Here is a 141,423-nt window from a genome sequence, read left to right as displayed (position 1 = left end):
GCCTCCCCGTGAGCCCGCGGGGATCCGCGCTCCAGCATTTCCCACCCGCCCCTCAGGCCACCCCCAGCCCCGCCGCCTTCCCCAGCACCGGGCCGGCCCCTAGCACGGCCGCCCGCCCCCTTGACATCACCAGCCGCCGGCGCCCCGGCCACGGGACTACAAGTCCCGACACGCCCCGCGGCGGGCGCGCATGCCCAGCGGGCCGGCGTTTGAGTGGCAAGTTGTTTGTTACAGCGAACACCAGCTGCTCTCCGCGCCGGGCGCCGCGCGCCGCTGCTCCGCCAGCGCTGCCGCCCTCGCCCGCCGCCTGCCCGCCGCCCGCGGCCCCCCTCGCGGCTCGGCGGGCCTCCCACTTTGTCCGCCCCAGCCCGCCCGGCGCCGAGCTCCGGGTCCCCCCGGCCGGCTGCCCGCGGCGCTCCGGTGCCGGCTGGGCGCGCGCAGGGGGGCGGGGGCCGCGGCTCGCCCCCCGCGGATGAGCCGCCGCGGAGCGCGGGCGGACGATGGAACTCCACATCCTGGAGCACCGGCTGCAAGTTGCCAGCGTCGCCAAGGAGAGTATCCCGCTCTTTACCTACGGCCTGATCAAACTTGCCTTCCTGTCCTCTAAGACCAGGTGAGCGCGCGGGGACGCGGCGCCGGCCGGGGAGAGACAAAGAGGCGCACCCGGGCGGCTGTCCTCGCCGCCGCGGCTCGGAAAACAACTTCGAGCCCCGGGGAGCGCCCCCGCCCCGCCCCCGCCGCATCGCTTGTCTTGTGTTTGACAAAGCCACCCGATCTGCCCTCCAACTGGGTCCTTCCACCCCGAGCCACCCACCCCACCCCCCAACGCACACACACAAGAGGCACCCCTGCCGCTGTCTCCCCCCATCTCAGCCCCCTTCCCATCCTCTCCCCTAGATCCAGAGGGCCAAGCAGGCAGCTGTGACGAATCCGTTAATGAATGAATGAACGAACGAATGAATGAATGAAAAACAGGTGTGGACTCGCGGCGGTGTTAAAAAAAAAAAAAAAACTAAGCCCCCCCCCCGCCCCATCCCCCAATCCCTCCGTTGGGCCGGCCCCCGTCGTCAGGGCGGGGGAAGGGATTCTGCTGAGCGCGGCTACCCAGAGCAGAAAAATCATAAAATCATTAGTGGGTGTTTATCTCAAGGTGCCTGCGACGATTGCGGACGGCGCCGGAGGCTGGGGGAGGGGAGGAGAGGGGAGGGGGCCTGCGGGTGAGGGTCGCTGTGGTTCTTTCTCTTGGGGTCCGGGAAGGTGGGGGACGGCGGCGGGCGGGGGGGCTGTTTTGCCGAACCGTGGAAGGGGGAGGAGCGGGCGTGTTTACGGCTCTGCCTTGAGGCTGGGCTTGGATGCTGCAGGGGGAAAAATAGTTGAAGGCCTTGGGAGGTTGAAAAAAAAAAAAAACCCAAGTTGGATTTTTCCCACTGCCGGTCAGGGTCTGACTTTGTGAGCCCCGGTCGGGCTTGGATTAGGATGATGTTTTTTTAAGGAGCCGGAGTGTGAGTGCTAGCTAGCCGCTGTAACTTAAATCCCTTGTTTGTCCACCATTGTGACTGTTTAAAGGGATGAAGTTGTTGCTGGCTAGGCTTTTCGGGGGTTGAGACGGAGGTAGTTCTTCTTCTCTGCAAAATGAATGAATAAATTACAGATCAAGGTTAACTTAAAATGACGGGAGCCCCTAGGCTACCCCCTTGGACGCAAGCTCACGGGGAGCTCCCGGGATGTGGGGGGAAAATTCAATCCGAGCCTCTTATCTGCCTGTTAAAGTTCTTGCCTGGAAATCTCACTTTGATGTGTGTGTGTGAGCCGGCAGCTCAGTCCCGCCATTGTTTGCGAGACGGAGCAGAGAGCCAGTGGCATCTTGTTTACTTTCTTCTCTGGCTGCCCGGCTGCCTGGTGGGGTATGGAGGGTTGAATGCTCACCTTCCCTGGGCCCTGGCTCCTTTGATTGCAAAGGTAATTATTAAACAGGTCATTTGAAAACAAAAGCCACCAGCTCAGATTCTGAACCTCTCCTCCCACCTTCTGGCCCCCCACCCCAGCCTCCTCCCACTCTTGATACCCACCCCTCCTGCACCTACCTGCCGTCTGCTCCCCACCCCCAGCCTGTCTTGAAATTCCAAGGCTGGAGCTAAGAGAGAGAGGCCTTGTTTTTCCAACCCTTGGCCGTCAGCCCCAGGCAGCCCCCCTGGCTGATTTCTCGGCTACCATTCAAAAGACCAGGATGATGACTCAGGCTGCTGCTGTGCGGGGGCCTGGGTGCTGGCAGGAGGGGGCATTTGGGGGCTTCTTAGAAAGGCAGCCAAGGGCCACTCCCTCTGTCCCATTCCATTTGTGGGGGATTGGCCCCCACCCCAGGGTCCAGTTTGGAGGTCTCATAGATAGGCCTGTCCTGGGGGTGAGCCCCTGCTGACCTGTCTGGACCAGAGAAACCCCACCGATCAGTAGGTCCCGCTTCTCCCTCTCCTGCAAGAAGCCCAGGTGATCAGTCCAGTCTCAAGATGACTCAGAGGTCAAAGGTCATCTCCCTGTCTCCAGGATCTGGCTCTAGAAGGTGCTGAGCACATTTGTCCAATGGCCAGAGGCCTGCCTCCCAGGCAGGGCCAGGTTGCTGACTTCAGGTTGTGACGAGCCCCTTCATTGCCCCTGTGACCGTGGCAAGGTCCATCTCCTTCTCTGATTCTCACTTTGTCCATCTGTAATGAAGATAGCACGGCCCGGCCCTGTAGGTTTCACAGAGCTGCTGTGGGTGTAGCGTGGAATGATTGTGGAAATTGGCTTTTCTGCACGTAGAAGGGGGAGCAGGGTGTGGATGTGTTATTGGAGCAATTTTCAACAGTCAGTCATCCAGGTAGAACTTTTGGTCCTTTTTTGATTCATCCATCAGTATCTGCCCCCAAGTGGTGGCCCAGAGCCTTGTCATATTTGTCACTGTGTTGCCTGTTAACAAGTTTTCGGTCACTCCCTGAAGGGGCAAACCCTTGGCGTGGCATTTGAGACCCTTTGGGATCTGAATCCAGAATTCTCATCTTGAGTTAGACATTTTCTGGCACAACTGTGTGACCCACAATTTACTTCCACTCACACCTCCCTGCTTTAGTTCCCTCTTTTTCTGTCTCTCTTTCTCTGCCTGAAACCCCCTCCTCCCACCAGTAAATTCCTGTTGAACCCTCAAGATCTAGTGTTATCACCCAAAACTTTCCTGAACCCCGCTTCCCTCCACCCCCAGCAGACTTAGTCACTTCCTCCCGCTCATGTCTACCTGGGTGGAGGCTTGGGAGGGATGTGGCATCAATAGATGCCCACTCCCTGTGGGGGTGCAGCTGGGTTCAAGAGATGCTGAGATCCCTGCCTCTTCCTCTTCAAAGCCCCAAGCCTGGTGAGAGAGAAAGAAGAGGCCATCACAGCAGAGAGGGGAGTGTCTAGGGCCTAGCAGCTGGATCTGGGGGATGACCTGAGAGAGCCTGGAGGACTTCCTGAAGGAGGTGGCACTGCATCTTAGGGCATTAAAGTGGGAATTAGCCAGATCCTGGTTCAGGATCCTGCATATACCACAGTACAGCTCTTCGAACTGGGGCTTCCCAGGTGGCTCAGGGGTAAAGAATCCACCTCCCAGTGCAGGGTGGTTTCAATCCTTGGTTTGGAAAGATCCCCTGGAGGAGGAAATGGCAACCCCCTCCAGTATTTTTGCCCAGATAGTCCCAGGGAGAGAGGAGCCTGGTGGGCTGCAGTCCATGGCATCGCAAAGAGTCAGACACAACTGAGCGACTGAGCACACGACTCTCTGAATTAGGTTTTACACCTGCTTTGCAAGGAAGGAGTCTGAGGCTCAGATGTTAAGTGACTCATTCAAGGTTACACTGTCAGTGTAGAGCCTGAATTTGAATCAGCGTCTTTCTGGCTCAAGTTCAGAAATCTGCTATTACAGGTTCAGTGACACCTATATTCAACAGTTTTATCCAGCCCATATATTTGCAGCATACTGTCCTAAAGCTTTAGGAACATGCCTTCCACCCTGCCTAATCTTCCGCTAGGAATGCTTGTCCCTCATCACCCCCCATCCAGATGTCCTACTTCCTCACTGTAACCATCACCTCTCAAGTTTTGTCCATAGGAGCATATCGTTTGCTTGTCTTACTCTCCCACCACCTAGTTTATAAACCTTACTTTCAGGAAGTTTTTTGTGCATCTTTTTATCTTTTTCTTCTCTCCCACCCCCCTGCCAGTACCAGAGAAACCAGAACTACGCTTGCCAGTGTAGGAGATGTGAGAGACGTGGGTTTGATCCCTAGGTTGGGAAGATCCCCTCAAGGAGGGCACAGCAACCCACTCCAGTATCCTTACCTGGAGAATCCCCATGAACAGAGGAGCCTGATGGGCTACAGTTCATGGGGTCGCAAAGAGTCGGACACAACTAAAGCGACTTAGCACTGTTGTTTGTACCGTGTGTTCCTAAGCGGTGAAGACACCGGGTTTGGAGAAGTAAAGCAGCCTGCTCAAGGTCACAGAAGAAACAGAATTGGGATTTGAACCAGGTCCTTTCTCCGCTGTGCTTAGCACTCTGCTTTGTAGGCACTTAGTAACTGCTTACTTGATGGATGTCCGGCTCGTGCAGAGTGACCCAGATTCCAGCCGGAGTCTTTTCTGAGAGCCTTAAGGGCTGGAAGAGGCTCGGCAGACTGAATCACACCTGGAGAAACAAGGCCCAGTGCCCCTGCCCTGACTGTCAGGGCAGCACCTGAGTGTGGCTGGAAAAGGGGGCAGAAGGCAGGCTGAGTACATTTATTCTAGGCCCAGGGCTGGAGGGGGAGACCTGAGGTGAGCCAAATCATGGCTGACCAGAGAGCTTTCCTTCAGCCTTGTGATAGCCTGAGGTTCTGTAGCCTGGCTGAGGGCCCACTGGAAAGCCCACCACACCATTCCAGTCTCATCTCATATGGCTCCCAGCCACACAGATTATTTGCATGGATACACACACCCTGTGGTGTCTCTAGCCTCAGGCCTTTCTTTCTCAGCCTGGAATGCTGCTCTTTGCCCTACCCGCTTTGTCCCCTTACTTGTTCTTTTAGACCCCGTATTAGCCTCACCTCCGCTAGGAAGTCTTCCTTGACGCACAGCTGAGCTCAAATCCTTCCTCTGGTATGGTGGGCTTAATCCCAAGAAGATATAATGTGACCAACCATGGAATATAGTTGGGATCCTTTGGGCTGCAAATAAGCTGGCGCAAACAATAAGAAGTATGAACTTTGTGCCATGAAGTCATGAATTGCGCTGTTTGAGGGCTGGTAACTTAAAGGCTTGATGTCATCAAGGGCCCAGTCTTTCTCTTTGGCTCTGTGGAATGGCTGGGGCACCTCCAGGCAATATGGCCAGTCATGGGAAGGAGTGGCGAGGATCCTGGGGACAGAAAAGGCTGTTGCCTTGAGAAGTCTATGAGAAAACCTTTCTGGGATCACATTCCCCTCATACACAGACTTCCTCATCTCATTGGTCAGAACCAGGCACGTAAGTATATCTCCACCAATCACAGGCACAGGAAATGAGACCATCACAAGCCAATCAGGATGCACCATGGCAGCTGGGGACACCTGGCTAGAGTCTTGGGGCCATCTGGAGATGGAGCTCCTCGGGGACCCCCATTTGCTCTCTGCAACCACAGAAGGCAAAACTGGCAATAATCAATAAGTGTATGATGAAAACAACGACAACAATAATAGCCGATGCTTATAAAGCACTTAGTACACTTCAGGCACTATATCTGTTAGTTCATTTAATTCTCACACAACCCTCAAAAGTTGAAGCAGGATTGTCCCCACTTTTCAGGTGAGGAGACTGAGAACCTTGAGTGCCCAGGGACACACCCAAGTGGTAGAACTGGGATTTGAACCCAGAAAATCTTGGATGGCATCACCGACCTGACTCATATGAGTTTGAGCAAACTCCAGGAGACGGTGAAGGACGGAGGCTTGGTGAGCTGCAGTCCAAAGGGTCACAAAGAGTCAGGCATGACTGAGCGACTGAACAACAATCTGGTTGTGGAACCTATCCTGAGACTTCTCAGCCAGGTCTAAAATCACACTGGTTTGGACATACCCCCTCCTGGGGGCCGCTGAGCAGAGGTGTCACTGAGAGGCCATGACAATGAAGCTGGGGCAGGGGCAAGATCATTATCCTGAAATGCAAGTTGGGGGTGGGGGCACAGGAAGCTGCAGCATCCTCTTTTTGCCCATGAGATGCTCGTATCTAGAAAGTCCATCTCTTTTGATTGGCAAGAAAAAGCACCTAAGTGATACGCAGTAAGCCCGTGCTCACAGAAACCCACACTGCCCGCCTGGGCCGGATCTGCTGTCTGTTAAGTCTCAGGTTTGGTTTGGCCCGCAATCATTCATCCACGGTGCTGCCTCTGGGAAATCTTGCCAGTGAGCCATCGTGAGCACTGAAGACTTAAGAGGCATTTACAGGAGAAAAGCTCAAAATTGCAAACAGTCCACTGTTTCCGAGGGTGTTGGGCTGAGGCCACTGTTTGATCACTTTAGGGAAAGACAGATGAGCAGGGGAGTGAGGGCCTGGGGCCTGGCGCCTCGGGTGGAATCTCAGCACCCCTGCATCCTGGCGGTGTGACCTGGGGCGCGATGTTTGACCTCTCTGTGCGCGCCGTTTCTAAATCAGAATAGTGTTCATGCCCCCCGCCTAGGTTGTTGTGGGGACTTAGACAAACCGTGACAAGCACTTCACATAGAGCCTGGGGTCCACTGCGGACCCCAGTGTTAACTGAGAAAATGCTCTTTAAGCTAGCCGTTGAGAGTCTGTGGAGGCAGAGTTTGAAAAGCCCAGGGTTAGGGGACTTGTTAAGGCTCCTTAACGCACACACAAAGCTATGTGTGTGCGTTAAGGAGCCTTCAGCTATGACAAACCTGGACAGTGTATTAAAAAGCAAAGACATGACCTTGCTGACAAAGGTCCGTCTAGTCAAAGCTATGGTCTTTTCCACTAGTCACGTACAGATGTGAGAGTTGAACCAGAAAGAAGGCAGAGCGCCGAAGAATTGATGCTTTCAAACTGTGGTGTTGGAGAAGACTCTTGAGAGTCCCTTGGACTGCACGGAGATCCAACCAGTCCATCCTAAAGGAAATCAGTCCTGAATATTCATTGGAAGGACTGATGCTGCAGCTGAAGCTCCAATACTTTGGCCACCTGATGCAAAGAACTGACTCGTTAGAAAAGACCCTGGTGCTGGGAAAGATTCAAGGCAGGAGGAGAAGAGGCTGACAGAGGATAAGATGGCTGGATGGCATCACTGATTCAATGGACATGAACTTGGGCAAACTCCGGGATATAGTGAGGGACAGGGAAGCCTGGCATGCTGCAGTCCATGGGGTCACAAAGAGCTGGACACGACTTAGCGACAAAACAATGCACATACAGTCACACTCTGCTATAGGAGGTGGAGAGTCTGTCACTGCCCTCCAGGAACCTCGCTGAGGACACCAGGCGTTCAGGGTCTCTGAGTGTGACAGCCAAAATGCTGTAGCATCACAGTTGTCGTTCAGTTGCTAACTCGTGTCTGATTCTTTGCGACCCCGTGGACTGTAGCCCACCAGGCTCCTCTGTCCATGGGATTCTCCAGGCAAGAATACTGGAGTGGGTTGCCATTTCTTTCCCCAGGGGAATCTTCCTGTGTCTCCTGCATTGGCAGGCGGATTCTTTACCACCGAGCCACCTGGGAAGCCTGTAGCATCCCAAGCTACAAGCAGTTAAAGCTTCCTAGAAGAGATGGACGTGTGAGCTGAGTCTGAATGGAATGGGGAGATGTCAGGAGGTGGAGGTGCTGGGGACGAAGGAAAACAGGCTGGGCCGTGAGCAGGAGTGGGTGGACACAGATGGAGAGAGTGGGGGAGCACAGAGCCAATCCTCACGCCTGTCTGGAGTATCCATGGCCTGTCGCTGCCCCAGAGAAAGACACAGGCTCAGCACCAGCTCCAAAGCCCAAGGTATGGGAAGTACAAAGTTATCCTTGGCCTGCCCTACATCCACCTGCTTAGTGAGGTCCACACCTCTTCCTGCTCATATCCCCCCTAAATTATCCAAACCACTTTCCCACCAGTCCCATCTGCCCCCAGGGCAGTGCAGATGGTTGGCACAGCCAGAGCCCTCTGGGCAGGAAGAACCAAAGCCTGGAGGCTGGAAAGAGAAAGGTGGGTGCAGGCCAGGACTTGTGGCCGTGTGACCACAGCTTGAGACTGGTGTAAATTGATCTGTTTTGCTCATGCAGAAACCCTGCAGTGTGCACTTGCTGTGCGCAGGGCCCTGTGGGAGGCACAAAAGGAGCTCCGGTCCAGTGGAAAGAAAAGGTGTGTTCTCTGCCAAAGACAGAGGGTGACAGGCCCAAAGACCCAGAAGGAGGTGATGGCTGCTATTGCGGGGGCTGAATGGAGCCCTGTGACCCCACCAGAGGCTGGTGCTGGGGTGGATGTCATGATTCACTGTGAATCCCTGATTTTATCTGTGCCTTGCTCAAAACAGTCCCTTCTCACCTTGTCCCCAGATCCTGGTTCATGCTCCTTATCTGGCATTGCAAATATTCTTTGATCTGACTTCTTATGTCCTCTCTGGCTTTGCTCCCTGTCTCCACCTCATATGCCCTAGTTTTAGAGTAACTGTGGTAGTTTTTAAATATCCCAGATTCTTTGACAATGTTCCCTTGAAAAGCTAGCTAAAGCTCCCTTACCTGTACGTGTAGGGTCTGGATTAGTGACTTTCTTCTAATGAGCAGAAGGGCCAGAAGTGATCCTGTGATGCTTCTGAGGCATCAAAATGGTAGCTTCTGCCTGGCATGGCTTTGCTCTGCCTCTGCCTTCCACTTGCACTGTGGGAATCCAGCTGCCATGTTGTCAGGACGCTCAAGCATCCCTGCAGAGAGGCCCATAGTGGAGTGGTGCTGAGACCTCCCAGCAGCTGCCAGCCTGGGAGTCACTTTGACCTTAAATCCTCCTGCCCCCAGGCAGGCCTTCTGGTGACCACAGCCCCAGCCTGCACGTGGGCTGTGACCTCATAAGAGACCCTCAGCCAGAAGTACCTATTTGAGCCAGACACACCTGCCTAGCCCGTAGAAACTGTGAAAGCTACACCAGTTTGTTGTCTCAAGTGACTAGGTTTTCAGGCAATTTGTCATGCAGTGGGTAACTGATAGAGTGACTATGTAATTTATCATCTAAATGGGGACACTTCTGAGAATAACAAGGAGCACTAAAAATAATTACCCCAGACAACAGGGCAAACCAGAATGTGTGATCACCCTAGCTGGCTTTCATCTGGCCAGACAGCTCTCAAAGCTGCCTGGGGCTGGGTGAGTGACTTTCTAGAATCACCTGTGCCTCAGGCCATGGGGGGAGGGCTTATCTCCCCCTGTGCTGGCCCCAGGTGCGGTCCAGGCCTCAGGACCAGAGCTTCAGCGCACTGACTCATCTTCTGTTGCAAAGCCCTGAGCTTGCACGTGTTGGCAAAGGATTTTCTTGTAACAGACCTCTGATCTGAGGAACTAGCCCTGAATGAACCAGCCTCGTCCCACCTGCGCTGGTTGTCCAAGACCCGGTGCTGCTTCTTAACCACCATGAACATCTCCCCCAGCTGCCAGTCCCCCAAAACCTTATTCCTTGCCTTAAAGGTAACATCCTCTTTGTGACCCCATGGACTGTAGCCTGCCCTGCACAATTCCATGGAATTTTCCAGGCAAGAATACTGGAGTGGGTTGCCATTTCCTACTCCAGGGGATCTTCCCAACCCAGGGATTGAACCTGTGTCTCTTACATCCCCTGCATTGCAGGCGGATTCTTCACCACTGAGCCACCAGGGAAGCCAGCACACATATAGTGGACTTATAGTCCTTTCCTTATAATGGACACACTCACACCTCTAAGGCCTGGCCTTAAAAGCTTGGGGTTTTCTTGCCCACCCATATTCATGGCAGCATTATTCATAATAGCCAAAAGGTGGGAGCCACCTAAGTGCTCATCAACAGATGCACGGATAAGCAAAATGTGGTCTCTACAGATAATAAAATATCACCCAGACTTAAAAAGGAATCGTGACACATGCTACAACATGGATGAGCCTTAAGGACATTGTGCCAAGTGAAATAAGGCATTCTCCAAAAGACAAACACCGTGTGATTCTACTTGCATGAAGTACCCAGAGAAGTCAAATTCGTAGAGACAGAAAGTTGAGTGGTGGTTGCCAGAGGCTGGTGAGGGCGGGTGAGTGGGGAGTTGTTATTCAGCGGGTATAGAGTTTCAGTTTTGCAGGATGAAGAGTTCTGGAGATCGGTTACACAACAATATGAACGCACTTAACTACTGAAAAGTCAGCTTTAAAATGATCAAGGTGATAAATTTGATAGGATGTATGTTTTACGAAAATTTGGGCACTGGGTGGGAGAGATAGCGAGGTGAGTGTGCAGAATCAAAGGGCAGTGTGGTGGGTGAGCAGATGGCGGTGCGCCAGGGCAGCGTGGGCGGCAGAGTCAGACCGAGGGGAAGTGCTGGCACCCAGCGAGACAGCTGCTTAGAGCACGTCATGCATGAACTCACTTAATCCTCACAACAACCCTTAGCACGTAGGTACAGTTACTGGCCCCATTTTACAGACGGGGAAATTGAGGCACGGAGGGTTCATGCCTCGCCCAAGATCACAAAACCAACTAGTGAAGAGCAGTTTTTTTTTTTAAATAGCTTTATTGAGATAAAATTCACATAAAATACCATACAACTCACCCTCTTTAAGTTTACAACACAGTAGCTTCTTGGGTGGGCTTTCCTGATGGTCCATTGGTAAAGACTCTGCCTGCCAGTGTAGAAGGGCCAATCCCTGGGTCAGGAAGATCCCCCCTGGAGAAGGAAGTGGCAACCCACTCCAGTCTTCCTGCCTGGGAAATCCCATGGACAGAGGAGCCTGGCAGGCTCCAGTCCATGGGTTCGCAAAAGAGTCGGAGGTGACTTAGCGACTAAACAGCAACACGACAAGCGGCTCGTGTATTCAGAGTTGTGCAACTGTTGCCACCGTCTTAATCCCAGAACTCGTCCATTGTCGCCCTAAAAGAAACCGTACCCCTTAAGCAGACATCCCCAGCCCCTGGCAGGACTAATCCACTTCCTGTGTCTAGGGATTTGTCTTCTCTGGACGTTTCATACCAACGGGATCATCATACGGTATGTGGTTCTTTGTATCTGGCTTCTTTCACTGAGTATCAGTCGTATTTTTAAGGTTCATCTGTGTTGTAGCCTGTATGTCAATTCACCGTTCCTTTTTACTGTAGAACAATATTCCATCGTATGGATGGACCACATCTTGTTCATTCATCCATCGATGTATATTTGGATGGTTTCCCCATTTTTGTTATTATGAAGATTGCCGCGGTGAACGTCTGTGTGTAGATGTTGGTGTGAATATGTGTCTGCATCTCTCTTGGGTAGATCCTTGGAGTAGGAATGGCGCGTCAAGCAGTAACTCTTGTGTGTAACGTTTTCAAGACCCGCCAGGCTGTTTTTCAGGGTGGCTGCACTGTTTAAAATACCTGAGAAGTAGGGCTTTGAACCCAGGGCCTCTGGCTGCAGAGCCCATGTTTGTAAACCACCATATTAGTTTTGCCTGGGTAGGAGCCTGGAGTCTCCTTCCGGTCAGATGACCCCAGCCTGGACTCAGGTTCTCTGTGCACGAACAGGATTATGGGGCAAGAATAACCCAGATAAAGCACCTGGCCACAGCAGGCTCCGCCCATGGTCCTCCTGGGACCAAGCTCACCAGAAGTTGGTGTCACCTAAGTGGGTGCATCTCTAAGGATGTGTCATATGGAGGTTCCCGTGGCTCTTGGGCTCTTTGGAGACCACTGCCAGATACCTTCCATGTCTCACCTGTCTGGAATGGGTGGTTGCTGAAGTGGTGGGCTCCAAGAGGCTCGGGGGGCGCTGGGGTGGCCATACCTAGGGGCCCTGGGGAAGGGTCAGGGGAAGGCAGGCTCCCCAGCTGACCCAGCCTAGGCTGTGGCCATTTGACCTAAGCTGAAGCTGCCGGGAACTGAACAGTCCCGGGAGGTGGGGAGGGAGAGGCGATCCGGTCAGGCTTCTCCTCCTGCACCGGCGGGGACCCTGGACAGGAACAAGGTGCATTCTCTGAAGGTAGGGTTCATTTCCCTCCAAGGCGGACCTCCTGGGCGCTCCCCTGGACTTTCCTCCCCACCCTCAGTGCCAGCCTCTCCCCACCTCACGATGCATTCCCTTTCTTGGGCAGAAAAGGCAGGGGGTGGAAAGGTGTTCTCCAAGTTCAGTCTTTTTCCTTCGGAGTTCAAAGGAGTTCAAAAGTCACTGAGGCGGTGACTGATAGAGTGGATTTAGAACAAGCAAAGCTTAGCCTCAGAGATCTTTCTTGAGCGCCTACTACGTGCCAGGCCATGGTAGGGTTTCCATCCTTTTCCCTCCCCAGCCCACAGGGGAGACAGCAGTCTATTACTCACCCCCAGTCACGCGGCGGACACCTAGCAGACGGGGGTTCAGGCCTGTGCTAAGGCCCATTTCTCAGGGCATGTGCATACGTGGAAGAGTTAAGAAAACGTGTATTTAATTCAAAGTCCACCTCTTACCAGGGCTTCCCTGGTGGCTCAGTGGTAAAGAATCTACCTGCCAATGCAGGAGGCGTGGGTTTGATCCCTGGGTTGGGAAAATCCCCTGGAGTAAGAAATGGCAACCCACTCCAATTTTCTCGCCTGGGAAATCCCATGGACAGAGGAGCCTTGTGGGCTACGGCCCATGGGCTTGCAAAGAGCCAGGCACGACTTAGAGACTAAATCACCACCACCACCGCCACTCGCCAGCTCTGTGACCTTGGGCAGATTCTTGAGAGCCTCAAAGGAGGCTCAGTTTCTGCATCTTTAAAATGGTCATCAGTATATGGGGCCCTTTGCGTTGCACTGAGGATTAAGTAGGGAACTTTATATCAAGGGCTTAGGCATCCTACCCACAGTGAGCTGGTTATTCGTATGAATTCACGGGATGTTATTTTGGGGACCGAAGTGCCCTTCACTGGGCTGCATGCCTCAGGGGTGGCCTTGGTTCCCACAGCGCTGATGGTCTGCTCAGCTTTGGAATCACTGGAAGGGCTGAGCTGGTGGGTGCAGGATGGAATGTCTAATTCTGATTTTTTTTTTTTGACGAGGGACTTTTTGCTCGCAGCAGAGTAGGAGTCTGCAGGCATACAGACCTGAGAACCTTTGGGGTTAGGCAGGGGGCCCTCTGTAAGAGCAGCTTGTCAGAACCAAGAGTACTGAGGTCCGCTCCCAGCCAGGTCCTGGGACCTGTTTGCTGCACCCGGAGCTGCCTGACTGATGCTTAGACTCCCTGCCCATCCTTGGCCTGTCCCAAGTGGTCCTCCTCATCTGCCCAGACCTTCTCCTACCCTCCTCTGCATCCCCACGTCCATCTGTCTCTATCGAGCCCTTCTGCAGGCCCTTTCTCTAACCATTCCGCCTCCCTTGCCTCCCTCACCAGACCCCTTGACCCTCATCGTCCCCTCCAGGCTCTTTCCCAACAGGAGGGCAGCTTTGATTTGCACAGAAATCTAATCCCATCTTGCGACTGTGAGATGTGCTGGGATGAAGTCCAGGTCCTGAGCAGAGGCCCCGCCCCGCCTTCTCTCCTTTGCTGCTTCGTTCCTGCTCCCCGCTCCCCTCCGATGCCCGGATCCTCCTCTCTCCCCAGGACAACCTCTACTTTGCCCACACTGTGCTTTCTGTGGGAGGGTTTATACGTAGCCTTAGGATGGGGGACAGAGCTGTCACCCCCGCTTTGCAGAATGAGCTGTAGAAGTGGGAAGGAACACGTGGTGTCCCTCTGTTTCGGCAAGGGTTAGGATTGGGAGCCTGCAGGTGGACGTCTGGGGCAGGGAGGGTTCAGAAGGGTCTCCTTGGACTCCACCCCCTTCACTGCCTCCCGGTGAGACTAGGGAGGGGCTCTCAGAGATGGAATCCATTTCTCCCCTTCCCCGGGCTTGACCCCAGGGAGGTGCAGTGCTGGCCTGGGGATCACCCCACGATGAACCACCTGGTGGAACTCATTTGCACCCACTCGGGCTGGAGCCCCCTGAACTGAGAGTCCTTGTGGGATGGTTGGTCCACATCGTCTCCTGGAGCCAGGTCTCTGAGGACCCCAGCAGGTAGCCCAGGTGGATGGAGTACATGCTTGGAGCAATGAAACCGCATTTTTTTTTTTCTCTCTCTTTTTAATTTTATTTATGTATTGGCCAAACCACGTTGCATGTGGGATCTTAGTTCTCCGAGCAGGGATGCACCCTTCCTGCATTGGAAGCTCCGAGTCCTAACCACTGGACCACCAGGGAAGTCCCCACATTTCTTTTTTTATCTGCTCTTTTCTAAGTGCTCTTCAGAGTAGGCCTACTCAGAGTGATGGCCCCTCAGCTTCCCTCCAGCCCTTTTCCTCCCTCTGCTTCTCAGTCCAAATCAGCCTGGTTTTAACTGCCTTGAGTTGTCAACTTCCACTGAAAAAAACGCAGAAAGCGATCACACCCTGTCCGAGGGCCGTTCAAGGATTAAATGAGATCCAGCAGGTCAGGTCAGAGAAGGCACTGGCACCCCACTCCAGTCCTCTTGCCTGGAGAATACCATGGATGGAGGAGCCTGGAAGGCTGCAGTCCATGGGGTCGCTGAGGGTCAGACACGACTGAGCGACTTCACTTTCACTTTCATGCATTGGAGAAGGAAATGGCAACCCACTCCAGTGTTCTTGCCTGGAGAATCCCAGGGACGGGGGAGCCTGGTGGGCTGCTGTCTATGGGGTCGCACAGAGTTGGACACAACTGAAGTGACTTAGCAGCAGTAGCAGCAGGTCAGGTGCTTAGGTGGGTGCCCAGCCCTGCGTCTGAGTGCAAGGAGGGTTGCGGGACTGGAGACACTGGCGATCATAAGACCCCTCAGTGCCCACCTGTACTGCCGGCCTCATTTGGACACCAGCTGTGATGCTAAAATGCCCCATGAAAAACCAAACCATTGCAAGATTGCCCTGGGTTAATGCCCCGAGGAGCGGTTGTTCTCAAAAGCCTGGACCTCTGCATCCTCCCCAAGAATGAAGGTTCTTGCATCATCACCCCTGTCTTGACCCGGTGCACACACCTCTGTCCTGTGAGGTCAGGTTTCCTCTGCAGCCTTGTCCCTTCTCCTTCCAAGGGCAGGAACAGGCCCCGAGGGAGCAGCTAGGCGAGTGTGAGGTCCCGGGAAGCTTGTGCCTCCAGTCTCCCAGGGCTTATCTGTCATCTGTCACCCCAGGGGGAATCAGGCCCATGGGAGGGTGGCCGCGGAAGGCAGAGGCCGAGAGTAGAGAGACAGTTCATTCTTGCTGTCTGGGGTTTCCTGACACCTGGCCTGGATTCTTGGCCCTCGGGGGTTCATTCATCTCCACTAGTTCTTTTTTTTTTTTCTTTTTAAAATATTTATTATTTGGCTGCACTGAGTCTTAGTTGCGGCACATGGGATCTTTAGCTGCGGCGTGGGAACTCTTAGATGCAGCCTGTGGGATCTAGTTCCCTGACCTGGGATGGAACCTGGGCCCCTCTGCATTGGGAGCACAGAGTCTTAGCCACTGGACCACCAGGGAAGTCCCCCATGATACCCATTCTGTGCCACATGCTGGCCCTTTGAGGACTTGAACCCCGACCCTGGACTCACTACGCACAGCATGGTGGGGGAGACAGCTCTCTCCAGGCTCTTGACGATGCTAGTCTAGTGAGAGGAAAAGTCCTCCAGGCTCGGGAGTTCGAGGTGCAGGGAAGAAATACAGTGGAGTCCAGAGGGGTCGGAGCGGGCTTCCAGGAGAAGGGGCATTTGAGCCAGGCTTGAAACACCAAGGTAGGGAAGGGACTTCCAAGAAGGAGGAACAGCATGTGCTGGAAGCCCAGAGGCCTGGCTGGTGTGGCCCACAGTGAGCTGGAGCACCCCGGGGGCTGGAGAGGGTGGCCCTGTTACGAGGGGAGGGCAGGCTCCGTCCAGCCTCCTCCATCAGGATCTGGTCACTGGGCCAAAGAAGGCTGGAGGAGGAAATGGCAACCCACTCCAGTATTCTTGCCATGAACAGAGGCGCCTGGCAGGTTGTAGTCCATGGGGTTGCAGAGTCAGACACAACTGAGCCCACATGCAGGCAGGCTAGTGAAGTGCCACTTCTGCATGTATACTGGGAAGGTTGGAAGCAGGGTCTCACATTCACAGCGTTACTCACAATAGCAAAAACATGGAAGCAACCCAGTACCCATTGACTGATGAATGGATAAGCGAGATGTGCGGTATGCCACTGTCCGTCACCTCCCCGTGTCCCCAGATGGTCTGGAGATGCTCAGTACCCCCCTGTCCCTCCCCTCCCAACCCCGCACTTACAGAATGTGGTTTGGGCCACTCTAACTGGCCTAGTGCTCTGGTCTCTAAGAGGGGGTTTGGAAGGTGAGCAGAAGATCTCAGGAAGGTTTGGGTTGCTGTTTGTCCTCACATGGAGGCTGGAGACCCTGAGATACCTCCCCCATCCTTTGTTTGCCTACCCGCAAAGGGCTCAGGCTTACTACTGGAGGGTGATGACCCAGCAGCTTCCAGCAACTTCTGCAGGGAGCCCTGCATGGAAAGAAGGCAGAGCCCCAGGGTCTGCTTTAAGATGACATGTCACCTGGCCCCTTAGGTGCTCAGGGTCAGCACCCGTACCAAGTAGAGGGTTGCAGGTGGGCAGGAGATTCTCATCGGTCCTCCTGACATCAAGCTGTATCTGGGCCGTGCCCCAGCCCTGGGCAGGAAGGTCACCACACAGGTCAACAGCAGGCCTGGGCTTTGACCCCCAGCAGTCTGGCTTCTGACACCACGCCCTTGGCCACTGTGCCCTCCTTCCCACACCTTCTCAGGGTCCCCCTCTGGCACCCCACTCTTACCTGGCTCCCCTGCCTGGACAGTCCAGCCCAGCGCCGCTGCCTCCTTGCCTGTTTTTTTTTTTTTTTTTGGATAGATAATAAATTCATAATTTATTAGAATTCCAAAGGTACACAAAAGTACCCAGTAAAAGCTCCCTCCCACCCTTATTCTTCAGCTACCCAGTTCCCACCCCCACAAGGAGATTGGTGGATCTTGGTGATATTTTCTATGTCTGTCTGTGTGTATATATACGTGTATGTATATATATGCAAATACGCATATGCAATATTTTCCCTCTTTTTTTTTAAACATAAGTTGGTATTTCCCTCTTTTTTTTTTTTTTAAACACAAGTTGGTATTAAACCATGCTCACTGTTCCTGTTCTGCATTGTGGATTTTTCAGCTGAAATTCGTCTTAGCAATACTTTGCATCCCTCCTTTTAACCACTGGAGCTTCCCTGGTAGTTCCTCTGGTAAAGAATCTGCCTGCAGTGCAGGAGATTCAATTCCTGGGTCAGGAAGATCCCCTGGAGAAGCAATAGGCCACCCACTCCAGTATTCTTGGGCTTCCCTGGTGGCTCAGACAGAATTAAGAATCCACCTGCAATGTGGGACACCTGGGTTCGATCCCTGGGTTGGGAAGATCTCCTCTAGAAGGGAACGGCTACCCACTCCAGTATTCTGGCCTGGAGAATTCCATGGACAGAGGAGCCTGGTGGGCTACAGTCCATGGGGTCACAAAGGGTCAGACATGACTGAGCAACCTTCACACTTTTAACCATCGCATAGTTTCCTGAGGACCAGGTGGCCATCATATCTTTAAACTGGCTCTCACTGGTGGACATTTCTTCCCAATCTTTTTTGTCATTATTTACAATTAATGCTGTAACTCATAACTCGGGGCACAGGCCTTAATTTTGCACGTGTGGAAATATGCTTGCAGGCAGATGCATAGAAGCAGAGTCCGGGGTCAGAGCACACGTGTTGGAAAAGTCTTTGGGTGATGTTTGCCCAAAGCAGCTCATCCATCCATCTGGGTGTCCCCAGCCTGCTTCCCACCGCCTCACCACCCAGTGTGCATCAGCCTGGCGGGTGAAGGACCCTCGTGTGTCCCCTTCCATCCTGGGGGTGTGTGATTATGCAGGTACATACAGGCCCTGGGGCATTTGCTTGTCTTCTTGTTTGGGGTCCTTCATCAGCATTTTATCTTTTCGCCCAGCCAGTGCACAGGCCCCCAGTGGGCTGAGACAGGTCTTAAGCCTTTCACCTCCAGAGCACCCCCAGCCTGTTATTGGGCCATCAGAGTTAAAGCCCTGCTTTTGTTTGCTCGCATAGCAGTGTATCTGCCCATCTGTGTGGCCAGCTCCCGCTCTGGCCCCTCCACGTGCAGGTGAAGGCACCCATCTGCCAGGCCCAGGTAGCCAGACCCACTCTCGGCCATCCCCAGCCCTCGAAGCTGAGTCCCCACCTCCAGGGGCTGCCCCCTCCCAGATTCCCGAGCTCTCTCACCTCCACCAGTGTTGAATGTCAGAAACTGTCCTGGGTCCCAGCACACCAGGCTTTCCCACCTTCCTGCCAGGTTTAGCTGATGGGGAGGCTCCAGGCTCTGGGAGCAGCTGAGTCTGAGTAGTGCCCTCCCCAGGGCTTCATAGCTGTCCCAGCAGTAAAATGCTGCACACCCCAGAAAGGCACTTTCTCTCCCCAGGGCGGTAGGGAGGCAGCCACTGACCCCTGTTGCCCCCAGAGGGTTCTGAGGAGCCTCCTTACTGTTACCAAAGACGCCTTCCCCTGAGAACCCCCACTCCTGTGCGAGTAGAGGATGCTGGTACCACAGAGGCCCGGGTGTACCCCCTTACCAGTCACAGGCAACATATTAGCTCACGGCCCTTGGTGGGGTGTTGACCTTCCAAGCCTCAGTTTCTTCATCCGCAAAACGGGGTGATGACGCTGATTTGGCCAGTTTGTCCAGAATGCACTTTTAGGTTACGCTCCAGTTGTGTGTGTATATGCTCAGTCACGTCCAACTCGGCAACTCCATGGACTGCAGCCTGCCAGGGTCCTCTGTCCTTGGAATTTTCTAGGCAAGAATACTGGAGTGGGTTGCCGTTTCCTCCTCCAGGGGATCTTCCTGACCCAGGGATCGAACCCACATCTCTTGTGTCTCCTCCATTGGCAGGTGGATGCTCTAAAGACTTTCTCTCTCGTCTTCTAACACCGCAGTCTCCCTTACTTTTCTCTGTCTCCGTGACTTTGGCAAATTGGACATGGCCCCAGGGATATTGGCCCCAGTCAAGTGAGAATTTTAATAAAAGTGAAGTGTTTGGCCCAGAGTCCATGGAGGGCCCTAGAGGCCTGCCCTCCTCACTGTGGGGCAGGACTCCTGGATGGTCATTAAGCTGCTCCGGGGAGCTCAGAGAGGTAATGACAGGTACAAACCCAGAAAACAAAGCGCTGCATCCTCCAGGAGAGGCTGGGGAGTGAGGAGCCGGCAGTGGCTGCCTGTGTTGATTTTCAGCCCCAGCCCTGACTCCGGGAAGCTGGTGTCACCATCAGCCAGGAGTGCAAGACCGCGTGACAGCCCAGACTTCCTGTGCGGGCATGTCTTGGCCATAACTGGGCCCCCAGGCCAGGTGCCCGAGCACTTTGGAAGGACCACCCAGTCCAGTTAGTAAACAGAGCCCTGCTTGTTAACGGGAGGGTTTAGAGAGAGGCAAAGACGTCTTAAGAAAGCCAAGTGTCAGATTTCCCTGGTGGTCCCGTGATTAAGAATCTGCACGTCCACTGCAGGTATACGGGTTCGATCCCTGGTCTGGGAGAATTAAATACGCCACAGGGCAGCTGAGCCTGTGCGCTCTAGAGCCGGTGCTCCACACAAGAGAAGCCACTGCAATGAAAATCACTCCCACCGCAATGAAGAATAGCCCCCACTCGCCGCAACTAGGGAGAAACCCTGTGCAAAGCAATGAAAATTCAGCTCAGCCAAAAATAAAAAATTTTAAAAAAGAGCCAAGTGTCAATGCTAAACATTTTCTCCCCTGAGCTAAGTGAATGCTGAGGGGGCTTTTCCTGGGAAAAGATAGTGGTAAACTCAAGACCCCACCTCATGCCAGTCTCTAGTCCTTCACTCTTAAGGACCTCCGTGAGGTTCCGGACATTATGGAGCCAGAGATGAAATCCGAGCCCGGGATGGTCCCAGTGCTGGTGGCTTAGGGGGCTTAATTGCAACTCCTAAATCCCATATGAGAACTTTGCAGGGAGGTAGGGGGCTGGGAGGGGGAAAAATGGGGTATCTGTAGGTCAGACATGTTTTCTTTGGCCCACCTTGGTGTATTTTTTTTTTTTTAAGTATACTAACATTTAAGTATCGAGAGATCACCAAAATCTGGATTTCCAGCTTTTCTGGAAAAATTGGAAGATCTTGCAACCCAGGGCCCGCAGTTTATCGAAGCTGAGTGTCAGCTGCCCCTGTTTTGGTGGGAAGGGAGCACCCCCCACCTCCCTGCCTGGCAGCCCCAGTCCCTTTCATACCCTGGTACCTCCCACCCTGCCCACCCCCACACACACAGCCCTCCACTGAGACCAGGTACCAGGCCCATTTGTTGTCATGCTATTACTGGCCTGTTTCTTGGGTACAGAAAAATATGTTTGTACTGTTCTTTCCTAAAAGTGCTAGGGACAAAAAGTGAGGGAGCCACGTGCTTCTTGGTGCGAGTGAAGAACGTTCTCGGGTATGGAGCGTGCAAAGCGTGTCTGAGTCCTGGTTCTCTTCACCCCGAGTATCTTGCGGACCTCTGAGCTGTAACCCACCGTTCAAGGCATTTCCCGGCTCTTCCTTCACTGAGGTCCTCCGCCCATCCTCTCGCTCCACCCCCTCCTGTGTCTTGTCCCTAGGACCCCTGCAGAAACACAAACCTGTCTGTGTCTGACTCCCTGTCTTGGCAGGGGCTCGGCTGATACCACTCACTTAATAAAGACAGTAGCAACGTCGTCTTGGGGCTCCTGACCATCCTCCCTGGCTCCCAGCTGGAGGGACACGGGGCCTGAGGTCTTATATGGCTAGGCTCATAGACTTCGGGGTCTATGCATCCCCCTGCATTCCCCAGGGTCCCCCACCCCCCTGGTGGTCCACAGTGAATGGAGCATGACTCCAGCTCCCCCATCTAAGAGAAGATGGGACTCGAGCAGGTACAGAGAGGCAGGTGCAAAGATGGAACAGCGAGACTGCCAGCAAGATGCGGGAACTGCTCTCTGTATAAATAAGACATACACCCTCAAACATTTCAAAGCCTTCTTTTTTATTTTTTTAATAGACCTCAGGTGCACAGAGTGTGATTACTCACCATCCTTGTCCTATGACTTACTTATTGATACTAGCTTCCACGTTTCACCTGTTGATTGTTTGAATAAGAATATCCCCCGCACTGCGACCGTGACATCGATAGTAACTGCAGTCCATCCACGCTTATCTTTCCCTTGACTTTTACAAACAGTTTTGTCCTGGATATATAGCTGGCAAGGGTATTGGGCTGTGTGTTATCTTCTGGGGCTTGCTTTTTTCCCACTCAGCGATGTATTACATCATGTGGATGATACTGGACATTTCCACGGCTACAGATGGTTGGACCACAACCCTGTAGGGTATTTCTCTTCCGAGAGTCAGGGGGTCTTTCTTCTGGGGCCCCCCCATGTCTGCTGCTTGTCCTGCATGGATCTCTTCTTCCCTGAGCCCGTCCCGGGCTCCCTGTCCAAAAGAAGTCCACACAGCTGCTCCCTTTTAAAATCTTTGTTTCACCTCCTTTCCCACAATCAAACGTGCTTGTTTTTCCCTAGCTGCACATCAGTGGGGTCCTTCCTCATCTCAGCAGGTGTGACTGCCCTGCCGCAGGACCCACCCCGCGGAGAGGCCAGGGCTCAGGTGCCCCTGGGTGGGCTGAGGTCTGCGGAGGAGTTCTTCGGGCAAACTCGAGCTGCTTTTGTGGAATTATGGGAACTTGGGGCAGAGGAAGCCAGCCAGGAAATCTTTTTTTAATAAGGATGTTTATAGCAGCTTCCTTCATAATAACCCAAAGCTGAAAACAACCAAATGTCATCAACAAGAGAAAGAATAGATGAAAATATAATACAATATAAATAAATATAAACATATATACTCAGCAATCAAAGCTGCCACAAATGATAAAAAACAGATGAATCTCAAAAACAATACACTGAACCAAAGAAGCCAGACACAAAATACTACACACCATACAATTTCACGGCTGTGAAGCGCATGAACCACTAAATAGTCTATGATGGTAGAAACTGGAGCACGGGTTGCCTCTGGGTGGTCGTAGGGACCCACAGGCAAGGGACAGAAGGCTTTCTGCAGTGAAGAGGATGTTCAGTATCTTTTTTTTTTTTTAATTGGGGTATAGTTGATTTACAGTGTTGTTAGTTTCAGATATATAGCAAAGTGAATCAGTTATACATATATCCACTTTTTTTTTAGATGTTTTCCCCATATATGCCGTTACATAGTATTAATTAGAGTTTCTTATGCTATACAGCAGGTTCCTATTAATTATCCATTCTATATATAGTAGTGTGTATATGTCAGGGCTTCCCTGGTGGCTCAGATGGTAAAAAACCTGCCTGCAATGCAAGAGACCTGGGTTTGATCCCTGGGTTTGGAAGATCCCCTGGAGAAGGAAGTGGAAAGAAGGAAAATTCTCCAGTTTCTTGCCTGGAGAATTCCATGGACAGGGGAGCTTGTCAGGCTGTATGTAGTTCATGAAGTCACAAAGAGTTGGACATGACTAAGCGACTAACACTTAACACTGACTTAACTGAGTGTGTATATGTCAGTCCCAATCTCCCAATTTTTCTCCCTCCCAAAATGTTCAGTATCTTGATTGGGGTGTTGGTCAAAAGGGAGTATACATTTGTGAAAATTCATCTAACCATACACCTAAAGTCTGCACATATCATTTTGGTAAATTATGCCACAGTTCAGAAAAAAGATGTATACATATATAAAACCTGTAAAAAATTATGATCAAAACCCAAGTTGATGTCATTAAAAGCATTTCTCAGGTACTTCCCTGGTAGTCCAGTGGTTAAGAATCCACCTTGCAATGCAGGAGACCCGGGCTCAATCCCAAGGAACTAAGATCCCGCAAGCTGCTGAGCAGCTCAGACGGGGAGCCACAACTGCTGAGCCCCCGCACTGCAACGAAAGACCCTCCATGATGCAACAAAGAGCCCAAGTGCCACAGCTAAGACCCAACACAGCCAAATAATTTTTTTTTTTTTTAAGCATTTCTTGCCTAAATCAATGAGGGCTGTTCAGTAGCTGCTGCTCAGCCCTGGCACAGCAAGAGGGGTGTCACCATGGAACATTGTAGAATCCTTTCTCTTCATCCATCTTCAGGTCACCTCCTCACCACCTCTGCCCCTTCACACCCTTGTTTGGAGGACCCTTGAGGTCTACTCTGGCACATGAGCCTCATAGCCACCTCCAAGCAAACCACTGAGCATGTCTGCTCAGTTGGGATGCAAAGAAGACTCAGGTTAAACAGGAAGAAAGGCATGAACTTGACCCATTAGCCTTTATTCCCCACTCCCCACCCTGCCCCAGGACTTCCCTTCTACTTTAGTGAAGTAGCAGCCCAGGTGGGACATGCACAGATTTTATAAATGAGGTTCCGTGAATTCCTACAAGGTGACCACACCTGGAGACCTAGCTCCCAGGCAGAAACCCCTAGAGAACGTTCCCGGGCTCCCGGAAGTCTTCCCACTACCCACCTCCGGTCACCACTCCCCTCTCCTGCCCACTTGCGCCCGACTTCTGTCGCCTCTGCGTGATTCTGCCCATTTCTGAGGCGTTGTTGGTGCCCAGGCTGGGACTGTCCCAGGCAAACCAAGAAGCTGTCCCCGTCCGTCACCTCCCTGCTGGCATTGCAGTGAGTGGGTATTGTCGGGACCAGCTTAAACCCGCAGCCCTGGGCACTGACATTCTGGGGAGCAGTGGCACCTCTGATTTAGGGGGCAGTGTCCTCCACGGCGTCTCACAGGCGTGCTCAGCCTTGTCTCGGGGAGGCCAGGAGTGCCACCCCCACAGCTTCCTAGAGGGGCCTGCAGAGCAGAGGCTCAGTAAGTGGACAGTGCCTGCAGGTGGTCATCCGCCCAGGGTGGTCCCCCCCAGAACGTGGTGGCGGATGTGCTGTGCTCAAGCCCCTGGCTAGGCAGCTTGCCGGCAGCCTCTCCTGGCCAGGAAGGTTCAGGCATCTGGCAAGGGACGCTGGCCTCCTGCCTCTCTGGCTTTCCGATCAGCTGTACATCCTCCGCAGGCTCCCTCAGTTTAGGGCTCACCAGGTGAGTTCAGTGTTCAGCCAAGGTTGAGAACCCATGCTTTAAGCCAGTGGTCCCCAACCTGCTTGGCACCAGGGACCAGTTTCGTGGAAGAGAGTTTTTCCACAGACCGGGGCTGGGTGGGGGTGTGTATGCTAAGTCCCTTCGGTTGTGTCCAACTCTTTGCAACCGCATGGACTGTAACCCTCCAGGCTCCTCTGGCCATGGGGGTTCTCCAGGCAAGCATACTGGAGTGGGTGGCCATGCCCTCCTCCAGGGGATCTTCTCAGCCCGGGGATCGAACCCATGTCTCTTACATCTCCTACATGGCAGGCGGGTTCTTCACCACTAGTGCTGCCGGGAACAGGTAGGGGTGGGTGGTGGTCTCGGGATGATTCAAGTCCATGACATTTATCGTGTACCTTATTTCTCTTATGATTACATCAGCTCCACCTCAGGTCATCAAGCTTTAGATCCCGGAGGTTGGGGACCCCTGCTTTAAGCAAACAGCTGAGGTTTATGTAACATCTTTGCCCGTAAGCCCTGTTCCCACTGTGAGAAGAGGTGGTAGTCCTCCTGGGCTCCTTTCCTGCCGTTTTCCCAGCTGAAATAAATCTCCCTGGGTCCCTGGAGGGCAGAATTAAGACTATTTGGGTGTCAGTTACTAAGGAGGCCCCACGGATAGAGCTTTCTAGAAATAAGCTCTCCCGGCCGCACAAAGGAGTGAGCTCCCCCTCCCCAGGGGTAAGCAAGCAGCAGCGGGGTCTCCGGGATTCCGTTACCCAGAGGCAGCACAGTGGCCCCCCGCCTGATTCTCTGCTTCCCCGTGCTCCGCCTTCGTGTCTGGGTGATTCCAGGAAGATCCCCCCTTTGTCCCGCGTGTTGTGGTTTTAATGGGAATCTGTGGTAAGCGATTCTACCAAATTAAACCAACCCTTGCAAATCTCTTCCCTCTGCTAATTTTATCGGGTTCATAAATCTAAAGTCTCAGGGTGGGTCTGCTGAACAAGTTTACCTGGAAGTGGCCCTCCCCCTCCTGGCTTAAGGTCCGCGAGGCTCTGACTGGCTGGGGCTCCTTGCCCAGGATGCCCCAGAGAGGCCCCCGTGAGGGCCTCACTCTGCTGGGCTAGGAATCCAAGAGTAAACAGATCGAGTGTCAGCCGACTGCCCATAACAGGCGGCCACAGCCATTGAAAGGAGAATGTTCTCTGAGATGACTCAGCCTTCAGCCCCAGGCTCGGTGCAGTCCCCTGTCCTTGACTCTGTCCTGGTGGTCAGCTGTTGGCCACGCCCAGAGGGGAGCAGCAGGGGTGTTTGATTGCTTGGTTTTGGCCATGCCTCACAGCTTGTAGGATCTTACTTCCCTGACCAGGGATTGAACTCTGTCCCTCGGCAATGAAAGCCCAGAGTCCTAACCACTGGACCACCAGGGAACGTCCAGCAGTGGGTTTTTAGAGTCAAGCGAATGGTACTCGATTCTGTTTTGTCCCATTGGGATGAGGGCACAGGAGGTGGCCTCGGTTGCCTGCTGGGTTGCTGTCCTCGGTTTCCTTATCTGTGAAATGGGCACCAGCACTTCCTCTCTAAGCAGTTGGATGTAAAAAATGAGTCTGAGACGAGTCCAGACGCCATCAGAGAAGTGGGTGTCTGACGCTTGGGGAGAAAGCCTGGGTCGCAGTGACCAGGAGCCTGCGAGGGAGAGAATTGCAGGGAGGGGGTAATGTGAGAAGAGCACTGGGGAGGCTTGGAAGAGAGGACACTGCAGGAAGCGAAAGGAGGGTCGACGTTGGAAGACCCTGTGCTCAATACCCGGGTCTAGGCTGAGGCCCCCTGGGCAACCATGTAGGGTCTTGCCAGAAGGCCCAAGGACAGGAGGGCGTGAGGGAAGAAGCCATCATCTTTGGCTGGTAGAGGTCACAGGTGAGCAGGATCCACTGGAGGGCTGAGGCCGGCCAGCGGCAGGGGCTGGAGGGCTGGCGGTAGTGGAGGGAAGAAGGTTGATGGGCACAAGGGAGCCTTTTTTTAGGATGGAGGAAACTTGAGCTTGTTTGTCACTAAGACTAGGAGGAAGCCAAGTATGAGACAAGATTCCTGAGAGAGAGGTGCTGGTGGAAACAGGGACTTAAAAGGTTGCCCCGTGGCACCATTTTTCCAAGGTCAGAGAGGGGATGAGATGAATGGAAAGGCAGAGGGGTTTTGGAAGGAGGCCCTCACCTCCTTAGAAACTTGGAGGTGGACACTGGGGTGCAGAGCGTGGGCACAGGGAGGCACGGGAGAGGGAGGGTTGAGCTGTTCCCCTGAGTGGTGGAGGGGTGAGAGCCAGGACCCGGGGGATCTCTGAGCTGGAGGTCACTGCCGAGGAAGATGGTGCTGATCAGGGACCATCTAAGGATCGGCCAAGCAGGCCACCCAAGACACCCTGTCCCCAAGGCAGCAACAGGCGGTACAGAATTGAAGTGGCCGCAGGAGATGAGAGAGGCACAGAGTGACCTGGGAGTGGGGGCATCACGGAGTTGCCAGGCAACAGGCTGGCAACTCCATCCAGGCGGTACCTCAGTATGGTTCCAAAGTCTTGTAATGGCAAACCGTCTAGGGACCATTGGTTTCCCATGAAGGTGTCAGGGGCTTGGTGGGGCAGGGCAGGGGGAGAAGGACCACCAGTTGCTATAGGGTCGAGTCTTTTGATTACTGTTTTCAGTCAGCTGACCAAACGCTGTCTGCATCCTTGGAGGGTGTGTGTCTGCGTGTGTTCTCAGCTGCAGCATGAGGAACGGGGGTGGGGGTTGTTGAACAAGCTTCCCGTTAAGTCAGGAGAAAGCCAGGGAGCCACTATCAGAGAGGACACAGGCTCAGGGGCTTCCCAAAGGGGAAATCGGGAGGAGGGAGAGATGCATTAGGAGTTTGAGATTAACATATACACACTGCTATGTATAAAATAGATAGTCAGCAAGGAACTGCTGTACTGCAGAGTGCTGTGTGTGTGCTCAGCCGTGTCCAGGTCTTTGCAGCCCCATGAACTCTAGCCCGCCAGGCTCCTCTGTCCATGCGATTTCCCAGTCAAGAATACTGGAGTGGGTGGCCATTTCCTTCTCCAGGGGATCTTCCTGACCCAGGAATGGAAATCACTGTCTCCTACATCTCTGGCATTGGCAGGCAGATTCTTTACTACCACTGAGCCACCTGGGAAGCCCGTAGCACAGAGAACAATATTCAATATGTTGTAATAATCTATAAGGGAAAATAATGTAAAAAAGAACATATATATATATGTATAATTGAATCACTTTGTTATACACCTGAAACGAACACAGCATTGTAAATCAACTATACTCCAATATAAAATTAAAAAATTTTTTTATTTTTTAAATTAAAAAAAAAAGGTCTTTGGGGCTGGTGCAGTAACTGAGACCCAGAGCATTAGCCTGTTACCTACAGCACGGTCAGAGTGTTAGAGGCTGGGCTATGGGGGCCAAGTTGGGGATCCGATATACATCTCTTGAACTCAAGTGAGCCCCAAATCACTGGCCAGCCAGAGCCAAAGTGAATGACCCCTATGGTGGTGAGCTGTAACCCTGGGACCAGACCTGTCCATTCATCCTAGGACGCTTGCCTGGTTCTGGCTCCTGGACCAGAAACTTCTCCAGCCACCTCCTCTGGGTGGCTCTTCAGTTGCATTTCCTCCACCTTTTTGCAGCCTACCCTGGCCTCTCATCTGTGGCCAGGTCGCTTCTGCCAGGACCCAATCCCAGTTGCCTGCAGCCTTTCATCGTAAGGTTCATAACCCTCACCCATCATGTGTCACTTGCTCAGCCCACCTGTATTTGCTTAATTGACTAGTTAATATTAATAGTGTAATCAGCACGTGCACAGCCAGGGCAAAAGTCGGCGGGAAACAGTCCCTTCCATCTGGGACTTCCCTCGTGGCTCAGTGGTAAAGAACCCGCCTGCCACTGCGGGAGACACGGGTTCGATCCCTGGGTCAGGAAGATCCCCCGTGCTTCAGAACAACTAAGCCTGCATACCACACCTGTTGAGCCTGTGCCCCAGAGCTCGGGAGCCACAGTTGCTGAGCCCATGAGCCACAACGACTGAGGCCCGTGTGCCCTAGAGCCCATGCTGTGCAACAAGAGAAGCCACCTCCGTGAGGAGCCTGTGTGCCCCAACAAGGGAAGGCCCACAAGCAGCAACAGAGACCCAGTGCAGCCAAGTAAATAAATTATTTTTTTTAAATCACCCTTCATCTAACCAGACCCCCCAACCAGAAGTGAAATGAAAGTGAAAGCCGCTCAGTCGTATCCGACTCTTTGTGACCCCATGGACTATACAGTCCATGAAATTCTCCAGGCCAGAATACTGGAGTGGGCAGCCTTTCCCTTCTCCAGGGGATCTTCCCAACCCAGGAATCAAATCAAGGTCTCCTGCATTGCAGACGGATTCTTTACCAACTGAGGTATCAGGGAATTCCCCCCAACCCCAAGTAACATGTTCTTTATTCCCTGGCTTCCTTTACATGGAGTTATATTGCATCTCCGTGGAGTCTTAAACGTGTTGGGTTTTGTTGTTGTTTTTTCATTGTAGCTGCTTTTCACTCTATAAAGAGAATACCGTGCTACATATAACAGTTGGGCACTTATTTTTCCATCTACGATTATATTGCTGAGACGCATTCATAGTTTTGCAAGTCCCTGCAGAGTGTTCATTTTGGCTGCTGGGTAGTATTCTGTCATCACTCTCCTCTCCTGGTGATGGGCATCTGGGTTGCAGCCAGGAGTTTGTTACCAAGGACGGGCTGTTATCAATTCTCTCGTCCCTGTCTCTGGTTACCCATGTTTAAGAGGGTGGATGACTCCCAGGGGAAGAGCTGAGTCATAGGGAATATGCCACACTTGTCCCCTGGCTGCCTGCCCCCGCCTCGATCCTAGAGACCGCACAGCACAGTGGTCCCAAGGCCACAACTGCCTTAACTTCACGGAACATCAGTTTTCCCACCTGTGAAATGGGAATCATTAATGACACTATGCATACATTCAGTTAGCAGATGACACGCAGACCCTGCGTGGAGTCCTGTGGCATGGGGAACTTGGATGAGAAAAACTCAGTCGTTTCCCGAGGAGCAGGTATCTGACCAGCAGAGATAGACCGTGAAGGAAGTCATCTCGGCACCGCGATGGATACAATCATCGCTGGGAGTTGATGGGCAGGTGGGGTGACAGGACCCTGGGGGATGGCGGGGGCGGGGTGCAGTGGCCTGCCTGGGGTACCTGGGTTGGGTTCGTTAGCCGCTGCACGAGACTTGACTGTCCTGCTTGTGAGGGTTGGGGTGGAGGCCATGAGAAGTGGGGAGACCAGAAGTTAGGCAGAGACCCAGAGCCCACTGCAAGGCTGAGCACTACCCGGATGGGAACACTGCCTTGGACCTCCACTCAAGTCTCCAGGCCAGCTCACAACATCAAGAGACTGTGCATGCTTGTGCGGGGTCTTGAGCACTTCCCATGTGTGTTCCGTAACCTCCTTAAATCCTGAACGATCCTGCAGGAGAGGTATCTTCAAACCTCTTTCACAGATAAGGAACTTGGGAAGATTCGATGACCAGTCAGTTGTTCCAGCCTCATCTTGGAGTGGTGGCAAAAGCCAGGATGTCCACTTGGGTTTTTTTCCATCTCAGTCCCTCCCAAGGCAGAAAGGGAACCACTAGTCAGTGCCTCGTGTGTGCCCTGCACTTGGAAATTGCTTGCAAAACAAGAAGCCAGCCTTCCGCAAACACGGTTCCTGCCCTTGGGCATGACCCTTCTGACACTGCCCGGTGCCCCAGGCCACAGGGATGGCCATCAGAGGAGCCATGTGGAAGCTCCCTGTGGCTTGTCCTTGAGCCTTTGGGGCAGGGATAGGGAGCTGCAGGTCTCCATGGAGGAAAGGACCAAAGATGTGGGTCCGGGCGGGATTCAGAGGTGTGTACATTCTGCCAGTTCAGGGCAGCCCCATCCGCCAGCTGACCTCTCCCCTGGTGCTTCTGCTGAGAACGTGCCGTGGATGATGGTTTCCTGCCTTGGCCTCAGTCTTTCTCACCAATCTCACCAGCCCCCAGTTGTTGAATATAACTTCCTGGCTTCTAAACGGAGCCACGCCCACCAGCGCCAGCCAGGTCCGAGCCCCCAGCTCTCACCAGCCAGCCCCCTTGAAGACCACAGGTACCTCCTCACTGGCCTGTCAGCCCCACCTGGTCCTTAGAGGGGCCCCAGGCATCCTCGGCCCTCCCACATTCTCTCCCACATCTTAGCCTGCCACTCCCCTTCCCCCACCAACAGCCACTCCTGGGCAGGAACCCACCTCGGGGCTTTGGGACAGCCACGTGTTCACCCTTCCAGTTTCTACAGAACTCATGGGCGACGCTCCCTGCTCACTCTCTTTTTTTTTAAAGATTTATTTTTTTGGCTGCATCAGGTCTTTGTTTGCAGCAGTGGGATCTTTCATCGCGGTGGGCAAACTTCTCTCTAGGTGTGACACTGTGGCTTAGCTGCCCAGTGGCATGTGGGATTGGGAGTTCCCCAACCAGGGATCGAACCCGAGTCCCCTTCGTTGGAAGGTGGATTCTTAACCACTCGACCACCGGGGAAGTCCCCTCTTTTTTTTTAATGGTCAACAAATGTACTTAACAGAAAGTATTATCATTTTAATTTTTTGTAATATTTCTTATTAAATACATTTGTCCACCATTTAAAAAAGAGAGCAAGAGAAGGTCCCCGTGAGTCCTGTAGAAGCTTTTCAGTGTATCGCGTATCTCAGTGGCATTAAATCCTTACATTGCATTGTTCCACAGCCTTCACCACCATCCACCTCCAGAACTTTGTATCGTCTCAAAAGTGAAATTCTGCACCCATTTAATGATTGCTCCCCATTCCATTACCCCTACCCCAGCCCCTGGCAACCACTCCCCACTCTGCTTTAAACTGCAAATTCCCTTTTTTTATTGGCTCTGAGGCACACACCACCGTCTGACTCACCATTTATCCAGCCCCCATGGAAATTCTAATTGTCCAATTATTTAAGGTGTGTCTCCAGCTCACGAAGCAGTGCCTTTATGCATTAAAGGCACTTAACCGTTTGTTTGTCAAAAGACTGAGTGATCTAGCCACTGCATTCGGCTCTCAGGGGCTTTATCCAGACCTTACCGATACCCTCTGCCCTACCCAGCCCCTTTCTGCAGTCCTGTCTCTGCGTATCACCCTAGAATTTGTGAGCACTGATACCCACGCTGTCTGATTCTCCTGGCCACCCCAGACTGAAGCAGATTTTTTTTCAATCTTAACAGAAAAAGGACATTCTTTAGGATTGCCCTTCAAACCACAGCACTGACACCATGCTTGAAACGGCAGCTTCTTTGTTAACTAAAACAACTAATTTAGTTTTTTCTAACTAAAATTTCAATTGGCAGCTTCTAGTTGTTAATAACAGTAGAAATGAATTGTAAATAACACAAAAGACCTATCAAAGACCCAGAAGCAGAAGAAAAAGTCACAGTTGGGTAACAGAAGAAAGTCTGACCCACACTCTCCACCTGGATGTCCTTAGGGAAGAAGAGCCTGGGAAGGCGGGAGACCAGCACAGTGAGCACCCCAAAAGCGCGTCTGTCCCTCGCTGGAGTTCAAGTTCGAGGCATCTGTGTTCCACTGCAGGAATGCATCGGCGGGGCTGGCGGAGGCAGTGGGATGCCCCCAGAAGTGGGTCAGAGCCTGGCCCCTCCGTCTGCTCGTTGTGATGTGCTACAGAGGAAGATGTAGTTGAACCTCCCTCATTCCATCCTGAACGGGCTACCCTTGGTGGGAAACAGGCATGGGTGTCCAGGTGCTGAAATTCAAAATGAGCGTTCAGAGGCCCTACTTGAGCAAAGGAATTACGGGTACCTGGGACATGCTGGAAGCCTGTTCTCAGTCCGGTTTGCAGGGCCTGTCTGGTGCTCATGTCGTAGCCCAGCTGTTGTTCAATCACCAAGTCATGTCCAACTCTTTGCGACCCCATGGGCTGAAGCACACGAGGCCTCCCTGTTCCTCACTGTCTCCCAGAGTTCGCCCAAGTTCATGTCCATCGAATCGGTGATGCCATCCAACCATCTCATCCTCTGTCGTCCCCTTGTCCTCCTGCCTTCAATCTTTCCCAGCATCAGGGTCTTTTCTAGTGAGTCAGCTGTTCACATCAGGTGGCCAAAGTACTGGAGCTTCAGCTTTAGCACAGAGGAGGGAATGGCAAACCACTCCAGTATTCTTCCCGTGAGAACCCCATGAACTGTATAAAAAGACAAAAAGCCCAGCTGACCAAGCTCTAATTGCAAAGGGCTAGATTTATTCTGTGGCCTGGCGACCTCAGCAAGGTCTGGCTGGGAGGAGCACGTGGTGACCCTGCAGAAAACAGGCCCCAGTCCCGGGAGGGTCTGGCCCACGAAGCTGGCTCCCGCCTCCCAGAGACCAAGACTTCTGCACAGGATTCCATGGAAAGGCGACTTCTGCTGAGCCCTGACTATGTCAGGGGGTCTTTGTGATGTCTGGGAAACGAGGAGGGGAGGGCAGGACCACCACCCAGCCCTCAGGTGAATGGGGAAGGCAAGAAGGATGCTGATAGGAGCTCCCAACCAATGGTGATGTGTGAGGCCACTTCCCTGGCTCCCCTGATCTGGACAGTCCATGTGCTCAGACATGCTGAATGTCTGAAGACTCATGAAGTCCCAGCATGGCGTACCAGGGAGTGGGTTTGGCTCCAGCAGATCCACTGGGAATTGCAGGCTGAGTTGGTTTCTTCCATCATAGACCATCATCCCTTTGCTGGCTACCTGATGGGTGCCAGACTACTGGAAGGTGAACGGAGACTTTTCAGCCAAAGCTTGTTGCTTGGGGTCAGCGTGTAAGGACTAAGTGTCTCAAGGAATCCAGAGACTCGGCACTCCCCAGAACCTTGGAGGTGGCTTAATCCATCCTCCCCATCAATGTAGCATCATCTCTGAAGCCCACCAGCCTGGGGCTCAGCCCCTCAGAAAGGTAACATCTCACTACTTCCTGGTCTCTGTAGCCCATTTGGCTTTGCTCGTGCTCAATTGCTCAGTCATGTCCGACTCTTTGTGACCCAACAGACCATAGTCCACCAGGCTCCTCTATCCGTGGGGATTTCCCAGGCAAGAATACTGGAGTGGGTTGCCGTTTCCTCCTCCAGGGGGATCTTCTGAACCTAGAGATCAAACCCTCATCCCTCCTGCATTTCAGGCGCATTCTTTACCACTGAGCCACGGGAGAAGCCCTCATTTGGCTTTAGAGCCCTTCTAACTGGCAACACAAGCTGGCCTCCCCGTGGTCCCCCACCACATCACAGCGGCCTCTGTCCTCCGAGAAGGAAAAATGGCCAACGTATAGGTGCTTTCCATGGTCGTGCTGGGTGTACACTCCTTTATTCTTAAGCAGCAACCCTCGGAAGTGGACTCTGTCATCATCCTCACTGTACACGTGACGAAACTGAGGCACAGAGAGGTTAAGTGACTTGCCAGAGGTCACACAGCCACAGACAGCAGCACGGTTCCCTTCCCTGGTCCACAGCAGCCACAGAGATTTAAAGATGGCAGCTGGACTCTTCCTCCAGGTGGGAAGGGGGTGCAGTCTAAAGCCCCCTCATTTCTCCTGGGCGTGCTCTACCAGGCCTGTGAGTCTCTGAACAGACATAGACTATCGAGCACCCGTGCTTCGTTCACAGAGCCCAAGGATGTGTTGGCATCTCCTGGACAGGGGACTTGCGTTACGATTCTTGGAGTGTGTCCTGAACCACGGTGAACCAGGAGTGTCCCTAGGGCTGTTGCTCCCAATCTCCCTCCTACGTTGCCCAGGATTCTACCTGACCACTCCTGCCGATCGACCATCACACAGGTGCACAGGCCATACACTGCCCAGCCCTGAGGGTGCTCTTCACACGGACTGTGCAATGAATGAGCCCTCCCCCAGAGGTGTGATGTTACCACCTGCCCAGCTGCCTGGGCAACAGATCTGTCTTGGGTTCTGATCAGAGCTGGATGGGATTTTTACCTGCCCTTGAAAAGCTTTTCCCAGACAGATTTGATGGTTCTGGGATCGTCTCTCCATGCCTTGTCGCCAGGCCCTTTGAGATCCACGTTGCTATGGATCTGGCAGGGTTCCACGGGGCCTGTGCCCTTCTTGCCCAAGCTGGAGCTTCAGAAAACCTAGTCCCCCTTGAACATGTCCTTCACTGGACATGTACAGAGGAATGAGGCAGCCCAGGGTTCACCACCCCCCAGCGCCGGACTAGGACTGGAACTCGGACCTCTTGACTCCAGGACCTTGGTCCTCTTCCCGCTCTCCCAGGCGGCTCTCTCTAACCCTGTTATTTCATCCTGTTCCTTAGCACCATGAGGGCATCTAGAGGGCAAATGCTTCCCCTCCTCCTCGGATTTCCTAACAGCACTCAGCAGCAGCCTGGGTAATTGCTGGGTCTTGTTCCTCTCTCCGGCTCCTTAGACAAAGCACAGAGACGCCACAAACTCCGAGGCCCGGCGTCTGGGGAATGGGTTTAGCCACAGCGCGTTAGAGAGCGTGGAGCTGGGACTGGAGACTTGACTTGACTGGAGACTTACCCCAGCGGCGGGGTAAGTCAAAGCAGTGCCACACAGGACAGGCAGGGGTTGCTCTGATCGGGGCTTCTCTGGCTCTGGGGGTAGGTATGTGGCCATAGTTCACTCTTGCTCATCAGGCTTTGAGTATCGACACTCTGTCCAGGCCATGTCAGGTACAAGATATATGTGCAGAGAACCCATCCTCCTTCCCTTTGAGAGCTTATATGGTCCACTGTGGGAAACAAGTGTTACCTGGACTAGATTGTGGAAAGCATTCAGGACCATCAAGTGCAGTTGTACAGGTTGTGCACTGCCCAACTCTTACAGGCATCCTTCACAGACACTCTGAGATGAACTGTCCCCTAAAGGTGTGATGCACCACCAAGCCTAGCTGTCCACGGTGGCTTTAACATCCGGGGAGGACCCCTCCTATGGTGGGAAGTGAGACAGAGGAGGTGGCCAGTGCCAGTTAGAAAAGATTTCACCCCAAACAAGATGCTTAAACTGAGTCTTGAAGGATGAGCAGCACGTGTCCAGCCAAAGAACAGGGAAGGGGTGCCGGGCTGTGGAAAGAATATTTGTCAGCCTTTGGATGCGTGAGATGAGACAGGCAAGAGTTCTGGAGAGGTTGCTAGGCACGCATTCATGTGGAGGAGAGTGATGGAGAGAGGCAAAATCAGAGCGACTGTCGGGGTGGGGTGGAGATGGGGTGAGCTCCGAGACCTGTAGGACGTGGTGGTGGGGGGGAATATGAGAATAGGTCCTCCTGAGTTTGATGACCAGAGGAGTAGCTGCAGGTCCCTCTGGCCAACTCGCCCTCCCAGAGGCCTGCCCATGCCAAGGTGCACATTCCAAGATGGATGTCTACCAGCTGGCCCTCAGCCGCGGGTCACATCAACAGTATAGTCATACCTCCATTTATACAGAGGCCGGTGTTGCCTTCTGCCGGTGTTTACGCCCTCAGGGTCATTTATACCGTCTATTTCTGGAGCATCCCTCACCGCCAAGAGGGCACCAAGAGCAAGCACCACATCTGTTTGCCTTCCCGGGGCTCTCGGATGGCTCAGTTGCCCCCACCCCCACCCCCCACCCAGCCAGGGTGTTCGTGCTTGTGGCATTCTGGTGATGGCTGGGGAGAGGGGCTTCCTGAGGCTCTTAGCACACGGGGGTCCCCAGGAAGGAACTAGGCCAGACCAGCGATTGCCACTCACCAAGGTGATAATGTGCTGCTGTCCCCCAGCAATTACAGATTTCGCTTGTCCAGACAATAGTTGCAAATTGGATGTGGGACAGGCAGGGGCAAGAGATGTAATTTGAAAACCAAAGACCTGGAGGGAAATTGAACAGTGTGTGCTGCTGGTTGAGCCGAATGTCAAGGAGAGGGAAGGGTGCCACCCCATTTATGACTCTGGCACCAGCGCTTTTCTTAAGTCTGGGTTCATGGCAGTATAATCTAGATATACAGTAAAAGTTACCCTTTCTAGGGCATAGTTCTCTCCGTTTTGAAAAACATATACAATCTCGTCGCCACCACAACGATCAAGAAACCAAACACCAGACTTCCCTGGTGGTCCAGTGGTTAAGAATCCACCAGGGGTCATGAGTTCAATCCCTGGTCCAGAAAGATTTCACACGCCTCAGAGCAACTCAGTCCACAGGCCACAGCTACTGAAGCCTGTGTGCCTAGACCCCATGCGCCACAGCAAGAGAAGCCCGCGCACCGCAGCTAGAGAGTAGCCCCTGCTTGCCACAACTAGAGAAAGCCTGTGCCCAGCAAAGAAGACCCAGCACAGCCATAAATAAATACATTTTTTAAAAAGAAACCAAACACCTCCTTCACCCCAAAAAGTTCCTGGTGACTTTTAGACAACCCCAACCCAGCCCCAGGCAACCAGGGATCTGTCTGTTCTCCATCCTTACAGTTTTGCCTCTTCCAGAATGTCACACACAAGTCAGAGAAGCAGAAACATTGTATGACATCCCTTATATGTGGAATCTAAAGGACATTATACAAAACAGGAGGAGAGTCACAGACTTAGAAAACACATTTATGGTTGCTGGGAGTGGGGGGAGCAGTGGGGATAGTTGGGGATTTTGGGAAGGTACACACTGGTGTATTTAAAATGGATAACCACTAGGTCCTACTGTAGAGCCCAGGGAACTCTGCTCAGTGTTATGTGGCAGCCTGGGTGGGAGGGGAGTTTGGGGGAGAATGGATGTGTGTATACGTATGGCTGAGCCCCTCTGCTGTCCACCTGAGACTATCGAAACGTTGTTAATCGGCTATATTCCAATACAAGATTAAAAGTTTCATGTAAAAAGAAAGGTAAATCAGAATCTCACATAAATGGAATCGTGGAGTACGTTAACTTGTTGAGGGTGGCTTTCCCTTGGCCCTTTGCTCTTGCGCTTCATCCACTTTATTGCAGGAGTCACTCATTCATGCCTCCTCGTTGCTGACTCGTGTTCACTGGCGTGGATGTGCTACAATTTCCCCACTTCTCCAGCTGCAAGGAGGGTGTTTGGAATGCTTGCAGTTCGGGGTGGTTACAGATAAAGGCCGTAAACATTTTGCATACAGGTGTTTGTATGGCCATGTTTCCATTTCTCTTGAGTCCATACCCAGGGGTAGGATTGCCTGTGGTCATGTCTGTTTCACTCCGTAAGAAACTGACAAGCCGTTTTCTCTAACAGCTGTACCATTTTGCATTCTTACCAGTTCCGGTGGATCTCACACCTTGTGAAAAACTTAAAGAAAAAAGGGGAGGGAGGTGGGAGGGGGCATTCAGGATTGGGGGGACACGTGTGTCCCCGTGGCTGATTCATGTCGATGTATGGCAAAAGCCACGGCAGTATCGTAATTATCCTCCAGTTAAATTAATTTTTTTAAAAGGGAGAAAGGGTGCTGCGGGGGTTCTGGTGACAAGGCTTCAGTGCTGGAGGGCAGCTGCCAGGAGAGGGGAAACCAGGAAGAGAGAGGTTTGTGTAACCTTCCGGCCTCCCCCATCCCATGACACTTCAGGATTCCTTTCCCGTTTTAATCTTCGTAGAAGTGCCGTTCGGACCCTTGCCAGGTTACTCATTGGGCCTCTTTGTGTCATGACTTCCCATGATGGATGGGTTTTACACGCTGGGCGTGGAGCCTGAGCTGAGCCTCACTCTTGAGATTGGTGACACCGGAAAAGTAAATGACCGTGGGCAGTTTCCCACACACCACTGCCTGAGCGTGCCGGCTCTCCCTGTCGCTGTGCCTGGGGTGTTCTGGGGGCCACTAGCTGGATGGGGAGCAGGGAGACAGGCAGTGAGAGGAGGTAACCCTCCCCCTCACCCGGTGACAGCCTCAAAGCCCAGCCCAAGGGCAGCCTGGACACAGAGCCCAGCCGGTCTACCAGGTGCCCAGAGCGCGCTCAGGGCTGAGACCAGCAGGGACGAGATACAGAAGGACAGGGTGATTGCCAGACCCTCCCTGGCCTTGGGAAATTGATGGTCCCACTTGAGGTAGAGGATGAGTAACTTACACCCCAGGCTAAGCAGTGTTACCAGAGGCAGTTCAGGGATCCATGCCCCAAAATGGCACACACGGCCACACCCCTCTCTTGTACAAGGAAGAAGGGTGCCCTAAAGGCGGGGCTCTCGGTGGGGTAATGCGAATTAGCCCCTGAATGACAGTGGGGGCTCTTGACTTGGTGAGGAGAGGGGCTGGGACCATGGGCAGGCCACACAGCACAGCGACAGAGGCCTAGAGGTCGGAATGTAGGGCTTTGGGTAGGCTGGAAAACACGGTTCATCTGCATGGTTCCTGCCAGAGCTGCCCTTGGGCCTAGAGGCGACCCTGGAGGCTGGCCAGCTCGGGGGTCCCCACAGACTGGGTGTGGCGGAGGAAACGATCGTCATCTGTAGGCCTCTCTGAGACCCCCTGAGTCAGAGCTGGGGCACTGGCGGGAGAAAGAATCAGTACCCCCCACCCAGCTCCAGCAGCCTGGGTCAGAGCGCTGGGTACACGGGGTCACGAGTGGGTGGCTGCCGCAGGGTCTGCTGGGACTTAACAATATGCTGTGTCTGTCTGTCCGTCCACCCAGGTGCAAGTTCTTCAGTCTGACTGAGACCCCGGAGGATTACACCATCATTGTGGATGAGGAGGGCTTTCTTGGTATGTGCTTCTCTCCCCGGGGGCTTGGCTGGACCGTGGCCTGTGGTCAGTGCTGGCCGCTCCCCCGCCTGTTTCTGCCTCCTCCTGCTGGTGGGTTACAAAGTCGGTAGAGCTTCCCTCTCTCCCCACGTGTTCTGATCGCTCGAGAAAGGACCCACAGCTGAGAGGGGGCAGTGCTTACCCCCCCTGGGACTAAGGCCACCAGGGAGGCAGGGGGCTTGCTCTCTGGGGCTCCTCCCACAAGGGAGGTGCTTTCAAACGTCCTCAGTCCTTGTTCCCATGGCAACAAGCCAAGGTCACCATCCTTCTGTGATTTTCCATTATCTTTCTTCCTTGGTGACTCGGATGGTAAAGGATCCACCTGCAGTGCAGGAGACCTGGATTTGATCCCTGAGCCGGGAAGATCTCCTGGAGAAGGGAATGGCTACCCACTCCTGTATTCTTGCCTGGACATTTCCACGGAAAGAGGAGCCTGGCAGGCTACAGCCCATGGGAGTGGCAAAGAGTCGGAGACGACTGAGCGAATAACACTTTCTTCCATCTTTTATACAATTTATACAATACCTCAGGGTATCACCAAAGTTCCTACCCTATCTTTCTTCCATTTGGGCTCCAGCATGGACTTTGAGGTGGTTCCTAGGTCTTTGTTTTAAATTCTTTTGAGTTGAATGCTCAGACCCATGACTGTCCCTTTGTCCCACAAGTGACTCCTTTACAGTGAAATCACATGTTAAACTCTTGGTATTGATACATTTTCCCCAACTCCTGTCCCCAAACCAGCACCACTGCCATCACCTGTGTTGAAACAGAAAGACTCTGGCGCTTGGTGAGCCCTCAAACACCAGGCCCTTAGCTAAGCATTTGATGGGGTTTATCTCACATAATCCTCCAAGCGTCTTCTGGAGCCCATCCTAATTTCAGCAGCCCACGTTTGAAAGCTTAAGAAATTGAGACGTGGTAATTTTGTCCAGAGTCATGCAGCCAGGATGAAACCCTGCCCACCTGACCCCAGGTCTCTTGACCCTGATGCTGGCAGGGTGGGAAAGACCTGACCTGACTGTGCGGAGGACATGGCCACGTAGCGCAGGGACCCGCAAGCCCTGCTGTCAGTAGCGGGGGGCTCCCAACAACAGAGCTGCCCACCTGGTGTCTGGGAGGTGACAGGCGTCCTCAGCAATCCACCAGGGACCGTCCTCAGCTCTAAGAGGCTATTTTTAGGGCCTTGAGTGATGGGTAGTGACAGAAATAATAATGCCTTTCAGTCTTGAGATGGTCCACCTTTCCTCTAGGGAAGGGCAGGCCTGAGGCTGGGGCAGCCAAAGCTCCACCTGCCAGGTGAAGGCCCCACAGGGCCAGTGGGACCATGCTGTCAGAACTGGGGCCCTGGAGCCCCAGCTGCCTGAACCCCCCTGCTTGACAGTCCTGAAGCTCAGCCCTGCGAGAGGGGTTTTCTCAACACCCTGCTGCAGGCTGGTGGCAAGGCGAGGCTGGAAGGCATGCCATGAGGCCAGAATGAGGTCCCCCCACCTTTACACCGTGATCTCTTACCCATCAGCCTCCCTCTCTGGGCCTCAGTTTCATAGTCTGTGAAATGGGAGAGGGGCTGACTTCTGAGCCGGGTCTCTAAGCAAATGGACAGCATTCTGCCCTGAGAATCCAGAGGCAGACCAGGTAAGGGGATGGCACTGGCTCCCCTGGGGCCCTTTGCCCCATCCTGGGAAGTCGAGTATAGGAGCTCATGAAATGATGTCAGAGGTGACCCTGTGCCCCGGGTCTGGTGGTGAGACGGAGCCTGACCACAGAGACCGAGCTAGGGGGACGGGGCGGGGAACAGCGAAGGCAGAGGAGTGAGAAGAGGGACCTGGGCCGAGTAGAGAGCTGGGGACAGCCGCCCTCTCCCTGCCCAGCCCTTCACTTGGAGCCTCCGTGTGCCCCTGCACTGAGAATGGCAGAAAGCAAAGGCCACCGAGGCCGCTGCCCTGGGGGAGCTGACGGGCTAACGGGGCCAGTTGCTGACTCCAACCAGCTGCTCCCCCCATACGACTGTGGAGACTTAAATGAACCAAAATTAAATAAAATGCTCGATTGCGTTTGTTTCTGTCGCACTAACCACATCTCACGTGCCCTGTAGCCATGTGAGGTGAGTGGCCTTGGACAGCATAGGTGTAGACTATCTCCCTGAACCCAGAACGCCCTCTGGGGCAGCGCTGGTTCCCAGGTCACGAGGACTTCAGCTGTTGCTCCAGAGGACGTGGGAGCCGCCGGGTGGCTCTGAGTCACGAGGAGCTTGGAATAGGCAGACAGAGGGCAGGTTCGTGACAGCCAACATGGTCGTGATGCGTGAGCTGACCCTTACAGGAAGGACCTCTCCAGAGTTTTCCCAAGAAGGCTTTTGGGATTCAGTCCTCGTAAAAAGAGACTTTTTAAAACTTTTCCTGTTAAATCTATTTATTAATTAATTTGTTTATCAGTATGTTTATAAAATGGCTTTAGCTGACGGGACCATCGGGGCACCCCAGCCCCCAGTGGCTCCTAGGGCTTTGCTCAAGATGGTATGGTTAGGGGGATTCCCTGGTGGCCTGGTGGTTAGGATTCGGTGTTTTCACTGCAGAGACCCAGGTTCAGGCCCTCGTCGGGGGACCATGCTACTTGTCACATGGCAAGGCTAAAAACACCAAAAGAAAAAAATAGATGGCAGGGTGGCATCTCACAATACTGTCCCTGGGAAGTCCCCTGTGGCCAGTTCCAGGCCCCGTAGGATTTCAGAATTGAGCTGGGACTCTTGGCTCTGGTGGGGCTGTGATTCCTCTGGCGGTCCTGGAGCTGAGAAGTCTCTTCCAACACCCCGGGTAACAGGTGGAAGCCCGAAATCAGAGCCTTTTTTTTAAAGCCTTTCCTCCCGCTCCACCTCCCAAGCCCCTTCCCTTCTCTGGGAGGCAGCCTGCCTCTCCAGCCAGCCTAGCGGAGGACTGGCCCTTCTCAGGCAGCAGGGCCAATGGGCTCCCTAGGCTGTGGTTGCCATGACGACCGGAGCTGGGCAGGTAGGAGCTTGGGTGAGGCCACCAGAGCCGTCCTGCACAGCCTCCCTCGGGCATCATCATGATCCTGAGAGCCCCCTTAACTCCCCAGGCTCCAGGCCCCTGTTCTTAGCCCCTGCGCCAATTGGGGACCTGGCCCTTCTTCCCATGCAGTGCCCGCACAGAGCATGAGAGTCTGTGTATAAGGCAGACCTGGGTTTGAACTCTGGCTCTGTTATTCCTTAAGTGATCTTGGTTAAGTCACCAGTCCCTCAGAGCTCTGGTTTGTCACATGAATGGGGTGAAATAACAGTCTTGGTCCAGGGTCAGTTTGAACAGACAGCCGCGATGCACAGAGAGTTCCAAGGCTGCCTGTCCGTGCAGCTGCACACACGTGTGCCATGTCCCATGCATAGCCTCCCCGGGTGCTCTCTCTGCAGGACGGGCGGGGTAGGTTGGTCTTCACAAGCTAGTCAAGGAGACTCCAGGATCACTGGCCCCCTGACCCTACCCCACCGTGTCCCTGGTGGGGCCCCCCCGCAGGATCCCCAGGCTCTCAGGAGGGACCTGGGTGACGGGTCTAATGGAAGCAGGGAGAGAAATCTTGGGCCCTCGATCCTGTCTTCTCCTGGGCTCCCTCCCCTCCACCCCCAGCCCCCCCCCCCCAACCCGGAGATTCCTGGGAACCCAGTTTGAAAACCATAGGACCCATTCCACCTGGATAAGGTGATAGCAGGACCTGGCACCTGGAAGGGTCATGAGAACCAGAAACAACAGAATCGCTGCCAAGTACTCATCACTTCACAGCTGGGGACTGAGGCCCCGCGCAGATAAACCCCAGGGCCCCCACCCTACTGAGCTGCCCAGCATGTCCAGACTCCTCTGAAGGTCTTCCCTGCTCAGTCCTCCCAGGAGGGACAGAGGAGGCCAGTCTCTCGTCCTCTTCTGACAGATGAGGGCGCTGGGGTCCAGAAGGCGGGCTGGCCAGGGTCGCACAGCTGGGGCCCATCAGTCACAGGCCGGGCCTCCGTGTCCCCCTCCAGAACTGCCCTCTTCGGAACACCTGAGCGTGGCCGACGCCACCTGGCTGGCCCTCAATGTGGTGTCTGGCGGCGGCAGCTTCTCCAGCTCCCAGCCCATTGGCGTGACCAAGATCGCCAAGTCGGTCATCGCCCCACTGGCCGATCAGAACATCTCGGTGTTCATGCTTTCCACCTACCAGACGGACTTCATCCTGGTAAGCTGTGACGCAGGCACCCCCACCGATGTGAACCGCAAAGTCTTTGCCCCCACCCCCATTTCATGGTCTGCTCAGAGAAAGGTCAAGGGGACCTTGGGGTCATCAGTCCAGTGTCACATGGCCCGGGCTAGGCTCTGGCTCCATCCACTACCTGCCCTTCGAGTGGACCCTGTTTGGTTTGAACTGGATACCAGATGTGTCTGTGGGACACCCTCACAGCTAGATTTCTGGCTCCCCAATCCCACAGCACTTCCTCCAGGGGAGTAGGCGTTTTTGATCAGAGTTGTTGAGTTGCTAAATCATGTGTGACACTTTGCAACCCCAGGCTTCCTTGTCCTTCATTATTTCCCGGAGTTTACTCAGACTCATGTCCACTGAGTCGGTGATGCCATCCAACCATCTCATCCTCTGCTGCCCCCTTACTCCTTCTGCCCTCAGTCTTGCCCAGCATCAGGGTCTTTTCCAGTGAGTCGGCTCTTCACATGAGGTGGCCAGAGTATTGGAGCTTCAGCTTCAGCATCAGGCCTTCCCATGAACATTCATGGTTGATTTCCTTTAGGGTGAACTGGTTTGATCTCGCTGTCCAGTCACAGAGCTGACAGTAATTCCTGGCCACTGTGTTATTTGTGCTCTTCTCCCGTGGGGGCGTGGCCACCCTGGAGGGCATGGCCGGCGGGGGCAGGTTCGGCACCGCATTCTAAAGGGAGGGGGGTGTGGACCCACACGTCCCGGCCCTCGGTGGAGCATCTTCTCCCCTCTGGTCCTCCCTCTGTCCCTGGAGAGTCACGTGCCCCTGGTCCCAGGTCCCTGGTCCCTGGTCCCACATGCCCCTGTCTCAACCAGGACAGTGGGAGGCCGGGAGGGGGACACTAGTTCTGGGCACAGAATTTCAGAGTAAAGGGGCCGGTGCCCCCAGCCCCACTCCATCCGGGGATCATGGTACACTCACTTCATGGACTCCTCGTCCCCAGGTGCGTGAGCGGGACCTGCCCTTCGTCACCCACACCTTGTCATCAGAGTTCACCATCCTGCGGGTCGTCAATGGCGAGACGGTGGCGGCTGAGAACCTCGGCATCACCAACGGCTTTGTGAAGCCCAAGATGGGTGAGTTGAGGGCGGGGAGAGTTGTGCAGAGAAACTTCAGGAAATGACCAGGTCCTGCCCCAGGGCACCCCCATTCTCAGAGCCTCGGCTGAGGGCCTGGCATCACACGGATCAACAGTCCTCAGGGTCTCCAAAGGGCGATGAATGTGGACACAGCCAGAAATGGCCAGGGGCCACGGCTGACCCAGCCCAGGGTGTCAGTGTGGGCCTCTCAGAGGCAGTGACTCTCAGGCTGAAACACTTACAGCACAAGTAGGAGCTAATAAGATAGGTGGTGAAGTTTGGGAAGGGCTTTCCAGGCAGATGCATGGCACATGCAAAGGCCCAGGGGTCTGGCGGGGTGAGCCCAGAGAATTAGGAGAGCTGCAAGGGCTGCTGGGAGCTGCAGAAGTGACTGGGGCCGGATCTCAGAGCCTGCCATCGGGCCTCCCAGAGCAGCTGCTGGCTGACCGCCCCCGCCGCCCCCAGGCCCCTTGCCGCCTCCTCTCCTCCTGCCCTCAGCACCCCCTGTATTTGTGCTCCCACAGTCCAGAGGCCCGTCATCCACCCACTGTCCAGCCCAAGCAACAGGTTCTGTGTCACCAGCCTGGACCCCGACACGCTGCCCACCGTTGCCACACTCCTCATGGACGTCATGTTTTACTCCAACGGGTAGGGCCCCCTCGGGGGTGAGGGGCTGCAGGGTGGGCCAAGGAGACACGAATCTGCCTACAAGCCCCAGTCTGAGGGGAGGCACAGGCCTGCCCTGGGAGCTAGCCTGAGAAGAGAGACATGACTCTACCCCAAATCCCATTTCTTAAAGGGGAGAATTGATTCATTGCAAACCCCAAAACTTGTTGAAACCCCAGGCCCACATGTAGATGTTATGAACACTCCAGGGTCCCCTGAGCTCCTGGACAAGCCCAGTCATTTGAAAAGCCAGGAACTCAGGTTTTTTTCATTTGGTGGATGACAACTTTGCATTTTTCCTCAGGGCAGATTTTAAGTTTTGGCCAACACCAAGTGGGGTGGGATCAGGGGCCAGCAAGCTGGCAGTGACCACAGACTGTCCCCTGAGATGTTGGCAGAGAAACCCTGCCAGGAATGGATAAGTATAGCCCATGCAGAGGGCCAGCTGGGTCTTCAACACTGTGAAGTGCGGTGCTCACCCCTGTGAATGCCGTGGAGTCACCTACATCTCAGGTGTGGAGACCAATTAGGGGGCAGTGGCTCAGAGTCCCCCAGCAAGGCGGGGTCAGAGCCAGGATTTGGTCGTGCCTCCCCGGACACCCCACAGCTGACAGGCAGGGCAGGTGGGCCAGGTGAGGGTCAGGGTGCAGTGGGTCCCTCACTCCACCCCTCACCATCTCCCCCGGCCCCCAGAGTGAAGGACCCCCTGGTGTCCGGCGATGACTGCGACCACATCCGCTTCTTCTCCTTCTCTCTCATCGAGGGCTACATCTCCCTGGTGATGGACGTGCAGACCCAGCAGAGGTGAGCCAGGCCCCGGGTGGAGGCTGACAATGGGCCCGTCACCCACTTGGTCCTAACAAGTCCCCGCCCCAGCCCTTCATTGCAGGTGAGCAACTCCAGCTTACAGATGACAGGCCTCTCAGAGACGAAGGCCCGAGTCACCCAGCACTGTCCAGTGCTCTTTGTTCCCCCACCCCATCCTCCAATCTGGAGCTGAGGAGGGGTACCCTGACCAGCCGGAGCAAAGGGGGCAGTTGTTCCCAAAGCCCAATCCCAGCTTTGCCTACCTGCCCCCCACCCCCCCACCCCTGGAGGAGGGAATGTGCGGAGCGTGTGGACTGAGGGCTTGGAGGGTCCTGGGGGCCCCTGAGTTCCAGTCCAGCATAAATGCCCCAGCGACAGGGAGCATTCCAGGGAGAGCTGGCGGGGGGAGCACTCAGCATCTAGGGTTGACGTCTCTCGCTCCCTTTTAAGGTTTCCTAGTAATCTGTTGTTCACGAGCGCATCTGGGGAGCTCTGGAAGATGGTGCGGATTGGAGGACAGCCCCTGGGATTTGGTGAGCCCCTGGGGTTCGACACTGCTTTATGTGTAGTAGTGGGTATCTGTTCATCCCACACTCCTTCTAGTTTATCCCCCCCTGACCCCCTTTCCCCTTTGGCAATCATGTTTGTTTGCTGTGTCTGTGAGCCTATTTCTGTTTTGTGAGTGAGTTCAGTTTTTTGCAGGGCAGGGCCTGGGCTGGGTCTTTGTTGCTGTGTATGGGCTTTCTCTAGCTGCATTGAGTCGGGGTTACTGTCTAGTTTTGGGGCTCGGGCTTCGCACCGTGGCGGTTTCTCTCATTGCAGAGCGTGGGCTCTGGGCGCTGGGGCTTCAGTAGTACAGCTCGTGGGCTCAGGAGTTGTGGCGCACAGGCTTACTTGCCCGTTGGTACGTGGGATCTTCCCAGAGCAGGGATCAAACCCGTGTCCCCTGCATTGGCAGGTGGATCCTTAACCGCTGGACCACAGGGAAGTCTGTGTATTAGTTCACTTGTATCATGTTTTACATTTGACATATAAGCGCTATCATATGGTACTTGTCTCTCCTGATCTTCTTCTTAGTCTGATCATCTCTAGGTCCGCCCACGTTGCTGCTGCAAATGGCATCATTTCATTTTTTTTGTGAGACTGAGCAGTATTCCGTCGCATATTCCGATGTATTCCGTAGTATCCCAATGTACCACATCTTCTTCATCCATTCATCTGTCAGTGGACACTTCGGTTGTTTCTATGTCCTGGCTGCTATGAACATGGGGACACATGTTTCTTTTCAAATTAGAGTTTTGTCCACATATATGTCCCAGAGTGGGATTGCTGGATCACGTGATAATTCTGCTTTTAGTTTTCTGCGGAACCTCCATATCTGTTTTCCACAGTGACTGCACCAACCTACATTCTCACCATCAGTTATAGGAAGGTTCCCTTTTTCCCCCACCTTCCCCAGAATTTGTTATTTGTAGACTTTTAAATGATGCCCATTCTGACTGGGGTGAGAGGCGGTACGTCATTGTCACGTTATATACATTTCTCTAATAATTAGCCATGCGTATCAGCTTCTCCTTTTATTCCCAGATTTGGTTTAGAGTTTACCAAAGCACACCAGTATAATAACATTACAGAAAAAAGAAAGGATGAAGGGAGAATTCAGGTGGGCTAGTGAGTGAAACTCGAATCATCTTAGCATCTGTAGACGCTGTGTTCCGCTTTGAGTGGCCTCATGGGCAGGCACCAGGGGTCCTGGCATTTGGCATATAAGAAGCAGCAATGGGACCTACCTTCCTGGAATGTGGAGGGTTTTAACGCTAGGCTAATAGCTATAAATAGCCATGCAAGGCTTCTCTACTGGCTCAGTAGTATAGAATCCACCTGCCAGTGCAGGAGACACAGGTTCGATCCCTGATCTGGTAGGATCCCACATGCCGCGGAGCAACTAAGCCCACGCCCTGCAACTATGAAGCCTGCTCTCTAGAGCATGGGGGTGTCAACTGCTGAAGCCCACGCGCCCTAGAGCCCATGCTCTGCAACAAGAGAAGCCACAGCAATGAGAAGCCCACGCACCACAACGGGAGGGTAGCCCCCATTTGCTGCACCTAGAGCAGAGCCCATGCGGCCATGAAGACCCAGCACGGCCAAAAGTAAATTAATTAAAAATAGCCCCGCGAGAAAAACAACTTTTTGAGAATCGGAAAGATTCTAGATTGGCAGATGTCATATGCTTTTGACCATGGTTTGCAGGAAATGTGTTTTCCATCACAGCCCAGCACACACACACCCTAACAACTCTACGCTTTCACAAAACTGCACTCACAGCCGTGCTGTCCGAGCTCCTTGCCCTTCCCTTTGCTGTTGTCTTTTGTTGCTGTTGTTAGTTTTATTTACTTATTTTTGGCTGCCCTGGGTCAGTGTTGCTGCCCGAGCGCTTTCTCTAGCTGCAGCGAGTAGGGGCTACTTTCTCGTCGCAGTGTACAGGCTTCCTGATGCGGTAGCTTCCCTGGCTGCGGAGCACAGGCTCAAGGCCAGCGAGTAGGGGCTACTCTCTCGTCGCAGCGTACAGGCATCGCGTTGCGGTGGCTTCCCTGGCTGCAGAGCATAGGCTCAAGGCCTTCACTCATTGCAGTATGAGGGCTTCATTGCCCTGCAACATGTGGAGTCTTCTCAGACCAGGGGTCAAGCCTGGGTCCCCTTCGTTGGCAGGCGGATTCTTAACCACCGGACCACCAGAGAAGTCCCCTGTTGTCGCTTAATAAAGCGCTAGTCGCCAGCCTTCTAAATTCATGTCCCAAACGGTCACCAGCCACTGTTTGAAAGGCACCATTCTAGACCCTCATCTCCCTCCCGCCTTATTTTATAGAAATAAAAACGAATGTGTCTGTAGTTTAAGAATCTTAGGACACAACCAGTCTCCACCACGTAGCAGGACAGTCAGTCATCTGGAGTGCAGGCACGGGGCCTGTACGACCACCTCCAGCCAGGAGCCCCGGGAGACCAGGCAGAAAAGCAGGAGCTCAAGAGACCTGTCGGGGAACGGCCGAGGCTGCACTGGGTGACGCGGCAGGGGGAGGGCTGAGCCTGGTCCCCGCCTCTGTCCCCAGATGAGTGCGGCATCGTGGCCCAGATCTCCGAGCCCTTGGCTGCCGCAGACATCCCCGCCTACTACATCAGCACCTTCAAGTTCGACCACGCACTGGTGAGTGTCGGGCCCCCACCCCGGGGCAGGGGAGGCCCCGTCCGGCGGCTCCCAGATGTTTACTTCCCACCCCTTGCAGGTACCGGAAGAAAACATCAACGGCGTCATCAGCGCCCTGAAAGTCAGCCAAGCAGAGAAGCACTAGAAGGGCCTCTTCCGCTCCTCCCCATCCACCCCGCCCAGGCCTGGGCCCAGCCCCACCCTGAAGACTCTTCTTGCAGTATTTCTCAACAGACTGGAAAACCGGCCCCGGGGCCCCCAGAGGTGGAGTCTCTAGGAGACGCCCCCGATGACTGACCCCGCCAGGCCTGGGACCCAAGCCAAGGCCTCCCCATGCCCTCCTCCTGGCTTCCTGGAGCCCCCAGACCCTCCAGAGAGCACCCCCCCTTCTCCTCCCCCACCCTCACCCCAGAAAATGATGTCCAGGGCTGAGGGAGCTTGTCCGCTGACCCACCTTCTTGTCCAGCCTCACCCACGGCCGAGGGCAAACGCCGAAGGAAGTTGGTGCCTCCTACGGGACACTGGGGTACCGATTGTCATGTCATCTTGGGGGGCTTGCCGAGCAGGGCCGAGTTCATGGAGCCGGGGAAGGCCCTTGCGAGGGCGGGGGCTCTGGACCCTGTGGTCGCTGGTCTCTGGTCCCATCGGCTCTGGGCTGGTCCCTGCAGAGTGGAGGCCAGTGGGCAGCCCTCTAGTCCTGTGCTGGTGAGGCTCTAAGGGAACACGGGTGGGGCCCTGAGCTGGGCGGAGGACCCCGGCCACCCAGAACCTTCCTTGGCTGCCAACCATAGGGCCTGTACCCCGACTCCAAGCAAGACTGCCAAGGGGGCCCTGTCCAGACCCTCCCCACCACAAGCACTCATCCTGGGGGTTGAGGGGGTGGTTCCCAGGAGACCCACCAGCCTAGGGCAACAGCTCCTATCCCCTCTGCTTTCCCTGGACTCTCCTGGGGCCGGCAGAGCCTCGGTTTTCCCCAAGTAGGGGCGTCCCCAGCATTCTGAGCTGGGGTTTTCTTAGGTCACCCCCACCTCCCCAGCAATCAACGAGACCAGCAGAGGGCTCCCCCGTCATCCTGCCCTCCTCTCTCCCTGCCCCGCTTGTGGGGGAACGTGGAAGGCCCCTGCCCCCAACTCGCCCGCCCGCCCGCCCCTCTGTCCAGGGACTGTGGCGTTCATGAGTACTTGACCTGGGAGGCAGCTTATCTGAGCCTTAATAGAGAAAACCGTTCCTTGTTGTAGTCTCCTATTTAATGTATTTGTTACCCAGGCTGCGGCTGGCAGTAGTTTCAGGGGACAGGGCCTGCTGATGCTGTCGGGACCCAAAGTGTGACATCGCTTGGTGTGACATCCTGTGGCTCCAGGGACAAGCCTGAGAACTGGAGCTGCCACCAGGGGCCTTGGCTTTCCCTTCAGAGCAGGAAGCTGGGAGCAGAGGTCAGTTATGATCCAGGGGTCCCCAGGGGCACCCCACACAGAGCTGCCAAGGCAGAGTGGTTCTAAGCCTCAGAGGAAGGTTTCGACGGGCTGCGGGGAGACGGACAGCCAGGTGGCAGAGCAGCCCCCGCCCCGGAGAGCAGGGCGACCCCCTGCCTCCTCCAGCTGATGGTGTTGTCCGTGTCGTCCCTGAGAAGCTGGGAGGAGAAGGGCCATTCTCTTGACTGGGTGAGGCCCCACCCTGCCCCTTCTCCAGGCCACGTGGGACCCTCTGAGCCCGGGAAACCCACCCGGTGTTGGAGGTGTGTCTCTGAATCCTTACAGATGTTCAGAGCCCAAGCACTGATTCGGAACCCTTTTTTTTTTTGGAAGTCATTTTGCACAAAACTCCAGAACAACCAAAACATGTCAATTGTTTGCTGGTTCCAAAACTGGGGTGACCACGTGGGCAGGGCAGCCTCTCAAGTCCCGAGCATCCTCTGTGCCTAGAAGGCCTTGATTTTTCTGTGGCGTGCCCTCCAGACCCCTCCCTGTCAGCCCCCTCCCCGTGTCGCTCCCCCACCTCTCCTCCCCGCCGAGCAAGTGTGTCGGCCCCGTGACCCCAAGAAACGTGTGATTTCCCCCAGACCCCCTAGGACGTATATTGTACACACATATAAATACCTGTGTTTTATGTTGATATAGATATATACTGTAAATAGCATATATACTTGAGCAATATATATGTTAATATATACCGTGTGAGCGTGCACACGCGTGTGTGCTGTATGTGTGGGCGTGAGGGCCTCCGCCCCGCTGTGTCTGCCGTGCACACGGGCACGTTTTGAGCCACCGTGTAATTTTAATTCAAGTATATAGGCAATACGATGATCAGAGGAGCCGGCTGGCTGCCTCGGCCCTGACTTGAGAGAAGAATTAGACCAGCATCCGAGAGCAGAGCCCCAGAGTGGGGGTTGAGGGTCCCTCCTCCCTCCTCCCCGAGTTGCCTTTGAAAGCTGGGGTTCAGCCCCTTCAGTTCTGTTTCCAAGGCCCCTGGACGCCCCTTGTTTTATTCTGGGGACAGGGCTGTAAAGGGGAAGAGCGTTTGGGAAGGAACAGCCCCTTCGCCACTGCTCAGCCCAGGTCTGCTTCCCCGCCGCCAGCACCTCCGTCACCTGATTTCCTTCACCTGCAAGGTTAGAAGCCACAGGTTCTTTCCTCAGGTCTCCTCCTAGGGACTGGCCCCGGGTAACTGAGAAAGATGGAAGCCCTGGACGTTGTTTCCTTGAGGGGTTGGTGCAAAGACTTGGCTCTCCCGGTTACACTGGTGTGTCCAACCCACGGGCCGGGAGCCGACACCCTGGGAGCCCCGCCCTGTTCCCCACCCCTCCCCGTCCTCTTGCCATGTGGGGAGGCCGGAGCATCCTCGGTGTCCACGTGCCCGTGAGCCAGCGGCTTGATGTGCAGCACCCTGGGGGAAGAGAAAGTGATACCCCACTGGCTGGCTGCCCCCAGGGGTCTCCAGACCCACAGGGAGGTGGCCCAAAGGGGCCCTGTTGAGCTGAGACACTCTTGGCTCTGGCTCACTGAGCATGGAGCCCTGGAGCTGCCACCAGGGTCCCCCGTGTGTCTCAAGTGTGCGCTGTTCCTTGGTAAGAAGAGCTCAAGCCGTCTCACCTCCCCCCTCACTCCTCGCCTGCGTCATCCGTGAACACAGAGTGAGAGGTTAAGGTAGGGAGAGTGAGGGAGATGGGGAGTGGAGACCGCTGCTTCGCCTCCACCCCCCATTATGAAAATCTGCCCCTTTGGTTCAACACTCAACTTGGGCTCCCCTGGCTCCTAAGAAACCCCTTTCTGCCTCAGCCCCAGTCCTGGCCCAGCAGAGACTCAGCAGTCCTCACTTGACACCCCCTGTCTCCACGGGGGTCTCCAAAGCCCCCTAGTAAGTGGTGCCCTCCCCACTGCCCTCCGTCCAGAGCACCCATCCAAGCAGGAGAGGCTCACAGCCCTCCCTTCCCCAAGATTCAGGGGTCCCAGAGCCCCCCAAGCACCAGCATTCTCCCCCTCCCGTCAGCTCCAGGCCCCAGGCCCCCGGTGGGGAGAGAGGGACCGGGTGACCTGGAGCTGGCCACTGTGACCTCCCCATTCAGGCAGTGCAGCCTTGGTGACCAGAGTAGTGTGTCCAGACCCCTCGGAGGTGACAGAGGAGGAGGCCTCAGAGCTTGGGACAGGAGGCTCCAGGGAGACGGGAAGGGCCAGCCCCTGACCCCAAGCCAAGGGCACCATTTGCCTGATGGTCGAAGATGAACCTGCCCAGCCGCCACCAGCGCCTTCGGCCACAGTTCCCAGCCACCCGGGGCCACCTTTCTGAGTCCCTGGATCTGGATGTGGGCACTACTAGGGCCCGTCCCAGCCCCAGCTTAGAGTGGGGACCGCCCAGGGGGTGGCTGACGAGGGTGTCTTGCCACTTTGCTGAGTGAAAGTGGTGGGGCATAGAAAGGAGGCGCCCCGGTGTGTCTGCCCCGCCAGGGCTGGGGATAGTCAACCTGCCAGTCATGGCCACCATGGAGTTGGTGGTTGGCTTGGCAACCAGAGCTCGGGGGAGGACGACGGGGTCTCCCAACAGTGGAAAGACAGGGGCTTTGGCTTTTCAGGTTTCCTGGATACTGTGCTGAGGCAAGGGCGAGGCTGGAGCGGGCAGTAGCCCTCTATTCAGAGAGGCTGTCTAGGAGGGGAGCAACCAAGATGGCGGATGGTGGCCAGCCCAGCAGAGGGCAGACTTGGGAAGAGTGGCCGGGACTTGTGAGGGGAGTTGAGCCCTGGTATAGCTAGATACCTTTTCTTACACTCCAGTTTCCTTTTCATTTTTCAAATTAGAGGCAGCAAAAGGACTCTCTTCCATAGACCAAGGGAGAAAGCTGTGGGGTGGGCTATGGCCTTCAGCTTTGAAACCCAAACCCTCCAAGAAAGCCTGTTTTCTTGGGAGGGGAGGATGGGAGCTGTGGGCTGAGGCAGCCTCTGTCCTTGGAGCTGAAGGCCTCAGAGTGGCCTGGAATGGAGGTAGAAGCCTGTGGCCTGGCCTGTGGCTTCCAAGGGCACCCTGGTTGGTGACGGGGCTTGTGGCTCTTGCTTCTCGGTCGGGCAGGCTGAGAGTGGGAAGTGTTGGGCATCAGAGCAGAGTTCTGGGCACACGTGTGTGTGTAAAAGTGCATGTAAGTGTGAACATGTGCTGTGCATATGGGAGCACACGCCTGCAGAGCCCAAATTAGAGCAAAAGGACTGACTCGTTCAGCAGTTCAAGGCCTCGGTATATTCTTACTGTGGGCCACATGCAGAATTGAAGGGGTGGGGATGGCAGGCCTTGAACTCCCCTTGACTTTGTTAAAACCGCTCTGGGGAGGAGGCGGGCTTCCCCGGTGCCCCAGACAGCAGTGTGCCTGCAGCACGGGAGACCCGGTTTCGATCCCTGGATTGGGAAGTTTCCCTGGAGGAGGAAATGGCAACCCACTCCAGGATTCTTGCCTGGAGAACTCCATGGACAGAGAAGCCTGGTGGGCTACAGTCCATGAGGTGGCAGTCAGATATGACCGAACTACTAACAGTGGGGAGAGGTCAGAGGTGTCCCCATGGGGCTCTGCTCCGCCCTGCAGAGGCCCAGTGGTCTGTGCAGCCAGCCCCAAGGGCTAGACCTGCCCAGCAGACTCCTCAGAAGCAGCCAGCCCTGAAGACAGTATTTACAAGGAGAGGTTCTAGGGGCCAGTGCCCCCTTGCCTACTGGGGCTGATCCACAGAGAGCGTCCCAAAAAGTTGAAGGCCAGAGGGTGGGGGTGAGGAGCTTGTGGAAAACACGCCAAATTCAGGTCCCAGGGCAGAGGCCAAGCCTCGTGCATCTTCCTGTCCACTGCTTCAGCTTATCTGTTCAGAAAATGATCCAGGGAGAGCTGGGCAGCATTGGCTCCAAAACTGGGGGTGGAGCGGAGGGGCTAACGGCAAACAAAACCCCAGCCCACCTCTTGCTCTTTGCCAAAATCGTTTCCGTTATCCCGAGATGGGGGTGAGTGGATGTTGGCTGCACAGCGGGGTTCAGAGAGGCCGCTGTCCTGCCCAGGGCCTTGCCTTGGGGGTCTGACACGCCCCGGGTCACCAGCAGTACCAGTGGCACTTATATCTATCTGTCCCACGTTCTGGGCGCGGGGAGAACGGAGCAGCCCTGCCCAGGGCCCTCACACTTTCTTTCTTGAAGAAACACAAAACCCTCGAGATTCATGTACTGTATGACGGAGAGAAAAAAAGTACCTAATGTTCCCCCAAAAAAGACAGTATATTTTGTACTTTGTAAAGTGTTCATTAAAATGGAAGAAAAAACAAATGATGTTGGCTAACGGCTGTCTGATTTCATGCTGATCCAGGGCCAAGTCTCCTCCCTCCCTTCTCTGTACCGTGGTTGGGGGAACACCGGCCTGGAGCTGCAAGGAGGCAAAACAAGAATATGAGAGGAAATCGCCCTGAGAGCAAGAAGGGTTGTCTTAATGCTTTGTCACAAGTTGCCCCCAAAGCCTAAGGCTTTAAAACAATCCATTTGTGTGTCTTGGTTTCTGTGGTTTGGAATTTGGGAGCAGTTTGGGCTCAGAGTCTCAGGAGGCTGCAGGCATCTGAGAGCCTCTACTGGGACCAGAGGGTCCGTTTCTAAGGTGCTCCCCTCCACATGGCTGGCGAGACGGGCCTGGCTGCCGGCCTGTCCCCACATGAGTCTCCGCTGCTTGAATATCCTGACAGTAAGTGTTTGGTTTTCCCCAGAGTAAGGGATTCAAGGACCAAGGCAGAACCTTAAAAAAAAAAAAAAAAAAATTGTCTTTCTTCTAGCCTCAGAATTCATGTACCATCCTCTCCACCATGTTCTGTCAGCACTGCAGCTCAGCTCTGACTGAACCCTGGAGGATTCAGTCCACACCACACAGGGGTGTGAAAACCAAGAGGTCAAGGTAACCTTGGGGCCACCTTGGGAACTGGCTGCTACATTCACCATTCCCTCCCCTCAGCCCAAATATCTGGCAGAGGTGGGCCTGGGGGCGGGGGCCCTGCTGTGCACACCACACCCCCAGGAAAGGTCTCTTGGTGCTGGAAGCCCAGGAGCCGATGCCTCCAGACAAGACACCCTGAGGTCAGGAGGCTCAGCGTCCCTCCCACAAGCACCTGGAGTTGGGCTCCTGCTCCCTCAGCAGGTGGACACAGGCTGCCCTGGTAAGAAAGGCTTGAGGGACTTCCCTGGGGGTCCAGTGGTTAAGACTGCACTTTTAATGCAGCAGACACAGGTTCAATCCCTGGTCAGGGAACTAAGATCCCACATGTTGTGCGACGTGGCCGAAAAAGAAGGAAGCAGCCTGAGACCAGCAGGTCTGGACCTCGCACACCCTCACTCTGCTCCTCGCTGGTGTTCTCCATGGAGGGCAGGTGTGAGCGGGGCAGGGCTCTGCCTGCATCAGACCCCAGCCTCCCCTCACCCCTGCCTTGCAGGAAAAGTAGCCCTAACAATGGAAGGGGGTGAAAATGGGAGCTGAAGCGCTCGTTCACCACCCTCAGTCCAAGGAGGTGCTTGGACCCTCAGCCCTTCTGGCTGCTGCGAAGGCTTTTCTCCCTGGGTTTGCAAGGACTAAGCACCCTCCTCAACCCTTCACATTTCGAACAGGGACCACAGCATTGGTGGGAACTCAATTGCCCCCAACAGTGGCAAAAGCCTCCTTTTCCCACTGCTCATTCATGTTTAGTGTCTGTAGGGCAGTGCCAAACCTAGGGTTGGGGGCTGGGGGCAGTGGGGGTGGTGGTGGTGTGGCGGTGGAGACCCAGATGACTCTGCCACAGCCCCCTGCACCTGAGTGGCTCCAGATTTAAAGATGTGGAAATGGGCTATCTCAGGGAAGTGCAGTACCGGGCTCGACCACAAGGGGATGGTGCCATGCTCTGGGGCCATGACCACAGTCAGGCAGGAGGAACAAGAACCCAGGACGTTAGGTTGAGCTTGATTAAGCCGGGGGACCCAAACAAGGGACAGCAAAGGCGCAGAGAGCCTAGCAGAGCAGCAGGGTGGAGAAGGGCAGAAATGGACGGGGCTGGAAGGAAATGAGGCTGAAATACAAGGTGGGTTGTCAGGCCAGCTGGAGGCTTCACACTCTACTACAGACCATGGGGAGCCACAGAGGACTTTGTGCAGGAGACCAAACTTGGCATCTGAATGGTGAGTCTAGGTTACTGAATATGACTGATAGGAGGGGGAAAGGGGGCAGCCAGGGTCCCGGCCTTGTATCTCAGGAGAGGTGACCCTGGCCGACTCGTGAGCCTTCCCACTGCAGTCAGGAATGGCGGGCACCATGGATATGGAAGGTGGCTGGTGCCCCTCCCCCCAGCCAGGCACATAATTCCACGTGGGAGCCTTTGGCCGCTTCTTAGCAGGGATCTCACCGCAGCATATCAGACTCTCCTGGAGGGTGGGAGGAGTTCCCTGTACCAGGACTCACCCCCACCGGCCCCCTGCCCCGCCATCCAGAGAGTCTGATTCAACTCTTCTTGGCTTCAGTATAGTTTTTAAAGTTCCCCAACTCACTCTTAGGGGCTTTCTTGATGGCTCAGTAGGTAAAGAATCCACCTGCAGTGCAGGAGATGTGGGTTCGATCCCTGGGTCAGGAAGCTCCTCTGGAAGAGGAAATAGCAATCCATACAGTATTCTTGCCCAGAAAATCCCTGGACCGAGGAGCCTGGCAGGCTATAGTCCGGAGGGTTGCAAAGAGTTGGACATGACTGAGCCCCAGAACAGAACCCGCTCTGAAAAATACAGGGCCACAGAAGGAAAGGGCGCCCTCTGTGGTCACTCAGCCTCCCTTTGGTTTTTTGGGTTTTGATTAAATTTTATTTGACTGCTCCAGGTGTTAGTTGTGGCGTGTGGGATCTAGTTCCCTGACCAGGGATCAAACCTGGGCCCCTGCGTTGCTAGTGCAGAGCCTTAGCCACTGGACCACCAGGAAGTCCCCACCTCCCCTTGGTTTGATCATGTGTAACCCTGCCAGTGGCAAGCAGGGGGCTCATGATGGTGAAAAGCTCTCCAGAAGGAGCATGTGGAATGAGATCGTGGTGATGGTCGCACAAAAGACTAACAGGCTAAAACCACTGAATTATACACTTGAAAATGGTTTTAAGAGTATATGACTCACATTTCAATTTTTTTTTAAAAAACTGAATGTGCTAGAGAAGCCAGATGTGGATGCACGGCAGGAAGGATGGCCAAGAAAATGGGAGTTATTCCGACAGCCCCTTGACAGCTGTCAAAACTTAAAAGAAGGACCCAGGCATCTTAGAAGGGACCGTCCACCGCGAGAGCCGGTGGTGGAGTCCCTATGCCTTCTCAGGGGTCTGCACTGGCCCCAGCTACTGACCCCAACGTCCGTGAATGGACGCAATCCAAGTGTGAGAAGAGAGGTCACATCAGGGGCAGCCCGGGGTCACCTCACTCAGGGTGTCAGCCACGCATTTGCTCGTGAGAGGTGTCCAGAGCCTGACCCTTCGCAGGAACAAAATGAGACACCGCAGCGACCAAGCCAGTGGCGGAGAAGGCCTCTCTGTTAAACGCTGCGGGGCTGGGGAGTGGGGTTGGGAATGAGAGGACAAAACTGAAGAGGTAGGAGCACAGAGGACAGTCATGGGAAGGACCCGGCACACACACTCCAGCCAGGACCCTGTCACCACAAACGGAACAGCCGTGCCACCTGCCCAAGGGGAACAGACCTGGCCAGTGTTGCCTTGAGTTTTAAGACAAATCTAAGGACGTCCCTTAATATACGCTGGGTACTGTGTCCCAGGGCTTCCCCAGTGGGTCCGATGGTAAAGATTCTGCCCATGGCGTAAGAGACCCAGGTTCCATCCCTGGGTCAGGAAGATCCCCTGGAGAAGGAAACAGTAACCCACTCCGATATCCTTGCCTGGAAGACCCCACGGACAGAGCCTGGCAGGCTACAGTCCACAGGGTCGCAAAGCATCAGACACAACTGAGCGACTAACACGGTGTCCAAGGAGGAGGCAGTGGCCGGATCTGATCATGGCTGCCACCTGTGGGGAGGCTAAAAACCACCCCCACCTTCGACAGAGACCACCCCCCATCACCACCATGCCCTACGGTCCCTGAGCATCACTGGGGGGTCCCCTGCCTGTCCTTCGGGGGCATCACGCTCTGCAAATCATGAAGTTCAAGGCGTGTATCCCCGGAGGAAGGGTTACTGTTCTTCACCGCCGGGGTGACGTGGTCCTTGGCCCAAGAGGAGCTCTGGGAAGGAACATGACAGACGGTTTTCAATTTCTGTTTCAAGTTTATGGAAGAGCTTTGCTCTAAGAAACACAAGAACTGGTCGGCCCACAGAGAAGTGGAGGTGGCACGTGCCCAGGTGAGGAGGGCTCCCAGGACCACACCCCGCCCCCCCAGACACCATGTGGCTGGTCCCCACTGCCTCGGGCCGCAGCGGGGACGTCGACAGTGACCGTTCACTTTCATGTCGCCCTCCCAGCACCGCTCGCCCGCTCCTGCTTTTTCTTCACAGCCCACGCAACCATCTAACACACTTTGCACTTGGCTTGTTGATTGTTCTGCCTCCTCGAAATGTAAGCATTGTGAGACCTGCTTGCGGGGGCTTTCCGTCCCCGTGTGACTCTTATGTGATTAACAATACCTGGCACATACAGGACACAACAGTGAACATTTGTTGAGTGAACAGATAAAAGGAGGGGATGTATGTACACTCGAGTGAGACCCCAGATTGTGACGTGATAACTGGTTATTTTTATACTGCATCGTTCTCTCCCAGTTGCAATGGCGGGGGAGGGGGGGCAGGCTCTGGTCAGAAAACAGTTTCCGAGCGGGACTGTCTTCCAGAGTACCTTTCACTGGCTTCTAGTAGCCTCTTCACCAAATGCCTTGTTTTGGAAAGCTAATCCCTAAATGATTAGGTTAAAATAAAAAGGCCTCTCAAGTTCTTAAAAACGAAAAGGCAGAAAATAGACTTTATTCCAAAAAAGAGTTTTAAAAGATGTTAAAGAAAAGGACATGTTACATTATTAACGCAAATGTTTTTCACCGTCTGAGTTTTCCTTCTCCAAGGCAAGCACTCGAGCCAAGCTTTCGCGGATTGTGTTCAAAGCCCTTGGCCCACAGAAATCTGGCCTTGCTCATCTTCCCAAGGGGCCTCTCAAGTCTTCTGAGCCAGGCAGGAAGAAGTGTTACAAGGCAGGTGACTGCTGTGGGCCCACAGGGTTCCAGGCTGGCACCCACTGGCATTTCCAGGGAGGACCCCCGTGCAGGGCTGTCAGCTGGCGTTCCAGCAGCGCGCAGACATGGCTGAGCAGATAAGCTCTCTGAAGACCAGACATGACAGCAGATACCACCGTGTGTCCCTGGGAAGGAGCTGAGATGAAGCAGATCGTCCTCACCTTGCCAGGGCCACTCAGCCCAGGGGCAGAATCTGCGCCAAGTGCCTCACCCTGGGCTGGAAGGGGAACCACCTCCAGCACTTCCAGTCACCCCGCTCCAGGCTGTGGGGAGCGCGGCCCAGCGCACGGCGGGCCCTGACCCTCTTGGGCCCCATCCAGAGCCCTGTGGCTGCCCTGGCTGAGCAGGCCAGGCAGTCCTGAGGCCAGGGCCGGGCTCCAGCAGATCGAGGAGGAGGTTCAGATGAAGGACCTGGCCAGAGTCACCATATGATCCACACCACACGCCACATCCATGGGCTCCCCAGGCATAGTCACCTGAAAAAGAGAGGCCCAGCACACCGTGAAGGGAGGTGGCCTGGCAGGGGCCCAACGAGGGCCTGACCCTGGCTCTGCCTCCGGGTCAGTAATGGAACCGGTCTGAGCCTCAGCCACCTACACGCACCTGGAAGGTTAGCTGGGAAGGGCCATCCTAACGCCCCACACAGTCAAGGGCAACACCCCCAACCCCCGAGAGGCCGCTCTGGGCCCCTGCGTGCACCGTCCCAGGACGCAGACACCCCACAGAGGCTGCTCCCCTGTGAGGGTGACTCCCCAGAGGTGGCCACCTGCCCCAGGGGTCACCAGGCAGCTCCCTGAGCGGCTCCAGAAACCATCCCGCCCAGTCCTGCCCGCGGGGCCCACTGTGGGGAGGAGTCCTGCCAGCCCAGCGTCCTCACCCGTCTCACCCGTCAGCCCCAGGCCCAGGCAGGCTGCAGGAGGGGTGCTGACCGCGTCTTAGAAGGGGCCAGAGGCCTGGCTGGCGGCCTTGCCAACACGTTATCACCAGTAGGGCCAACCCTCCAGGTGACATGCAGACAACCCCGCAGGGTGTGGAGGCCACGGCCTGGCCTGCTGGCCTTTACACGGACGCTCGTCGTCCCACAGCTCCACAGCTGGGCCCTGGAGAAGGACATACACACACATGCACACACACACGCACGCACACACACACACACAAAAACGGTGCCCACGACACAAGCGGGATCTCCAGGCCCACACAGGCCCCCAGCTCTCCAGGAAAAGGGCACTTGCCTTTCTCCTATTGTTGTAGTATCATTGTTGTTGTTATTATTACTACTGATCTGAATAGGTGACAGTCACATGGCTACCATATAAAATGACTGTTCAATAGAAAAGAAAGGTATTACTGCCTCTGGATACCACCGCATCGTCGTCTGCCCTGCTCCCCACCTTCCCGAGGAACTGGAAACGACTTCTCACTGGTTTCTGCTCTTCCAGAGAGTCTGGGTGCAGAGCGCCAGTGGGAGTGCGGCGTCTCGTTTGAGCTCCGGCCCCGGCTCCTCCCCGGCCTCTGCCGGGCGCAGGTCCTGCGCTCCTGCCTGCATCCGACTCCTGCCCACCCTCCCCCGGGCGGCAAAGTGACAGCTGGAGACGGCTCTGCAACAGCCTGCAGAGTTTACTGAGCTTCCGAGGGGACGACCCCGGCCAGATGGCCTGGCCTTTTAAAAGCCCAGAGGCAGCAGCGTCCACGCTTCAGAGACAAGTCCATTAAGGGCTCTGGGCCGCAAGGCAAACGGACGCTAGCACCAAGTCATGCTGCCCGTCCTGCTCTAAACAAACGCCCTTAGCAAAACCTGTTACAGGATCACTGAGCAAACACGCCACAGTGCCCCCCGCCCGTCACGAGGGCCCAGGGCTGCATAAAGTGTTCCGGGCTGGCCATGGAAGCAGAAGAAAACATGCTGCCCGGGGTGACCGGCCAGGTGAGCTCCCAGCAACCTCCCCGGCCACGAGGGCGCCTTTATTGACCTTCCCCGGGGGAGGCCACTCTCCGCGCTGACCGGCAGCCGAGCGGCCGCACTTAAGCGCCTCTGTCCTCATTCCCCAAGGGCTGTGGCCCAAGAGCCCAAGGCAGAGAGGACCACATGGTCCTGGCTCACGCTGGCCCCGGGAGCCTCTCTGGGGAGAAGCAGGTGGTTCCCTGGTGACACACCCCTCAGCCTCTGAACTGAATCCAAGAGACGGCTGCCCTCAGCCGTGTTCTATCTGTGTCATCCTCAAGGTTAAAAGGAGTTTCTATTTAGACCAACTTACACTCCCATTATTGCAAAGGCAAACAGTTCCAGAAGCCAACCCCTATCTGGCCTGAAATAACTCTGAAAAGTGTGAGCAGAATTAGTGTAGGAGCAACTCTCTACACAAGGACAAGTTCCCAAGACACACGCCCACCAGGTGAAGGACAGAGGACACACACCCACCAGGTCAGGGACAGAGGACACTCGCCCACCAGATCAAGGACAGAGGAAGGCCGAGAGGAGCACTGGACAGCTGTGACCGGGCCGCCAGACTCGCCATGTCCCCACTCAGCTACACCCGAAGACACCTTGCCCGGCACCCAGAGGTGGGGCCACACCCCAGAGGGGATCCCGCCCAGCCTGTGAGGAGGCCCGGCCCTGCAGCGCACCCTCCCCCGGGGAGTCAGAACTGCCAGGGCCTGCGGCTCCCGAAGAGGCCAAGTAAGAAAAGGGCCCTGAAGGCAGCGGGTCCCCAGGCAGGGCTCCAACCAACCAGAGGGGCGCAGAGCACTGGGGAGGCATAGTCTGCAAAGGACCAAGTTCACATCGCAGCCCAGCCCAGCGGACGGCTGAGCGACTGGGAAGTCAGTGTTTACGGCCGTAGGCTGGGGGGGCAACCCCACCTTCATCAGCAGAGCGCCTTGCCCCCAGGATGGCCATCACCCTTCCCTGGGCAGGGGTGTGGCCTGAGTCCAGGCCTGTGGGGCCGCTATTGCGCAGATGGTCTCCCTCTGCACATGACCTCTCCTCCATGGCGGGGGACCCAGCTCAGGCCCTCACAGAGGAGGGGGGCCTTGGTGACATCTCAAAGTCAGACACTGAATCCGAATCTGGGCTCCACTTCTCACTAGGTATGTGACCTTAAAGAGATCACCGAACCTCTCTGAGCACCAACGTGGAGCAGGAAGACATCCTGGACGCTTCTGGAAGGAGAGGCTTGGATCAGGTGACTCAGACGTCACCTCCTGGGCCTGTGAACCATGAGAAAAGCCCCGGTTCTGTGCGTCTAAGAATAACCAGTCACTACCACTATAGGAGCTACAAACACGGTTCTAGTTTTCTTTCCTCCTTTTGTGGAATACTTTTTAAATGATGTAACATATTCCCTGCTGAAGGTAAGTAAGAAAATATAATTTTTAAGGAATAAAAATCACTTGCAATTGTTTTTTTAAGTGAGACAACAGAACAGACTGGAGAAAGATCCAACTACTCAACATCAGACTAACCTTTAAAGATTCCAACCTAGCTGATTGAAAAACTGGCTCCTGTCTCCATCGCTCTCCCAGAGCTCCAGCCCCACATCCTGGAGCCGGCATAGACCTCAGCACCATCCTCCCACCCCAACCGAAAGGAGACAAGGGGGTGAAGGAGCTCCACAGATGCCCAAGAGGAGACAGCATGTGGCCTGAGGGCAGCCGTCACAGGAACAGACTGGAGCGTCCTTGCCCTGATGGCGTGGGGGCCGGGAGCACGTCAGAGGGACGCTCGGGGGTCCAGCCTTAACAGCAAGGAGTCCGCCCACAGGCCTGGCACCCCCTGCTCCGCCTCAGAGGCCAAGCCTGGCCCGGCCACTTCAGCAGTGAAGACACCCTCTGATGTCAAACCCGACTTCACAGCTAATCTTCGCTCTAATTTGAGGAAATGAAGGCAAGTGGGGAGCCTCAAGTCACAGTGGTCATTCATTCAAAGCCCGGTTGCTCGGCCATTTCCCAAACTGCTCCCACAGAACAGAGCCCTTGGGGTGGGGTCGGGGCTCCCGAAGGACAAGCAGGATCCTGACTGCCCCACACTCCTGCTCCCGGACAGCCGACCACTGCCTGCCGCCGCCACACCTCTCCTCTCCCGGGCTGGGATCCCCAGGGGACAGCAGGGCCGCCCCATCAGGCTGGAAACAACTTGGGGGTGCACTCATCTTTCCCCAACAAGTTCAAAGCCTCCCTCTGACCAGTGTCTCTTGGAGACTGCACCGGAGGGAGGGCCAGCGAGGTTCACAGGAGCCAGGAGAGCCAGCAGCTAAGGGAAAGGCTGGGAGAAACAGCCAGTGAAATAACAAAGCACCTCCAGACACTTTCCATGGGTTTTTGACAGATAAATCTTCTTTTTAAAAATTAAAACATTTCTTTTGCATTTTTATGTGTTTTTTAAAAGATGCTTTTACACAACCTCAAAACACATTATTAAAAATGATCCTTCAAAACAAAACATTTAGGCACACATGCAAACACACACACGAACATACACAAGCATGCATGCACACGAGCGCCTGATTCTCTACAGAGACCATCTCCGGAAGGGAAGGATGAAACCAGAAGCTGCCTCTGCGACAGGAGATGGGAGGCTTATTTTTCATAATACATTTTGTTCCAGGTCCATATGTTCTATACTCAGAAGAATAAATAGCCTTGTTTAGAAGAACTTAAAGAACTGACTTAGTAAACAACGTGAAAATAAACTACAACCTAAGAAGGAATCTCCTTTCCCTTTAATTTTGAAATGAGCCTTTTTGTATAATTGCACCCTCCTCCTGAGAAGAGCCTGTATGTTTCAGTCTGGTGGCTGTGGTAAGGCACTCTAAATATTAAACATCCTGCTTTCTTTTAAATTCGCTGTAAAACATTCCTCTCCATGGGCCTTGGTAAACAGCTCCTGGCACGTCAGCTCCTTCAGCCCGACCCCCTCCCTTGTGGAGAGTGGGGACACCCGGCCTGCAGCTCACTCCTCCCTGAAGCACCCTAAGGACAGCACGAGACCAGAACCCCGGGGACCCGGTGCTGGCCCAGCTGCTGCTTCCAGTGTCGGCTCCGCAAGCATGCCCTCAAGCCGCTTGGCCTAGCCTTACCCTCCACGGGAAGTACTGGTCTTCCAGGCGACCGATTCCCAGGCACCCTCGGATGTTCTTGCCCCACACAAACAGCTCTCCTCGGTCTGCAGAGAAAGAACAACGGTGGCTTGGCTGGGGCTTAGGCTAAGGGCAAGTCTCCAAGAGAAGGAAGGGTCATGAGAATAGGCCTTCTAGAACCCGGTACAGAAAGATCAATGTTAACCTTCAATTTCTCCCCGGATTTATTAATGCTTGCTTTTGAAGGGACAAGTAAACAGCACCATCCCCAAACCAAACACGTGTCCCAGCCCAGATTCACGCAGCGTCTTTCTCAGGGGAGATGAGCACGTGCCCAGAGGTGGGCCTGGGGGCTCCTGCACACACAGCCCCCTCTGCTCAGCCCTTGCGGACACCCCCCATCGCCCAGCTGTGTGACCCTGCGCTCCACAATCCTGAGACCTCAGCATCCTCAAATCCCAGTCACACCCTGACAGAGTGAGAAGTAGGGTCATCGGTCACTCCTTGTCTGGTCTCGGGAGCATTTGGTCAAGTGACACATGGTGATGGGGCGCCTCTCTGGGCTGGGTCTACATCTGTGTGCTAGGACCTGGGACGGTATGGGGACCACCAGGCGTGTTCCTGTCCTCGTCCGGGTGGAGCCAGTCCAACAGAGAACAATAAATAACCCGAAAATGCATGATTTCCAACTGTAGCAAGTGCCACGAAGGAAGAGGACTGGCAGAGTGCTGTAGGGACAGGCCAGGACACTGAAGCCAGACTGGGGCTCTGGGAACCCCAGCCTCCAGGACGAACCCCCAGACTGGGAAGGCCCCTCGGTCCAGACTTCCTCCCGCACCAGCTTGGGGCATCCTTAGCACAGAGGTCCCATTCACAGCCCCAGCAGGCAGAAGGCTCTGGTCGTGGGAAGGACAGACACGCAGGAGCTGAACTGAAACAACCCGGCTGGCTCAGTAAAGGGCCCTTTGGTGACACACGTCAGAGCCTCTGTCCTGCCTGCCCTCCTTGGTCTTCCACCCGAGGGGGGAGTACCTCAGGGTAAACCAGATGGCCGCACGCAAATGCCAGGCCCAGAGACATGGGAGACACCCGGGTCCTGGGGCTCCTTCTACTGAGGAACAGTCACTGGCACTGGGAGGATGGCTGCTGGATTCTGGGGGAAATCTAAGTAGGATTTCATTTCAGTGTGACCCACATGGCTACATGGTGGAACAGCAGACAAAGGAATCTACCTTAGTCCTAGGTGAAGGCTGTGTGTGGATTCTGAAGTTCGTGACTCTGCACACAATTTAAGCCTTAAACATTTGGGAAATTACAGATAATCGTTACCTCTAGAATTCACCCATACCAACTCTTCTTTGCCACGTCAGAACAGCTTCAAAACGCTCATGTGACACATATATTTGCAGATGGAGGTGGCTGACCCTGCGTGGGGGGTGGTGAGGGATCACCCCAGTTGCCCCTGCTATCACTGGGGTGCCTCAGGGCACAGTCAGACAGCACTGCAGCCCCCAGCACAGCAGCCACCGCTGCTTCAGAACCCCCAAACCGAAACGCGGACCGTGACTGAGAGGCCGTGAGGACTCTGGAGCCTCCAGAGGGTGCTTATCTGGAGCGGGCCTCACGTTAGCAGGAGGCCAGAGAACAGACGAGGGGGACCCCAAACTGACTGTCCCAGCTCAGATGTTTTAAGAAAATAACTACTTGCCATGAGACAAAAAGGTCTTTAAAATTTCAAGGAAAAAGCGAATTTATAATACTTCAAAGTCATAAAATGAAATCTGTTTAGTTCAGTCTTACTTTTCAAGTCAACTAAAGGGGAGCAAGCTGACCCGACAGCCGCAGTGGTGGGAGCGCAGGCACGCTGGAGGTCTGCAGGGTAACTGGATAGCTCGTGGCTCCGTGATTGGGCAGACCTCTGAGAAAGCCTCCATTTCCGCCTCCCCTTTGATCACTCTGCCCCAGCACTCTGGAGAAACCAGGCACATCCACCTCCCGAAACCACAGGCCGGCCTGACGCATGCGCCTCCTGCACTCCAGGCTGGACGAGGGGTGGGCGTGGCCAGGGGGCCAGGAGGAAGCCCCGCAAGGTCGCTTCCTGTTCGCCCACAGCGGATGCCGCCAAACCCCCACTGGTTTCCCCCGGGCCCACTCCAGGGTCCCCTCTCCCAACCACCGACTGTGTCCTCTTGAGAAACTCACTGTAATGTTAGCCTAACCACAAACCAGATGAACCAAAAACAAACCTCCGGGATGAAAAGGAGACACATTACACAACCTCAAGCTGAACAACTTCTGGATCAGCCGCTCTCTCTAATTATCCACACAAGGGCGCCACTCCGCTGGACCGATGGGAACTGAGAGCGGCCCTCGGCCTGGGGCTGAACCCGAGAGGCAGAAGCCCGGCCAGGCCTTGGGGCCGCACGGGCCTGGTCACTTACTGGTCAGGGCGGCGAAGTGGCTGAGCCCGCAGCGAATGCGGGAAACCTGGACTCCCGGGTTGAACTCCGACAGGCCAAAGAGAGTGGGTGGAATCATTTCTGGAAGAGCGGTTTCCAAGAGGTTTGGTCCCTTCCCAAGAATTCCGTAGCCCCAGACGAAAACATGTCCTTCTCCTGGATTACAGTAAAAACAACAGTCAGGAAGTCAAACCAAGCACAGCCCTCCCTCTCAAGAAATGCAAACCACGCCACCAAGATGTGTTACATCCAGACGCATTTTTTTTTCCTTTTTTCTTTTCCCTTTTGCTTGGCAAGAACATGTTGAGATAGATACTTAATGTTTATTTTCTCCTCTTTCAAATTTGTGCTTGTGGAGGATGTCTCGCCAGCTAACCAATCTCAGAACACAAATCCCACATCTTGAGGGTGCTGGACAGGGCTGCTCCATAAATCACCCACAGACCCCACGTGAACATAGGGGAGCCTGACAAGGACAGCTTTTCCCGACATGAGCAGCAGATGGAGCCAAGTACCCACACGACTCCTGGCCAGATTCTAAAACTCGCAATGACTTTCAGGTTATAAAAAGTTTAACACTGATCAGTGGTGCCAGATGCGTAATCCCAGGGGGCGTGGCTCTCAGGATCTGGACCCTAGGCCGCCTCCTGTGTGCCCATGGGCTCTCAGCACAGTCTCTCTGGAGAAGGCAGGGCTGGAGTCTTTGGCCCAGGCTCAGGGAGAGGGAGCAAGCAAGCCAGAGGTCTGCAATCCTCAGTTCTACACTGGCTCTTTGTCGATGTATAAATCACAGCTGTTAGCCTTCTGTCAAGAACATCAGTCACCCTCCCCCTCTGTGGACTGAACTCTGATCTTTCCACAGGCCCACTCCCCACACTGAGAGCCGGACCCAGTGGACACCAGCCCTTCCGCAGCCATCCCACCCTCAGCTTCCCAGCAAACAGCCCGCAAGAGGGGCTCACCATTTAACACCGCGCAGCCTGTGCCCCCACACGCAGCCTGCTTCACCTGCCCCACTCCTGAGAAGGGCAAGCACCGGGGGACATTCACCTGCATCAGAGGAAGGGGCCACACCGTTAGGAAGACAAACCAGCAAGAACTTGGAAACACTGTTTCGTGTACAGGGTAGGTCTAAGTCCCAGTTCATTCATGCCCTCCCCTAGATAATCCCAAATACTCTACAGGTGCTGAGGGTCTAACAGGGCATGGGGGAGACGAGGGAGCAGGACACCCCGTCCCGCTCTGGGAGTGTAGTCCAGTGGAGGAGGCAGATGTGAGCCAAGATGAACGCAGGATGAACCTGCGCTGAGTGCAGTGAAGGCAGGACACGTGTCGGGACGGCAGTCAGGAGGAAGCAGCCAGGGGAGGAGAGAAGGAAACCCCAGGTCAGGCAGGTGGAAGTGCAGAGGGGGCGAGGCGCGCGTGGCACGCTCAGGAGTTTCAGCAGGTCAGGGTGGCCGCAGCCGGAAACGAGGGGGAGTATTTGCAAGATGCTGGTGGAGAGAAGGAAAACCAGACCACGTGGGACAGTGGCTGACCGCGGTAAGGATCTGGTCTCTACCCTGAGCATAACGGGGAGGCAGTAGGGGTTCCAAGTGAGAGGGATGTGACCTCGAGAGGGGAAGGTGAGTGGACGTGGGAAACGATGGAGAAGGGCCAGGGTAGGGGGATGAGCACGGATTCACTCCAGGATGTTCTGAACCTACAGTGCCTAGAGACGGCCAAGTGGCCTACCTAGCCTTCCAGCAGGCTTTGGTCTTGGCGCTTCTACTGAGGAGTGTCTTTGGAAAGATGGATTTTAAGTGCTTCAGTGACAGGCATGGGTCTTTTCAGAGTCACGGGCAGATGGAGACAGCTGGAGGATAAGGACCCCTAAGTTGATTAAAGGGGCTTACTGATCTTAGATGGCACGAGGCTGCTGGCCGGGCCTGGCGTCCGCTACCGGCTCACACGGCTCCTCTGCCCAACTGGGCTCTGGCACACCGCCCTCAGCAAAGACTGAGAAATGCTCCAGCAAAGAGCCATGGAAACACACCACTGCTGTCCCTGACAGGGTGAGGCCCAGGCCACATAAAGGATCAGGGCTGTGGTGGGCTGCTTCCAAACAAGTGACCTGTCTCCTGCAGGTCACACCGTGTGCTGTCTGCGCCCTGCCATGCAGGAAGCTGGGCTGGTGACTTACTTCTACAGAACAGACCTCCAGCAAACATGAGGGGAAGCCACCACTGGGATGAACTTGTAGAGCACTGGCTTCTGTCTCACTGACATGCTCGCTCACCCTCTCATCTGCCTGCTCGGCTGAAGCCAACTGCTGTGCTGGGAGCCGCCATGTGGAGAAGCCTGCATAGCAAGGAGCTGAGGAAGGCTTGGCCAACCGCTGTGAGCTGGCCAAGCACCAGTGAGGACGGGGGGCCCCGGGGCCAGCAGTCCATGGGGACCTGCTCCCTGCTGCAAACCACCAGTGTGAGCTCAAAGGCAGAGCCTTCCCAAGGTGAACCCCAAGAAAGAGACTCAGAGCCAAAGACCTGGCCAAGCCAGCCCTAGATCTCTGACTCACAAAAGCTGAGAGAAAATAAACATGGGTTGTTTTAAGCCATTACATGGTAGGGTCATTTGTCACGCAGCACAGGTAACAACAGCATGACCCTAGACCTGCCCCCACAGGAAGGCCATGCAGACACTGACCTCAGGCCTTGGTATCAGGAAGCCCAGTCCTTCTTCTGAACACTTTATTTGCAATTTATCTTATGAAAACAATGAATCATTAACTGACCACGTTTTCTGGGACTTCCCTGGTGATACAGTGGCTAAGACTCTGAGATTCCAACTCCAGGAGGCCAAGGTTCAATCCCTGGTCAGGGAACTAGGTTCCACATGCCACAACTAAGATCTGACACAACCAAATGAATAAATAAAAATAAACATATTAAAATAGTAACCGATGACCTTTTCTTCTGTTTCAGCTACTAGAAAGTTCAGGGCCTAATCTGCAGCCACTTCTAGCCAGTGTGTCAGACCACAGAGAACTGAGGATTATCTTTGTCTGATTAGCTGACCTTTATCCCTTTCTTTACCTATTAACATATTTAAAACTCTTCTGTGTGTTGTCAGAAGCTTGATGATATTAATTTAAGTCCTTATCACTTAGAGACACAATGATTTATAAAGTCTAGGATTTGCTTCAAAATAATGTAGGACAGAGAAGTAGATGGAGTTACAGATGCAACAGAACTGGCCATTAGGTGTGTGGGGCTTTTTGGAGAGGAGGGTGGGGGAGGGTTAATGAAAATGTTCTGGAATTAGATACTGGTGACAGTTACACAGCCTTGTGAATATACTAAAAACCACTAAGCCATACAATTTAAAACAGTATATTATCTATTTTTTTAAACGGGCCATTAGTTGGCAATTATTGAATATGGGTAATGGCTACATAGAGATTAATTATGCAGTAAGGCCTACTTTTTGCTTATATTTGGAACTTTCCTTAATAGAACGTTTAAAACCCTACTGCACTGTACGGACGGTGGCCCCCTGCGGTGACGGCAGGGTCGCGACGGGGAGACCCCACATGCCAGGCGCCGGGGCTCTCTTGCGTGACCTGGGGGCCGCACGGCGTCTTCATCAAGGGGCACACACGCTGGACGGAAGCAAAAGGCCCACTGGGATGTCGCAGGATCATGTGTAAACAGCCTCACTTCCCCTTTCAGAACAGGACAGGGCAGACAGACATACTCAAACTACTGCTCTAAGCCAGGACTAGCTTATAGAAGTATTGATAATGAAGGCTTTTGAACCTAAGCTTTCTTTCTAGGCTCCAAAGAGATCGTCAAGCACTCGGCCCCTTGAAGAGGCAGCCTCAGGTCAGGCGAGGCTACACAGCAGTCTGGACATCTCCCCTTGGTGACGGACCTCTTCTGCATGTCCTTAATACTACTTCCAAGCCCCCAGCCCGGGCTGCCAGTGACCGCGTACCTGTGTGGAGTCAGTGACAGAGGCCAGCTGCAGGTACTCAGAGTTGCCCCAGCCGAAGAGGCCACCATCAGCCGACACGGCCAGGCAGCAGTCCCCGTAGGTGGCCACCTGGACGACATTCACTCCGGCCAGGTCTCCCCCCAGCTTGGTGGGCGTGCTGGTGATATTGTAGTGACCCAGGCCTGACACAATGGAAAACTGTGTTACTCAAACATTTGCCTTGACTTACTATGTGCCAAACACCGTTTTAAGCACTTTACAAAGATCAACTCAGAATCCTAATCAGTTCCCCCTGCACGCTGTACAACTTCCTGTTCCACGTTCTCTAAGAGGAAAAAACATCATAGTGATTGTTGACACGTAAAACCCTTGATGTTTCCTAAGTCTGATTCAAGTTAGAAACCTTTTCAAGATGAAACGCCACCACACAATGAGCCTACCAGACCTTGTATACGATATCCAGGCACAACTCGTTCTATTGCACTTTGCAGATACTGCACTGTTAACAAATTGAAGGTCTGTGGCAACCCTGTATTGTCAGGTGATGGTTAATACTTTGGAGGCAGTATTTTTTTATTAAGATATGTACCTTGTTTTTTTTTAGACATAATGCTATTGCACACTTAATAGACTACAGTATAAACATAACTTCTATATGCACTGGGAAACCAAAGTTACAACAAGCAATTCCTGAGGCACTGCTGGGCTTGGGAGAAAATAAAGGAAATTTATAAGAGCCCATGCAATGTCAACCCCCCACGCCATTCCCCCAAAACAACAAATAGAAACTGGCAAACTGGTGTGGTAAACAATGAGCCAAGGAAAAGATAGGGCTTGCCAGGAGGGCAAACGTCACTACCAGCTCGGCGATGGAGGGTAACCCCTTGGGCAGCAGATGAGGGAGACCCCAAACCACAGAGCCCTGCTTATACTAGGTTTCCTGCAAGGAGCCCAAAGCAGTGTCGGACTGGCAACACCCTCTGGGAACAGGCAACGCAAAACCTATATATCATCTTTTGTATACACAAAGTATAATCCATATACTAAAAAAGATTTTTAAAAATTAACTCAAAATGTTGAAGGGTTATTAAAGAAACTGGATACGGAGATAGAAACTGCTTTAGACCTGATGGTCAGGGGGGCCTTCACTGAAAAGACAACCTCAAACCAAGGTCTGCAGGATGAAAGGGAGAGTGAAGAAGAGCATGCCAGGCTGAGGGAACAGCATGTGCAAAGGCCCTGCAGCAGCAGAGGAGGGGCTCCCGATCAGGGTGCAGGGGGACCTCGGGGCTGGACTCAGAGCCTGGCAAGCAAGGGCAGTGAGGCCACGGGACAGCAGAGCTTCTGGAGTGGCGCCAGGAAACTAAACCAGGGTTCTCTCCAGCACTGAGACTTTCACCTCACTCCTTGGTCTGTGCTGTCAAAAATGTATCAATTTCATTCTTTTTATAAAAAGCTGATTTTTAAAAGTTACTCACACCAAGATTTGAAAAAATAAAAAGGAAGCTTCAACTTTACAGATACTAAAGAAATGCACACTTTAAAAACTGGCACTGGGATTAAATTAGGACACTTAAACTGACAATAATCCCTGCTAGAGGGCTGATGATTAAATCAGTACTTCGGTACACTGCTGACGTCAATATAAGTCATTTCCAACACTGAAACTTTTGGAAAGCAACATAACAGTATATCCTGAAAACAATAAAAATACTCGAATCCTTTGACCCACACCTGGGAAATTCATCCCAGGGCAACAATCCAAATGAAGGGAAAAGCTAGACATGTATATGTGACAAATGTCGTATCTGCAATGGCTACTGCACCCCCCACCCCACCCCCACCAAAAGTATGCCTCCTGACTACAGGGTAATGAGTAGCTATCTGATCAAATAACTAAATTATTAATTCACCTTATAGTACACGAATTGGATGCTCTATCATACAAATATTAAAAACTGTGCAAATTATACCAACGTGGGAAAATGTTTCAAGTAAATTTAACAATAAAACAGGCATATAAAAATCACACCTCTGAGTACCATAAACGATGTTCACATATGAATAAGGACAGGGAAAAAACATGAGTCAAGGGACAAAGATGATGTGTTGAGGTGGCGGGATGATAGAGGATTTACACAAGGTTTAAATCTTAAATTTAAGGTCCTCCCTTCAGACAAACACAGAACACAGAAAGGTAAGCTGCGCAAGGATGATAAACCTCCTCTCTCATTCCTCTCTCCCTGAATCACAATCTTCTCAAATCAGTTGAAGCCGAGCTCCCATTAGGGGGCATTTGTCTCTGAAAAGACTCAGACTTGTATGGTGGGGCAGCCCCAGTCCTCCATCCAATCCAGGAGCCGGGGCTGAGGGGAAAGGGAGGGGACACGCGGGAAGGGACAGGAGAGGGAAGGGCCGGATGAAGGCAACTGTGCCATCCCCGGGGAGGGGCCGGGGGAGGAAGGGACACTACCTGTCTGCCCGTCCGCACCCCATCCACAAGAATACACTTCTCCTTGATCCGTCAGGAACAGACTGTGGTCCTGACCGCAGGCGACCTACCACACAAATGGAGGCGAGATGACTGGTGAGAAGAAATCCTTAGAGCCCCGCTGTCCTGGCCCAAGTGCCCAAAGCCAGGCACCACTGCCCACCACCCCGGAATGCTGCAGGGGCTGGGTGGCAGGCTGCCCCGCCCTGCTCCACGGCCAACTCTTTCTCAATCCAGCACAGCCCAGCCTGTGTCTCCCACTCCCCTGAAACTGCTCTGGCTAAAAACAAAACGGTGCCTCATGTCCTAAGGAGCGAACCCAAGCGCCCCTCCACCCCACTCCACCCCAGGAACCATGGCCTCCTCCAGAAGCCCTTCCCTCCTTCCAGTCCACCCCAGGTAGGAGTAACAGATCTCCTTCTGGTGCCCTCATAAGCGCTTTCTGTATACACTCATTTACACAGTTAAGTATCTACTGTGTGCCAGGCACTATACCGTGGATGAGCATAAAATGGTCAGCAGGATAAAGCAGCCTGGAACGCAGAGCTCGAATTACACTCTGACACGCCGGTATATAACCTGCCTCTCCCCAGAGTGTTACTCACTCTCACCAATTTTTATTAAACTTTGTATCCCCACAAGCTGGCGTAAGCCCTGACCTAGAATAGGCTGGCAACAATGCTTACCAAAATAATTTATTAATTCAGAAAATCACCGTAATAGTTTGCCATCAGCTCACCCAACTTTCACCCTTTCAAAATCACCCCCGGGTGTGGGGTGGGGGTGCAAGACCAGTGGTCCTCAGCCCCCATCTCTTACCTGGACCACCTGTCCATCGAAGTCCTGCATCCTATGAACTCTGTGACTTTCACTACAGCCAGGAGAAATTTGGGAAGAAGCATGGTAAGCACTGGGTAATTCCAGCCCCTCTCGTCACCCCAACCGGTGGCCCCCACATGCACACGGTAACGTCAGGGAGATCTCAGGGTCAAATACAAGGAGAGGGAGGTCTGGGCATGAAAGTAAAACAAAATCCTTTGGTGACTTTAATATGCTGCAGACTTCTGAGTGTAATTTAGATCTACCAGCATAATATGAGGAGCTAGAGGGAAATTTTTTTAAAGATTAGCAGAATTTTTAAGTTAATCAGTCTGGTGAAAGCAGCAAATGAAATCAAAGACATTCCCACATCAGACAGGGCTCAGGCTCCCTCCCTCCCACTCTCCACACCTTCCGGGGACCTCCCACTGCGTTTTATGACTCTGGGGTCTCTCACATCTCACAAGGTGTTTAACACTCCACACAACCTGGGGGAGGGGTAGCAATTTCAGGAACTCACCTATAAATTTCATTCTCGACCACCTTTCTTCCACACTGCCCGTAAGAATTATTCCCCATGCTGAAAACTAAAGGATAAAACGCCAATCAAATGAGCTCTGCAGGTCCTGGAATCCTCAGGACTGGGAGGAGAGTCTCACATGCGGTTCTAGTGCAACCACTTGCCCCAGCTGCCACTCAGCCTCCTTCTCCAACATTCCCAGCCTCTGCAGGCACCCCTACGGCAGTGCTGGAGTGCAGGCCGGCCAGGACAGCTCAGGCCACTGTTGCCATGCCTTCTGCCTCCCCACGTGGGCCCTGGGAGTGCTTCTCAGGAATGCTACATGATGAGGTGAGCACATCTCGTGGAAGGAAGGCCTCAGCAACCCCATTCCCTGGACCTGTCACAAGGCTGCCCTCAACGCCAAGCCTCCCCCGCTAAAAGAGCTCCTAACACCACCTTCACCATTTCCTACAAAGCATACTGAGCCAAAAGAGTGAAATTTGAAAACTTTAGTGAAGTTGACCTTCCCCTGGAAACAACCGCTCTTCTGAAGAGGGCCGGGGGTGAGCCAGGAGCTTGAACTAGGGAAACTCTCCACCCCCACCCCATGTGGAAGAACTGTCAGCAAACAGGCTCCTCTCAGTACAAGAGAAAAATCCACCTACACACACACACACACACACACAGTCTGGCGTGTCAGCAAACAGGCTGCTTTCAGTACGAGGGAAAAAACCATCTACACACACACACAGAGTCCGGCTTGGTGGCTCCAGGGCTAAGGAGAAGTAGGTCATGATCCGGTGCGCGCTATCACGTTTATAAATACAGACCGAGATTTCCCAAGAGCCACAGAGGGCAGAGAACATGCAAGAGTTGCCAAGGTCGGCCCCACACCGCTCTCTTGAGCCATCCCACTGACTTGCTCAGGAAATGCCAACAGCTTCACTAACTAGATGGGGCCCAACCCCAAGAACCCCTTCAGGCCCGGCCGCCGGAAAGCGGCCCCCACTCTCCCACACCCCCGGAACACGTCCATCACCTCCTTCGCCGTCCGTCAGGACGAGCGAGTGGGCTCTGCCACAGGAGACCTGCAGCACCCGCGTCTCCTGGGGCCTGTCCAGCGGCAGCGGCACGGGCGAGGGCTCCAGCACGTACTCGTATCCCTCGCTGAAACGAGAATGCGCAGGCGCACACGCGTTACACGGCCCGGAGACGGACGTTATTGGCAGAGCGGAGAGAACTCCAGCCCCGCTCCCTGCCCCCGGCGTCCATCACACGATGAGTTACTGTAAAGCATACTTAGTCCTATTAAAGAAATTTCTTCCCATGTCATTTAAAACCTGCTGGATTTTTTTTTCTTTTTTTGGCCACAACACACAGCCTGCAGAAATATTAGCAACCAGGGATCAAACCCACACCCCCTACACTGGTAGTGTGGAGTCTTAACTGCTAGACCACCAGGGAAGTCCCACCTTCTGGATTTTTAAGGAAAGGAAAAGCACTTTCTTCCTGCAAGCACCATTAGAATTCATCAGTAGACTGAAGAATAGCATATACAGTATGATACAACTTAGAGTAAAAGTAAAAAGAATACATAGATGCATGTGCTTCCTTCCATATGCACAAAATCTCTCTAGGAGGATAAACTGGAAACTCCTGACATATGTTGTCTTCAGGGAGAAAAGCTGTGTGGCTTGGAGGACAGAGGTGGAAAGCAGACTTGTCACTGTATATTTAACTGCGCCTTTAGGATTCTGAAGTATGTATGTTATCTATTCAAAAAAGAAAATTTTAATATTTAAATAAGCAAGAAAGGGAGGAAAGTGTTTTAGAAGGCACCCCAAAGAAGAATCTTATTGTTCTTTATAATCCTACTGGAGAAGCCAGATTGGCCTACATAGGGAAATCCTACAGTATGTTTTGGGCTTCCCTGGTGGCTCAGACAGTAAAGAATCTGCCTGGAATGCAGGCGATTCCTACCTAGGTTGGGAAGATCCCCTGGAGGAGGAAACAGCACTCTACTCCAGTATTCTTGCCTGGAGAATTCCATGGATAGAAGAGCCTGAGGCTACAGTCCATGGGGTCACAAAGAGAGGGACATGACTGAGGTATAACACTTTCACTACGGTAGGTTCTAAACGATGAACTTCTGAATATTTGTAACAGAGGCTGGAGTTAAGATCTGCCAATGTCCTGGTTCTCAACCACTCATGACCCTCCTCTTTTCTCCCATGAACCCCACGTTTAAAAACATTTCATTTACCAAATATATGGCGTTACCATCATACATGCCTGTTGGTATTCACTTGTGACTGATACAATTTTCAAACAGAGCTTTTGATCAGCATGGAATAACTGTAATTTATCACAAGAAGATGATGTAACTCTAAGCTAAACCAAAGGCACTGGATAACGCTATTAGTGTAATACTGTATTTTAAAATACTAAAAACTTCACATCTCCTATTACTATAGTCACTGACCCCTAAGGGCCTGGGAAGCAGCAAAGACATAACATTTGAAGGGAATCGGAAGTGTTACAGCTCTCGGGGAATCTGGCTCCACTTCCAGCTACCAACTGACAGGAAACAAAGGACAGCAGAGCACGCCACAGAGCGCCACAGGGATGCAATCAGCAAACTCCAGCCTGGACGCTTCTACAGGACAATCGCCATGATTCCTTCAATAAATAAATATCAAGGAGAAAAAGACGGACACAAACGCAAAAGACTTTCAAAAGTCTTACCAACCAATCAATGTCTGGCCTTTATCTGGACCTTGATTCAAATAAATTTTTAAAATATAAGCCTAATGATATTTATGAGATAATAGGCAATTTAAACACTGAGGGGGAGCTCCCTGGTGGTCAGGATTTGGCACTTTCACTGCTGTGAAAGTTTAATTACCCGGGGTTTAATCTCTGGTCAGGTAACAGATCCTGCAAGCCAAACAGCACAGCCATAAAAAAAAATAAAATAAACACTGGATATCTGATGATATCAAATGACTATACTGCTAATTATTTTGGGTGTGATAATAGTATCTTTTTTTTTTTTAAGAATTCTTAATTTTTTTAGATATGTACTGAAATATTCATGAAAAAAATCAATAATGTTAGGATTTGCTTCAAATTTGTTGAGGGGGATGGTGGAGGCTGAATAAAACACGACGAGTGAGCTGATGACTGCTGGAGCTGGTGGCAGTACATGGGGTGCGCTAGACTCTTAGTAATGTGGTATCTTGCAGCTAATAAAGCCTTCATTACTAATTTATAAAAGACTCCCAATATAAAATTAAGTGAAGAAAGGCAGAAAACAAAACATATGCTGTAATCAAAATTATATTTTTAAATATATTTGCATATGAATAAAGGAATAGGAAAAAATGGGGGGGGAGGCTTATCCAGTATATTTCTGGTAATTACTCCTTTATTTAAAAAAATAAATGCTTCTTATTGTACTTATAATTGATTTACTACTGTCTACTTATAAAGCTGTCATTATAAATAATTAACGTTCTTACAATTCAAGTTTCGAATACCTGGAATCAAATCTCCATCTTAAGGATTTCATTGAATTTTTCCTCTTAGACCATATTGTAGGCACTGCAGAATATTTCAAGTGATCTCCAACCTAGGGAAAAAAGGGGCATCTCTTTGGGGCCAAAAAGAATACCTTTACTCATCAGCAAATGCTCCTTTGCCTAAAGTTTCAATGTTATTACCAAACAGACTGGAAAATAATCTGGTCTAGATGGTTTCAAACAACACTTTAAAGACTCCCATCTATTTTGTTGCTATGGTTTGGTTTATGAAACCATTTTCTTAAAAATCAAAGAGTGCCTTTTCAGACCACTCACAGCAGAGAGAAATCAAGGTGAGAATACTTACTTTTATCTTTCCGGCTCCTGTGAAATCCAAGCTGAGAATCTTTGTTGAGCCCCATACCCCAAACTTTGGTAATATCCTTGGTTTTAGAGGACAGCAATGTGAATCCATATCCACAGGCGGCAGATGAAATCTGAATGGAAAAAAAAAAAAAATCCCATAAAGCATTGACTGATATGGGACATAAGTTTTCCCAGCAATAAATCACAGGTTATTTATCCATTTCAAGAACCACCACTATTACTATAGCAACTAACACTTACTGGAGGTTTACCATGTGTTAAGGGCTTGATATGCACAACCTCATTTAATCTTGTCACCCAGTTGTCTAGGTATCAAATGATCCCCATTCACCAAGACATAGTCTCGCATAGTAAACTTGAAGACTACCTTAGTTTTAGTTTGAATCTTGGCAAGATCAAAGGGTTGACCACTGGGTAGACCTTTACCAGCTGTGTAACCTGAGACAGACTACTTAACTTCTCTGTGTCTCTTTCCCTATATGCAAAATAGTTAACAACAGTGTCTCTCCTATAATAGTTAGGAGTAGTTGTGAAGACTAAATGAGTTAATATAGTTAAAACTTTAAGAGTAAACAGTACCTGGCTTAATGTAAGAGCTATATAATGTGCTTATTATTATTACTAAGGGTAGTAATAGTAGTATTTGGTATATAAGAAATTCAAACCTCCTAGAGATTAGGTACCTTGCCTAAGCTGTCTGATTGCGGAGCGCATGCTATTAATCCTTATGCTACAGTGTTAATAGTCTCAAACCACTACTTCCATGAAGAAGAATTAGTTATCACAGCTACCATGAATATGACACACTGACTGATCCCCACCTTCAAGATCAGATAAGGAAACTGAGTCTTCAGTGGGGCTGGTAACAAACCAAAGGCAGCCTGGCTTTAAGGTCAACTCCCTTTCCACAATACCCAGAGCAGCCTGAGACAATCCTGGTTTACACCTGATGCCCTAAAGTTCACTCTCAAGCAAATGAGAACACATCGCATGGTCACCCTAACGTTCCTCCATTATCTCTTGGCTGTTTATAGTTTACCGAAGACCTATATAGTTGATCTCAGAGACTACCTGGAAATCTAACCTGATCCTGATGAAAATGCTAGCTTACCACGATAATGAACAAACAGGAGTGTTGTTTTGTTTTTACATTTTTTAACTCCAGCATATCTTGAAGAAAGCGAGCTAAATATTTCTTTTTAAAGTTGATGACCTGTTTAATCGAGCCATCCAAAAGTTACAGACCCCTCCTTCTGCCCTGTGACACTTGCTCTCCTAACACTCACATGGAGCATACACAGATGCACCACTACATCAGGAAAAACGGAAAAGCACCTCAGTCCCCTGGTCTCTTGGAACGGCTCCACCTCCAAGGAAATGACCCACTGGGGAGGCCGGATACAACCCCTGACCACACAGCAGGAAACACAGAAAACAGTTCTGAAGCCGCTGCCCAGCACACGATACGATTACTCTCATCTGTTTGTTCAACAGCCAACAAATATTTGGGTAGCACCTGCTATATTATTAAATCTGCCAGTATGTGAAAAGGCATTGAACAGTACCTAACACAGAGTCAGCATTAAGCAATGTTTGTTATAATAAAGCACCAGAAGGGGACTTTCCAACTCTGGTGGTGTAAAGAGGTTAGCTAATCTTTCCCCCAAAAAACAAGTAAAAAACTGGAGAAAACTGGAAAAAAAAAAAAAAAAAAAAAAAACCACAACCATTTCAGGGCTCCAGAAGTCAATCAAAGGCAAACAAATCAAGAAATTACTCACAAAGTGCTGCTAGACCTACAGGCAAGAAATACCAGGGTTTGTAGACTTCTTGTCCGGAGTTGCTCCAGCTAACCCAGCTCAGTCGGCACAGGAGTTAGAAAAGGGCAGCGCTGACAGTGAAAACCATCAGTTTTGTTGGTTAGACAGACTTAATTTGCGGTAAAAGGTGAAAACTCATGCCCCACAGCAAATTCAGCAGGAAACAAACAAGGAAGATTCGCGATTCACTGAGTCTGAGGTTGCAATCCTGACTCCGGTAAGAGGAGAAATGTAACAGGCAGGTCCTAGAAATGAGAGTCACAGAAAGCTCTTCACACCTGCATGGCTGACAGGGAAACTGCACAAGGAGCTCCCAGTGGGAAGAAAAGCTGAGGCCGACTTGAGATCAGGCTGAACTTTGAATGTGATCCCCAACCCACACACAGAATCAAAGTGGAGAGCAGAAGACTTACTAGCTCAAGGTGTCTGAGCACAGCCTCTGCCCAAATCATTGGCAAACGCCAAGAAGGCTGACTTAAAAAAAAAAAAAAGGACAGTTGGGGGAGGGGGGCGGAACAAAACAAAAACACAAGCAATGTCAGCAGCCACACACAGCAGAGGAGACTGACGTCCTAGATTACAGAAAAGTTAGTTGCTAAGTCTGTCCGACTCTGTGGCGACCCCACGAACCTGCCAGGCTCCTCTGTCCTTGGGATTTCCCAAGCAAGGATACTGGAGTGGCTAGCCAGCCATTTCCTCCTCCAGGACCGCATCTCCTGCATTGGCAGGCATATTCTTTACCACTGAGCCACGAGGGAGGCCCACATACCATACACAAAAATTAACTCAAATGACTGGCTCACAGACCAAAGTATAAGAACTCAAACTATGAAGATCCTAAACAAAAACATACGAAAATTATCTTTGCAATCTTGGGATGGGCAAAGACTTCTTAGATATACCAAATGCCTGATCCACACCAGAAAACCTCATCAACTGAACTTTATTCAATTAAAAACTTTTGCTTCCTGAAGGACACTATTAAAATAAAAAGAAAATCAAGAACTGGCAGAAAATATATGCACATATCATATATGCGATAAAGCACCTACATCCAGAACACATAAATAACTCTCACAACTCAACATTAAGAAGTAAACCTTTCACTGAAGCTTAATAATCCCTGTTTACGTGCTCCCTATTTAGGGCAAAAGATCATGTGTTATCCTTGACAGAAAAGTCAGAAGCCAAAGCGGTCCAATCTGCTTCTTTTCCACCGCCTACCAAGATGTCCACAACCACACCAAGCAAGAACCTATCCTAAACATCCTTTTCTGCTTTTCTATATACTGGCTGCCACAATAAGGCGCCCTCCAGGAGCTGTTCTTTACTGCATCTCTTCAAGTCTGAGTCAACTCACGGGCCTCCTGTGCAACCATTCCAGTGTGTTTAGACCTTTCATCCTCGCTGTCATTCCTGTTACTTCTCCAGTTAACATTTCCTTTCCGAGCTATTCACCGACTCCAACCGGCCCACATTTTCTCAGACCTTTTGAAGTCCACTTAAGTTCCGTGTCTCTATAGGAGGTTTTCTGAGAGACTGTTTTCTTGTATTTAAGGGCTTCCCTGGTGGCGCAGAGGTTAAAGTGTTTGCCTGCAATGTGGGAGACCTGCGTTCGATCCCTGGATCGGGAAGATCCCCTGGAGAAGGAGATGGCAACCCACTCCAGTATTCTTGCCTGGAGAATCCCATGGACAGAGGAGCTTGGTGGGCTACAGTCCACGAGTCGCAAAGAGTCGGAACCGACTGAGCGACTTCATTTTCACTTTCCTAGCAGAAGAACTTCTGGGGTCTAGCCCGAGGGCGAATCCCTAAGTACCGAACACCTACGAACCTTGGGGCAATGGGCCCGTCCCTTAACCTCTCTGAGCCTCCCTTTCCTCTCCCGTAACTGTGGCAACGACCCCGGCTCACGGGGTGTCGCGAGAATGACGCGAGCCGGACACAACACCCTCCCCTTCGGGGAGGGTCGTTCTCCCCGAAGTTTGTCCACCCAGAGTCGCCAACCCTCCAAGAGGGTCTCAGGAGGAACGGCGAAGACTAGAGAGCGGCACCGAGGGAGGGAGGGAAGAAGCCGCAGTCCTCACCTTTTGGTCCAGCTCCAGGCGGTAGGGCACGGGCTGGATCCTGCGGCGCGGCCGCGAGCCGGCGCGGGGCTGGGGTCCGGAGCCGGGCAGCACGAAGGTGGGCACGCCCAGCGCCCCGGAGAAGCTGAAGCCCCACACGAAGATTCGGTCGGCGCGAGTTGCACGCTCACCCACGTACTGGAACACGGGCGCATCCGCCTCGGCCTCCGCCGCCTCGCGCCGGCTCCGCGAGCGTCCGGCCGCTGTCCAGTGTCCGCGGCCCGGCCCCAGCCCACTCAGCCGGCGCCCCAGCCGAGCCACCGCCGCCAGCGTCACCACCGCCATCCTCCGTCTCACGCCTTAACAGCTCCTGGGCGCCGCCATATTGGTGACCCTTGACCTTACGCCCCGGCGGAAGAGCCTGCGGCCTCGTTTACTATTGGCTGAAAGCAAAGGCCTTGAGGGCAGCCGATGGCTGAGGGCGAACGGGATGGCTGGGCTGGACTAGGCCGAAGCCGGTATCCGCCGATCCTGAGAGATCCTGTGGGATCCGTCTCGGCCCGACTTAACGCGCAGCCTTTCTTCGGTCTCCCGAAACCACCCTGAACTCACTCACCTTCCCCCACAGCGCACGTTTGCTGAGCACCTTCCCGCCCCTGGCGAGCCCTTTCATCTTACAAAGGCCCTTTGCTTTTCTGGCAACCAGAAGTAAAATGTTAGGGGTTGCCCGCTCTGCACGACTCCAGCGTAGTGCTCCCCCCATCCACTGTCCCTGTCGTTTCTTACCTGGCCTTGTCGCTGCTGCTCCCGCTTGCACACCACTCAGTCCGTGCTCCAGCCACAGAGAGCTCCCTGCTGTCTTAACAGTGCAGCGTCCTCTCAGCGTCTCCTCAACCCCTCAGCCCATCACCACTCCACTGAAGTCAAGTGGTCCCACTTGTAATTTCTGAATCCCAGGGACGTTTCAGGCCTTACTTTGCACACAGTGCCTTGAATGCTTGTCCAGATACCCTGTTCTCCCTACTTGTATCTAGCAAACTCCTGCTCATCTAAGATCCAGCGGGAGCACCTCCTTTGAAGTTCCATGAAGCCAAGAACCAGTTCACTCAGATGGTCCTCACCAGTTTTGTCCTAGAGTTTAACGTGCAGCCAGGAACAAGGGAGGCCCTCGTGAACCATTTGGGAGTCTAGGGGCCTGGGTTCCTGTCCTGGCTCCACTACTGACTTGTCCAGTGACGTTGGGAAGTTGTTTCACCTCTAAAATGAGAAGGTTAAATCAATACATGAAAGTAATCTTTTTTTTTAAATAAATGTGATGTTTGAACATCATGGCCTATGGGATCTCTTGCAGCCCTTTATGATCCATGATCCGAAATTAGTCCCAAATGCTAAGGGCAAATTATTTCTTTTTTTCCCCTCCTCTTCCTCCCTTTTCTCTTTTTTTATAAGCGTGATACCTGTGTCAACTTTAATAATGTAAGAGCCAGTTATTTAACCAGCAAAAGTGAGGTTATTTAGGAATAGGAAGAGAAATCGCAAATCAGGGAGCACACCCTATGGTAGACCACAGGCAAATCCAGAGAACAAGGAAGGGATTGCTTTTATAGGGAAAGGGGCATAGTTGGAAGAGGCTGTGATAACCAAGTTGGAAGGGCTGTGATAACCAGAGTCCTTTGGAAGAAGCCGGGACTCCAAAGTATGGTGACTTCCCATTGGTGGGGTAGAGGCATCTTCCTGTCCCAGATGTAGGGATTTGTCTATTCCTATTTGGAATAACTGAAGATACATGGTGAGGCACACAAGCCCTCACCTACAGGCCTGTCCCGACGCCCAATTTTAGCTGTGTGTTAGTTGCTCAGTTGTGTCTGACTCTATGGGACCCCAAGGGTTGTAGCCCAACCAGGCTTCTCTGTCCATGAGATTCTCCAGGCAAGAATACTGGAGTGGATTGCCATGCCCTCCTCCAGGAGATCTTCCCAACCCGGGGATCGAACCCTGGTCTCCTGCATTGCAGGCAGATTCTTTACCGGCTAATCTAGGGAAAGTGAAAGTCACTCAGTCGTGTCCGACTCTTTGGGACCCCAGGTACCATACAGTCCATGGAATTCTCCAGACCAGAATACTGGAGTGGGTAGCCGCTCCCTTCTCCAGGGCATCTTCCCGACCCAGGAATCGAACCAGGGTCTCCTGCATTACAGGCAGATTCTTCACCAACTGATCTTGCTGCTGCTAAGTCACTTCAGTCGTGTCCGACTCTGTGCGACCCCATAGACGGCAGCCCATCAGGCTCCACCGTCCCTGGGATTTTCCAGGCAAGAACACTGGAGTGGGGTGCCAACTGATCTTCAGTTCAGTTCAGTTCAGTCGCTCAGTCGTGTCTGACTCTTTGCCACCCCATGAATCGCAGCACGCCAGGCCTCCCTGTCCATCACCAACTCCTGGAGTTCACTGAGACTCACATCCATCGAGTCGGTGATGCCATCCAGCCATCTCATCCTCTGTCATCCCCTTCTCCTCCTGCCCCCAATCCCTCCCAGCATCAGGGTCTTTTCCAATGAATCAACTCTTTGCATGCAGTGGCCAAAGTATTAGAGTTTCAGCTTCAACATCAGTCCTTCCAATGAACACCCAGGACTGATCTCCTTTAGGATGGACTGGTTGGATGTCTTGACCTGCTGCTGCTGCTGCTGTCGCTTCAGTTGTGTCCAACTCTGTGCGACCCCATAGACGGCAGCCCACCAGGCTCCCCCATCCCTGGGATTCTTCAGGCAAGAACACCGGAGTGGGTTGCCATTTCCTTCTCCAATGCATGAAAGTGAAAAGTGAAAGGGAAGTCGCTCAGTCGTGTCCGACTCTTAGCAACCCCATGGACTGCAGCCTACCAGGCTCCTCCATCCATGGGATTTTCCAGGCAAGAGTACTGGAGTGGGGTGCCATTGCCTTCTCCGGTTGGATGTCTTGACCTAGGCAGTATTAAATGAGAAGCCACACTGCACCCCAGTTGGAACTGTAGACCTGAGAGCATGTTTGGCTCCTGCAAACACCAGATGGATAATGGCAGACAACTGTAAACTACTATGAACTTAGCCAGTTGCTTAATCCAATCATAGCTTTTGAGTCAAGGGTAGTATTTTACTAGAACAGATCGACACGGTTTCTGGAACTTCCAGATAATACTGATCTGGTGAATGGGTTCTTTTCAATCCCAGTGGTAAAGAGGACCAAAGGCAGCTTGCCTCTGTATGGAAAGGATGCTCCTACTCGTTACTTCTCCCTGCCCTCACTCCTGAAACCTCCAAAACTGAGGCTCTGTGTACAAGACTTTGTGTCCATCTCTGCTTTTATTGATAAATCTGAGACATATATTGATAAAGGAGAACTATGTAAAGATTACTGTATACGGGTTCTCCTGAAAACCGACAGGGGGAACAGGATTCTCACTATGTGCCATCTGCAAGCTGGAGACCCAGGAGCCTGGGTGTAGTTGTAGACTGAGTGTAGAACTACACTGCTGGTGTCATTCCACTGTAGTTCTGGTGTAGTTCCAGTCTGAGCCCAAAGACCTGAGAACCAGAGTAGCCATGCTGGAGGTTCCAGATTGAGGGCAGGGGAAGATCAATGCCCCAGGTCAAACAGGCAGAGAGAAAGAAAAAGAACATTCAACCTTCTCTGCCTTTCTGTTCAACTGGGGCTGTCAGTGGGCTGGCTGAGGCCCAGGCACGTTGGGGAGAGCCAGTTTCTGTTCTCAGTCCACCCATACAAATGCTCATCATCTCTTCCAGAAACACCGTCACAGGCACACTCAGAAATGTTTAACCACCTCTGGGCATCCTTCGGCCCAGCTCAGTTGACATATTAAATCAAGCATCACAATTAGTAATATAGTTACGATATACTTGCATATGTATAAAATGCATATATAATTGTCAACTGTTCTTTCATACGCCGGGCTGTCTTTTTATTTAGTGCAGTTTTGGGTTTTAAATATCTGTTTTTTTGCAAAACTGACAATGCTGACAATACTTGCCAGGATTAAATAATCAATAGCCCTACACGAGACTTTTGAATTTCCAGAACATTTTTCTTTTAAGGGATATCTGACAGAACCATTGGTTTGGGATTTAGGAACAAAAGGGCGCCATTTCATACTCTGCAAGGTGAACCAGAGCCACTGAGTGGCAATGTTTGCCCGTTAATTTTCTGGCTCCCACTAAGGAAGACACAGATAAAACAGCGGGAAAGTTGAGTTTGGCCCAAGGAGACCTGAATTTAGTCACACCTGGGCTTTTACATTTTGCTATCAAAGCCCGGGTGGTTTTTTATACTGGCTTTATGCTGGCAAAGACTTACATTTTTGTCCAAATTGCTATTCTGAATAGACGGTCCTACAGTAAAATATCAGTTACCCCCAAATGTTAAAATGTCTGCGAATTGTTAGCCAAACTAAATCTTCTCCCCACTCATAATGTCATCTTTCTGTAGACATCCTAATTTCTTTGTTACTTTGTGATAGATGAAATTCTCCAGTTAGGGAAAGAGTGAACTTAATTAGTCCTATATATTTTTATTATTAACTTTGAATTACACAATTAATCTATGACTTTTACCTTTGTAGAAGAACTAATAAAACACTATACATGGCTAAGGCTAAAGACTCATTTAACCACAGCACCACATATATATGGTACTATGGAAAAATATTTTATTTTTACTACATGTGTGTTTTTTTAAAATTAGATAATATGTATTTCATGCTTCAACTTCATTTTCTCACTCAAAACTATATTGGAAATACTTTCACAACAATGTGTTTGGATTTACCCCATTCTTTTCCACTCTTGGATATCAGTGTAAGTGAACTACATCTTATTTAACCATTCTTCTGATGGACATTCGAGTTGTTTCCAGTTTTTTCTATTATAGTGAATATTCTTGTATATGTTCCTTTTGCATTTATTTGAGGGTATCTCTTGGGTAGATGGGAAGCCCCAGTGGGGCTGCAATGTAGGAGATGAGGGTTCTATCCGTGGCTTGGGAAGATCCCCTAGAGGAGGAAATGGCAACCTACTATAGTATTCTTGCCTGGAAAATTCCATGGACAGAGGAACCTGGTTGGCTACAGTCCATGGGGTGGCAAATAGTCACGTGACTGAGCACATACACGCAACCTCCCCAACCAGGGTAAATACCGAAAAACAAAACTGCTGGGTCACAGAAAATACTCATTTGGAAAATTTAATAAATGATTTCAATTTCCAAAAGTTGTGCTTCAATAGAATATGGGTAGATTCATTTTTCCATACACCCAACACCTGGATACAAACTTTTCAATTTTTTGTCAATCTAATACCTAAAGCACATTTCATTACTGATTCACTTTTTATTTCTGTAATCTCTAGAAGGTTTAAACACGCTTACTAGCATTTCGTGCTTTTCCTTTACAGAGAATCGTCTATTCATATTCTTGGAGACATTTCTATTGGGTTGTTTGTCTTACCAATTTATAGAAATGACTGATATATAACATAGAAATTGTTATGTGTTGAAATGTGTTGAAAATTTTTATTTTTTTAATTTATGGTGTCTTTTGTCCTATACAATTTCATTCTCTTATAGTTAGTTTTACTAAATTTATCATTTCGAGCTTTTGCTTTCTATGTCTTGTTTAGGAAAAGTACTACCCAAGAAAATAAGGATATTATGTAATATTTGTAAAGCTCTTAATGTAACACTTGTATTGAGTTGATTTTTATGAGTGGTGTGAGACCAGACTGTATAATTCTTCTTTCAAACAGATATCTCACTGTCCCCAAATTATTGGCTGTTAACAGACTTTATCTGAAGATCTGAAATGCCATTTATAACATATGATAAATCTCCTTATACACTGGTCAACTTCTGAACTCAATTTTTGTTTCTACTGATTTATTCTCAACTAACATGACAATGTTTCACCTGCTACAGTTTTACAATATGTTCTTTTATTCAATCAAATCCCTCTTTGTTCTTTTACAAAATTGCCTTTGCTATTCATAACATTTACTTTCATATAAATTTTAAAATCATCTTGCCAAGTTGCATTAAAAAAATCCCACTGGGATTTTTTTTATTGGAGTTGCATTAAATTCATGAGCTAATTTAGAGAAATTAACTAGAAGAAATGGCATTTTTACAATCTTGAGTCTTCCCGTGTCACATAAATGTGGTATACTTTAATATTTCCATTGGTTTCAGCCATCTGCTTGATGAATTCAGCTCACTACTTGGGGATAAATTCTTCTTTCAATTTTCTAAGAAAAGGGTACTTTCAACTTTTTAGGGCATTAGTCTTCAAATTATTTTGATTATGCATCCCTATGGGAAAAATTGGTAAGCATGAGAAAATATATACAAGTTATTTGCATATGAAAGTTATGATCAACCTAGACAGCATATTAAAAAGCAGAGACATTTACTTTGTCAACAAAGGTCCATCTAGTCAAGGCTATGGTTTTTCCAGTAGTCATGTATGGATGTGAGAGTTGAACTACAAAGAAAGCTGAGCGCCAAAGAACTGATGCTTTTGAACTGTGGTGTTAGAGAAGACTCTTGAGAGTTCCTTAGACTGCAAGGAGATCCAACCAGTCCATCCTAAAGGAGATCAGTCCTGGGTGTTCATTGGAAGGACTGATGTTGAGGCTGAAACTCCAATACTTTGGCTACCTGATGCAAAGAGCTGACTCATCTGAAAAGACCGTGATGCTGGCAAAGATTGAGGGCAGGAGGAGAAGGGGACGACAGAGGATGAGATGCTTGGATGGCATCACTGACTCAATGGACATGGGTTTGGGTGGACTCCGGGAGTTGGTGATGGACAGGGAGGCCTGGTGTGCTGCAGTTCATGGGGTCACAAAGAGTCAGACACGACTGAGTGACTGAACTGATACTAATATGAAGTTTATGAAATATACAAGGAAATTATTTAAATAATGAGATAAAGATTAAATAAACAATAATTTTAAAACAAATGTCTTATTTATTTTAGCGAAATTTCCATTTCTTTTCTACATATTGTTGTTGTTGAGTCACTAAGTCATGCCTGACTATTTTGCCACCCCATGGACTGTAGCCTGCCAGGCTCCTCTGTCCATGGAATTCTCCAAGCAAGAGTACTGGAGCAGGTTGCCATTTCCTTCTCCAGGGGATCTTCCCAATCCAGGGACTAAACCCACATCTCCTGTATTGCAGGCAGATTCTTTATCACTGAGCCACCAGGGAAGCCTGAAGCTCTTGATATACAGGTTAAGTTTTAAATCAATCATTATTATTCACTAGCTCCAGATTTGGGAAGTTGTTTTGTCTGCCACACCCATTCCAGGCTGAGGTAGAATAGGGCGGCACCAGCTCTTACACTGTAAATGTGTCATTTTCCTGGTCTATTTAATGCCACACTTTCCACATTTTCTGTTTTTTTTTTTTTTTTTTATGACTTTGCTATTTAAAATGGTCCTCAAACTGTAAGCACTGAAGACAGCAATGAGCATTAGGTAGAAAACACTTTGTGTTAGCTAAGCTTCCTTCCTTCACAACACTGTTGAGTTCAAGTAATGAATCTACAAAATACATGAAATACGGTGTCTTTAAATAGACACACACAAAAAACAAAGTTATGTTTAATAGTGTCACAATGGCACCGCACTCCAGTACTCTTGCCTGGAAAATCCCATGGACGGAGGAGCCTGGTAGGCTGCAGTCCATGAGGTCGCTAAGAGTTGGACACGACTGAGCGACTTCACTTTCACTTTTCACTTTCATGCATTGGAGAAGGAAATGGCAATCCACTCCAGTGTTCTTGCCTGGAGAATCCCAGGGACTGGGGAGCCTGGTGGGCTGCCATCTATGGGGTCATACAGAGTCAGACACGACTGAAGTGACTTAGCAGCAGCAGTAGCAGCAAAAATGTGAAGAGGCTGGCAGAATCCTGTTTGCTAAGACTTTACAGGCCATGACTCTTCTGAATAATGAAGACTCAACATACCACGAGGATTTTCAAACATCGCTTTTAAAAATATCATAAAGCAGGTACCAGCTCAGCTAATCGCAGCACGCCAGGCCTCCCTGTCCATCACCAACTCCCGGAGTCTACTCAAACTCATGTGCATCGAATCGGTGATGCCATCCAGCCATCTCATCCTCTGTCGTCCCCTTTTCCTCCTGCCCCCAATCCCTCCCAGCATCAGCGTCTTTTCCAATGAGTCAACTCTTCGCATGAGGTGGCCAAAGTATTGGAGTTTCAGCCTCAGCATCAGTCTTTCCAATGAACACCCAGGACTGGTCTCCTCCTTTAGGATGGATTGGTTGGATTTCCTTGCAGTCCAAGGGACTCTCAAGAGTCTTCTCCAACACCACAGTTCAAAAGCATCAATTCTTCAGTGCTCAGCTTTCTTCACAGTCCAACTCTCACATCCATACATGACCACAGGAAAAACCACAGCCTTGACTAGACGGACCTCTGTTGGCAAAGTAATGTCTCTGCTTTTTAATATGCTATCACATTGGTCATAACTTTCCTTCCAAGGAGTAAGCGTCTTTTAATTTCATGGCTGCAATCACCATCTGCAGTGATTTTGGAGCCCAGAAAAATAAAGTCTGACTCTGTTTCCACTGTTTCCCCATCTATTTCCCATGAAGTGATGGGACCAGATGCCATGATCTTCGTTTTCTGAATGTTGAGCTTTAAGCCAACTTTTTCACTCTCCTCTTTTCACTTTCATCAAGAGGCTTTTTAGTTCCTCTTCACTTTCGGCCATAAGGGTGGTGTCATCTGCATATCTGAGGTTATTGATATTTCTCCCCGCAATCTTGATTCCAGCTTATGCTTCTTCCAGCCCAGCATTTCTCACGATGTACTCTGCATATAAGTTAAATAAGTAGGGTGACAATACACAGCCTTGACGTACTCCTTCTCCTATTTGGAACCAGTCTGTTGTTCCACGTCCAGTTCTAACTGTTGCTTCCTGACCTACATATAGGTTTCTCAAGAGGCAGGTCAGGTGGTCTGCTATTTCCATCTCTTTCAGAATTTTCCAGTTTATTGTGATCCACACAGTCAAAGGCTTTGGCATTGTCGATAAAGCAGAAATACATGTTTTTTCTGGAACTCTCTTGCTTTTACTATGATCCAGCGGATGTTGGCAATTTGATCTCTGGTTCCTCTGCCTTTTCTAAAACCAGCTTGAACATCTGGAAGTTCATGGTTCACTATTTCAAATCCTGAAAGATGATGCTGTGAAAGTGCTGCACTCAATATGCCAGCAAATTTGGAAAACGCAGCCGTGGCCACAGGACTGGAAAAGGTCAGTTTTCATTCCAATCCTAAAGGCAATGCCAAAGAATGCTCAAACCACCCCACAATTGCACTCATCTCACACACTAGTAAAGTAATGCTCAATACACTTGTTGCTGCTGCTGCTGCTAAGTCGCTTCAGTCGTGTCCAACTCTGTGCGACCCCATATATGGCAGCCCACGAGGATCCCTCATCCCTGGGATTCTCCAGGCAACAACACTGGAGTCGGTTGCCATTTCCTTCTCCAATGCATGAAAGTGAAAAGTGAAAGTGAAGTCGCTCAGTCGTGTCCAACTCTTAGAGACCCCATGGACTGCAGCCTACCAGGCTCCTCCGTCCGTGGGATTTTGCAGGCAAGAGTACTGGAGTGGGGTCCCACAGAGTCAGACACGACTGAAGTGACTTAGCAGTAGCAGTCCTTTAAAATAAGGCATGCTACGTAAATCTGAGCAACGGGTAAAAGGTTTCTATTACCCTATTCTTTTGCAGTCCGTGGGGTCTTAAGAGTCGGACACGACTTAGCGACTGACAACAGCAGCAACTCTCCTTTTGACATATTTAAAATAAAAATGTAACGGACTTTGATTAAACAGCACTAAAGCAATGCTTGACTATTTGCTGGAGAACCAGCACCATCAGGAGGACAGCTCTCGACTCCTCAGTAATGTCATTGAGTGAGTGAGTGAGGTCACTCAGTCGTGTCCGACTCTTAAGACCCCGTGGACTGTAGCCCACCAGGCTCCTCCGTCCATAAGTTTCTCCAACCAAGAATACTGGAGTGGGTTGCCATTTCCTCCTCCAGGGGATCTTCCCAACCCAGGTTTCGAACCCATGTCTCCGGAATTGCAGGCAGACGCTTTAACCTCTGAGCCACCAGGGAAGTCCAGTAATGTCACTGGGTCCCATCAAAAGGTCAGGACACAACTGTTAACAGTATTACAATGTAACTCAATGGCTTTAAGGCAGATTCACAGGTCACCGGAGCTGTGACCTCACCGCTTAAAGCTACCAACTGCAATCACGCGATCAAGTGTAAAATTAAATAAGAGCAAGAAAGGACGTCCACGTTTGGAGGCGGTGTCGGGGTCGACGGGGGGGGGGGGGGGGGCGACACGTGCGGACACTCATCAAAGACAGATGGACAAGCACGTCTGGCCTTGAACAGCTCGGGACTAAGGGACTTCCAACAAACTCAATGTGCAGCTGAAGTGGATTCCACGGCACCGGAAACGGCAACTCCCACTTGGGGCGCTGCGGACACACGAGTCCAGGCTGCCTTCCAGGAAGCCAAAAAAAAAAAAAAAAGGAAAAGAAAGAAAGAAAAAGGAGGGATAGTGGAGAGCAGGGCTCCGGCCGCCGCCCACAACGTCGAGCCCTCGCCTCCAGACGGTCGCTGCAGACCGCACTCGGCCCCAGGCACTTCCAGGTGGCCCAGCCCTCAGACCCCGCGGCCGGCCGGGCGCTGCCCGCCGGCGGGGACCTCAGGTGCGTATCCCGCCCCCGCCGCAGCCGCCATTAAGAGCGGGTGCTTTGCTTGGAACTTTCTCGTCCCGAAGACCTGGCGGAGGGGAAGCCTGGGGAAGCTACCCGCCCAGGCGCGCGCTGCGAGCGCCCCCTCCTCAGGCGGCCCGACGGGCCTCCCGAACCGGTTCCCGGCGGGCAGGGCCCAAGGAGTGGGGGTGGGGCGGGGAAGCCCAGGCACGGGGGCAACGGTCGCACGCACGGAACGCGCATCCCTCTCCCTTCTGATTGGCTGAGCGGTGGCGGTGGGGGCGGGTGCTTGCCGGTCTGGAAGCTAGGGCCTGATGTGCCGGAGGTCACGCTCCGGCGGTCGTACGCATGCGCTGCGTGTGGAAGTGCGTGATTGGTTAGGTGGTGGGGGCAGGTTAGCCGCTGTTGCCTGGTAACTGCGTCCAGCTCCCCGGCGGAGGCGTCCCGATCCCTTGCCTCCTGTCGCGCGCGTTGACGAGTGCCGCGCGACGTGGGTTTTGTCGTGGGTGTGGTCAGTGGGTTGGTCACCCGCGGCCGGCTTGTGAGCAGAAAACCAATCCAGAGGCCGGAAGAAGAGTCTCTGGTCCTGAACTACACTCCATCACGGTTATGATTTAGACGTAAAGGAGAAAAAAGCCTTGGAGGGCTGTTTTCCCCGTCCTTAAAACCCAAGGCTTGATGTTTAATAGCAGCTTTATTGACACTCCATGAAATTCACCTTTAAAAGTGTGTAGTTTAGTGTGTGTAAGGTGCTAAATCGCTTCAGTCGTGTCGACTCAACGACCCAATGGAGCCCGCCAGGCTTCGCTGTCCGTGGGATTTCCCAGGCGAGAATACTGGAGTGGGTTGCCATCTCCAGGAGATCTGCCCGACCCAGGGATCGAACCCATGGCTCTTGGCCTCCTAGGCGGGTTCTTGACCACTAGCACCACCTGGAAAGCCCCGTATAGTTAAGTGATTATTGTTCATTCACAGTTATGCAGCCATCACCACTAATTGCAGAACATTTCAGTTCAGTTCAGTCGCTCAGCCGTGTCCGACTCTTTGGGACCCCATGAATCGCAGCATGCCAGGCCTCCCTGTCCATCACCAACTCCTGGAGTTTACCCAAACTCATGTCCATCGAGTGGTGATGCCATCCAGCCATCTCATCCTCTGTCATCCCCTTCTCCTCCTGCCCCCAATCCCTCCCAGCATCAGGGTCTTTTCCAATGAGTCAACTCTTCGCATGAGGTGGCCAAAGTATTGGAGTTTCAGCCTCAGCATCAGTCCTTCCAGTGAACACCCAGGACTGATCTCCTTTAGAATGGACTGGTTGGATCTCCTTGCAGTCCAAGGGACTCTCAAGGGTCTTCTCCAACACCACAGTTCAAAAGCATCAATTCTTCAGTGCTCAGCTTTCTTCACAGTCCAACTCTCACATCCATACATGACCACAGGAAAAACCATAGCCTTGACTAGACGGACCTTACATTTTCATCACCCCCAAAAGAAATGCCGGATCCATGAAGACAGTCGTTCCCCTTTCCCACCCCAGCCGTGGACACTTCCAATATTCATTCTGTCCCTATGTCTCTGATATTCCAAATAGTTCTTGTTCCAGATTGTTCCTAAGCACAGAATCATCAAAGGATCTTTGGGATCTGGCTTCATTCATTCATTCCTTCTTATGGCTGATTAATAATCCATTGTATGGGTATACCACATTTTCATTTTCTGTCAAATGATGAATTTTTTAAATTTTTTCCACTGTTTGGCTATTATGAATATTGCAGTGAACAGCCATGTTCACGTTTGTGTGTGTGTGGACGTTTGTTTTCAACTCTTGAGTACCTGCCAAGGAGTGGAATTGCTGGGCCAAAAATGTCACCGTTTAGTTTCCTGCTGCAGATATGTAGATACAAGATTGGGAATTGGGAAACTGGGTATTGCTCACAGCTCCAAGTGAAGAACTGAGCAGGCTCTTCTCCCTTCTTACATTTGGAGAGGAAGGTTTGGTCTGCGTGACCGGCCACCTTGCCTTCAGAGGACACAGGGCTTGGCACCAGGCAGCCGCAGGTGTCAGTCCATTTGCAGTGGGTCCCTGTTCTTCCTGCCTTCCTGTTATTTAGCCCTAGGGTTTGCTGCCCAGAGCTCTGGGTCTTTGCCCACACCTGCAGCCTGGATGGTCTCTTCGCTTCTTCTTAGGCTTTAGAACTTGCTCACATGCTTTCATTGTCATCCCGGACATTGTTGACTCAGCAGACTAGGGGAGCAGACTCAGGGGCATCTGGCTCCCATTTTGCCTTTATCACCTGCTATTCTGCTGTGTCTTTGCTGCTGTGTCTCACTCCAGAGCACAGGGTGTGGATTTTATTCACTTTTGTTTCCCCCTGTCCTTCCTGTCAGCAGTATATGTTTTCATACAGCTGGTGCGCATTACATTTTAAAAACTTTCAAGCATGTGTTCGGCTAAGCTGAAGCACTTGACTATTTGTTAAGCATTTAATTTTAACTAGTTTGGTTTTTTTTTTTTTTCATTTTTTTGTCATTGAAAATATATTTCTAGTTCTTTTCCGTACTCCTTGATCCTTCCAGAAGAGTCCTTGTTGTCTTGAAATTTGTTATTATTCTTTTTTTTAGAATATTTTCCCCAGATTGAGATATAATTGACATATAACTTTCTATTAGTTTCAGGAGTACAACATAGTGATTTGACATATGTATATATTGTGAAATGACTGGTGAACATCCATCACATCACATACTTAACAATTTTTTTATCTTGTGGTAAGATCGATTCTCTCAGCCACTTTCAAATATACAGTACAGTATTGTTCGCTATGGGCTTCCCAGGTGGCTCAGTGGTAAAGAATTCACCTGCTGATGCAGGAGATGTGCGTTCGATCTTTGGGTCAGGCAGATCCCCTGTGGAAGGAAATGGCAACCCACTCCTGGATTCTTGCCTGGGAAATCGCATGGACAGAGGAACGTGGCAGGCTACAGTCCATGGGGTCTCAAAGAGTCAGACACGACTGAGCACACGTGCACGCATTATTAACTATTGTCACCAAGCTGTCTGTTACATCCTCAGAACTTACTGATTTTATAACTGGGAGTTTGTACCTCTCGACCACTTCAGTACGTTGCTGTTGAACGGTGAATAGGTACACTTGGGTTTGCAGTTTCCGTTTACTGTAGACCCGGGAGAAGGTGGCACTTTAGGAACTTGCTAAATACAATCAAGGCCTCAGGGACCTGAAAAAATTAACCTTTGAAAAGAAAAATCTGGGAACGGCTTAAAAAGCAAAGCAGACGTCTGTTTCAGGATTTCAGAGTTTTGATAAATGGAGTGGATGCTATTCCAAATGATGAAAATTATAAGTGGTAGAAATGAAATCTAGAACAGGGATGGGCAAACTTTTTTTTGCAAGGGGTCAGATAATAAATACTTCCAGCTCTGAGGGCACGTGGTCTCTGTCACCTGCAACCCTGTCTTTGCGGAAAAACAGTCAGTGGACAAGACTTGAACCAGTGAGTGTGGCTGTGTTCCAGTACAACTATTTGCCAAAATAGGAGGCAGTCTGGTTTGGATGTTCGTTTTTCATTAGTAAAACATAACATTGAAAAGGAAAGTCTTCAAAGGCTTCTGGGAGAGCTAAGAGATTTGAGAGTTGTTTTAGTGTACATCTCAAGTTTTAAAAAGGCAAAAAGTTAAGCACAGTGTAAAATCTGTGATCTAAATGAACATTCCCAGTGCTTTGAATTTCAACCACTATATTGGCTTTGGGGGCTTGAACTCCGTAGTACTAGCTCTCATTGTCTAGGACTTTTACTTTATTAGAATGCAGTGATTTCTTTTTTTTTCCTCAGTGTTCTCAAGGTGAGAAACCACAAAATTAGCTAATCATGGTTCATTAGTTTTGATGTGCTATTAACGCATGATGTGTTCTAAAGCATAAAGTATAAAAGACAAAGTTCCTGCCTCCATTTGTTGTTAAGTAAAGGGTGCAAGTAGGCGATAATTACAAAACATTCATTTTTAAAATTAAATTACAAAAAAAATTAAATTACAAAACATTCATTTTTTTAAATTACTACCATTGATGCCCACTGATAAGATCTTTTTTGAGTTCCAACTAGTTTCATTCTGCCTATTATTTTATTCTCTGTTAAAGTTTTGGCATCACAGTCCTCTCAGAGATTTTTGTGGTGTAATTACAGATTGTATGCGAGCGTAAAATAAGAGCCTGGAATACGCCAGTCCTTTAAGTGGGCTCATCTCTGGTAGCTGTCAGTGTGAGCATCTCACAACATCAAGTCTGATTATATTATTTTAAAATGTGTATTTTTCATACATTATGGCCCCTCACTACATCATTGGATAATTAATGGTGGCAACAATGATCCATGTCAACACTGCAGGGAAAACTGGCTCTGAGGGACTTAGCAAGAGATCACAGCAAGGTCACGATGAATCCAGAATTCATGCCATCGACAGGAGAGTCACCAAACTGTGGCATTGAGGGCTCCGGTGGTTGCTAAGTGACCAGCCAAGAGAAGGCTTGAGAGAGGCTGAAAAGTATTAAAGTTGTGGCTGGAAGACATGAACTCTAACGACATATCTGTCAATGGCAAAATTCTAAGACAAAAGGGAAACCACCACCAGAGAGGGGATGGACTGGCGATAGACAAGGCAGAGCCTGCCAAGGGTGGCTGACACATTTCAGAACCACTTACCCGAAAAAGTGTGCAGTGTCGGCAAGGTTGCACATGCAGATTAAGAGTTAGAAAAGCCTCTCTCCTAAACAATTAAAGAAATCGTAGAAGAAAAGTGTTCCCTCTGGGAAAGGTGTTCATTGCTTCCTCCGATGGTGTTGACCATACTTGAATTTGCCTTTCGGTGTACCTACTTGCATTGTAAGACACAACTCTGCCAAACAAGATATAGTCTTATTTTTAAGCAGTATTCGAATTAATTGACTCAGAAAGATGATAGTCAAGAATATCAGTTTCTTTGGACTTCCCTGGCAGTCTAATGGTTGACACTTCAACTTCCAATGTAGGAGGTCTGGGTTTGATCCCTGGTGGGGGAGGGCAGCCAAAAAACCAAAACATAAAACAGAAGCAGTATTGTAAACAAACTCAGTAAAGACTTTCAAAATGATTCACATCGAAAATAATATTAATAATAATAAAGACTATCAGCTTCTTCATCACAGTTTTAAATAATGCCTCAGATGGTAAAGAATCTGCCTGCAACGGAGGAGACGCAGGTTTAATCCCTGAGTCAGGAAGATCTTCTGGAGAAAGGAATGGCTACCCGCTCCAGTATTCTTGCCTGGAGAATTCCATGGACAGAGAGAGGAGCCTGGTGGGCTACAGTCCAGGGGGTTGCAAAGAGTCAGACACGACTTAGCGACTAAACATCAACAGCAAGATAAAAGTTGACCAATGTTCGATATATTTAAAAGCTGATTTAAAAATCCTTGTGAGATTTCTATAACTTACAATGGGAAAGAGATTTTAATATTTCAACCAAGTAATGCAGGCGATGTGTAAAAATATAGAGAAAAAATAGAAGTGAAATTCTGTCTTTGCCAATAGATGGATTTTGCACAAGTAAAAATTATTTCAAGTTGGGCCTTTCCCATGAAGTAGTTTAATCTGAATTCTTGATGATACAGTCTAAATACTTATTAAAGGAGTTATAAAACCCATTGACTGTACAATTTTAAGAAACAGAAATGTGTGTATATTTGATGTAAGCTTAAAAAATAATTTTTAGAAATTTGAAACAGTATCAAACTTACAGAAAAATTGCAAGTGTAAATACAAAGAAGTTTTATTTTTTCTGAACCATTTGAGATAAAGTTATCTGGCCACATCATCCTTAGATTACTGATAAACATCATAAAGTTTTATCAGTTATCTCTGTGTACTGTTCCCTATAGCAAAACATTGGGTTGCTACATTTCCCAATATAGGAAATATTGGGTTGGCCCAAAAAGTTCATTTAGATTTTCCATACCATCTTATAGAAAAACCTGAATGAACTTTTTGGCCAGCCCAATATTTGCCCATCACACATAAAAGATTTGTATCCAGAAAATATAAAGAATCTATAAACTCAATAATAATAACCACAATCTAGTTTCAAAATGGACAAAAGATCTGAACAAGACATTCCACTAAATAAGCTATATGGATGGCAGAAAAGCACATGAAAAGATGCCTAGCATTTTTAATCATTAGGAAATTGCCAACTAAAACTGCAAAGTGATATTACTACCCACCTATTAAAATTGTGAAAAAGAATTTTTTTTTAAGTTGACAATACTGCATGTTGACAAGGATGCAGAGCAACTGGAATTCTCACATATTAGTGGTAGGGATATATTCTCATAGGGCTTCCCTGGTAGCTCAGTTGGTAAAGAATCCGCCTGCAGTGCAGGAGACCTTGGTTTGATTCCTGGGTCAAGAAGATCTCCTGGAGAAGGGAAGGGCTACCTGCTCCAGTATTTGTGTGCTTCCCTTATGACTCAGCTGGTAAAGAATCTGCCTGCGATGCGGGAGACCTGGGTTCGATCCCTGGGTTGGGAAGATCCCCTGGAGAAGGGAAAGGCTACCTGCTCTTGTATTCTGGCCTAGAGAATTCCATGGACTGTATAGGCCACGGGGTCACAAAGAGTCGGTCACGACTGATCGACTTTCCTTTCACTATCTTCTCAAATATTAGTGGTAGGAATTGGAAAAGATCCTGATGCTGGGAAGGATTAAAGGCAAAAGAAGAAGAGGGTGGCAGAGGATGAGATGGTGAGGTAGCATTACTGACTCAATGGTCATGAATTTGAGCAAGCTCCGGGAGATAGTGCAGGACAGGGGAGCCTGGCCTGCTGCAGTCCATGGGGTCAAAAAGAGTCAGACACGACCTAGCACCCAAACAACACCAAAAGTGGTAGGAATACAAAATGGTACAACCAGTTTGGAAAACAGTTTCACTTCTTTTGAAGCTAAAAAAAAACAAACCAAAAAAACCTCAAGATACATGACCCAGCAATCCCACTCTTAGGTCTTTACGCAAGAGAAATGAAACCTTAGGTTGACACAATAGTGGTTTTATTCACCAGTTCAGTTGCTCAGTCATGTCTGACTCTTTGTGACCCCATGAACTGGAGCACGCCAGGCCTCCCTGACCATCGCCAACTCCCAGAGTTTACTCAAACTCATGTCCGTTGAGTCAGTGATGCCATTCAACCATCTCATCCTCTGTCATCCCCTTCTCCTCCCACCTTCAATCAGCATCAGGCTCTTTTCCAATGAGTCAGTTCTTTGCCTCAGGTGGCCAAAGTTTTGGAGTTTCAGCTTCAGCATCAGTCCTTCCAATGAATATTCAGGACTGATTTCCTTTAGGATGGACTGGTTGGATCTCCTTGCTGTCTCAAGGGACTCTCAAGAATCTTCTCCAACACCACAGCTCAAAAGCATCAATTCTTCGGTGCTCAGCTTTCTTTATAGTCCAACTCTCACATCCATACATGTCTACTGGAAAAACCATAGCTTTGACTAGATGGACCTTTATTGGCAAACTAATGTCTCTGCTTTTTAATATGCTGTCTAGGTTGGTCATAACTTTTTTTCCAAGGAGCAAGCGTCTTTTAATTTATGGTTTTATTCATAGTCATCAAAAAACTTCAGACAGCCCAAAAGTTCTGTAAATGGCAAAAGGGTTAATTTAACTGTGTTTCATCCCTACAGTGGAATATTCAGTAACACAAAGAACAAATTACTGATACAGCCCCAGCACAGTATAGGATTCCATTTATGTGATATTCAGGAATAAGCAAAACTATGGGGACAGAAGACAGATCAGTTCTGGCCAGAGGTTGGGGTGGGGTAGCTGACAAAGAGGCATGGAGGAATCTGGGGTATGATGGAGCAGTTCACACCATGATTTCAGTGGTGGCTACGTAACTTTATATTTGCTAAAAATGTACAGAACCATACATTAGACAAGGTTAAACTTTTTGCAAAGTGTACTTCAATTTCTAAAAATATTTTTAAGGAGAATTCCCTGGAGGTTCAGTGGTTAGGAGTCAGCACTTTTACTGTGGAGGACCCGGGTTCGATCCATGGATCGGGAAGATCCCCTGGAGGTGGGCATGGCAACCCACTCCAGTACTCTTGCCTGGAGAATCCCATGGACAGAGGAGCCTGGCGGGCTACAGTCCATGGGGCCAAAAGGAGTCAGATACAACTGAGCAACAGGGCACACAGACACACACACTCAACAAACTAAGATCCTACAAGCCACGCCTTGGCCAAAACCACCACAACAAAAATTTTTTTTAAGGATACATGACTTCATGTTCAAGTGATTTTTTTGTTTCACAAACCACCCACATGTTACAATGCATCTTCCAGGCGCTTGAGAGAGAGAAGTGAAGTGAAGTGAAGTGGCTCAGTCGTGTCCAACTCTTTGTGACCCCATGGACTGTAGCCAGCCAGGCTCCTCCGTCCATGGAATTTTCCAGACAAGAATACTGGAGTGGGTTGCCATTTCCTTCTCCAGGGGATCTTCCCGACCCAGGAATCAAACCTGGGTCTCCCGCACTGCAGGCAGACACTTTACTGTCTGAGCCACCAGGGAAAGAAGGGAGGACTATTAATGACTTACCTGCAAGGCAGGTTACATGAGTTCTGTCCCAGCCGAGGACGTGTGGTCTCTCTAATCGTGGGGCTCCTGCCTTTGGAGATCCTTTTTCTAAGCTCCCTGAGCTCCTTGGTTTGCCATCCGCTCCTCCACTGCATTCCCAGCCCCTGTTGCTCCACGAATCATCCTGTGCGTTAGCATGGGACCTTAGACAGTGTGCGGGTAGCAAATCAGATGATCAGAAAAGCACTGGCATGTGGTGTATGTTTGGGGAGTGTTAATTTCCTTTGTCGCCATCCAACCTCTCTTTGATTTCCTTTGATTTTCTTTCTAATTTTTAGTTTTTTGGCCACACTGCACGGCATGTAGGACTTATTGCCCCTAAAGGGACCCACCCGAGCCCCTTCCTTGAAGCGGAAGGGTGGAGCCTTAGCCACTGGACCACCAGGGAAGTCCTGTCATTTGATTTCTTAATAGCTTTTTGTCCTTGTTGTTGGGCCCACAGCTGGGCTTGTGGGAGCTTAGTTTCCTGACCAGGGATTGAACCCCCCGACCCGGCAGTGAAAGCACCAAGTTGTAACCCCTGAAACCACCCCCCTTTCTTTTTTTGAAATAAAATTCACCCATTTAAAGTATACAGTTCAGTGGCTTTTAATATATGCATATGGTTGGGCAATCGTAACCACAGACAATTTTAGAATAGTTTCATCACTCCTGAAAAGAAACCCTGTACCATTTATCTACCCACCTCCCAGCCCTAAGCAACCCGCAGTCTACTTCCATCTCTGTAGATTTCCCTGTTCTGAACATTACATATTCATAGACTCCTATAAATGTGTGGTTCCCTTGATTTTAAGGCGAGGGGGCTCATAAAAGGTGAGAGGTGAAAAGACCCTTCCTGGGAGGTGAGTAATCGGGTGTCTGATCAGAGAGGAGGCGGCGGAGGGCAGCCCACCGGGGTCTCGGAGCTGCTTGGTGGTCTGGGGCGCCCTAACCTGGCTTTCCTGCTCCTGGCTCTGGGAGGGCCCGCCCATCTGGCCTCGTGCTCTGGAAGCTCGTGTCACCACCCGGCCTGGTGTATCCTCGCGCGGTCGCAGTTAATGCGGCGGTGCGATGACAGTTTCTTTCTGGCAAAGGGCGGAGGAGCGGACGCAGTCAGGGGTTAGGGGTGCAGGGACTGTTCCACGCGCCCTGTTGACTAAGGGCTCTCAGGGAAGTGACCCAGATGCAGCCATTTCTAGAGAGCAGAAAGCCCCAGGCAGAATCTGCCTTCCCCATGGAGCCCAACTGGACTCCGCTGCCTCCAGGGTTCTTCCCATCAAAGAGTACTGAGATGGTCCCGAGAAGTTCTGTTAATGAAGCGGGAGCTCTCCTCTCCTGTGGCTTCCCCACAGGCTGTTAGGATGGCATCCCTCCCATTATTTTTGTAAAATTTTTTAAATTGAAGGATAATTGCTTTACAATGTGTTGGTTCCTGTTGTACGTGAATCAACCATGTGTAGACATATATCCCCTCCCTCTGAAGTCTCCCTCCCTCCCCTCTAGGTCGCAGCAGAGCACCAGGCTAAGCTTCCTGAGTTACATAGCAACTTCCTACTAGCTATCTGTTTTACATGTGATAATGTATATATCTCATTGCTACTCTCAATTTGTCCCACCCTGTCTTTCCCCATTTCTTAACACACACTGAATGTGATTGATATCATAGCAATGCATACATGCATGCCAACTCACTTCAGTCACGTCCAACTCTTTGGAACCCAGTGGACTGTAGCCTGCCAGGCTCCTCAGTCCATGGGGATTCTCCAGGCAAGAATACTGGAGTGGGTTGCCATGCCCCACTCCAGGGGATCTTCCCAACCCAGTATTCAAACTCCTGTCTCTTACATCTCCTGCATTGGCAGGCAGGTTCTTACCACTAGCACCACCCAGGAAGCCCTGACATCTCAGCAGACCTAGGGCAATTGAAGGTGAGAAGTGGAAACAGCAGTAGCCAGAAAGTTGCCCTGGTTCTAGCTTTGCATGGACAAATCAACATGTTTGTGACCTGAGAATGCGTCTGCTCCTTTTTCTGTGTCTGGGATAGTAGGCAAAATGCGAATTTTGAATGAAAGTATTCTGAGCTCCCAAAGTAATAAGGATGGAGCATAATCTAAGTGAACATTCTGGTGAGTGGGAAGCATAACGTGCCTTTGCGGCTTCATACTTTGTGATACGCATTTCCTTGGTCTGATGTGCAAAGTGATAATCATGGAATCTAGCCGCTACAGGAAAGAGTTTCTAAGACTTAACACGAGTGCCTGCTGGGTGCTGCTTGCTGCTTTTTCTTTTTCAATTTTTTTTTTAAATTGAAGGATAATTGCTTTACAGAATTCTATTGTTTTCTGTCAAACCTCAACATGAATCAGCCATAGATATACACGTATCCCCTCCCTTTTGAACCTCCCTCCCCATCTCACCCCTCTAGGTTGATACAGAGCCCCTGTTTGAGTTTCCTGAACCATATAGCAAATTCCCATTGGCTATCTATTTTACACATGGTAATGTAAGTTTCCATGTGACTCTTTCCATCCATCTCACCCTCTCCTCCCCTCTCCCCATGTCCATAAGTCTATTCTCTATGTCTGTTTCTCCACTGCTGCCCTGTAAGCAAATTCTTAAGTACCATTTTTCTATATTCCGTATATGTGCGTTAGAATATGGTATTTATCTTTCTCTTTCTGACTTACTTCATGCTGTATAATAGGTTCTCGGATCATCCACCTCATTAGAACTGACTCAAAGGCATTCCTTTTTGTGGCTGAGTAATATTCCATTGTGTATATATATCACAACTTCTTTATCCATTCATCTGTTGCTGGACATCTAGTTTGCTTCCATGTTCTAGCTACTGTAAATAGTACTGCAATGAACAATGGGATACATGTGTCTTTTTCAATTTTGGTTTCCTCAGGGTATATACCTGGGAGTGGGATTGCTGGGTCATATGGTGGTTTTATTCCTAGTTTCTTAAGGAATCTCCATATCATCTTCCATAGTGGCAATATCAGTTTACATTCCCACAAACAGTGCAAGAGGGTTCCCTTTTCTCCACACCCTCTCCAGCATTTATTGTTTGTAGACTTTTTGATAGCAGCCATTCTGACTGGTGTGAGGTGATATCTCATTGCAGTTTTGATTTGCATTTCTCTAACAATGAGTGATGTTGAGTATCTTTTCATGTGTCTGTTAGCCATCTGTATGTCTTTGGAGAAATGTCTGTTTAGGTCTTTATCCCACTTTTTGACTGGGTTGTTTGTTTTTCCGGTATTGAGTTGTATGAACTGCTTGTATATTTTGGAAATTAATTCTTTGTCAGTTGTTTCATTTGCTATTATTTTCTCCCATTTTGAGGGTTGTCTTTTCACCTTGCTTATAGTTTCCTTTGCTGTTTAAAAGTTTTTAAGTTTAATCAGGTCCCGCTTGTTTACTTGTGTTTTTATTTCTGTTACTGTAGGAGGTGGGTCATAGAGGATCTTGCTTTGATTTATGTCAGTGAGTGTTCTGCCTATGTTTTCCTCTAAGAGTTTAGTAGTTTCTGGTCTTACATTTAGGTCTTTAATCCATTTTGAGTTTATCTTTGTGTATGGTGTTAGGAAATGTTCTAATATCATTGTTTTACATGTAGCTGTCCAGTTTTCCCAGCACCAATTTATTGAAGAGGCTGTCTTTGCCCCATTGTATATTCTTGCCTCCTTTGTCAAAAATAAGGTACCCATAGGGGCATGGGCTTATTTCTGGGCTTTCTATCTTGTTCCATTGGTCTATGTTTCTGCTTTTGTGTCAGCACCATACTGTCTTGATGATTGTAGCTTTGTAGTATAATCTGAAGTCAGGAAGGTTGATTCCTTCAGCTCCATTCTTCTTTCTCAGGACTGGTTTGGCTATTCAGGGTCTTTTGTGTTTCCACATGAATTGTGAAATTTTTTGTTCTGGTTCTGTGGAAAATGTCATTGGTAATTTGATAGGGATCACATTGAATCTGTAGATTGCGCTTGGTAGTATAGTCATTTTCACAATATTGATTCTTCCTACACAGGAACATGGAATATCTCTCCATCTGTTTATGTCATCTTTGATTTCTTTCATTAGTGTCTTATAATTTTCTGTGTACAGTTCTTTTGTCTCCTTAGGTAAGTTTATTCCTAGATATTTAATTCTTTTTGTTGCAGTGGTGAATGGGATTGATTCCTTAATTTCTCTTTCTGACTTTTCATTGTTAGTATATAGAAATGCAAGTGATTTCTGTGCATTGATTTTGTATCCTGAAACTTTGCTAAATTCACTAAATAGCTCTAGTAATTTTCTGTCTTTAGGGTTTTCTATGTATAGTATCATGTCATCTGCAAACAGTGAGAGCTTTACTTCTTTTCTGATCTGGATTCCTTTTATTACTTTTTCTTCTCTAATTGCTGTAGCTAGGACTTTCAGAACTATGTTGAATAATAGTGGTGAAAGTGGACACCCTTGTCTTGTTCCTGATCTTAGGGAGAATGCTTTCAGTTTCTCACCATTGAGAATAATGTTTGCTGTAGGCTTATCATATATGGCCTTTACTATGTTGAGGTAGATTCCTTCTATGCCCATTTTTTTAAGCGTTTTAATCATAAATGGGTACTAATTTTTGTCAAAGGCTTTTTATGCATCTATTTTTATATCATATGGTTTTTATCTTTCAATTTGTTAATATGGTGTATCACATTGATTGATTTGCATATATTGAAGAATCCTTGCATCCCTAGAATAAACCCAACTTGATCATGGTGTATGAGCTTTTTGATGTGTTGCGGAATTCTGTTTGTTAAAGTTTTGTTGAGGATCTTTGCATCTATGTTCATCAGTGATATTGGCCTGTAGTTTTCTCTTTTTGTGTTGTCTTTGTCTGGCTTTGGTATCAGGGTATGGTGGCCTCATAGAATGAGTTTGGAAGTGTTGCTTCCTCTGCAATTTTTTGAAAGAGTTTTATAAGGATAGGCATTAGCTCTTCTCTAAATGTTTGATGGAATTCTCCTGTGAAGCCATCTGGTCCTGGGGTTTTGTTTTGGGGGAGATTTTTGATCACAGCTTCAACTTCAGTGCTTGTAATTGGAGTTGTTCATAATTTCTGTTTCTTCCTGGTTCAGTCTTGGAAGATTGAACTTTTCTAAGAATCCGTCCATTTCTCCCAGGTTATTCTGTTTGCTGCTTTTTCTGACTCCAGCTCTGTTGCTGAAACAGAGTCCTTGTGATGGCCAGCAATAGTCACCAACTTCTGTTTGTTCTCAAATGCGGTGTAATAACAAGAAGAGAGTCAAAGGCTTGATTTTAAGATAATTGTTTTAAAGATTCAAACTGGGACTTCCCGATGGTCTGGTAGTTAGGACTCCAAACTTCCACTGCAGAGAGCACAGGTTCCATCCCTGGTCAGGGAACTAAGATCTAAGATCCAGCATGCCTAAGTGGCATGCCTAGTACATAAATCAATTTTTAAATAAATAAAAACTTCAAATTGAAGTGTATTTCCTCACCTGTTCATGCCAAGGTCATGCCTGTTAATTCATGTTCTTGGGCTTCTCAGGTGGCTCTAGTGGTAAAAAATCAGCCTGCCAATGCAGGATACATAAGAGTTGTGGGTTCGATCCCTGGGTCAGGAAGATCCCCTGGAGGAGGGCACGGCAACCCACTCCAGTATTCTTGCCTGGAGAATCCCCATGGACCGAGGAGCTTGGCAGGCTGCAGTCCACAGGGTCGCAAAGAGTCGGACACGACTGAAGTGATTTAGCTCGCTTGCTCGGTATGATGTCACATTCTTATGCTCTATTTCATAATAGGCAGAGTTGTTAAAAAAAAAAAAAAGCTTTAATTCTAACAAATTCTAACAATTTGCATCCTAATGGCTCTGTGTGTGCTAGTCTACTTTCTTTCTCAGGGAGGCTTTGACTTTAATGTAAGAGATCCTCAAGGATCCTCCGGTGGCTTCAGAAAATCGAGATAGATGAGTAGTTACATTTTTAGAGTTCCTTTTCAGCATGGTTTATCCATCCAGATTGGCCAGGGTAAGCGATGGTCAAAAAACCACCAGATTTGGGTGCGTTCAAGGAGCAAGGATTGATTCCTTGTTTGCACTGGAGGTCTCTTGTGAATTGGCTGTGGGTCTGATCTGTGTTTTTCTCTGGAACCTGATCACATGGAACCTGACACATCAAACTGCAGAGGAAGAGGGAGTACAGTGGAATCCCCATCGTGGAAGTGATGCCACTTCCCTGATGTCCTCGGCCAACACAAGGCACATGGCCACACACCTTCAAGTGGTCAAGAAATCAATTCAGGAAGAAACATTTGCAAATATTTCTGAAAAGTCTTAGAGGACCACCATGCTTCATGCCCATAGATCTTTGGGCTTCCTCCCATATAGTTATGTTGATCTGTTTATCTTTTGCTTACAAATATAATTAAGTTAGCTATTGCAGGGACAGGACATGACAGATATTAATACACTGCGTGCTCTATTTCAAAGAACTCTTTTTACGGTGCTGCAGAAAATTTTTCAAAGAAGCTTTCTAATGCTCACTTGGTATAGAATTTAGCAAAAGCTAGCATGAGCTTTCATTGCAGGAGAAGTCCTAAGAGGAGAGGAAGGAAGGGGTTTTCTTCTCTTCCAGGCTCTAGTACACAAACCCACTGCCCTCCTTTTTCTGTGTATGTGGCCCGGAATGTGGTGTCAGTCACCACAATGCTGGAATCAGACAAAACAACGCTGGATCAGTAAGAGACGTTACCTTCTCTCCTCCTCACTTGGGAAATAGGTAACATGCCTCTCTAGTGTAATACCCGACTTCATTTAATGAAATACATGTCGAGGTTTAGTGGGAAATACACAGTCTTAGGCAAATCATATTGTTGTTGTTCAGTCGCTCAGTCGTGTCCAACTCTTTGCGACCCCATGGACCGCAGTGCACCAGGCCTCCCTGTCCATCATCAGCTCCCAGAGCTTGCTCAAACTCATGTCCATCGAGTCAGTGATGCCATCCAACCCTCTCATCCTCTGTCATCCCCTATCCTCCTGCCTTCAATCTTTCCCAGCATCAGTGTCTTTTCTAATGAGTCAGTTCTTTGCATCAGGTGGCCAAAGTATTGGAACTTCAGCTTCAACATCAGTCCTTCCAATGAATATTCAGGGTTGGTTTCCTTTAGGATTGATTTGATCTCTTTGCAGTTCAGGGGACTCTCAAGAGTCTTCTGCAACACCACAGTTAAAAGCATCAATTCTTCGCCGCTCAGCTTTCTTTGTGGTCCAACTCTCACATCCATACATGACAAGTGGATCATATATTGTCCTTTTTTGGGGGGAGTGGGAGGTGCTCTGGGTCTTCACTGTGGCAAGCAGGCTTCTCTAGTTGCAGCATGCAGACTTAATTGCCCCTTGGCTTGTGGGGCCTTTAGTTCCCCGACGAGGGATCACACCACAGTTCCCTGCATTGGAAGGTGAATTCTTAACCACTGGATCACCAGAGAAGTCTCCATGTACTGGTTTTAAGTGCCAGCTTTAAAGGAAGGTTTGCACTAGGTCACCTGTGAGGACCCTCCCAGTTCTAAACGAGTTGAGCAGGACACAATTTCTACCACTCACTTTCTTAATACTTCTCTCTCCTAGGGATTATGGCACAAGTAGCAGTGTCCACGCCGCCCATTGCACACGAGGAGTCCTCGGAGAGCAGAATGGTAGTGACCTTCCTCGTGTCTGCTCTTGAGTCCATGGTGAGATGGTTTGCAGTTCTATAAAATGTCATCTGGTTGGATCACTGCTGAATTACGAAACACTTCGCCAACACATCAGACATTCAGCTACAGAGTTAAATCCTATTTGTGTACACATACCCTTTTTAAGAAAGAATGATGGGCTTGTCAGATAATTAAGAACTGTTTTCCTACTTTATGGATGGAATCATATAAAGCTAAGCTCTCCAGATCTGAAAATTTAATGCAGGCATTTCTGTTACCTTGTTTGAAAATACTTGTTTAAATTCAAAGGTCAATTAATAATCTATTTATATGCATCTATTTACATCCAAAGTATAAACTTTACCCAATGGGTAAAAATTTGAGGGGAAGGGAATGGCTACCCACTCCAGTATTTTTGCCTGGAGAATTCCATGGACAGAGGAGCCTGGTGGGCTATAGTCCATGGGGTCACAAAGAGTAGAACACGACTAACTTACATAATCTCAAAGCATCTGATTACAAGATACTTATGGATTAAACAAGGAACAATCAGTAACTTTATAAAAGTGGACAAACTTGACAGCCACCTCGTTAATCAAGTGACCAACAGGAACATGGGCAGAGATGGGCCAGAGGGACCTCTGGAGCTTCCTGGTGGGAGGCACTCAGAAGCAGCAGTACTGCTTCCATGGCATTCATGCCTCGAAGGAGGGAGCATTGAACAAACCCAAAATAACTGGGCTGCACTTCCATAAATGTCAGTCTCGTGCAAGACAAAGAAAGACGGAGATCTGTCTGTCCCACATGGAAAGAGACTGGAGAGACAGGACAGCAAAAGAAAGTGCAACCCTGGATTGGATCCTGGACCACGAAAAAATCAGCTAGAGAGATTTTGTTTTTCTGTAATTTTGTGTTTTTTCTTAAAGCAGACCTCCCAGGCCCCACGAAATTTGGATCCACCCATGTAGATAACATTTCATTCTGTTTTTCATTTCAGTGTAAAGAACTGGCCAAGTCCAAGGCGGAAGTGGCCTGCATCGCTATGTATGAAGCAGATGTGTTTGTTATTGGAACAGAGAAAGGACGTGCTTTTGTCAATGCCAGGACGGATTTACAGAAGGATTTTGCAAAATACTGTAGGTGTTAACGATTTTATCCTTTGTATTCATAAATCTTACAGGCAAGACTTATATATTGTTTTCTTCTAAGATGTCATCATGGTGGCTCCATGGAAAAGAATCTGCTTGCAATGCAGGAGACCTGGGTTCTATCCTTGGGTGGGGAAGATCCTCTGGAAAAGGGAATGGCCACCCACTCCAGTCCTCTTGCCTCGAGAATCTCATGGACAGAGGAGCCTGGCGGGCTACAGCCTATATAGTCTCAGAGAATCAGACAAGACTGAAGCCACTTTGCATGCATGCACGTTAAGGATGTTATCCTTTGTATTTATAAATCTTAGAATATTTGCAGGCAAGACTTGTGTGTTGTTTTCTTCTAAGATGTCATCAGCATTATCCTAAAAATGGTTTGGACACATCCCTTTGACCTAGCAAAACACTGAGTCCAAGACCTCTCCCGTTTTTGCTTACTGGCTCCAGGCAGGGAAGACCAACCTCTGACCTGCTGTCTGTTCTGCTAAGTCACTTCAGTCGTGTCCGACTCTGTGTGACCCCGTAGACGGCAGCCCACCAGGTTCCCCCGTCCCTGGGATTTTCCAGGCAAGAGTACTGGAGTGGGGTGCCATTGCCTTCTCCAGCTGTCTGTTCTAGAACCTCGCAAATCTTTTTGACTCTCTTTCGCCCCCTGGTGTCTCCCCGCAGAACTGCAGCTCTGAATTAAGTCGTGTGCTCTGAGTCAGGCAAGATAGAAATCAGTTCCTCCAGCAACTCCCAGACAAGCCAGAAGGTTGAACACTCAGTCCACTCTTGTGTTTGCACCCCAAGGGAGGAGGCTCAGACTGAGGGATTCCTTCCCAGCTGCTCTGCACTGTGCCACGTAGAAGGAGAGGCACACACAGGCACACCAAATGCTGAGAATCTTCCTACGCCTATGCTGAAGTCTCTTCTTGGTTTTCCAGTGGCTGGGGTGCTGTAGCTTCTCAGATGGTCTGTAGTTCTCGAAGAGGTGTTCTGCTCCATCTATTGTTAATTTGGTGTATCCGTGGAAGAAAGAAGGCCTGTTGCTTCCTAGTCTGCTATCATGCCAACATCATTCTTGCTTTTGTTTTTGAAGAATTTTTTTTTGAAGTATAGTTGATTTTACAATGCTGTGTTAGTTTCAGGTGTACAGCAAAGTGATTCAGTTACACCTGTGTTTATATATTTTTTCAGATTGTTTTTCATTATGGGTTATTGAATACAGACCCCTGGGCCACCATGCAGTAGGTTCCTGTTGTTTTTTGAAGACTGTTTTTCACTCGCTGTGAAACCTGGCTTGACAGTTTCTTTCCCTCCAGCCTTTTTTTCTGGCCATGCCGCAAAGCTTATGGGATCTTAGTTCCCCAACCAGGAATTGAACCTGCGCCCTCGGCAGTGAAAGCATGGCGTCCCAACTGCTGGACTGCCGGGGAATTTCCTTCCTCCAGCCCTTCAGCTGTTTCATTCCATTGTCTCCTGGCTGCCACTGTTTTAGATAACAAAATTAGGTTAGAATTCTTATTTTTGTTCCCTTGGAGGTAATGTGTGTTTTTCCCTAGCTCTGTCTCATCTTTGGTTTTTAGCCATTTGACCGTGAAATGCCCATTTATGACCTTCTTTGCTTCTGCCTTACTTGGTCTGTGGAGTTTACTGAATCTGCAGGTTGATGTCTTTGTTAACAGTGGACGTTTTTGGCTATCATCTCTTCAAATATTCATTCCAATTCTCTTCATTTACACAGAGAGGGAAAATCGCTCTTTATTGTCTCACAGGTCATTAAGGCTCTGTTCCTTTTGTGTATGTGTCCCTTTTTATATTCAAGCTTCAGATTGGATAGTTTCTACTAGCGTTTCTTTGAGGACACTGATTCTTCCTTCTGCCATATCCAGGGCACTATTCATCTGGGGAAATTTTCATTTCCACCTGTTTTCCATTTCGAAAATTCCATTTTCTTTCTTCTTTCTCTGGTTAGCATTTTCATTTCTCTGTTGGAATTCCCCTTATATTCATTTGTTGTGCTCATCATGGCTATATAAAGTCCTTCGTGTGTTTATAGCAGTTGTCTTAAGTCCGTATCTGGTCATTTCAACTGAGTCATTAGTGGTTCTGAGTCTATAAATTGCTTTTTTTCTCTTTTGATCATGGGTCACATCTTCCTGCTTCTTCACATTTCTAATTTTTTGGTTTTTTGTGTATGGAGCTTTTGGGTTTGTTTTTTTTTTACTGTGCTGTACAGCATGTGGGATCTTACTTCCCCAAACAGGGATTGAACCTGTGCCCCCTGCGTTGGGAGCCCAGAGTCTTGACCACTGGACTGCCAGGGAAGTCCCTACTAATTTTAAATTTCATACAGGGTATTATGCATGCTGTGTTGTAAAGGTCTGCTAAATAAAACTGCGTTTTGTTCTGGCAGGCAGGTCACCTGGTCCCCACGTGGACAAGTGATGTCCTTGGCCCTGGAGGATCCATCCCTCTTAGTCTCGGAGGGAGGCCCCTCCTCCTAAGATGTGCCCCTTAGTTTTACAAAGTGTTCAACAAGCTTCCCAAACCTGGCGAATCCTAAACCCTGTTTAAATATGTTTAAACCCTGTTGGGTGTTAAATCTCTGCTAAACAATTTAGCTTCCAAACGTTGCTTCTACTTAAAGCCTCACCCTGTGCTTGCACAGTTTGAGGACCAGTTGAGGCTCCTCTGGTGGCTCAGATGGTAAAGAATCCGCCTGTAGTGCAAGAGACTTGGGTTCGATCCCTGGGCCAGGAAGATCCCCTGGAGGAGGAAACGGCAACCCACTCCAGTATTCTTGCCTGGGAAATCCCATAGACAGAGGAGCCTGGCGGGGCTACTGTCCGTGGGGTCGCAAAGCGTGGGACACGACTTAGCAACGAAAACAACAAGAATCCGAGGGAAGTTGCTGTGACGATATTGGGTCTTCCACCTTGTGACTCACTCTTCTCCAGAACTTCCGCTTCACTGTCTAACCACAATGGCAGTCCTGACCTGTGATGTAGATTTCCTCATGTCAACTAAGTCCCCTGCTGTTAGTGCCCAGGCACTCAGTTGTGTCCAACTCTTTGCAGCCCCATGGACTGTAGCCCACCAGGCTCCCCCATCCATGGGATTCTCCAGGCAAGAATACTGGAGTGGGTTGCCGTTTCCTCCTTCAGGGAATCTTCCCGGCCCAGGGATCTTGCATCTCCTGCATTGGCAGGCAGATTCTTTACCCCCAGCTGCTTTTTTTGGTTAAGCTCTATTTCTTCCGGAACCCCAGGTGAAGTAAGGAGTTCCCACAGGGGAAAAGCCAGGTCAGCATGCATCTCACTCCCTGTGTCCTTCCCTTCTTTCAAGGACATCATTGCTTTCTGGTTTTGCCTATTTCTGACTGTTCTTCAAAGCTTTCATGTAATCGATCCTAGAACTTCCCTTGGTGGTCCGAAGGTTAAGATGCCATGTTTCCAACGCAGGATCCATAGGTTCAATCCCTGATCAGGGAACAAGGATCCTACGAGCCATGCGGCATGGCCAAAAAAAAAAAAGAAGTAATTCATCTTAAGATTTTGTTCAGAGCTAATCACTGGGGGGCTGGTCCTAAATCTCTGCAGTTCTGAGTGTCTTCCTGCCTAGTGACTTGCAAACTCAGTAGTAAATAATTTTCTATGATATTTCCCTTTGAACTACTAAATTCTGTTTCCTCATATGTGAATCATTGATTGTTTATCCATAGAGTCATTTCAGAGACTATCACCTTGTTATTTTACCCTATTTTTTTAATTAAAAGATCCTGTTTTATGTCAGTTCCTTTCCCCCTTTTTCCTTCCGGTACTGGAAGCATGGATGTTAAGGAAATGAACTATACAGATGCTTGGCTTCTGACTTTGTACTGATGGCTCATTCACAGGTGTTGCTGAAGGGCTGCAGGAGGTGAAACCCCCAGGCCCCGCCAACGCCAGCAGGATGCAGGTTGATTCAGGAGAAACGGAAATCCTCAGAAAAGCTGTTGAAGACTATTTCTGCTTCTGTTACGGTAAAGCTCACCTTAGGCATTCATTCCCTGACTAGTTCACTACAGAAGATGGTGGTGGTGTTTAGTCGCTCAGTCATGTCCGACTCTTCTGTGACCCTATGGACTGTAGCTGCCCCCAGGCTCCTCTATCCATTGGATTCTCCAGGCAAGAATACTGGAGTGGATGGCCATTTCCTTCTCGAGGGGATCTTCCTGACCCAGGGATGGAACCCTCATATCCTGCATTGGCAGGCTGATTCTTTACTGCTGAGCCACTAGGGAAGCCAACAAAGATGGTATTCAGTTCAGTTCAGTTGCTCAGTCGTGTCCGACTCTTTGTGACCCCATGAACCACAGCACACCAGGCCTCCCTGTTCATCACCAATTCCCGGAGTTTATACAAACCCATGTCCATTGAGTCGGTGATGCGATCCAACCATCTCATCCTCTGTTGTCCCCTTCTCCTCCTGCCTTCAATCTTTCCCAGCATCAGGGTCTTTTCAAATGAGTCGGCCCTTTGCATCAGGTGGCCAAAGTATTGGAGTTTCAGCTCCAGCATCAGTCCTTCCAGTGAACACCCAGGACTGATCTCCTTTAGGATGGACTGGTTGGACCTCCTTGCAGTCCAAGGGACTCTCAAGAGTCTTCTCCAACACCACAGTTCAAAAGCATTGATTCTGTGGTGCTCAACTTTCTTTATAGTCCAACTCTCACACCCAGACATGACTGCTAGAAAAACCATAGCCTTGACTAGACAAACCTTTGTTGGCAAAGATGGTATTAGAGATCATTTTATCAGTGTGACTATATAAACTCTCTCTAACATTAGAGAAATCCACATTTGCATCAAGTGAACAGCCAGTTAAGTACCAGATCAACTTGGTCTCTTCCCATTTGTCAGAACATCTGGATACATCAGCCTTCAGTCTGCGGAGCCCCCTCCCCACGGCCACGTAGTTATGACAGATGTTCATGCTTGGTTCACACACCAGCCTCATCCTCATTGGTCTCCCCACAGGCCTGGAGACGGGAATTTTTTTAATTTATTTTTTAATTGGAGGAAAATCGCTTTGCAGTGTTGTGTTGGTTTCTGCCGTACAACAGCGCAAATCAGCCATAATTATACACATATCCCCTCCCTCCTGAGCCTCACTCCCCTGAGATGGTTTTTTTTTTTAAATACCTACACAGTGCTTTAGATAGGGGTGTTCCCAGGTGGTCCAATGTTTAAGAATCTGTGCTTCCACTGCCAGGGGCGTGGTACTATGCCAGAAGTAACATCTGGCATGCAACACAGAGCATTTAAAAAAAACACACACACAAAACAAAAAACCACTTAAAAGCTAGATAACAAGGATGTCTGCAGGTGTTATATTTGCATTAGAAGCCCATGAGCATCTTCGGGCCTGGCTCTTCTTTCCTATACAGCTGCACACATCTGTGTGACCTGCAGTGAGCGTCTGTATTTGGGGACCCCAGCTAGGGAATCTTAAGGTCTCAGGTTATACTTCCCTATGAAAAATGAGGCTCCAGCACCTTGGGGATGGCCAGCGGTGCAGAGAGACTGCCACAGCCCCAGGTGGTGACGTGAGGCCTCAGCTGTCTCCAGGCAAGGCCTGGTCTGTACCATGTGACACAGGGACAGATGAGCTTTGGGCCAGGCCCTCATCCTCAGCTGGCAGCATCGTGAATAACCACACAGGCTGTTCCCTGCAGCCCTGGGTGCCCCAGAGTGCACACCCTGAATCGTGTGACCGCCAAGAGAAGAGAAAAAAGACCTATTGTTGTCTTTTCTTTCAGAAATGGATTACTTTTAGTTTACTTATTGAAATATAGTTGACTTACCTTATATTACTTTCCAGTGTACAACATACTGATTCAGTGTTTTTATAGATTATGCAACCTGTTATTTTCTCTTCTGTGAAGATTTAAAGGAAAACAGATTCTATGTATTCTTTTGGCTGTTTGATTGGAAATGTTACGAACTTGAGATATAGCGGCATGGGACACTTTAGGATTTTAATAAACTTTGGAGCCAAATGTTACCACCTGGGTTTATGGCATTAACTGAAATTGACGGTCAGGGTTTCTTATGCTCCTGTTGTTTAAAGATGTCCTGCTGATGCTTCCAGGCAAAGCCTTGGGGACAGCAGCCATGGTACCTGTTCCTTACGAGAAGATGCTGACGGACCAGGAGGCTATAGTGGTGCAGGGGCTCCCAGAAGGGGTCCCCTTCCAACACCCTGAGAACTATGACCTTGCAACGCTGAAGTGGATTTTGGAGAACAAAGCGGGGATTTCATTCCTCATCAACAGGTGACAGGCTGTCCCCCTTTTCTCACAGCTGGTTCATCTGCAGATAAACTGACAACTTAATTTCAGTTGGTTAAATCTGTCCCGATATGTTTATTTATTGGGATTGTTGTATTTATTTAAATGATTTTATGTATCTATTTTGACTGTGCTGGGGCTTCATTGCTGCATGGGCTTTTCTCTAGTTGCGGCGAGCAGCGGCTCCTCTCTAGTCGTGACGCACAGACTTCTCATTTAGGTGGCTTCTCTTGTTGCCGATCCCCACCTCTAGGGCACGCGGACTTCTGTAGTTGAGGCACATGGGCTCAGTAGTTTTAGCTCATGGGCTCTAGAGCACAGACTCAGTAGTTGCAATGCACGGGCTTAGTTGCTGCACGGCGTGTGGGATCTTCCCAGACCAGGGATCAAACCCATGTCTCCTGCATTGGCAGGCAGATTTTTTACCACTAAGCCCCCAAGGAAGCCCCTGTCCTCTTATGTTTAGAAGTTGGTTCTTCAGATGTTTACTCTGTGTGTCTGGTGTGTGCATGTCAGCTGTTAATATATGGGTTTTTTTTGCAGACCTTTCCCGGGTCCAGCGAATCAGCCGGGTAAGTGACAGCTTCTCCTACTTGGTGGCTGCCCAGTTTGCTTTTCTTAGTTAAAGTGCGAGTTTGGCACATTCTAAAACTTGTTTAGGCTGTGTCTTTCCTGCATTGAGGAGGCCACCTCTGATCCCGGGACCTGGGGTGATGTTTGCAGGCACTACAGCTCAGGGAAACACACACATCCAGCCCAGGAGCCGAGACACCACCCTCCTCCAGCTTGCATGCCAGCGGACTTCTGCGTGCAGGCTTCACAGGGCGGGAGACCTGCCTTGTCCACACGCATAGGAAAGTGAGGATGCTGGTCTTTGCACACCAACCATGGGCCAGGCATTGTGAGCTTCAAGAGTAGGTCTGGGCTGTGTGGCCATTCCTGTAATTCTGAGATGTCTACGAGAAGGAATGAGACTGTTCAGAGAACCAGGGGTGGTGACCCTGAGAGCCCTTGGGAAAGGGTTAGAATTGTATGGTCAGAATAGCTTCCTGGAGAAGCTGGCCCCCGAGATAAGCAGGGTCTTAACAGCTTGGTTCCCCCAGGAAGCCCATTCCATGTGGTCAGGCAGAAAGCTTGTGCAGGGTGTTGGAGACTACGTTTGGGAACCCAGAACCACTCATAATCTCCTCATAATGATGAAGGAACCAAAAAAAGAAGCAGTCTTACCAGGAGCATTTAGAGATCCATCTACGCCCACTTCTTGTTTTCTCAGATCGTTATTCTGGATGTAGATGGAAACCTTGGGTCATGAAATGTTCATGAAAGACCAGGTCTAAAGAGAGTGTCATGCTGAGCCTACCTAGGTGCAGAAACCAAGTGGCTGGGGTGGGCGGAGGTCTCACTGTCCACAAGACGCACCTCGGGGTACAGACAGTGATGAGACCCTCCTGTGCATGGACTGCTCACAGAAGAAGTATTTCTGGAGCAGTTGTGAGTTCCTGGGGGCCCAGCTCACCTTAGAGGAGGGACTGGAGCGTGAGGGGTGGCTGGTGACCGCTGTCCCAGGAGGCTTGTGTTGTCCCTACAGAATAATGATAATAACTGCTGACACATTCTGTGATGGACACTGTTCTAAGCACCTTGCATGGATGAATTAATCCTTACTCAACCACCATCCTCAGATGAGGAAACTGAGGCATGGGGAGGCTTAGTAACCTGCTGGAGGTCACTCTGGCCCCATCTGCTGCTCAGCCCCTATCTTGCCCACACAAGTCGCCCAAGCCTTGGGGGCTGCTTTGAGCTGGTCTCTCTGCTGCCCTTCTCTGATGACCTGGAACCTGGAGTTCGGTCCTCTGTGTATTTGCCTTCCCTTTATATGCCTTTGTCATGTTTCAGGATGCATGAAACCAGCTAGCGTGTGTCTTTTTACTCCTGCACAGGTGGGCCTGGGGTGGTAACTGACACTGATAAGTCAGTGACATCACCAAGTGAAAGGTAAGGGACAAATAAAATATTAACTCCACATCTAAACCCAATGTGTTAGTGTTTAGAGTATGGAATGGCTTATTTTGTTACATATTCCTTATTCAAAGGGATGTTTGGGGTTATGAAACTATATTCTGTTGACACCTTTAACTTTCTTCATGGTGTCATTTAACTTTATGAAATTAAAGTCGAGGTAGCTGTGCATTCAGTTTGATGAGGGGCGGGGTACCGTGACATCACGGAGATCTGGGGAGTGGGCTCAGTGTGTCCAGATGCCTGTGGGCAGTTCTTTTCCTGCCCATCTTGACCAGCGTTCCCTTCTCCTTTTAGCTGCACCCCCATCCGTGTGAAGACTGAACCCATGGAAGATTCTGGTATGTATACTGATGCTTGTAGAATGAGCTATTCAGCAGGTCGTTATTTGACTCCTTTTAATACCCACTGCAGTATTTTGGCCTGAGAATTCCATTGACAGAGGAGCCTGGCGGGCTACAGTCCATGGGTCTCAAAGAGTCAGACACGACTGAGCAACTTTCAGTTTCACTTCACATTTTTTGTAAAAATGGTACTTTCAGTAAAGCAGGACTAGAGAGGAACTTCCTCAACTTGATTAAAAAATTCTTCAAAAAACCTATAGCTGACATCATATTTAATGATGAGAAACTATAATTTTTCCCACTAAGATCAGGAAGGATGTCCCCTCTCATCACTCCCTTTCAGTATCATACTGAAAGTCCTAGTTAATGCAATAAGACAAGAAAAGGAAATATATGGTATATGATTGGGAATAATCAATAAAACTGTCTTTAATTTTCAGATGATCTATTGATCCATGTAGAAAATCCAGTTAACCTCAACTGTGGCCTTATTTGCAGAATCATATTTTACTCAAATATCTAGAAAAAAGTCTTCTAGTTCAATAAATACTGGGTACTAAAATGTTATTGGGCTTCCTTGGTGGTTCAGACAGTAAAGAATCCACCTGCAATGTGGGAGACCTGGGTTTGGTCCCTGGGTTAGGAAGATCCCCTGGAAAAGGGAACGGCTACCCACTCCAGTATTCTGGCCTGGAGAATTCCATGGACAGAGGATCCTGGCAGGCTACAGTCCATGGGGTCACTAAGTAGATATATTTGTATGTAAAGTGTTATTTTAATCGTATGGAAATTAGAACTTGACTGTTAAATAGGTAAAAAAGTCTTATACATTTGGAATTATGAATTTGATTTATGAATAAAGTATGAATAAACAACTTGTTTTATTGCTTTCTTACACTCTGTAATTTCTAAATGTTCTACAATAGACATGCATTACTACGATAATCTATATTGGCAGAAAAGAAATCCCTCTTTGATGGGTGAGAGCAGTTAACCCCCATCCCTGCCTCTCCCACTTCTCAAAAAAGAAAAGAAAAAAGAAAAATGGCATTAGGGGAAAATGTTAAAGGTTAAAAATAGAAAAAAATTTAAAAGTCAAATGTTTAATCAAGGAATGGAAAAATATTGAAAGCATTAGAAGTTAAAAGCTTAGGCAGCCTAAAATAAACAAGTACATAAAACTAAACCTCAAACCTCCGAAAGGTAAAGATGAATGCAAACTGGCTATAAGGAGGTAAAGGGCTTCCCTGGTGGCTCAGCGGTAGAGAATCTGCCTGCAATGCAGAAGACAAGAATTTGATCCCTGGGTCGGGAAGATCCCCTAGAGAAGGAAATGGCAACCCACTCCAGTATTCTTGCCTGGAGAATCCCATGGACAGAGGAGCCTGGAGGCACACAGTCCCTGGGGAAGAAAGAGTTGGACATGACTTAGTAACTAAACCACCTACTACCATAAGGGGGTAAAACTAGAATTTAATGATGTTTAGAAAAGCAATCTAAAAATAAACAGTTCCAAACTTCCAAAAGTTAAATGAGAGAATCTAAAAGAAAAATATTCAACATTAAGACTACATGTAGAGGAAAGGCAGAGAGAGACTTTATCTTCAGTGAAATGGAGGTCAGAGCATCCACGTTTCTGAAGGTGTCAGGGCGTGGTTTATGCCCGGCTGCCTCCCCCAGTCCCTTGGGGCAAGAGAGCCTGACCCGTCCCTTGTCGTACACCAGGGTCACTCCTGTCTACATGGAAATGTGTGCTTGGTGGAAGCTCCACCTTAAATACCATGGTCTGAAAAATAAGAGTGCATGTCCATTGTAGTTATTCTGGGTAAAACCAACACAAGTCAGGAGGAGCCGAGGATTCCAGCTAGCAGAATTCAGCTGTGTAGTCTTCATCCCCCTTACACGTGATGCCCCTTTAATCTTAGGGATGTGTGTGCGCTCAGTCATGTGCGACTCTTTGTGACCCTATGGACTGTGGCCCACCAGGCTCCTCTGTCCATGGGCTTTCCCAGGCAAGAATACTGGAGTGGGTTGCCATTTCCTCCATCAGGATGTCTTCCTGATCCAGGGATCAAACCCTCATCTCCTGTGTCTCTTGCATTACAGACGGATTCTGTACCGCTGAGCCGCCAGAGAAGCCCCTGTAATCTTAGCCATGATGCATTTCCAAGATACAGGAATGCATTTCAGATACATTCTGCCTGTGTCTCTGTTGGTCACGGAGAATTTAAAACCCCCAAGCCACAGTCTCCTGTCAGAAACTTGGAAAACAGATGGGATGAGAGTGAGGGGTTGTTAGCCCTCCCTGAGGGGGGCCCTTTCACAGAACCATGCCCCTCGCCCGCCCCCGCCCCCCTCTCCTTCCTCACCAGCTGTAGGGTGGATGAGCCATTCCCACTGGCCTTAAAATAGGCCTCTTTTGTGGAGGTCTCTGTTTGGAGATGTGGTTCCCTTTAAGATAAAATATGTGTTCCCTAATAATGTGACTTTCTGCTGTGAATTTCATGGTACGAATCGCTTCCAGCTGCCTACAGGCTTCTGAGAGCTGACCATCCCTTGGCCTTACTTCCCACGACGTCTGTGTAGCACCTGACGCACCGAACAGCTGTTTAAACGGGTTCTGCCTTTTGAATTTCCGCCTCGTGTGTTGAGGAAAAGCTGAAGCCAGCCCGTTTTCATTACCATTTCAAACACATTGTGCATTCCGCAGCTTCAAATCTGCTTTCAGTTGCCTGCATTGAACAGGCGTTTTTCTTTGACAGCCCAGCCGTCACATATTTATCAGATGTTTGAGTACAGGCATTAGTGCCTAATCAACTTGGAAATTGTACCTAGAAGTTTGACTGTAAGTTACAAAAGCTATACACGTTTCAAACAAAAATTCAGGCTAGTGATATGTGAAAAGTGAAAGTCGCTCCGTCGTGTCTGACTCTTTGCTACCCCATGGACTATACAGTCCTTGGAATTCTCCAGGCCAGAATACTGGAGTGGGTAGCCTTTCCCTTCTCCAGGGGATCTTCCCAACCCAGGGGAAGAACCCAGGTCTCACGCATTGCAGGCAGATTCTTTACCAGCTGAGCCACCAGGGAAGCCCTTTTGATAATCACATTCTTTAATACCCCATCTCACTATCCCTATGCCAACAGAGCTGTTAATTTCAGAAGGCCCCCACCCCCACCACGGAACTTGTTAATTAATGCTGAACAGTGAAATCCCAAGCTGTGTCACAATTACTGTTTTTGCCTCTGTTAACTTCCACAGTTAGATTATATGTATACTTCAGTATCAGTTATCTATTGCAGTATAAAAGACCGCCTGCACCCCAGAACTTAGTGGCTTCAAACTGTGATTCCATCTCTCTCACACGTCTGTGTGTGGACCAGGCTGTCCTCTGGGCTGGGCTGGCCGTCCTCCGGGGTCGCGGCCTCAGGCAGCAGAGCTGAGTCTCTCTCCTCTGAGCCTCACATCCTCCAGGTTCATTCACCTGGCAGCTCTGCTCCAAAAACAACAGAAGCGGAGCCCCAGGCACATTTCAAGCCTCTGTCTACATCCCATTGGCCGAAGCAAGTCACATGGCCACCCCAGGTTTACAAGGCGGGTAGTTTTCCACTTGGAGAAAACAGGAGTGGGAAAGTTAGGTTGCAAACAGGTGTGTATACTGGGATGGGAGACATCTGTGGCTAATTTTTGCCATCTCCCACACCTTTCCCTGATAAAGCCTTTGGGTTTTACTAATGTAGTTTCCCCAGCTTTTGAAATTCATCCTGTTGTAATAAGTAAATTAAGATAATCTGTGCCAATTCAGGCCCCATTACAGAAGAAGATTTACAGTATTTCATGTAAATACATGCACATATTCAGCCATCTTGAAAGGGAGAATCTCTCCAAACTGGGAACTAGACCTCTTTCTCCTTCTCTTCTTTCCCTCCCTCCCTCAGTCTTTCATTTCTTTTATGCTGTGTTATATTTTTATGTGGATTAACCCATCCGTTCATAGCGCATGAGCTACAGGTTCTTTTGCTGACCACAGTGTTACTGTGTTAAACAACCTGGAAGGGATATTAGCTGGTCACATCTCTGTTGGTGAGTTTAACGCATCATTTTATAATTTCCATTGCATTCCAAGGTATTTCACTGAAAGCAGAAGTTGTGTCAGTCAAGAAAGAATCAGAAGATCCTAATTACTATGAATATAGTATGCAAGGTAATGCCATTTTATAATAACTTTCTTCTCTAAAAGTTGTCTGTGATGGAAACTTTTAATTAGTGCTCATCTGAACAAATAAGCAAAGAGTCATAAAGATCCATGTATATTTATGTAGAATCTAGCACAGTGACATTAAGGTGAACAATTTCACAGTCATAAAATGGATTGTATTAATACGTAGCCTGAATCCATATGATTCTGGGCATACGTGACTGTAAAGGTATTTCAGGCTGCCTTTTACTTGAGTTTGTCTATTAAGTATTGTTTTGTGTGTTCTAAAATATTCCCCTCTTAAGCTGCTTCTGTCCAGTCTGAGTTGCTGAGAAGATATTAAGATAAAAGAGATGGAGACAGAGTTAAGAAACTCAAGTGCCTTTTTTTTTACTAGAAAGGCAGCATATGAGTTCCCTGCCAGCATATAAATTCAACAGGAAGAAGATGGTTGTTATCAAATGCACAAGCATTCCAAAGGCGGTGCAGGTGGGGTGGTCTGTGCGGTCGGGTGGCTCTGTTCTCCACGCAAAGAATCCTGCCAGCCCCCGGCTGATGATGGTTGATGGTCAGCTGGGGCCCTCATGGTGACAGGATACCGTCTTACTGCTATGACAACTGCACAGTGTTCCAGTCCTTTCTCCATCTTCCAGCTCCACTGCAGAGTGTAGGACGATTTGCAATTACTTCCTCAGACATTATCAGATTGAAAATGTTTCCTACAAAATCATAAACTTTGGAATTTTCCTGCAGCATTACTTAGCTCTGTAAGTTTTACTAAAAACACCTTTTCCAAAAGATCTAAAAGGCAGAGACCAACGGAAGTTCTGTTGTAATTGCTCTGTCGTGGGCCAACCCCACCCACCCTCTTCTGCCCCCTCCTGCCCTGTGCCCCACGACCAGTCTCCTTACATCTGGGCAGAGGGGCAGAGGATCTCTTCTCAGCCCATCCCATACATCCTGCTGCTGCTGCTAAGTCACTTCAGTTGTGTCCGACTCTGTGTGACCCCATAGACGGCAGCCCACCAGGCTCCCCCGTCCCTGGGATTCTCCAGGCAAGAACACTGGAGTGGGGTGCCATTTCCTTCTCCAATGCATGAAAGTGAAAGTGAAGTCGCTCAGTCGTGTCCGACTCTTAGCAACCCCATGGACTGCAGCCTACCAGGCTCCTTCATCCATGGGATTTTCCAGGCAAGAGTACTGGAGTGGGTGCCATCTCCTTGTCCGCCCATACATCCTGACCCACCCCAATTGTGTATTCTTTGAAAGCTGGGATCTGTTCACGTCTCTCCCCCATTCACATTGTCTGTGGCTCCGTATCACCTGTAAAGTCCCAGTTTCCTTCCATGTTCCTACTGTTCCTTTTCTTTTTTGGCTACCCCATGAGGCATGCAGGATCTTAGCTCCCTGAGAGAGAGAGAGTGAAGTAGCTCGGTTATGTCCGACTCTTTGCAACCCCATGAACTGTAGCCTGCCAGGCTCCTCCATCCATGGGATTTTCCAAGCAAGAATATTGGAGTGGATTGTCATTTCCTTCTCCAGGAGATCTTCCCAAACCAGGGATTGAACCTGGGTCTCCTGCACTGCAGGCAGACTCTACCTGAGCCACCAGAGAAGCCCTAGAGGTGAAAATTGCTCAGATCCCATGGACTACACAGTCCATTGAATTCTCCAAGCCAGAATACTGGAGTGGGTAGCCGTTCCCTTCAGCAGGGGATCTTCCCAACCCAGGGATCAAACCCAGGTCTTACACATTGCGGGCAGATTCTTTACCAGCTGAGCCACAAGGGAAACCCAAGAATACTAGAGTGGGTAGCCTATCCCTTCTCCAGCAGATCTTCCCAACCCAGGAATTGAACTAGGGTCTCCTGCATTGCAGGCGGATTGTGAGCAGACCAGGGATCACATCTGTGCCCCAGGCAGCGGAAGCTCAGAATCTTAACCACTTGACCGCCAGGAAAGTACCCCTGCTGCTCTTTCTGGTGTTCCCTCCTGTGTCATCTGCCTCCCCCACCATCACCCTCCCTCCGTTCTTCAGACACGTGCTCTGTCTGTGGTTCCTTGTACATGGCCCCGAGTCCCCCTTCCACGGGGCTTTTATATAAGCTGATCCCTCGCTGTGGCTCTCCTTCCTATCCTGCAGACTTCTGAGGAGCGTCCCCCTTCTTTCTGGGCACAGTCAGAACCTCAACTCCTGCAGGAGCTTCCAGCATTTAGTGTGACCTGCTGTGTTCTATTTTTGCCTTTTTTTTTTTTTTTGGGGCACACCAAACAGCATGTGCCATCTTAGTGCCCCAACCAGGGATCGAAGCCATGCCCGCCCACATTGGACGGGTGGAGTCTTAACCCCTGGACCGCCAGGGAAGTCCTATATTTATGCTTTTACCGAGGACTCCCTCAGCTAGTGGCGGGAAACATAGCATCTTACTCCCGCCCTGGAGTCCCAAGCCCGGGACTTTCTACATCCTGGACATTCAGATGTGCTTGCTGAATTCAGTATGAAGAATCAGTGTAACATTTGTTTCTAAATGACTGTTGTTCGAAACAATAGTCATTTAGAAACAAATTCTTAACTCCCAAGAATGTATTTTTGAACTTAAATGATCAAATTGTGTACAATCAGGGATAGGATACTTACTGATTCTGCTCTGAAAGGCATCAGTGAAATAAATAAATTAGATGCACCTGCAATCACTCTATTTTAACTTTTCAGAAAGAAGTACATTGTTTGAAGAGAAATATTTACATTAAATGTATGACTTTATAGTCTTTCTTCCACTTGGCTTGAAAATGACAGAACCATTCAAGACATCTTTGTAGAACAGCTTCCTTCTTGATACCAAAAAAGCTCCAGATTGCCTGACATCATGGACAATATTCCATAGCACTGAATGTTTTTATAACCACTTAGGTTAAATACATGCTGAAGTATTGATATCTTTCTGTCTCCTTTAAGTAAGGGAGATAGTTTTAAATCCAAAAAGACCATCAATGTGACCTGCTCAGAATGGCGACTGGCCCCTAGGGAGCCCCCAGTGAAGTCAGCCATGGCCCCACAAGTGCTCAGAAGCTACCCCACACACACACCAGGACCTCATGATCCATCTGTAACACAGATCTCTCAGAAGACCCCCGACACAACGTCTACACAGGTTCATATAGTATCCTGGCCCACGTGAAGCCCATGGACGTCCCGTAGGTCTTTTAGGTCTGCAGGGACCCATCTCTTCCCGGAAATGAAGAACGCCCTGTGTAAGCTTTGCTGAGCTGTACTGCACCCAGGCTGCCTTGATGTGGATGGATGTCAGAGCACCACTACCATTCTGGCCTCTTCCCGGCCGACGTGGCGTGATGTGGGGGGAAAGGCTTCCAGGACAAGGGAACAAGGTCAAGGTCAAGGAGCCCAAGAACAAGAGGTCCAAGGTCAAGAAATTAATGTAGCCTTTCCCAAAATACATCACTGCAACACTGATCTTTCTGCCTTCCTTTTCCACATTGAAATACTCTGAACATTGATTACACAGAGCCCAGCTGGATAATGCAGGATAATCTTTTCTGAAGGTTATCAATGAGGACACCTAATCCTATCTTCCCCTTGCCATGTAACATAAAAATTCACAGGTTTTGGATATCTTTTTTTTTTGCAAGGGGGGGGGGGTCATCTGCCTATCACAAATAGTAAACAATTGTATGCCAACAAGTTGAGTCACCTAAATGAAATGGACAAATTACTGAAACTGACTAAAGATAAAACACAAATTTTGAACAGTCACATAACAAGAATTTTGAATAGTCGTTGAAAAGCTTCCTACAAACAAAAGCCCAGGATCAGGTGACTTCACTGGTGAATTCTACCAAATGTTTAAAGAATGAACACCACAACTTCAAAAACTCTTACAGAAAACAGAGGAGGGAATACTTCTCAACTCATTCTGTTAAGCCAGTATCACCCTGATACAAAAACCAGACCAAACAGCACAAGGAAACTACAAAACAATATCGCTTATTAACAGATAAACAAAAATCCTCAATAAAACAGTCATAAGTTTATACATCCATACCTGTTGGGTATGTACCTCCGCCTCAGGCCTGCAAACCTTGAGAACAAAGAAAAAGCCCAGCGACAAAGACATCAGTGGCTTATTGGATAAGGGATCTTACACATCTGAAGCAAAGTCCTGGAGCAACACGCACTTTGTGCAGCAAACAGCAGACAAGAAGTGACAGCAACCTTCGCTAACTCGGAGGAGGAGGCTTTCATTTATAGGGAGGAACTGACGTCAGATTGGCTCTTCGGTTACCGGGGAAACCAACAGTTGGGGTAGGGGGCAAGCGAGGTAGGTAGTTACTAATTAAGCCCCAATTAAGAGGATGGAGAAGGAAATGGCAACCCACTCCAGTGTTCTTGCCTGGAGAATCCCAGGGACGGGGGAGCCTGGTGGGCTGCCGTCTATGGGGTCGCACAGAGTCGGACACGACTGAAGTGACTTAGCGGCAGCAAGAGGATGGAGGTAGTCCTGTGGGTGAAGCAGGGTCTGGTTGAGTGGGGAGATGTACTAAGAGCAAGAGAACAGCCATCTTGAATGGCCTGACCACACAGTGACCATATAGTGATTGCTCCTAGGAAGGCAAGATTAGCTCAACTTATGGAAATCAGTCAACAGAAGAGCAACATAATGAATAAAGGACAAAACCCACATGATTGTCCTCGTAGATGTAGGAAAAAGGCATTTGACAAAATCTAATACCTTTCATGATTTTAAAAAAACGCTCAAGAAACTAGGAACCGAAGGGAACTTTTTCAACATAATTAAAAGCGTCTATTTAAAAACTTATATAGATCATGTCATACTTAAAGATTGAAGACTTTCCCCCTAAGACCAGGAACAAGACAAGTATGTCAGGGACTTCTTTGGTGGCCCATTGGTTAAGAATATGTCTGCCAATGCAGGGGACATGGGTTCGACGTCTGACTCAGAAAGGTCCCACGTGCTGCGGGGCAGCTAAGCTCGCGCACCACAACTACTGAAGCCCCTGCACCTGGGCCCTGTGTTCCACAACGAGAGAAACCACCGCAGTGAAAAGCCCGCGCACAGCAAGGAAGAGTAGCCCCTCTCTCTGCAGCGAGAGAAAGCCTGCACGAAGCGACAAAGACCCAGCACAGTGAAAAATAATGATTAATTAAAAAAAAAAAAAAAACATGTCTGTTCTTGCCACTTCTTTTCAACACTGTATTGAAGGTCCTAAGCAGAGCAATTAGGCAAGATCAAAAAAGAAATCCAGATGTGTGTCTCTATCTGGAGCCAGAGATCGGGAAAGACAAAGATCACAAACGGTAAATTATTAGCATTTTGCTATCTGAGTAAAGGGTAGATGGATCTTTTTTGTACTATTTTATTTTTGCAACTTTCCCGTAAGTTTAAAACTACTTCCAGTATAAAGTATGTGTCTTTTTTTTTTCAAAGACAGGTATGAGAATTGAGGAAACTTGGAACACTGACTAGATATGAGATGATGATGCTAATTGTTCGTTGTGTGGGTCGTCGCAATACGGTGTCGCTAACAGAAGAGAGATGGACTCCTCCAGTGTAGGCATTTGCACACTGCATTCCGAGATTCACAGTGAACTACCAATGGGGGTACTTACTTTTCTTTGCCCACAAAGTTCGTATACTCAAAGGCACAGTTCTTCCAGTGGTCGTGAGGGTTGGATCCTAAAGAAGGCTGAGCTTCAAACAATTGATGCTTTCAAACTGTGGTGCGAGAAGACTCTTGAGGGTCCCTTGGACTGCAAGGAGATCAAACCAGTCCATCTTAAAGGCAACCAACCCTGAATATTCATGGAAGGACTGATGCTGAAGCTGAAGCTCCAATACTTTGGCCACCTGACGTGAAGAGCCGACACATTGGAAAAGACCCTGATGCTGGGAAAGACTGATGGCAGGAGAAGGGGACGACAGAGGATGAGATGGTTGGATGGCATCACCGACTCGAGAGACATGAGTTTGAGCAAACTCAGGGAGACTGAAAGACAGGGAAGGCTGGTGTGCTGCAGTCCATGGGGTTGCAAAGATCTGACACGACTGAGTGACTAAACAACAGCAGCCGGGGGGGTGGTGGTTGGGGCACAGATAGAATGACCTGAGTCGATGACTTGATGCTGGAGGATGGACAAATGGCCTCATTTTGCCTTCTCTCTGCTTTTCTATGTTTTAAGTTTTTCCAAAGCATAGGTTAAGGGGAAAAAAAGCATAAAGAAAGGATCATTTGTATGAATTCTATTTCAAGGAGTCTATAAATATTTCGTGGGTATTCCTTTGTGGGTCTTGAATTCTTTGCCTTAGTTTCAAATGATGTCTTTTTTAAAATATGTGTTTCTGCCTTTTTAATATATTGTTTGCTTTCCTTTCAGAGAGCCGTCATTCTTCTGCAGGCACTGAAGTAATAGAAACGGAATTACCAATGGAAGGTTAGAAAATTGAGGCATTCTCTCTCTCTCTCTTTTTTTTTTTAGTTTACAGTATTTTGCAGAGAATAAACTTTTTCTTAAAAGACTATTTTGATATGAACCATTTTTTAAAAGTCTTTATTGAATTCGTTACAATACTGCTTCTGTTTTATGTTTTGGTTTTTTGGCCCCGAGGCTTGTGGGATCTCAGCTCCCCGACCAGAGATCAAACCCAAACCCCCTGCTCTGGAGGATGAAGTCTGAACCACTGGACTGCCAGGGGAGCCCCTTGTTTGATTTTTAAAAGCTTTCTATTTTATGCCAGTCCCTTTATTCTTTCTTTATTGACCAAACCACACGGCCTACCAGATTTCAATTCCCTAGGCAGGGATTAAAACCCACACCATGGTAGTGAAAGCCCAGAAAGCCCAGGCCTAACTCCTAGGCCACCAGAAAACTCCCTGAAACCTTTTTATTTTAAAGGAGTTATAGTCGATCCCCGGGTCGGGAAGATCCCCTGGAGAAGGAAATGGTAACCCACTCCAATATTCTTGCCTGGGAAATGCCATGGACAGAGGTGCCCTGTGGACTATAGTCCATGGGGTCGCAAAGAGTCAGACACAGCTTAGCAACTGAACAATAGATTCAGAAGAAGCTGCAAGAACAGCACACGCAGCCCAATGTGCCTTCAGCCATTTTTCCCTAAAGGTTGCATCTCATACGACGACAGTACAAAATCAAAACAGTCTTGTGTTCTAGTCTTTTCTTCTTTTACTAACAATTGATTAATGTAACAACTGACAGATCTTTCTAAAATGAGCCCGTCAGGTGAGATAATCTAGCCAGGCTCTTGTCTGTATGTAGAACGTGTATGTTGTTGCTGTTGTTCGGTCGCTCAGTTGTGTCCAGCTCTTTGCAACCCCGTGAACTGCAGCATCCAGGCTTCCCTGTCCTTCACCATCTCCTGGAGCTTGCACAGACTCATTTCCATTGAGTCCGGTGACGCCAGCTTGATGTACGTGTCACAATTCTTATCCAGCAGAAAACTCAATTATGAGTCCAAGTAATGATAGACCTTGAATCACCTGGGGGCTGCTGGCAGGATAAGAGAGGAGCAAATAGCTTTCGAAAAATCTCAGTAATTCCCAACAACAACCAGAAAACACTGTTGCCAGTGAATTCCATTAGCTCAAAGAGAAGAATATTCTGTGTCCCTTACTGTGGGTAACTTCGTATCATTTGCTCCCTGAAAGTTTCTTATCTCCCCTTATCCCCTGTAAGTTAAGGCAAACTTTTATTACTCTGTTATCCCTTTTAAAATTAAAATTACCTTTGTGTTTATACCTCTGTTTATTAAATATGGAATGCATTTAAAATGCCAGGATAAGCGACTTTGGGGATAGAGAAGCAGTAAAATATTAGAACATGAGCATATGTAACAATGAATGTCATTTTAGAAAATTTTTTTTTCAAGATTCTACTCAACTTGTCCCTTCAGAAACGAGTGAGGACCCTGAAGCTGAGGTGAAAATTGAAGGTTGGTTGCCAAAAACCTTGCCGAATTTGCACTGCTAAGTATAGCGTTCCTTTTGCCTCAAAAGACTGCTCCGGGGAAAAGAGTGAAATCGATGTGTGTGTGTGTGTGACCAGGGCAGGGAGGAGCAGGGTGGGGTGGCTCCTCATGTCCTTCTGAGGTCTTGCTCTCCGACGTAGAATCTCAGATATCCAAGTAGTTAATCGTTCACAGAACACAGGGACTGAGCTCCGAGTCCCTCAGAAAGGACTAGACGGGCTCATTTCATTTCTCACGTAGAACTTAAGGGAGCGTAGTGTCTGTCATTTGACCAGACCGTGATAATATCAGCTGCGCTTTTACTATTTAACCCCATCTGAGCTTTTCCTTGACTGTCTTGTTTCATCATTTCTCATGGGTCGTCTGCTTCTTAAGTGCTCTCTTGTATGCACTCATATGTCTTCCTTTCTTCACCCCTCCTTAATTGAGAATAACAATAAAGGGATTTTTTTTTCTTTTCCTTTGGCCAAGTGGCATGCAGGATCTTAATTCCTCAAGCAGGGAATGAACCTGTGCCCCCTGCGTTGGGAGCTTGGGGTCTTAACCACTGGACCACTAGGGAAGTCCCGGGAAATGTATTTTTAAACAGTCTTCTTTTTAAATCAATTTAGACTGACTGTGAGGTATCAGGGGCTACAAACTAAGTAAAAGCCATGGAGCCCTTTCCCCTTTGACACAGAGATTAAACTGCAGAGACTCAAACATCAATTAATGCCAAGCCAGCTTGTTATTCCACAGCTAAATATTCTCTGGAGTTTTAAAAATTTAGTCTGGCCTTTTTTTTTTTTTTTTGGCCACATTGGGCTGCTTGCAGAATCTTAGTTCCCCATCCGGCACTGAACCCGGGCCCTTGGAGGTGAAAGCCCCAAGTCACAATCACTAGGTCACCGGGAATTCCCTCCTCGGGCCTTCTAATCAGAATGGCAGTTTGATAGTTTTAGAGCAGAAGTCGTCTAATTTTCTATAAGTTCTGAATTTCAATTTCTGTTTAAGGAAACACCAGTTCACCCAATATTACAAATTCTGCAGCAGGTGTTGAAGACCTTAACATCGTTCAGGTGACAGTCCCAGGTATAGAATTCTATCTGATTTTGTCAAAATTTAGACTGTGTTTTTCATTTTATTGTATTTTAACTGTTTTGTGACATGGGTTAACCTCTCGGAGCTATTTCTTTGCTAAGTTCACCCTGTCAACTAAGGACAGACATCTCTAATGCCTTAAATTTACAAATTTACAAAATGCTTACTTTTTGCTAAACGTAAATTGATAAGCCAGGTAAAGTACTTTCTTGTGAGCTAATGGGGGTTTTCTCCAATGGCCTTTTGGGGTCGGGGGCAAATACATAAATAAACTTTTTTTTTAATTTTTTTAGACAATGAGAAGGAAAGATTATCAAGCCTTGAAAAAATAAAACAACTAAGAGAGCAAGTCAATGACCTTTTTAGCCGAAAATTTGGTACGTTTTTATATTGTTGCATATTCAGAGTTTTGAATATATATTTGAAATATTTCTTTCTAATTAATTACTTTAAGAAATTGATCTTTCTCTTAAGGAGCTGTGATCAAAATTAGGGTGTATTTTACACAGAAACACTAATTACATAATAGTAATAATAGCTATCTTTTGGCCAATAGGCACATGAAGAGATGCTCAACGTTATTATTAGAGATATGCAACTCAAAATCACAATGAGGTACCACCTCACACCAGTCAGAATGGCCATATTTTAAAAATCTGCAAATGATAAATGCTGGAGAGGCTGTGGAGAAAAGAGAACCCTTCTACATTGTTGGTGGGAATAAGTTGGTGCAGCCACTGTGGGGGACAATATAGGGATTCCTTAGAAAACTAAACATAGAACTACCATATGATCCGGCAATTCCATTTCCTGGCATATATCCAGACAAAACTATAATTCAAAAAGATACGAGCACCCCTATGTTCATAGCAGCAGTACTCACAATAGCCAAGACATGGAAACGGTCTAAACGTCCATCGACAGATGAATGGATAAAGAAGACCTAGTACCTCTGTTTGATGGGATGCTGCTCAGACACACAAAAAAAATGAAATAATGCCATTTGCAGCAACATGGATGCAACTAGAGATTGTCACGCCAAGTGAAGTAAGTCATAAAGAGAAAGACAAATACTATATGATATCACCTCCTGTGGAATCTCAAATAGGACACAAGTGAGCCTATCTCTGAAACAGAATCATGGACGTAGAGAACACTCTGGTGGTTGCCAAGGAGGAGGAGGTTGGGGGAGGGATGGAGTGGGAAGCTGGGGTTAGCAGATGTAAGCGTTTATAAATAGAATGGATAAACAGCAAGGTCACACTGTATAGCAAAGAAAAATAAAGTCAATATCCTAAGATAAACCATAGTGGAAAAGAATATTTTAAAAAGAAAATGTGTGTGTGTTATATATATATATATAACTGAATCACTCTGCTGTACAACAGAAATTAACACATTATAAATTGACTATACTTCAATAAAAAATTGTTTTAAAAAGCTATCTTTATCAAATCATTATGTTCTATGCCCAAAACTAATATAATGTTATATATCAATTTTATCTCAATTTAAAAAATAACTACCATAGCTATCTTTGACTTACCAACTTCTTCCCATGGCTGAGTATTGTTTTTAGCGTTTGACATGTGATGAATCATTTAATCCTCAGAAAACCTTTTTAGGTGGACAATCCCTATTTCATGCATAGTAAAACCGAGTCTGCTATCCTACCCATTCCCAATTTCCAAAATCACTAAAATCATTCTTGCATCCTAGCACACCTGGAAAATAAAATAATGGCTGATCACCATTGTTATCACTTGACGTGAATAATTTTGAAAGCTTGACCTTAAAGATAAAGCTCGGTTTGGGAGAAGCAAGTAACAAATTGAACTGGCTTTATGCTCGTCTCACCGCAGGTGAAGCCATTGGAGTGGACTTCCCTGTGAAAGTTCCCTACCGGAAGATCACCTTCAACCCTGGCTGCGTGGTGATCGACGGCATGCCCCCGGGGGTGGTCTTCAAAGCCCCCGGCTACCTAGAAATCAGCTCCATGAGAAGAATCCTGGATGCCGCAGACTTGATCAAATTCACAGTCATCAGGTACATGAGGGTTCCCTGCCAGGTCAGGAGAATGAGCTGCAGATCTAACTTCCTCAAGGTGGACAAGTCGGGGGGGCACCAGGATTCTTACCCCAGAAGGTGGGCGGTGGGTCCCAGCGGTCAAGTCAGTCAAGTGCTGTGTGATACTGCCCCTCATACTCAGCTCATGGTGTTCCTTTAAAAAAAAACATTTATTTTAATTTATTTATTTGACTGCTCTGGGTCTTAGTTGCGGCATGCGGGATCCTCATTGCAGCAGGCGGGAACTCTTAGTTTCAGCATACGGGCTCTACTTCCCTGACTAGGACTCAAACCCTGGCCCCCTGCATTGGGAGCTCAAACTCTTAACCACTGGACCACCAGGGAAGTCCCAGTTCATCGGCTTCTGCTTCTGGGAGCTGTGTGTTTTAGCGCCCATTTCTTGGTAATCGTTGGGCAACCAGTCTTACTTTAGCCCGTAGCTGATGTCACAAAAGTTTGTCAAATAGAACTAAATGGACAAGACAGGAAAAGTGCCCTTTGTTGCACTCACCAATGTCTCTTTTTCTCTTCAGACCACTTCCAGGTCTTGAGCTCAGCAATGGTGAGTATTCCGGGGGAGAGAAGATGGTTCCAGCCCTCGATGTGAGGTGTGAGCTGTCTTCGGGGCACTCACCATGGGGTCCTTCCTTCCTGAGCCTTGAGTCTCAGAGCAAAGCATGCCACTTTTTACTTATTTATTTAGCTGCTCTGGTTCTTAGCTGTGGCATGCAGGATCTTTAGTTACAGCACGTGGGACCTAGTTCCCCGACCAGGGATCGAACTCGGGGCCCTCTGCATTGGGAGCTTGGAATCCTAGCCATTGGACCACCAGCAACAAGTCCCAAAACATGTCGCTCTCTATGTTCATTTTTTCTGCTTCTTATAAAGCGCTTTAATTCTGTTGCTTGTGTTTTCTTAGCCAGGCCATTTTTTTCTCATATTAGTTTGGTGGAGCTTGCTCTGTGTGATAGCACACCACACTCTTATTCAAGAGTCCTTTATGGTGGAGGAAGGTGCTCATAATACTGAACTATTGCTGCTCCACCTTAGTTGGTAAATAGTACCTGCCTGGCCACCGCAGCCCCGCCTCCAGAATCTCTAACCACTGACCTCCCCACGGTTCAGAACCAGCAGGGCTCCTGCCTGGCACAGCAGGGCTCCCAGAACCCGCTCCAGCCAGTGCCGAGGCTGACTTCTGTTCTGATGGAGCGATGTTCCAGCCTTTCTGCTTGTTAAATTTCACTTTAATTTAAAACTTTTTTTTTTTTGGCCACACCACTCGGTATGTGGGATCTTAGTTCCCCAGTCAGGGATCGAACCCACGCCTCATGCAATAGAGGCTCATCTTAAGCACTAGACCACTGGGGAAGTCCAGATATTTTTCACGTCTCCCCTAGAATCCTTGCAAGCAAGTCAGAATCCTGTTGGATATTAAAGCAGACAATGTAACTGTCAAAGACCTGCTGTATAGCACAGGGAATTATACCCATCTTGCATTAACCTATAATGGAAAAGAGTCTAAAAAAGAACATATGTATATAATACCTGAAACTAACACAACAGCATTGTAAGTCAACTCTGTTTCAATGTAAATTTTAAAAAATAAGGTGTCTCTAGAAAGAAAAAAAAAAGCAGAAAATGCAGAGATGGTTCCAAAAGTTTGAATCACTAGAGAACCTCCTCACTTAAATTTTGGAAGCTCTGAACTTCCTTGGAAATCCAGTGATTTAAATTTCACCTCCAGGGCCGGGGGTGCAGGTTCGATCCCTAGTCAGGGAGCTAAGATATCCCACATGCCTCAGGGCCAAAAAAGTCAAAACCTAAAACAGAAGTAATCTTGTAACAAATTCAATAAAGACTTTAAAAATGGTCCATCTCAAAAAAAAAATTTTTTTTTTAATTTTTGGAAGCAAAACTCTTCTCTTGAAATGCACAGTTATTATTCCTAAATTCATCTGGTTGCTAAATAGCTTTGTACCTTTTTAAGAGCTTTATTGTGGCATAATTTACATACCATAACATTCACTTGTGCAAACTGTACACAGTCTAGTGATTTTTCTCAGTAAAGTTACAGAGTTGTGCAACTGTCACCATAATCTAATCTTAGAACATTTCCATCATCCCCCAAAGATTCCTCCTGCCCATTTCTAGTCATTTCCCATCCCCACCCCCAGTCTCAGGCAACTACTGAACTGACTGTCTCTGTCTGCATTTCCTTAAAGTGAATTTTCATACCCGTGTTCTCTTGAAGCAAAGCTCACGTACATTGTGGCCCATTTCTTTACACTGAAACCATGTAAGTTCTGTGAGGGTCTGTGGCTGTCCCCAGTGTCTTTTGGGACTCATAGCAGGTAAATCATATGCCTTCTGTGCTCATCCCCTTCTCTGTTATTTCAAAATTCTCTTGAAAAGCCATTGAAAAAAAATTATGTCCAACTCTTTGGACTGTAGCCCACTAGGCTCCTCTGTCTGTGGGATTTTTCAGGCAAGAATGCTGGAGTAGGCTGCCATTTCCTCCTCCAGGGGATCTTCCCGACCCAGGGATCGAACTTGAGTCTTCTGTGTCTCCTGCATTGCAAGCAGATTCTTTACCTGCTGAATCATCAGGGAAGCCCGATATGTTAAAATGCAGATACAATCTCAAATCATTCTCATTTAAACCAGGTGGAACAAACATAGCCACTTACTGACCCTCACCAAAGACGTCTTTCACTTGACTCATCAACCTTTTAAAAAAGGGAATCAGTGGCTGATACGGAAAAACCAGGGGCTTTTTCATAAAAATTCATTTCCAGGTTTTCTTTAGAAATCTGAAGATCCAGCCAGCGTGGGGCCACGCTCCCTTGGCAATAGTTTGCTGGCCCTGAGTGTCCCCAGCCCCACCCCCCACCTCTGCAGAGCTGGGTTACTCTCCAGTTAACCCACGCCCCCCAGCCACCTTATCCCCTGCATTTGTCATCATGCTTTTGCTGATGTTTTTCTAACAGTCAAGAGAAAAGTGAACTCTTTCTTGTCTCCATGTCTCTATCAAAAGTGGGAAAAAGGAAGATAGATCAAGAGGGCCGTGTATTTCAAGAAAAGTGGGAGAGAGCTTATTTCTTCGTGGAAGTGCAGAATATCCCTACCTGTTTAATATGCAAACAGAGCATGTCGGTATCCAAAGAATATAACCTGAGACGCCATTATCAAACCAACCACAGCAAGCACTATGACCAGTACACCGAGAAGATGCGTGATGAGAAGCTCCAGGAGCTAAAGGAAGGACTCAGAAAGTATCTCTTAGGGTCATCAGACACCGTGTGTCCCGAGCAAAAACAAGTGTTTGCCAAGGTGAATCCAAGGGAAAATGCTGCCGTCCAGCCCGTGGAAGACGTGGCTGGGAACCTGTGGGAGAAGTTACGTGAAAAAATCAGATCTTTTGTGGCTTATTCCATTGCCATCGACGAGATCACAGATATAAACAACACCACCCAGTTGGCCATCTTCATCCGGGGAGTTGATGAGAATTTTGATGTGTCAGAAGAACTTTTAGATACGGTGCCCATGACAGGTACGAAGTCTGGAAACGAGATCTTTTTGCGTGTTGAGAAAAGTCTGAAAAAGTTTAATATCGACTGGTCGAAACTAGTCAGCGTGGCCTCCACCGGCACCCCTGCCATGGTAGACGCCAACGATGGGCTGGTCACAAAACTCAAGTCCAAGGTGGCGATGGTGTGCAAGGGCTCCGATCTGAAGTCCGTGTGCTGCATAATCCACCCGGAATCACTCTGTGCTCAGAAGTTAAAGATGGACCACATCATGAGTGTGGTAGTTAACGCCGTGAACTGGATCTGCTCCCGCGGACTGAACCACAGCGAGTTCACCACTTTGCTCTATGAGCTGGACTGCCAATACGGCAGCCTTCTGTACTATACGGAGATTAAGTGGCTCAGCCGTGGGCTGGTGCTGAAGAGGTTCTTTGAATCCTTGGAAGAGATTGACTCCTTCATGTCCTCCAGAGGCAAGCCCCTGCCTCAGCTGAGCTCTCAAGATTGGATCAAAGACTTGGCCTTCCTGGTGGACATGACCATGCACCTGAACACGTTAAACATCTCCCTGCAAGGGCATTCCCAAATTGTGACGCAGATGTACGACTTGATTCGGGCCTTCTTGGCCAAACTGTGCCTCTGGGAGACTCATCTGGCCAGGAATAACCTGGCCCACTTTCCCACCCTGAAATCAGTTTCCAGGAACGAAAGCGACGGCCTGAACTACATTCCCAAAATCGTGGAGCTGAAGACGGAGTTCCAGAAAAGGCTGTCCGACTTCAAACTCTACGAAAGTGAACTGACCCTGTTCAGCTCCCCTTTCTCCATGAAGATCGAGAGCGTCCAGGAAGCCCTGCAGATGGAGGTGATTGATCTGCAGTGCAACACGGTCCTGAAAACCAAATACGACAAGGTTGGAATACCGGAATTCTATAAACACCTCTGGGGCAGTTACCCCAAGTACAAGATCCACTGTGCCAAGATCCTGTCCATGTTTGGGAGCACCTACATTTGTGAACAGCTCTTTTCCATTATGAAACTGAGTAAAACTGAGTACTGCTCCCAGCTGAAGGACTCCCAGTGGGATTCCGTACTCCACATCTCGACGTGACAGAAACACATTCCCGCATGGTCCCAGGGGCTGGAAGCCTAGAATCCTCTAGGTCTGAGGGGTTTTGAGACGAAAACATGTTATTAAATATTTCTGTTTTTTTTTTTCCCAGTTTGACTCGAAAATATCATTTGCAGTTAGCATACCTGTTTGTATGACATTTTGTGCTTCCCCATAGCCCAGTAAAAAAAAAAAAAAATCAAGAAAGTTTTATTGTATTTCTAGTAGTTGACTCTTCTTACGCCTGGCCTGTTTCACTCACTCACATGCTGGCTTGACCCCTGCGGGCACTGGGACTGCATCCTGAAGTTTAAATCGGGGAGAGAGATGGGGTTATACATACACACACATCTACCTCCCTGTCATCTGCATGGTATTCCATGTGATTTCATATGTTTGCAAATTGAAGGAGAATCAGAAACGTGTTCACATACTGTGGTGTCTCTGCCTTCCCAAGAAACCGGAAATTTGGGACTTAAAACAGAAACTCCTTTGTAAAGCAACTATCATTGTTGTCTAGCGGTTGGGTCCTGTCCGACTCTTTCCCTACCCCACGGTCTATAGCCCACCAGGCTCCTCCATCCATGAGATTTCCCAGGCAAGAATACTGGAATGAGTTGCAATTTCCTTCTCCTGGGGATCTTCCCAACTCAGGGATCAAACCCACATCTCCTGCCATGGCAGGCGGGTTCTTTACCACTGAGCCACCTGTGAACCCCAAAGCAACTATACTTCAATAAAAATTAGTAAAAACAAAAGCAGATGATGATGAAAAGCAAAATACAATAGAAAATCCAAAAATAAATAACATAGGCTTTCAAAGACTAAGTTGAAGTTTGGAGGCTTTTTTTAAACCTTTATTTGAAAGAATTTCAAATGCATAGAAAAGTTAAAGAAATAAAAAGTGCATGAAGAACAGTTAATTCCCTTTTGACAGATTTTCATACTGTTTTATCATTTGTTTGTTCTCTTCCCCCATCCCTCTCTCTCTTTCTCGTGTGCGTGTGTGCATGTGTGTGTACACTTCCTGTGTGTATAAGTGTCTTGTTTATCATTATCTGTATATGTGGATAAACATATGTACATAGTTCTTTTCTGAACTGTTTGAGAGGAAGTTACACCTTATTTATCTCTAAATACTTTTGGGAGTATTTTTAAGGAGAAGAATATTCTTGGCCATAACCATGATTTAGTTACCAATTCCAGTAAATTGAACACTGATGCAATATTTTTATCTAGTTTAGCAATCATACTCCAATTCATCAGCTGACCAAATCACTTTTCCTTTGGGGCATTTTTCCCTTGGAGGGTTGTCATATAGATGCGCCTGAAACTAACACAACATTGTGAATTAACTATACTTCAATTTTTAACAAATCATCCTAAGCAACAAAAATTTATTAACTCAAAAAAAATATATATAGATACAGATCAATGCAAAGAAATAGAGCAAAACAATGGAATGGGAAAGACTAGAGATCTTTTCAAGAAAATTAGAGATACCAA

At 49.6% G+C, this 141,423-nt stretch overlaps 3 protein-coding genes and 2 long non-coding RNA genes across 10 annotated transcripts in view; 2 read left to right on the top strand and 3 right to left on the bottom strand.

Annotated features, from left to right (window-relative positions):
* LOC113883783 overlaps positions 1-90 on the bottom strand; it is a 12,424-nt gene extending 12,334 nt beyond the window's left edge. For 2 of the 3 annotated variants that reach the window (XR_003508741.1, XR_003508740.1), the window contains exon 1: positions 1-34. This exon is cut by the window's left edge. This is a non-coding gene — a long non-coding RNA (uncharacterized LOC113883783). The other variant, XR_003508739.1, reaches the window with a different exon arrangement.
* A 334-nt stretch (positions 91-424) lies between these two features.
* CASTOR2 (cytosolic arginine sensor for mTORC1 subunit 2) lies at positions 425-54,847 on the top strand. The gene is made up of 9 exons (XM_027528216.1): positions 425-613; positions 38,954-39,024; positions 43,085-43,278; positions 44,253-44,385; positions 44,913-45,036; positions 45,748-45,858; positions 46,312-46,394; positions 48,969-49,063; positions 49,143-54,847. The coding sequence occupies exons 1-9, from the start codon at positions 501-503 to the stop codon at positions 49,206-49,208; spliced, it is 990 nt and encodes a 329-aa protein (XP_027384017.1). The 5' UTR covers positions 425-500; the 3' UTR covers positions 49,209-54,847.
* Positions 54,848-59,484: 4,637 nt separating this feature from the next.
* RCC1L (RCC1 like) lies at positions 59,485-83,299 on the bottom strand. The gene is made up of 11 exons (XM_027526935.1): positions 82,916-83,299; positions 78,985-79,118; positions 76,140-76,267; positions 75,119-75,185; positions 74,599-74,650; positions 73,762-73,846; positions 71,289-71,470; positions 68,276-68,363; positions 67,296-67,469; positions 64,855-64,940; positions 59,485-60,255 (listed from the first exon to the last, which is right to left on the bottom strand). The coding sequence occupies exons 1-11, from the start codon at positions 83,237-83,239 to the stop codon at positions 60,178-60,180; spliced, it is 1,398 nt and encodes a 465-aa protein (XP_027382736.1). The 5' UTR covers positions 83,240-83,299; the 3' UTR covers positions 59,485-60,177.
* Positions 83,300-93,319: 10,020 nt separating this feature from the next.
* On the top strand, positions 93,320-140,135 carry LOC113883238 (general transcription factor II-I repeat domain-containing protein 2). 4 transcript variants are annotated; one of them, XM_027526780.1, is made up of 16 exons: positions 93,320-93,705; positions 110,016-110,119; positions 111,081-111,219; positions 115,115-115,240; positions 117,352-117,535; positions 118,094-118,122; positions 119,491-119,545; positions 119,867-119,910; positions 124,040-124,117; positions 130,524-130,580; positions 132,034-132,096; positions 133,126-133,203; positions 133,506-133,589; positions 135,075-135,258; positions 135,813-135,841; positions 138,314-140,135. In XM_027526780.1, exons 2-16 carry the CDS (start codon positions 110,021-110,023, stop codon positions 139,915-139,917), a joined length of 2,853 nt encoding a protein of 950 aa, XP_027382581.1. In that variant the 5' UTR covers positions 93,320-93,705; positions 110,016-110,020; the 3' UTR covers positions 139,918-140,135. The 4 variants fall into 4 exon arrangements, with proteins under 4 accessions (XP_027382581.1, XP_027382583.1, XP_027382585.1 ...); XM_027526782.1 differs by having other exon boundaries at positions 93,507-93,705; positions 132,058-132,096; XM_027526784.1 differs by lacking the exon at positions 124,040-124,117 and having other exon boundaries at positions 93,507-93,705; positions 132,058-132,096.
* LOC113883239 lies at positions 124,160-128,546 on the bottom strand. Its single transcript, XR_003508593.1, has 2 exons — positions 128,173-128,546; positions 124,160-124,769 (listed from the first exon to the last, which is right to left on the bottom strand). It is a non-coding gene; the product is annotated as an uncharacterized LOC113883239 (long non-coding RNA).
* Positions 140,136-141,423: the final 1,288 nt, after the last annotated feature.

Source organism: Bos indicus x Bos taurus, chromosome 25, assembly GCF_003369695.1.
Source record: "Bos indicus x Bos taurus breed Angus x Brahman F1 hybrid chromosome 25, Bos_hybrid_MaternalHap_v2.0, whole genome shotgun sequence".
Lineage (NCBI taxonomy): Eukaryota > Metazoa > Chordata > Mammalia > Artiodactyla > Bovidae > Bos > Bos indicus x Bos taurus.
Note: the sequence above shows the minus strand (reverse complement) of the source record. Positions and strands in the feature narration are given on the sequence as shown.

What these genes read in the sequence shown, in the direction of transcription:
- CASTOR2 (XM_027528216.1), top strand. Translation starts at nt 501, where the DNA reads ATGGAACTCCACATCCTGGAGCACCGGCTGCAAGTTGCCAGCGTCGCC. An exon ending in CTTTGTGAAGCCCAAGATGG is followed by an intron (nt 44,386 to 44,912) that starts GTGAGTTGAGGG and finishes GTGCTCCCACAG; the next exon opens with TCCAGAGGCCCGTCATCCAC. An exon ending in AGGACAGCCCCTGGGATTTG is followed by an intron (nt 46,395 to 48,968) that starts GTGAGCCCCTGG and finishes CTCTGTCCCCAG; the next exon opens with ATGAGTGCGGCATCGTGGCC.
- RCC1L (XM_027526935.1), bottom strand. Translation starts at nt 83,239, where the DNA reads ATGGCGGTGGTGACGCTGGCGGCGGTGGCTCGGCTGGGGCGCCGGCTG. An exon ending in AGCCGGAAAGATAAAAGTAA is followed by an intron (nt 76,268 to 78,984) that starts GTATTCTCACCT and finishes TTCTCGTTTCAG; the next exon opens with CGAGGGATACGAGTACGTGC. An exon ending in CCACTTCGCCGCCCTGACCA is followed by an intron (nt 64,941 to 67,295) that starts GTAAGTGACCAG and finishes CTTTCTCTGCAG; the next exon opens with ACCGAGGAGAGCTGTTTGTG.
- LOC113883238 (XM_027526780.1), top strand. Translation starts at nt 110,021, where the DNA reads ATGGCACAAGTAGCAGTGTCCACGCCGCCCATTGCACACGAGGAGTCC. An exon ending in CCTTTTTAGCCGAAAATTTG is followed by an intron (nt 133,590 to 135,074) that starts GTACGTTTTTAT and finishes GTCTCACCGCAG; the next exon opens with GTGAAGCCATTGGAGTGGAC. An exon ending in AGGTCTTGAGCTCAGCAATG is followed by an intron (nt 135,842 to 138,313) that starts GTGAGTATTCCG and finishes CTCTATCAAAAG; the next exon opens with TGGGAAAAAGGAAGATAGAT.